The sequence below is a fragment of the Hevea brasiliensis genome, chromosome 9 (genome assembly GCF_030052815.1).
Source record: "Hevea brasiliensis isolate MT/VB/25A 57/8 chromosome 9, ASM3005281v1, whole genome shotgun sequence".
Taxonomy (NCBI): Eukaryota; Viridiplantae; Streptophyta; class Magnoliopsida; order Malpighiales; family Euphorbiaceae; genus Hevea; species Hevea brasiliensis.
The window spans coordinates 17066481-17201004 of NC_079501.1; the positions used below are offsets into that span (position 1 = coordinate 17066481).

Consider the following 134524-nt stretch of genomic DNA (forward strand, 5'->3'; position numbering starts at 1 on the left):
AAAAAATTAATTAAAAAAATTTAATTAAAATATATAATTTTAGATTTAACCGCATGTTTGTCTTAAACTATTTTTTTAAATAATAATAATAAAAAAAATTTAAAAATTAATTTAAATTAAAATATATAATTTTGGTTTAACGATTTGTCTTAAATTATAAAAAAAAAATCAATTAAATTTTTTTAATTAAAATATATAATTTTAGATTTAACAGCAAATTTACTTTAAACCATTATTTTAAAAAATAATAATAATAATAATAATAATATAAAAATAAATGTGAAAAAATTAATTTAAATTAAAATATCTAATTTTGGTTTAAAGGCAAGTTTATCTTTAACTATTAAAAATTAATTAAAAAATAAAAAAATAATAAAATGTATAATTTTAGGTTTAACAACAAATTTGCCTTAAATCATTTATAAAAATCAAAATAAAATATATAATTTTGAATTTAATGGTAAATTTGCCTTGAACCATTTATAAATATAAATTATAATATAATTTTGAGTTTAATAGTCAGTGTGCCTTAAACCTGTAAAAAAATCTAATAAAAATAGAGTATAGTTTTAGTTTAATAGCAAGTTTGCCTTAAACCATATAAATTAATATATAATTTTAGTTTAACGATAAGTTTACCTTAAACTATATGATAATTAAATTAATATATAATTTTAGTTTAACGGCAAGTTTACCTTAAATCATTTTAAAATTAAAATAAAAATAATTAACTAGTCTGGTTTCACGAACAGTTTTTTCTAAATGATATTAAATAAATTAAGGTTTGTGGTTTAATAGATAATTCCCTTTAAATTATTTCTTTAAATGATAATAAAATATAAAAAAATATATAAAATTTTTAATAAAGATAATGGTATATAACAAAATTAGTTCCCCCTAGAAATTAAGTTCCTCATTTTATAAAACTTAATGGAGTGTATGAATTAGATGTATAGGTCAGTATATCGTTCTTTTTATGCAGAAATGAGGTTATTGAACATAGTTTTAGAAAATCTCTACTTAAATATTGACAATCTGTAAGTAATATATATACTTATGTTTTTTTACTTGCCAATGTAGTCATTAACCACATCTCATAATAATTGTCATATGTGGCTGAAAATTTTTATAGCTTATCAAAAATTTTTATGAACCGAATGATACCTTTCTCGAACTTAAAGTTGTAATCTGAATAAGGGAGAAGTCTAATAAAAAGAAATAAGAAGTCATATGCATATCGTCCAAAGTTTGGCCCTAACTCCATTTTAATAAAATTCATTTTTTTTCTCTTAAAAAAAAAAAAAGACTAATATGAAGACTTGTAAAATAAACATAAAATTTTCAACATCCTTTTTACATTTCAATTAAATGATCAAAGTTATATATTTTCATCACAAGTATTAATTTTTTTTTCCTTTTCAATAAAATATGGCTTCTGTTTTTGATGATGTGACAAAAAAAATATATTTAAAATTTTAAATTGCAAGTTTATTTTTCCTATCATTTTTTTTCAAATAAAATTAATTTCGGGTAAATTTAATTTTTAGTAAAGAACTCAAGGCCCACACTTTATTTTTGCTTACTTTTAATGTAAAATTTAATTTTTTGCAAATGATTCAAGATTTACATTTTAATATTTTTATAGTTTTTGTCTATAAATTTTTTAAATTGCAATCATTTTTCATTAAAATTTATCTATTGTCAAACTTAGAAGTTGCATTTAAAAAAAAATTATTTTAAAAGTGATAATTTCAAACTAAACATTTATTTTCTTAAAAATTACTTAAAACTTAAATTTATTTCTTTAAATATATATATAAATAAAAAAAAATAAAAATAATATAGAATCAAAATTCACTTTGTCACCTCACTTATTTTTATATTTGACATGAGACATTTATGTGTTCATACATTTATATATTTTCTTTGTTTCAAATCAAATACAAGTAACTAACATCATAATTTAAACTAGCATTAAATTATTGTGAGTAGGGATGGCAATGAGCAGGGTACCCGCGAAAATCAACCTACCCAAACTCGAACCCGATTAATATTCTCAAAACCCAAATCCGTCCCAAACCTGATTAAAATTTATTCTCAACTACCTGAACCCGTCCAAAACCTGTTTATTATTACTCGAAAAATATCCAAATTCATTTAATTTTGTATATGTAATTAATAATCTATATAAAAAATTATTTTTATTAATAATTTATATTTTAAAATTCTAATAATTTTATAAAATATTTCAATTTTATTTTATATAAAATATAATATATAAAAATTTATAAATACTATTATAAAAAAATATATATTTTATATTTAATTAAATATTTATATAAACAGGTTCAGATTACGAATATTCAACATATAAAATCCGAACCCATCACAGGTATTAAATTTTAAATTCGAACCCGTCCCAAAATCGATTATATATTACCCAAACCTGTCGTATTAAGGTTCGGTCAGATCAGATACCCGTAAAAATTCGATCCATTACCATCCCTAATTGTGAGCACACTGTTAAATCTATTTATCCTACTAAAAGACGATGTGAGATGCGTAACACTTTTCCCACATATATACGAACCCCAAACCTTGAATCTCTGTATTAAAAGTGGTAAACTTTTTTTTTTAATTTTCTCTTAAAATTTAAGTGACAACTCCTCATTTTTTACTTCAATGAAAAATTGCTACACTTTTTCACTTAAGTGATAATTGACGGGCGCCTGCCAAACCCTTGCAACATAAGCATGTCCAATGGTTTTGGTCATGGAAGCTCCTCATTTCTATACTTTCCTACAACCAAAAATATAAGCCTGAGCCCCAACACCACAACTGACTACTGTCCTTTCCCATTTGCCAACACATTGATCTACTTATCAGTGACCAACAAGCTCTTTCAAACTCTTGAATTTAGTTTGCAACAAAAATGAACATCTGCGAATTCCGATCCTAGATTAGAACTGGTTTACTGCTTTTGGGTAAATTCTACAATCTGTGTTTGGAGCCAGTTAAAACAACAGCAAAATAATTAGCAATTGAATACCAATCAATAAATAGATTGACTTTAGAGGTCTTCTTAGAATCAAAAAATGTATAAAATACAAGATGAAACTAGAAAAACAAAATAAAATATTATGCAACGAACAAAATAATAAAAAGGCAAAAGTACACCAACCATGCCATAGCAATTTGGTAGTGCTACATTTCCAGACCTATTTTGTACTGCTTCTTATCCAGCCTGATACGGCATGCTACTACTGGTGGTTCATTGTTAACTTTTTGTGCTAAAAATTTATTAATAAATGATGTTCATGACAAATAAAATCACACCACATTGGATAGGAAGGGTAGCATTTTTCAGAATTAATGGAAAAATGAATAAATCTATCATGTTTAGATACAATAAAAGGCGAATAGATAATTTCAAACCCATCAGAAAATTCTTGTACAAGTCTTCTCTCTGAATATCAAACACCAGTCAATGTGATTTTCAAAAAGCAAAGGTTTATCCACAAGAAAATGGCGACAGTGCAAGCGTTGATCAAGATTGAACTTGGCCTACTCCAATTATTCGGATGCAGGCTTATTTGTTAGTTGAACTTCAAGAGGTGAAACTTCAAAAATAAAGGGTACAAAGAGGAGGGTGTATGCCAGTGCGCAAAAATAAGTAGTCATGCAATGATAAATTTCAGACTATCAACTTAGGATATCAATAACACATTAAACTAGTCTATACAATGTTATTAAATATACAGCTGGAACATGGCGGCACACTCATCATCAGAAAATAATGAAGCTATCAAATTCTACATGTCATGAATTAGTGTTAGGGGGAAAAAAAAAGATCACTTACCAACTAATCTACAATTAGCTATAATATTGTGATATTGCTGCTTCATTCCAGGTAAAAGTGCAACCCAACAAGGGAGAAACTGATATTCCACCAGGCTGATTCAATTTTTTGTAATGATAAGAGAATCTGCATCACCACAAAGTCAACAAATAAAAGGCAGATCTGAGTGTCATCTCTTCTTCTTTGATGCATGAGAACTATGTTTTGAGAATAAATTCATCCTGAAAAATCCCGATGTCTTGGAAGATTTCTTTTCTTTAGGGTGCTGGTTTTCATCTCTACTGGCACCAGCGTCAGATCGAAAGCATTCTTGTTCATTTCCATACTCAATATCTCTTAATTGCCGAAGCAATTCTAAAGCAGTTGCTTTTGCTTTATCATTTCCATTGATAGATATATCAACAAGGGAAGGAATAACACCTTCATCCATGACCAACTGACAATATTGGACACGCTGAGAGCATAAAGAAAGAAGAACAGCCACTGCTTGCTCCTGTTCTTCACGACTGCCGCTCTCAAGTAGCTCAGCAATGGAAGAAATGCATCCATTTGTTTCAGCAACAGCAACCCTACCCTCTTCAATATCGCATAAATTTTTCAATAAAACCATACAATGTCTTGCAATTCTGCCCTCATTTATGAAAGGAACTAACTTTGGGATGCACTCCAAATATACAATTTGGGAACATATGTCACTGTTTGAGGAAAGATTATGCAGGATTTTAATGGCTTGTTCCTGGAATTCTTTGCACTGTGAGTCAAGAATCTTTAGTATAGGAACAAGAGCGCCAGAGCCTGTGATTTTAGTTGTGCAATATGGATGGTCAGACAACACTTCCAGTATTGCAAGAGTCTCTTCAGTTACTTCAGAGTCAAGGAAAGACACCAGTAGACTAAATATATCTTCATGCAAGTATGGTAACCCACTTCTGCATGAAGCACCAGAAATATTGAAAGTATCAGACATAAATCCATGTAAAAGAGAAATATGAGTAAACTTAAGTCAGAGAAAAAGCCCATTATATGCTATACCTGCCAAATACCATCGTAAAAGTAAAACAAAAATATAATTTATGTACATGAGCAAAGGGCAAAACTCAAAAATTCAATTTTAAGTCATCATTTATTAGCAAGTAGAGCTGTTCAAAACAAAGGTCGAGATTTATTAATCTTGAACCTTCCCAGGATGACCCATCTATCTAGGCCTATAACTTCAGCCAAGCCCATTTAGTACAGTAAAAACTATACTAAATATTATTATTTTATTAATCAGGCAGGCTGACAGTTAATAAACACAAAATCCCAAGCCTGACCCACTTTCAATTGGTCTGAGTTGGAAGCAAAAAGCTTTCTCACAGGTTAAAAAGGGTGGGTCTCTGGGCTCATTAATAGGTCTATTTAGCTTATTTGCAATCATCATAGAGCAGATAACTAAGTTCCGTAGCAACCTATGTCATTGACTAGTTCTACAACAGCAATTTATCTTAATAGCTCTCCTTTCTTCTGGCATTGACTAGCAGTGGCAGTATTAAGATTCATGAAAAATTAAATAAGTGAGATAAACAAGAATAGTAATAATGCTAATAACTCATGATTCCCAAACATTTGCATCTGAAGAATTCCAGTATAAGTAGTATCATGTACAAAGAACAAAATACCTGTTTTTGCTCACAAACACAAGTAACAATTGAGATCCAGCTTTCTGAGCTCTTGCATCATGTCGCTCACATGCATCCTTCAGAAATCTAATGAGAGGATCAACAAAATTCTCAGATGACATAGAATGACAGGATTGATGATTATTTTGCAAATGGCTTTTGACATCTTCAACCATTTTGCATTGAGAGCCCCAATTAAGCTCAGAGAGTCTAGTAAAAAAATCTGAATCTCTCTCATTTATGCATGCATAAGACTGGAATCTAAGGCCATCATCATTTTTTGCTGCCAATGTCACACTGGATCCATCTGAAAACCTAGTGCGTGAAGAGTCTGAACTGTAACTAGCATCTAAAGACCCAAGTGACATATTGCTGATATCCAGTGGAAGGTGTAGATCATTCATAGAACTGCCTAAGCTAGCAATGGATGTAGAAGACATGTCCAATAAGTGAAATGCTTTCATACTTGGATCAGGAATGGTGACTCCATACTTTTCACACCACTTTGATATCAAGTCTTTCATGGCTGTGTTTGGAATAAATGAACGATGGGCCAGTTTTACTTTTGTTTTTGGACATGTATCATTACCGTCATCGAACCACTTTTGTATCCACATCCTTTCAAATGTTTGTCCAGAAGCAATGACAACAGGATCATACATCAATCTCATAGATATGGGGCACTTAAACTCCTCAGGGGGTGTACCTCTATTTAGAACATCAGTGTGCACTTCATATCGTGGAATTCCTACATCAGACTCTACTTCAACAGATTGACTATATACAGAAGTATTGCTAGAGTTTGTGGGCACAACTGATCCTGCACGCTCAGCCTTGGGATTCTCTATTTGCTCTTCCATAATCAAGTTCCCATACTTCTTCAGCAGATACAAAAGATATTTTAAGATTTTCTTTTTGGTAGGGTCATTGTCACCAACTTTATCTAACAGCTTCTTAATTGATCTTTTCTCTATTAATATAGCCTTTGGGGATGTAATATGAAGCCTTGAAGCAGCAAGTTGAAGAGTTTTTATTTCAGAATTTTCCACTGAGTCGGATACATTAGCGCCCTGCTGAATCAGTTCACGAACAGCCTTACCAGCCTCTTCATCAGAAGAGTCCAGCATAAATGTTGCTGCATTTAGATCATCAATAATTCGAGAGATCTGCAAATGAAAGTTTCTTATCAATTCCACCAAAGAACTGAAGATCAAGAATAGAAAGTATAATAGAGAAATTACAAATTAGAGCTGGGCATATCTAAAAAGAATAACACAGACATTTTTCTATAAATTAGAAACCCCAATAACAATTCATCTAAATTTAACAATGACAAAGGAATGATGCAAAATGGAACATGGATTAGCAGGATTCATGGTACATTTAAGATTAACATCTAGATTGAACACAGATGACTTGGGAACAAGGAACTAAATTCTTCTTCACATACTTTCGACCCAGGAATTTTGAGCAATCACCAGATCATTAAATATAACTGTCAAGGACTAGTTGACACCCATTTCAGGAGAAAAAATCATGAACACACACACAAGGGGGGGGGGGGGGGGGTGGGAGAGAGAGAGAGAGAGAGAGAGAGAGAGAGAGAGAGCCAGCACAATTAGTAATGCATTGCTGTAGAACATGTGTTGTATGAAAGGCACACACCACACTGAATGAGCTCCAGGTAAACGTTGTAGCATCAGGGAACAAAAATATATGTTGAGGCAGGAAATTATCTAAGCAATTACTACAGACACAAGTAATTGCAAGTTTGGTAATTTTCAATTGAAACATATCTATCATTGCCATCCAGTTGGGAAACAGGTAACAGAAAAGGAGAAAAAAAGGAAACTCAAGGACCCATTTAATTTGACATACCTCAGCAGCCAACATAGTTGGAACCATAGTTTGAATTTGGCCTAAACTCTGTTCAAAATTGTTCCTTGATCTTTGACATCTTGAGACTATTACATCCCCAGTAATTACCTGAAAATAATGCAAAAAAGCAGTATTAACCAATACTGGAGAGTGAAAGAAAGAAGAAAAAGAAAATTAATTACATCAGTTTTTACACAAAAATGGAATGATTAAGAGCATGAATAGATAGTAACAAACTATAATGCAGGAAAATCCTGGAAACATATATTTTGCAACATTTGTGCAGAGATTACTACTCTTAAGGATAAAACAAAACAATAGAGAACCAACGAGGAAGGGTCTGTAGCATCTATCACTGAAAAGGATAAAATTTGCCCATGGATGTGTATATGCATGTGCATTGAGATATCAATAATGATGATTTTTTTTTATTTCATCCACTTTCTTTTGCTGAAATTATTAAAGGATACTTACCAAATATAGTTTACTAGACTCACAGCAGTATCGAAGAATTTGCTTTGCTTTCTCAACTGTGCCATTTAACAAGCACAGCGCCTGTATTCCTGACGAGCATCGTGGCCGAGCTGCTTCTATTTCTGGAAATACATGTCCAATTCTATCAACCAATTTCATTAATTCTGTGCACATTGAACGATGTGCCTGAAAATATGAATTAATTTAAGATGTTAAGTTACCTTGCAAACAATAGAATTGAATCCAAAAAGGCTCAAAACTATAGAATTTAAAAATATAAGGAAAAAAAAAAACCTGCAACATAAACTTTGTTAGTTAAAGGACAATTATATTTTACAGGAAATACTTCATTCTTCATTCTCCAAATTATAGCCTTTCCTCCGTACCGATTGACTTAATTGGAAGGCACTCTGACCCACTCAAGTGCAGTGAAGGGGCCATGTGGCAAAAACAGTGAAAAGCAATGACATGGCCTAAGTTTTTTCACACTCCTAAGTTCACATTAGACAGTAATATCAGCACATCACAATAAGAGAAATATTTCACATGGAACATTAGGTGCATATGTAGTTTCACCTCTGCAACAAATGCACATGTTTTATTCTATAAATATTCCAATTCATTCAGGAAAGTACATAAATTAGATTCCAAAACATAAAAAAGTTTATTAATAAAGTTGCACCATAAAATACTCCATACAAATGTTAATAATGCAGACAATTCAATTGAACAGCATATTGACTTGAGACACTATAACTATACCTTGAAGGAATAAAGATATGGCACTGTATCCACTACATCAGCAACATCAGTCCCCATTCAAAGGGAAGAAAGCAGGGTCTGCACATTAATTAGCAATTCAAATATAAAACCTACTTAAAAGTCCAGTATATAATGTAACAAATATGATATTTATGATAAGAAACAAAATGCATAAAACACACCAAACTATAAATGGCCAGATGTAATAGCATTAGCAGTTGACTGCCAGGACTGATCAATTATCCAAAACATAAACACACCAATATAAAAGAAAGGACTAGGCTAACAAAATTGCCACAAAACACATGAACTGTTCATCAAAGTTGATTCATAATATATTAACTTGTTGGGGAATGAAAATCATGAGAAACGAGATGGCAAAAGTGATGTAGGAAATACTAGGGATTTTTGGACTATCTAATTTAGGAAAAAATATAGGAAGTAAAATTTTATTTTATTTAAGAATTTGTGTGATTTGTGATTCCTAATTAGTGTTGGATTTAGGGTTCCTAATCCTAATGTTAAACGTATTGCAAATGCTCTATATATAGGTCTAGGTTCTCTACATATTTTGGTAGAGACTTTTCCTATGGTTGACAATTGATTTGAGTTAATAAAATTGAGAATATGTTTCTCTTTTCTTTTAAGAATTTGTTTCTCATCCCCTTGTTCCTCTTTTTCTTTTTCTATTGGTTCTACATCAATTTCAATTTGGTATTACAGCTTGTTCAACATCAATTTAGTATCAACGCTTATTCTACATCAGAAAGATTATCAGAAAAACCCTAGTGAAAACGGAACTATTCTATGTCACCATTTCAAGATCTCAAGAGTTGAAATTACCAGCCTTGAAGGAATCATTACTACATTCCAAAGAAACAAATTTTCATGGATAAAGTAATGCCTAGGTTCCAGATTTCAGTACATACAACAGAGCTGCATATGTCAAATTAGGAACCATATTTACTCAAATAATATCCAATTGCAACTGTATCATGTCCATCATCTTCCTACTCTTCCCCCTCAATCCAAAAGCATTTGAACAACTGAAAAACAATACTGAAGTACAGAGAGAGAGAGAGAGAGAGAGAGAGAGAGAGAGAGAGACATACACACTCGGAGTGTTAATTTAAGTCTTCCTGAGTAGTGGACTATCGGGATAGATTCACTAGATTATGGAGCATACTTTAAGACCCTTTTCAATAAAAAAAAAAAAAAATCAATTAGCCAAACAGCGCTTTGATACATAAATAAAATTGTTGAGCATTCTTAGAATTTTGCTGGGAGCAACCCTTTGTTTTTGTCCTAGGCATAATGTTTGTAATGTTTGGTTCAATTCAACCACAAACTTAGAATTCATTTCAATAATTCTAACTTTTTAGTATGACACAACTTAAACTTTCCATATAATAATTTTATAGTTGAAATTAATTTGTCCTCAACTCCTAAGCAAAATCTTATACCTAAAATTTATAACAATTAACAGACATATAAACTAAATTAATAATATATTAATAAATATAAAATAAATTCTCATGTCTCATAACAAAATAGATTTATATAACAATATAACTAGTCTCAAATGCAAAATACCTTACATAGTTGTCCGAACGTACTAATAACAAATAGATAGCCAATGGAGTTTGATATCAAACTCACATGCGAGAAAAAAAAAAAAAGAAAAAAAAAAACCTTTCAACAAATGTTCATTGTCCTTTAAAAGTAAAAGGTGAAATAAGTAGAAAGTGAATATGATTGAGAGAAAAGTTTTTTGATAATGTCATTTTAGTTGAAAAGATATTAAGTCATTCATCTCAAATTCCATCCAATTCGACAAGAATTGGCGTTAGTTATAATCAACTCCATGGAATAAAATTTCTGAAATTGAAATCTATTTTTTTTCCAAACCAAACACACAAAACAAAACATGAAATTTAATTAAATTTCACAAAATTTAAATTTTGTGGAATTAAATTTAACCAGACATAGCCAAAGAGAATGAAAAACTTCTTCGAATCAATCTAACTAACTAGTAACTATCATAAGAAACAAACCCGAAAAGCACAAGAAAGAGAGGAGAGAAGAAGAAAAAGAACGAAAAAGCCTCACCCACTAATGTGGAAACAACAACAGTAACAAGAAGCTCCCTTCACTGCTATTAAGGAAGCAATCAAACGCGAACTCCTTCCTTCTTTTAACAAATAGTTAGCGCTTGAACCTCCAATCTAGCCAAAACCCAATTCTAAAATCATAAAATTTTTCTCATACTTGTTGAGGCAACCAATATAAAATTGTCACAGTATCTTTATCGTTGAAGCTACCAGATAGCTCTTAAAAAACAGACCAGCAGCCAAAGCAAACCCAATCACAAGTGAAATTCAAGTTGCCAAAGCAATAACCCAAGATAATATTTGTAGATGATGATGATGATGATAATGAACAAAACACAGAATCTGTGCACATAAATCTTCTTTCTCATCAAACCCCAACTTCCAAAAACCCGCCACTAAAACTAATACCCCACGGATATTTCCCCGTAATTAACACAAAGCCCAAAACCCAGAATTGATTCACCCCTGAAAGAACGAGAAGAAGAGAGAAAGTTCTGTTTTAGCCCTACAAAAACACTAGATAACCCAAAAACGAAAGGGAAAACAAAGTCTATGCAAGAAAGAAAAAGAAAACCACCGAGAGAGAGAGAGAGAGAGAGAGAGCTTATCTAATGATTTAGACAAAATCAAGAGAGAGATACCCGTCAACTAGCTAAATTTGCAGTGCAATTTACTACTATAGGTAACAATAAATCAGGTTTTATTGGTCGTCCATGAAGAAAGTGAAAGGGTAAAGCCACAGGCAACCGTCGCGTGGCCGGTCGCTGTCACTCTCACTCTACACGATAAACCATTTTTATTTTTTTTCAAATGCTTTTTTCTTTTATTTTATATATAAAAAATAAATAAATAAATGCTTTAATTATCAAGAGTATATATAATATTTATATTTCTAACTGTTAATAAATTGACTTTCATTTTTGCTCACCTCTATAACAGCACTTTTACCAAAATACCCCTTCCGTTTCTCTCACATATCCTTTCCTAGTTATTCTTTCAAAATTACTACGTTAATTTTAATTCTTCCATTTCTATCAATAAATATAAAATTTTAAGAAATATTAATAAATTTTAAAAACTTGATAATTCAATTTGAAATATTAATAACTAAATGTAATAAAAATTTTATTATTTTATTAGGAAAGTTAAACATTTATTTAGTTCAATAATTACGACTAATTATTAACAATTGACAATAAATAGTCTGATTTTAGGTATTAGAAGATTTAAATTTAATATTTAAAATTTTTAATATTATAATTAATTTATAATTTTAAGCTATTTATTTTTAAAAATTCACTTTAAATATTTTATTTATTAAACACTAAAACACTAGATAACAATATTGAAAGGCATAAATTTAAATAAAGAAAAACTCTAATTGCTTGGTTAAATGTCACTGTAGTTTTCTAATTAGGAAACAACAAGTAAAATGAATGAAATATAAAGTATGGGAAGTTAACCCTTAAGTCATTTTAGCATAGACAATTTTCAAACTCAACCCATAAATTGATATTGAAAGTTATATTTTTTTTTTTTTGAGTTAGAGTAAATTTTACATGGTACTAGATTATGTCACACTTTGAGATTCAAAAAATATTATGAATTGTGTCATAACGAGCCAAATTTAACTGCATTCATAGACTAATAAAAAATAATTAGACATTGTAGAATCAAGTAAAAATAAAAAAAGAGATCAAACTCTAGATGAGTCGATACATATAATCAAGTGACAATTAAATTTATAAATTTATTCAATCCAATTACACTTAAAAAGGAGTGATATTGCTTGAAAGATAACAATTAAAATAAATAAAATAGAAGTAAAATCAAATTGATTTAAGTCATTTTAACAACACATGTACATCGCATTCTTTGAGTCAAAATAAATTTCATACTATTTTGTTAAGTTTTCTTGATTTTATTTGTAAAGATTTAATTAATTAAAAAAATAATTTAAAATAATAAAGATTTTGGCGTTTATTATAAAGGTCATTTTTAAAAACAGTTACAGGCTGGTGATGGCTGTGATGAATTAGGACCGTTAATCAAAATCGGAAACTGCTGGATTGGGGTTGGGGCCTGCGGCAGTGGTTGGATGCTTGTGGTGAATATGCTCGTGACACTGACCGGAAAGACGAAGAAAGGCCGACACACTTCAATACGCAGACCCTTTATTTATTTATTTATTGTTTTTTAATTTATATTTATCCACGCGGAGCTATTGAGTGTTGAAGGGAAGAAGTGTAATACAATTCTAGTCAAAACTCAAAACATCACCCAATTGGGCATGTGTTAGCCCTCTCACTAATTTTATAAGCACTGCTTTTTTGTTGCATTGTGTTTTGTTTTGTTAGTTCTTCATTTTTTTTTTTTTTTTATCTATTTGGTTTGATATTTGAATTTAAGATTTTGTAATTTCAATCACTATACATGAACAGTAAAAAATAAGAAATGGTCATCATCATCATCATATATATATATATATATATATATATATATATAGTTGTAACATATTTGTCAAAACACAACTCTGTACGTCATTAGAAGGAGGGCTACATTCAACAAATAATTTACTAATCTTCACCAACTAATCCGTCAATGTATCACTTTTCTATGTTTGAAATAAAATATTTATTTATGGTTGATGATGATTTTTCTTTAAAAAAAAATAGTTTGAATTGGTTTATTAATTATTTTAAATTTGATATATTTAATTATTTTATAAAACGTTTGAACATTTTTTTTTTCGTGAATATGATTGATACAGCTCGAATTGTAAATATTGTAAGTATATATTAAATAATATTTTTATGGGATTAATAATATCTATTAACGTGTTATATGTATCATTTGACTTGGTTATATTTTTCAAAGGTTATGATTGATGGAAATATCATGCATAATATTGATTTGAATTAATTTTTGTCCTGTTTTTAATATTTTATATACAAGTGGATTGTTATTATTTGTTGTATAATAATGACGGCCGAATCCGTATTTTTTTTGTCAATAGGACAAAAGAAAATTTATATACTTGCATTTATAAAATATTTGACAAAAATTTTATTTCCTTTTATTTATAAAATATTAACTCATTAACAAATAAATATAAATACAATTTTCAACAAAATATAATTATGTTAAAATTTCAATTTATTAAACATTGACTTATAAATATGTTAAAATTTTAATATAATTATGTTGAATTTTATTTTATTTCATTGAATATAATGATATTCAGTTATATAAAAAAAATAGTTATATATTTATTTTACTATATTATCTTTAATTATACATTAGGTACAAATATTAATAATTATAAATTAATTAAAATATATAAATAATATATTCATATTAAATATTAACTTTTTTTGAACTTTGGCTCATAGAATATAATTAAATAATTATTAAATGTAATGATCTCATTACAAGAATTTTAAGTTGCTTCTTTAATAAATAATTAATTAATTGTAAGACTTTTAATACATTCTGGATTAAATTTTTGATAGTCTCACTTGAAAAAAATTTCAACAGGGCATTGAATATAATTCAGTGGATTCATAAAATGCTGTGACGTCGATTTGAAAAAGAGATTGGCTTGGATTTGTACTATGCCACCCCTAAATCCAACCGTGCATGTGACCATCAGCCCCTGGATGGATCCTGCAAAAATTGTTTAGATGTTCAATTTTTTTTTTTTTTTGGGTTTTTCAAAATAAAATGATTTATTAATTAATATAAAAAATATAATAAGAAAGAAATAAATATATTGAGGATTACGATAGATTATTTTTTAATTTATTTGTGACTTAATTGATTAAATAATAATTAACAATTTATATTATCAGAAATATTTCTATTTTTTATAATAAAAATAATTAATTTATATTATTATAAATTAATTTGCAGCCCTATAATGAATATGCTTAAATTTTTTAATTAAATAATATATTTACAATCACTGAAATAAGTTAAATTAGATATTATTATTATTAATTATTTTTAAATAACAAAAACATTCATCATTAATAATAATATGTTTTTTTTTTTTAATTGCAAGTTCGGTTAAGATTTTGTCTAGTACGAGAAGAAATAAATATGTCTTGTCGGATCAGTATTTAATTTGAACAAAGGAAAATCCTCTTCCTTCTTTACAAAATTTAAGCTTCTATATCGGATTTATCGCTCAATACATATTAAGTATTGGCAATTTAGTAACAAGCTGATAAAGGGATTAAAGATGAATAAAATTAAAAAATCTTAAATTTTAATATTTTAAATTATTAATTATTAGTATTTAAAATATTAATTTAAAAATTATATACCTTAATTTATTAAACTTCTGAAATATTATTTAATTTTATTATTTATTCTATTTTATTATTACTTTCGTTCAATGCGAAAATTTAAAGTTTATTCCTTAAAATTATTTAGAGAAAAATTTAATTGAGATGTGTAAATTAATTTTAAAATATATTTAAATATAAACATCAAAAATTATGTAAATATATATATAGAGATATAAATATATAGTAATATAATTAGTATATGTGGTAATGTAATAAATTAAATTTAATATTATCATTTGACATAAATATATTGATTGTAGAATCTTATATGATAATTCAAGAAAAAACTTGATTATTTTAAACGTTGTCACGTGACATAAATATGAAGGTTTTGAAAATTTACATGACAGCTCTAGGAGAAAACTTGTCTATTATATATATATATATATATATATATATATATATATATATATATATTAGCTATTCAGTTTTTTTATTTAATTTATTATAAGGGTTTACAATATAGAAAAAGGAAATTAAACTTAAAATCTCGTGTAAATTGAGTAATGTACTTATTGTGGAGTTATTATATTGAGTTAAACCTGTAAATGTATATTTTGAAGAATGGTGTGAATAAATTTAGAGAAATTATTATGCAAATTTAGTTTATTATGTTATTTATAAATTAAGATAAAAAAAAATATTTTATGGTAATACAATTATAATTAAGACTCCGTTTATTTTACAGAAAATAATTTTTATTTGAAAAACATTTTTTATAAAAAATATTTTTTATTATTTAATTATAATATTAAATTAATGATATATATTTATTTCATATATGTACGAGTATGCTTATATTATAATAAAATTATCAAAATTTAAAAAATAAAAAATAACGTCTTCTTTTAAAAAATAAAATCTTTTTTTTTTAAATTACTTAGTTTTCTATTTGATCAGAAAAATATTTTTTATTAATTAACTTTCTTGAATGACCTGAATGCCCTAAACATCAGAAAATGCAGGAATATATTTTCTAAAAAAATATTTTTCATGAAATAAATGGAGTTTAAATATATGATTTAATTTTAATTTTAATCTTTAGCCAATTTATTGGTAGCATGGTAGACTAAGTTTACTTGCAAATTTTGGGCTACATCTCTTTATATATTTTCCTTTTATACTATAATTTTGAATTATTTAAATATGACAAATTTTATTTACATTAGAAAATATAATATAATTAGTCAATATTATTTTTTATTCCAATTACTAATTAGTAACATTAAAATCTAATATATAAATATAATTTTATGGATAAAAACCATAAAAAGCAAAAGAAAATTATATACCCATTCAATTATTAATAGTCATTTTAGTTAAAATATGGTAAATCCCTTATAAAAATATATGTATATGATTTTCTATTAATTGGATGTTGCACATCTTGGTGTAGGAAGAAATTTCCTAATTTATTAACTACAAATGAAACAAAATGCTCTGCCTATGTTATCACCTTTGGCCATAATTCTAAATATTAATAAAATTATATGGTTTGATTTATTAATTTTTTAAAAATAAAATTATAAAATCGTTCAAGAGGAATAACAATTTGCTTTTTTAAATTGCAACAAGTAATATTTTGAAGATTATAGATTATATTTTTGCCTTTTTAACTCTTTGTTTTTTTGTAGCATTTTAATAATTTACTGTATAAAAAAGGTAATGGATGGATTTTTCTATTTCTATTTTTTACTAATTAAAATTTCGGTTAATGTATTGGAAAATGTTAATATGTATATAGCAATATTAAGGTGAGAATAGATATATTTATTAAAGAAATTTTTATTTATATCTTGTAACACCCCAAAATTTTAAATTTTATTATTTTATGAGCATTTTTGGTATTTTAATTTTATTTAAATTTTAGGAATTTTTTTGAGATTTTTCGAATTTTAAAAATCGGGTTCGATTTTCAGAAAATATAAACTTTGATGATTTTTAAAAATTAATTTAAAGACCACGTGGCAAAACTAAAAATATATTTGGAGTCTACGTATTTTTCTGAGTTTTCTGAAAATTTTTCTAAATTTTTGGATCTCGTTTTCGGCCCCGAGGCAGAGTAAAAATTCAAAATTTTGTATTCCGAATCAAACCGGCTGAATCGAACAGGTCGGGATTGGACCGATCGAATCGGACCGGCTCCTTTTTCTTCTTCTCTTTTCTTCCGCGCGTCCCGACCTCCTCCCCTTCTCTCTCTCTTTTTTCTCTCCTCCCTCCTCCCCTTGCCGCGCCGCCACCTCCCTTGCCACCCTAGCTTGCCGGCGCGCCGCCTCACCCCTCCCCCACGGCCAGCCGCCGCCTGGAACGCCGAAAAACGGCTCCTAAAGCGACGCCCATGCGCGCGCGACCGTTCGTCTTCCCAGCCAAAATCTGGCCGATCCGGCCACCAATCAGACCGGGTCTTGTGTCTAAACTCATCTACTCGTCGAGAGCTTTCCATAGACACTAAAAATACTGAAATCCATCGAGCAGTTTGTCCAATTTTTGCCCGGGAAGTTTTAGCCCATTTTGACTTTCGGGCTAGATTTCTCGCAAACCGTGAACCCCACAAGAAAACCGAGAGTACCAGAGCGCTCCACTCGTCGAGAGCTTCGCGGGGATATAAATTTCAAAATTTTCTGATACCGTTTTTCGATGGGTCCCACAAAACTTCGTAGTGTTTTTTCAAGCATTAAATGAGCTTAGAAAATTCTGAAAAATTTATGTACTAACCCCTGTGTTGTGGGCTTCGTGTAGGTATCATCAATTCACAGAAATTTCGGCCAAATTTCTGGAAAAGTCTCCGAATTGGACCGAGGTTTTAGCTACCCCCCATTGTCAGACATCCCGAGCGCGTCCCCAAAGTCAGAATCGGTAAAGGTAAACCTGAACCTTACTTTTTCGTAATTTTCTAGTGCTTAAATAGGATTAAAAATCCATAAAATATTCGTAGTAGCTTAGAAAATTATGATTCTTTTTGCAATAGCCTAGTAATATTGCTAAGGACCGCGGGGCAAAGTTTTAGAATTTTTAGAGCTTGTTTGGGTAGTTTTTGCAAAAATGATCAATTATAAGAACTAAATAGAAATTTTACATATTGTGATGGATGACTGATTTGATTGGCCCAGGAGGGGCTATGTGATGTGATTAAGTTGTGGATATATGAGTTGCGAATATAGAAGTGTGTTTTGAGCCCTTTTGCAGGTTGGGTAGGTCCTAGGTATAGGGAAGATTCTGTCGGATTTTCGGCACGACTTATGATGTATTTGGTCTTTTCTTGATTGTATTGAGTCATTTGAATTAAATAATTGTAATGTAATTGTCAGGTGAGTCGGGACAGTCTTCTTCCTCCGCTCAGCCACCACAGTGATCGTTGTCAAGTCTGTGAGTAAAATATTAAGTTTAATTGTAATTTCACTATTATTATATGTTCAAACATGTCCATGCATCACTTATATGCATATATCTATGTAGATAAACTTTAAGCACGATTTATGTTGCATTCATAACTGTGAAAGTGCCATGTATGTTGCTGTGGTAATTTGGAGCAGTGTGTGTGCGTTGGCGTGCGTGTGATGTGGTGTGGACTATGGATAGACGGCTTGAGATCTTCATGGGACCCGGTCCTGGGTAGACACACTTGAGTTCTGGACTCCGATTTGGTTATTAAGTGGAAGTCCGTCCGAGTTATTTGGAATTAAGAGAGTCAGATAGGGATCCTCCCATATATATTATGATTGATGTTACTGGGTGTGTGAGTGCTCCAAATTACTTTTTTGATGTTATGATGTGAAAATGTTATTGATGTTGCATTTCACTCTACAGGATGCATTAGTTTTAGATAGTTATAGAGATTATGGTTAAAATTGATATTTTACTCTCTGAGTCGAACGCTCACTCCTGTTCAATATTTTTCCAGGCCATAGGAGGATATTTTTGAGGTTAACCTGCTTTCTCCCTCGCAGGTTATTTATTCATGCTTGTGTAATTCTACAAATTTCTAGAATTTTCGTATGTGTTAGAAATATTTAAATGATTCGAGTCTGTAATATAAATTGTTATGTGGACCTGTAAAATTATTAAATGCATGTTTGATGGATTGGATGAGGGAGCTGAGCTCCCATTTATCTTTATGTTGATTTGAGTATGTGGAGGGTGAGCTGAGCTCCCCAATTGATGATATATTTTGTTTACAGGTCGGGTGAGTCAAAAACTCTCCGTTGAAAGGTTCACTTTATGGCCCGACTCTGTCCGGTTGATTTCTTGAAATTGGGCCCAAATGGGCCTTAGAGTTAAATAAATGAATAGTTAGGCTTACTAACTTATAGGTTGGGTCGTGACATATCTAATTTATTATAAATTTAAAATAATATAATATATATAATTTAACTTGTGGAATATTTACCTTCTTATAAATAATATGATATATATAATTTAACTTGTGGTATATTTACCTTATTATAATGCATATTAAAAATTTATTTTTCTGTTTTTGATATTTTTATACCAGATAGCGACTTTTGGGAATTGATAATTGCAAGAAAAACAAATGTTGCATATTGAAAATTTAGGGCCCACCATTTTTTTCAGATGAACGACCCACCCACCCACCACTTTAGCAAAGCAGTACCCATTATTAGGACCCACCACTCTAAGGCCCAAGACATTATCTTGGCGCAGCTTATTTTTCTGTTTTTGATATTTTTTATACCAAATAGCGACTTTTGGGAATTGATAATTGCAAGAAAAAAAAATGTTGCATATTGAAAATTTAGGACCCACCATTTTTTTCAGATGAACGACCCACCCACCCACCACTTTAGCAAAGCAGTACCCATTATTAGGACCCACCACTCTAAGGCCCAAGAGGCCAAGACATTATCTTGGCGCAGCCAATACATGGCATTTTTTTTTATTTTAAAAAATTTATTAAAATTAAAAACTTACTTTGATATTAATAAATAAATATTTAATTATTAAATTATTAATGGAAGATCCAAACTTAAAGATTTTGGTTTTATTTTATTTTTTAACAAAATCATAAAAAAGGAAAAAAATTTATTAGTTATTGTCACGACTTAACCTATAGGTCGGACCGATACTAAGACCTGGGCCAGTCTAAAGCCCCCGAGGCCTGTAATAAGCCTAGTTATTTCTTAACTCAATTCCAAGGCCCATATTGAGCACAATTTCAAGAAAAACAGCTGGACAAAGTTCAGCCATAACTGGGACTACCCAACGAGGAGTTTTTGATTCACCTAATCTGTAAATACAATATATATCAATTTGGGGAGCTCAGCTCACCCTCAACATACTCATAATATCATAAAATCAAATGGGAGCTCTGCTCCCTCATTTAATATAATCACATAAACACATATATACATTTAATGTTCTTACAAATTCAACATAACATTATATTACAGTCTCAAATTGATTAAAATAATCATAACACATACAGAGTCTATAATTTAATAAAATTATACGAGTATAACATATATTAATAGATTGTTTGTGAAGGAGAGAGGCAGGTTAGAACTCAACAAGAAATCTCCTGTATCATAAAAAAATAATGTGAACATGAGCGAGCGTTCGATTTAAAGAATAAAATACCGATTTTAACCATAATTTATATAGCTATCTAAAACTAATACATCCTAAAGAGTGGAATGTAACACCTTTATAATTTTCATACAAATCACATTATAACAACAACAAAAAGGTAATTTGGAGCACTCACACACACCCAATAATGTTCAAACAGTACATATATGGGAGCTGATTCCCTATACAGTTCTCTTAATCCAACTTCTGCCAGTGAGTATCTCTCAAGCCGAACTTTCGCTTAATAAATCAAATGCGGGGGCCAGCGAGATCATCTCGAGCTGTGCCTACCCCTACTTATCCATAAATAATCAAGTCTCAGCGAGTCAAGCTCTAGCCACGTCTACCTGTCCTATCCATAACCAATACCACACCACACACACGCCAACACACGCACATTGCTCCAAATTACCATAAAACAACATCCATAAATATTTCATCAATTAAAGATGTAACATAAAATGTGCCTAGTATTTAATTATATAAATATATCTATAGATGATGCATGAGAATGTCTTGAATATATATAATATTGAAATTATAATTAAAATTAATATTCTACTTACAGACTTGAATCGAGGTCACTGCGGTGGCTGGGCGACGGGGGAAGGCTGTCTTGGCTCACCTGACAATTATATTATAATTATTTAATATAATTGACCCAATACAAGCTTAAAAAAGAGCTAAATATACCCTAAGTTGTGCCGAAAATTAGACAGAATTACCCCTATATCTGAACCTATCAAACCTGTAAAATGATTCAAAAATACACTTCTATATCTCAAGTCACACAATCATATCTCATCAACATCATATGGCCCCTCTTGGGCAGTCCAAAACAATCAATACTCAAAATATTAAAAATTACATTTTAATATTTGAAACTAACTTTTTTGCAAAAACAACTCAAATGAGCTCTAAAAAATTCTAAAATTTTATTATGCAATCCTTAGCAATATTATAGAGCTAATGCAAAAATGATTATAATTTTCTAGCTACCTACGAATATTTTATGAAATTTTATTCTAAACCTAGCACTATAAAATTAAAGAAGCTCGGAGTTTAGGTTTACCTATGCCAATTCTGAAGCTTTGAACACGTCCCAAGAGTCTGAAAATGATAGGATAACTTATAACTTTGACCCGGTTCTGACGTGATTCCGGCAGCTTATCTGCTGCCAAAAATTGTAGATCTAGGTGACGGTCGGATTGTCACAAAATGAAAGTGTCTATGCAAAGCCTACAATACTGGAGGTTATACTAAAATATTTATATTTACATATAAAATAATTATTTAAAAATTATGTGTGATACAATTATGATGATTACAGGTGATATTTGCCCCAACATCACTCCCTACACATAAAATCCACAAACTATAATTATTTCTTATTTAGATTTATTATTTTTTTTCTTATAAATTTAGTCCTTTTATTAATAAGAATCATAAGATAAATATAACATAATCCTTTTATAAGAGAAAAAAATATAAATATAGATAATTTTTATTTAAAATAATTTTATGGACAGTAGTCATTTTTCATTTTAAACAATCAAATAATTTTAATGGCAAAACAAGTTACACTACTAAATTTTATTGATAAAAGATTTTAAAGTTTCTAATAAAAAGAATTAATAGTTCACGTTGTATTTTAAATCATCAAATAGTCCATTCAAAATATTGAAAAAAAAAACAAAATCCTAACATATTCAAAATATCTGTTTCTAACAAACACAAACTCTAATAAAAAAAAGATCTAAATTTATTTTAAACAGATATAAATATAGATATAAGAATTTATCATAAAAAAAAATATTATTTTTTTAATGAATAAATTTAAATCCTAAATTATAAATTTTAAATTCTTTCTATTTATGGATTTAGACTATACACAAAATAAAACGTAAAATTATTTTCCATTTTATTATTTATTTGTAATTTAATTCAAATAAATTTAGATAATCTCAGTGGTGTACATGGAGGAAGCAATGAGTTTGTATAATTATTATGTTTTGAATGTTGGAATGTTTGACCTTAATTTTCCGTGGTTCCTTTGTGATGATTTTGCTTAATTATATATAGTTTGAAAATTATATGACTGTTTGGAATGTTGACATTTATTCGAATGTTTCCAAGGCGATTAGTTGCTTCGCTTGAGTGCGGAGTCATCCTCAATCCACCACTTGGAAAAGTGCATATATTGATCACTTAATTCATATATTATCAAAATAATGATAAATTTTATTATAAAAATAATAAATTCTATTATAAATTGATTGATATTCTATGTAGATAAAAATTTCTATAAAAATATTTTGTGCATGTTTTTTTTTATTAATTTTAGCTTAATTTTTTTATGATATATTTATATATTTTTGGGTAGTGTTGGATAAGAAGAATGGGAATTTGGATGCTTGTGGAAAATTCTTTCACGATCTTTCTCTCACCAAGTGGTGTTCCTTTGACTAGAAAAGTAGTGGAAAGAGGAGAGAAATCATAACAATTATCATTTGCCGACCCAACAACAAAATTAAATAAATAAATAAATAAATATATATATATATATATATATATATATATATATATATATATATATATATATAATTCTGACATTATTTTATTTCTTTTATATATATAAAATGCATGAATTACATAAAAAGTCATTCAAATTCAGTAATTAAATGTCTCTCATAATAGGAAGTCAAAGATTTAAATTATTTAAAAAAATTATATGCCAAAACATTATTTAAACACTGAATTTAAAAACAGTTGAAAAGGGTAGTTTAAAAAATTAATTATTTATTTTAGAAATTTTCTAATTAAAATATATTAAATTTAATTTCAAATACTATATATAAGCTTCATCTTTGCTTTTATCTTTTCCATAAAATGAAAGTCTAGGAATGGGCCAATGGGCTAAGAAGACCACAAAATGAATAAGTGCAGGGCCAACGGTCCATTTTGGAACCTATTGTTGAAACTTGAAAGCTCGCGTTCCCTCGTTATCCTCACAAGAATTGCATCATATCTTTATACATATCCCAGGCAGTCGATCATAGGATATTACCATATTACGTATTCCTTTTAGTTTTGAGGTTATCAGGATTCTAATATCGGGAAGAAATTGTATCATAGGATATTACGTATTCCTTTCACATTTTCACGACATTATTTATCTTAATAATTTGTTTCCATTGGCATTATTGTGTGTGTACAAAAGAAATTAAGCCATTTGACAATTACGGTAGGATAGGGGTTGTAATTTTTTACTTGATCCGCCAATGTTTAGATGATTCATTATTTTTATCAATTTGAAATCTTCATTTATTTGTAAAATTGAGGATTAGTTCCTGTAATTTGATTAAAAAATGTCTCGTTCAACTTGAATTTTGAAGCATTTTTTATTTATAATGGATTGTACCATGTAAAATTGACTCAGAAGTTGATTTTGTGGACAAAGGAAATGGTGAAAATTGAAGCAATGAATTTGATTTGGTGGTATAAAGGTATGATGTGGGTTGTTGCGGGGTCCTGTTGCTCTGGATGTGTGCGGTTGCGGGGTCCTCATATTGCTCTGCTGCTTGCTGGGTTGGCGGTGATTGGTTATGCAATTCTTTGAGTATTTTGCTGTTGTTGCTTTCTGGGCGGTTTTGTGGCTCGTTTTTGTACTGTTCTTTCCTTTATTATATGCAGGTTTCCTTGGTTGAGCTTTGTGCAGAATTTTGGCTAATGGATACCATGGCATATGGCTGGTCTGGTGGCTTGTTGGGTATTCATATTTTCGCTCATGTCTTTGTCATGCTATGCACCTTGGCCTCTGGTTTTATCGTCTCTTGGTGTGACAGTGAGGTGCATCTTTGTTGTTGGGTTTTTTTTTGGAATAAAAGTTTAATTTACCCCTTGGGAGGTTCAGTTTAGCTTATTTTTAATTTTTAGTCTAATTTAATTCATAAATTTTAATTTATACTGTCCAATTAACAAAAATGTGTAATTATTTAATTATTTTTTAAATATTAAAATATTATTTTTATATTATATAATTAATTAATAAAAATAAGAATATTATTTTTATTATTTAATATAATTAATTAAACTGAAAATATAAAAAAATATTTTTATATTTTCATATAATTAATTAAAATTAAAAATTATTACTATTCCAATTAATAATATTGAATAATAAAAATAATATTTTTATTTAATTAATTATACAATATAAAAAATAATATTTTAATATTAAAAAATAATTAAATATTAAATAATTTATTTAAATAAATTATTTGATATATAAAAAAATTAATTAATTAATTATACAATATAAAAATAATATTTTAATATTAACAAAAGTCATTTTTAAATATTATTTAAATAAAATAATTAAATATTTTAAAAATGATATTAAAATATTATTTTTATATTGTATAATTTCTATAATTAAATTATTAAATAAATTATTTTTATATTATATTTTAATATTAAAAATAATATTTTTATTAATTAAGTTAATTTGAGCATAAATCAAAACTTATGAATTAAATTAGATAAAAAATTAAAAATAAACTAAATTGAACCTCTCCCATCAAATACAGAGGTAAATTGAACCTTATTCTTTTTTTTTTTTTTTTTTTTCACTTAGCGATATTTATATTGGGTGTAAAGGAAAGACTAGTTGATCTAGGATAGAAGGCGATGCTCATGCTAAATGGCGATGTTCATGCTAAATTTCTACTAATTAAAAAAATAATACTGAATTAATAAAATACCAAACGAACAATACCGAATTCCTAATTATTAATAAAATTTTGATTATAAAAAAAAATCTAAATCTATATTAAAAAAATAAATATTTTGAATCTGAATTAATTCAAATTCGAACCTGCCTAAGCATCACCCATACTTAAAAGTTACTTTTGTAGAATCCAGCATATTGACATACCAATAAATGAGTTTTGAATTATTGAGGAGTGTGAGATATGGATTTAAACCTTAATCAATTGGATTTTAATCAAATGACAAAAAAAAAAAAAAGGAAAATACGAATTTGGCATAAGCAATAGGCATATATATATGGTAATAGAAATGCCATATTTTTCGAGATTTCTGTGATTGTAGTTGTAATTGTTTCATTCTCTATCAATAGTTGGTCGCATTTTGGAACATTAGTCTTTTGAAGTGCTAAATCGCCAGTTATCCATAATTCAAACCATGCAATCTTGAACACAAATTGCCAGAGCTGTAGTGATTTCGGTAACACTAACGTGTCATGCAATGCAAAAATGCCTCACCAGAGATCAATCGACACTAATTACCAATAAACTTGATTCAATAATATATATTGAACTGTAAAATTATAAGCTCAAGTAAGTACTCATTCTCTCTCTAAAAGTCCTCTTTATTGTCCTCCGGCTTTCTGCTCAAATTAAAGGAGCTTGCTTGTTGGCTCTTCTGGCTCTCCCCTGCCCCTTTTGGGCGAGGGAAGTTCTCATTCGTGACCGACTGTGAATTTCATCCTCACCGTCTTTGGTTGGGGTGCATATAGATTTTTTGGGTCACTTTTGTGGGCGGTGGTTGCAGATTGAACTCCTTATTAAGGTTTTGCATTAATCGTCGAGGATGGAAGCTGCTCTCTTGTGAAGATCCACTGTGTGATTTATTCGTTAGGCCAGAGGTGTGAAAGTGGTGGCCTCCATTCTCTACGGTGTTGGGCAATAGGCAGGGTGCGAATGGAATGCCGATGTACTATGCCATCATCACCTCTATCATTTCCCGATGCGGTGGGTTGCTGTCCTTCGAACGACCCTTTGGTTTGCTTTGGGTTCCATGACGTGTTTTCTACTCTTATGTGTGTTTACCTCCCTGGTTTTGCAACATTTGGTGCTTACCATGCATGCCGATGAGGTGCTTGGAGCTCCATTGTGCATTTGAATTTTGGCGGAGAGGGAGCTTCGTCAAATCCTTTCTAGGTTTCAAGAACCGAGTCTTTTCTGAGGTTTGCAAGAACCGAATTCCTTAATGGTTTGCTAGCTGAAAAGGCCTTGGGCCTTGGAATTAATGGACTTCAGTTGCATAATAGTATTAGGTTGATATATTTAGTCATAGACCTTTAAAATTGGATTATAAACCATGCACCTGGACTCTAAGACCTTTTTTTTTTTTTTTTTTTTTTTTTAAATCTAATGAAATCTCTATCTTTTGATAAAAATATAAGCTTAAATTCAATAGGAGCCTAATCAATAAAAGTAAGTCAAAATGATGAGCATCATATAAAAGTAAAGGGCATGGATGAAGTGAAACAAAACAAGAAATGACCAATTCCACTTGCAAAAGGCCAGTTCGTGCAGCCAACTTGCTCGGTAGGCAAATGATGAGGTTCTCAGGATCTGCCAAGATATTATGCACTAAAAGGAGAATATAGCTCACAATTAGAAGCAGCCATATATTTTTAACTTTCCAGCCAGAAATTCAGTCCATGCATGTCTTGGTTGGAATAATTAATATTGCAAGTGGAAGCATCAAGAGTCACAATTTATGTACTTATGAAGGGAAAAATAAAAACACGAGCAATGCATATTGATAAGATTCATCAACAACAAGATCTTCATAGATTTTAAGTGGTCCAATCAATTTTCACATTGACAGGAAAAAACACACACAGCTTGAACTGTAAACGTACCAAACCTGATCATAATCCAAGCTGCAGCTCTGATTTCAAGCATCCAACACCCACCCACTCAAAAGGTAGTAGTACAGTACTGTTAGTCCATTGAAACCACAGAGGCAGCAGGATAAGGGAGATAAACGTAGTATGGCGGATGCATGCGGTAGCATACTGTCCAATCATCCCTTATCTCAATCCATATCAAGCTTTGAATTTTCGGTCGATATTGTTGTTATATCTACCATTCGCTATTGCATATAATTTTATAATTTGGGTAAAGTCAATATTTTTCATCTCTCCATACATTATATATTATATAAATTATAATCAATGTATTTAACATATTAAATTCATGTACTAAATAGTATATGATTGAAAAATAAAATCTGTATAGATAAATCTCAAAAGTTCAAGGCTCGAAAGTGGTTTTTTTTTTTAATTGAAAATTATTCACATAAATTTTGATATCAATAGCAGAGTGGGTGAGAAAGCAAATTCCACTCTGTTCTACTTGCACACACACACCCACAAGAGGACGATAATTCTTCATACGACACGAATTACCTCCACTGATTGTGCAATCAAACAAGGTGGTACGACTTAGACGTGGCGAGCGGCCGGTTTGATCTGGTTCAATTTTTGGTCTGAATTATCGGTTTTAATCTTTGAATTTGAGAATCCAAGATTGGACTGCTGAGGTTTTTTATTTCATTTTTTGTCCAATTTCGATTTTGATTTTTATCTTGATTCGATCCTATTTAAGTCAATTAAACAGTTGAATTTTATTTTCTTTTTCAAGAAAATATCGGTTTGAACATAAAAGCGGATTTGATTTTGATCCGGTTCAAGCAAAAAGGGAGAAAAAAGATCAAGTTTTGCGTCGAACCTGTAGAGCTTGGGTAGAGGAATATGAATGTTGACAGCAAACCAAAATTTTTTCCTTATAAATCCCTCGTTCTGCCATCGATTGCTTTTAATCTGATCAAAGAGATACCTAAACCTGACTTGATTCAAACATGTCTATTTCTCATTAATTTTTTTTTTTTTTAAATTATGGCTTGTGTTGCCATATTCTAGAGGCTGGTGCTACCGCTGTGTCCACAACATTGCCAGAACACTACATGTTGTAGGTTTGCTCCAGCTAATGCTGTTGTACTACATTTCATATTATTATCCTCTGAACAGTAACTATCAATATGAAATCAAAATCCCACTTGCCACTGATGAAAAAATCAAAGAATATGGTTAATTTCATTCGGGAAAAATAAAGAGACTGTCCTTTAGATACTGATTGTTCTCTTTCACTTGCTGTTCTTTGTCCTCCACATCCATATTGCACCATGTGGTTCTAAAGGGGACGTGTCACTCATTGTTCTACCCTTCTGGGGGATATATTCCCCCCCACCCTTAACCCCACCACCCTTTTTCCTCCTGCTTATAAGGAGCTCCCCATGGCGATCTCCACCTCCCATAACAACAACCCATTATCTTCTTTCTCTTCTCAGGGATTCAAAATTCAATCACATTCTTTCAAGCTATAAACTAATGGCATCCAATTCTGTCACCTCCTCAAGAAACTCTGCCTCTTCTTGGACATCCAAGCAGAACAAGCTATTCGAAAAGGCCCTGGCTTTATACGATAAGGACACTCCTGATCGCTGGCAGAATGTTGCAAATGCTGTAGGTGGGAAATCTCCAGAGGAAGTCAAGAGGCATTACGAAATTCTTATTAAGGACGTCAGGGAAATTGAGTCCGGCAGAGTCCCATTTCCGAATTACAGGTCCAGCGGAAGCACCAACTAATGGCATTGCCTTTCAAGTGCAGAGGTAATGCACTGCATAAGCAATATATATGTACTATCAGAGCCTCATAGCTTCATTGTATCTCAGCTCTTTCATAAGGTAAAAATATCATTTTATCAATTAATTAAGTTTATATCAAGACTAAAGGATTCATAAAAAAAAAATGAAAAAAATTTTTTTTGGCATTTCATGGACATAGGTAAATTAATGTTGATTAAAATTGAGCAATGAGTGAGCATTCACCTGAGGTGAATAAATAATTGAAATGGGACCATGGAATAATCCAAGAAAGTAGAGATGGAGAAGTGTGCCAGTTTTATCATTTCATGTGCTCCACCGATTTCCCCATCTTCACCTAACTGCTTTAACATATATATTTAATAGAAAAAGCCATCCCTGAGACGTAATCTCTTCAACTTTCTATCCTGTTTCTAACCCAAAGATAGCTCGCATCACATGAGATCTAACGTTACCCATTTTTTGGGTAACATGCTATTTAATGGTGCCCAATGTTCTCTTACCGTTAATAATAATAATAATAATTAAATTCTACCCAAAAAATAAAAATAAAAATTTTAAAAATGACTAAAACATAGATTAATCGATCTGTTTTCACCCCAAATCTAAGCCATTGGCCTTGTACTTATGATCTTGATGAGTATTCATATGCAAACCGTAACTTGATGGTATTTTATCCTTACTCTAACATTCATGACAATGGCCGAATGCATTTCCCAATCTATCTGGACCTTGTGGCTGCAATATTTATTAATTATTACTTCAAATACTACATCCACATGTTAGATGTTGCTTTCTTTTGGGCTAAAAAAGTTATTATTCTTCCGTATTCTATGCCATGCAGGCTCCAACACGTGTCAAAAGCTATACTTAATCTCAAGTTGTAGCTCAGTCGCAGGACTGAGAGCTGAAAAAAAATTGGAAATTCCACTATATATTTTTGTTTCTCCTTCTTGTGCCCCTCCTTCGATCTTCTTCTCCTTCTTCTTCTTTGTCATGTCATTGTATATTTGTATTTCCTCTTTCTAATTAATTTAATGTGATGGGTTTTATATCTTCTATTCCCTGAAGAAGGGATTATATACTCTTGTCCCTGACAGGCAGGCACTCACATTGTGACTCTTATGTAAATCTTATTTATAAGTCTATCAAGTATGGGATAAAAAAAAAAAAAAAAAAAAAAAAAAAAAAATATATATATATATATATATATATATATATATATATATATATATATATATATATATATACAGAGAACCAGAATATCCATTAATTATGGGTGTCATTTTAGCATGTTACAAGCTGATACTTGTCTGCACAGTGTTGTGGGTATAATTTTTTTTTTATTTTTTTATTATTGAAGTTCTATAATATTATTAATAAAAAAATAATTTAATAAAAATTTATAATGCTATTATTTTATAAATTAATAGATTAAAATGAATAATTTATATTCACTATAATTATTAATTATAGTGTATTTTTTTTTCACTTTAGATATAATTTATAATAATTGAGATAAATATAATTATTTAATAGTTAAAATAATTAAAAATTTTAAAATTAAATAAGTTATTAGTTAAAAGAAAAACCTTACCACAAGTTACTCTTCCATAAGCATGGTAAAAGAATTTTTTTTTTTATATTTAAAAACTCTTAAATTCTATGATATAAATATAAATGAATTACAACAATCAAAACTTAAAATATGCACCCACCCAATTGATAGACAAAGAAGAAATTTATTTGCACAAGACAAGTGAATTATATGTATTTGCACAAAACAAAATGATTATCCATCTATCTAATTGCTTTGTGGCTTTAATTAACTTTGAAGTTCATTGTTTATGTGAATAATTTTAATTTTTTTTTATCATTTAAATATTTAGATGACATTATTTATTATTATATCTTAATAAATCATTTAAATAGTTTAAACATGTCATATTATATAATACTTGTAATGATATATTTATTTAAGGATAAATTATTGTTTAATTTTTATATTTTAATAAATTAATTAATTTATTTTTATTTTAAAAATATATTAATTAATTTATATATTATTGTTATGTTTTCTATTTAGTCCCTCAAATTATTTTAAGCATTAATTTAAATTTCATTCATTTCCTGTAATTTAAAAAAAATATATAGTCTCTTTATTTTTTATAAATTATTTAGTCTCATAATGATTTTTTTTATGATTTGAATACATTAATTAACAGAAAATTAGATTTAAATTAGATGAAATAATTAAAAAGTAAATAAAATAAAAATACAAAGAAAAATTAATGTATTTAAAAAAAATAAAATAATTAAATAGTTAATTTCATTAAAATAAATAGACTAAATAATTTTTTTTATTTAAATAGTCATATTTTTTAAAGTAATTTAATACAGATTATATGTATGTAATGTGTAATAAAAAGGTAGAGTCAATTAATCTGTATTTTTTTTTAATTTTTATATATTATATATCAATCTCTCATAAATTTAATTATAAAACCTTCTTTTTAATAAAAAATTATATTGTATGTATAAAAATTTATTTCCTTTTAAAATTTACTCTTACTTTCAATAATAAATTTTATAAAGAAAAAATTATATAATTTTATATGTGATAAATTAATAAATTATTTTAAATTAATTTTATATAGATATGTATTTTGATTATATTAATAATTTTTAAATAATTTTTAAGATATTAGATTTGGTTTGAGTGTGTGTATATATATTGAGTGTGTGTGTGTATATATATATATATATATATATATTAACCGAAAGAAAATTTCAAGATGGTCCCTTGTCATGTAACATATTCATATTATTATAATTCATAATAAGATAGCATTTTGAGCCCTTTATTTATTTCTGTTTGGTATTAGGTACAGATGAGGCAAATTCTGAAGGAAAGAGAAATCAGAGATCATAAATTAGCGGAGCCGCTCGCCTGGGGAATCGGTGAAGGAGGTGAAAATGATAAAGGCGGTGATGGTAATAAATACCCAAGGCAAACCTCGCCTTGCCAAATTTTATGATTTTTTGGTAAATACTTGTTTTCTCCATCAAGAATTTCTTTCAAGCAATTTCATTCTCAACTTCTCGCCTTTTTTTCTTTCTAAACCCAATTTTGCGACTTCAGACTGTGGACAAACAACAGGAGCTTATACGCAGCGTATTTGGAGGTGCTCAATCTTTAACTTTTTATGCACTAAGAAGCTTTTGCTAATCTTGTTTATTGCGAGTAATTTTTTGTTTCTGATTTGGGTTTTCAATTTTTTTAGTGTTATGCAGTAGAGCTGAGAATGTTAGCAATTTCATGGAGGCTGATTCTATCTTTGGTCCGGTATTATATACTTCTCTCTATCTCAAGTACATTTTAGATTAAAATTGCAGATTTTTATGTTATTATTATTTTTTTTGAAAGGATTCTTTTTTCCCCATCTTTGGCAGGATAGTCGTCTTGTGTACAAACACTATGCAACTCTTTATTTTGTGTTTGTATTTGATACCTGTGAAAATGAGCTTGCCGTGCTAGATCTCATTCAAGGTGCGTTTCTAATAAGGAATTATCAAAATGTGATTATGTCTGGATGTGAGTGTTATGTTTCAATTTTCAAAAGTAGATGTTGCCACATATAATAAAAGGGGTTTCAGTCAAAATGATTGATTAATTGCAAGTTCATTACCAAATCAAAGATATGGTAGAGATGTTAATACATTATTGGTCATTTGGGTTTGCATAATAGAATAGAATAGAATAGAATAGAATAGAATAGGAGTGGAATAGTGACTTCTATGGTCATGGAAGAACATAAATTTGGAGAATATCTATTCTTTATTATATTTATGCTATTCAATGAGCCAAATGAAGCCTATGTGTTTTATGGAGGGTTAGTTGAAAAGCCAGAAAAGTCTAACTAATGCACATGCAGGAGGAAGATTTTTCGGCCTTGTGCATTACTTTTGTTGTTTGGATTGGTTTTATGGAACCAATGTTGGTTTTTGGTAATTGAACTTTTGTGCAATTAGTATTTCAACCACTTCCTTCCGAATTCCGAATTCTGATCACACTCGAGATCCTTTTGAGCTTCAAAATCTTCAACTCCAACTGATATAACCTTTTCTTCTTTGTTGGTTAGCTGGCAGCTTGTTCCTTTTATAATCTTATTTTTTATCACCATATCAAGGATAGTTTATTGCTTGAGATTATGGCTGGATAACTTTTGGGACCTAACTCTGAATAGCTGACTTCGTATCTGAAATGTTGAAATGATTTCTTTAATTTTGGAGCTTGTACTTAATACTTGAGTAAACTCCTATTTCTTTAGTTTTTGTAGAAACACTGGACAAATGCTTCAGAAATGTATGTGAGCTTGACATAGTGTTCAATTACAGCAAGGTATGTACAGTTCCTTTTGTGCAAAACTTTTTGTCACATTACCTGGGAAATGTAGGTTTCTATTTCTATATTGTATAGAGAAAAACTATTTTTGACAAACTCAAATAACAATTACTTGTGAAAACCTCTAATATTGAATCAATCAATTTTGTCAAACTCTTTTTTAGTTTTTGTTTGATCATTGGACCTAAAATTTCGATCTTCTATTTACCACTAATGCACATGGAATATTTCCATTATACTAATCTTCACCTAATTTTTTTGCAGTTGCATACAATTTTAGATGAGATAGTTTTTGGAGGTCAGGTGCTTGAAACAAGTTCTGCTGAAATTATGAAGGCTGTTGAAGAAATATCAAAGTGACTTTCTCCCCTCTCTCACGCACACATTTCTGAGTATGTATCTAATGTGTTGCATGTGGTGCAGGCTAGAAGCATCCTCAAATTCCATCACATTAGTCCCCAAAACTGTTTCTGGTTGGCGGAACCGATAGCACATTGATGTGGAGTGACGGCAAAATGATCGCAGTTAACCCATCAACCATCGAGCACCACGGCACTCAGACCTGAAATGGTTTCTGACAAGTTCGATGCGTATTAAGCAAGCTACTTCAGCACTCAAAGTTTCTTGTATTGGTGAATATTTCAAGTGGATTGATTGTGGAAAACTTTCAGAGTAGGCTAGAAGATTGGAAGTTATTGAGTGATTTAAATCATTAGAGGTTTGATTGATGCTGTTGCTGATGACCTTGGGGAAAATGAAATTCCAAGATGCATGGTCACGAAATTTTAAAGATTGGAAATTAATATTCTGTTATGCAATTGTTTGAATGCCCTTGATTAAGCCAGGAGGTTGAACGATTGGGACATTTCACAACGTGTATTGATACGTTTTTGTATTCATTACACTGGGCATTCCTTGATTCATTCCAATCCACGCTGCAAAATATGTTTTGCCATGCAGGGTAATTTGAAAATGTTGTTTCAAAATCAATTAAAATAAAGGAATTTTGTTAAGCCAAATCAGATTTTGGGATATTAAAAGCTTTAGTTTTCTAGCAATTTCTGAAAAGAATGAGGTTTACTTGGTTCAGGGAGTTTTAGGTTGCAACAAGATAACTACTACATTTAATCATCTTCGATAATTTGTCCCTAATTTGAACAAGACAGTTAAATATAAGAGATGTCAAGTCAGCCAAAAATGGAAGACATACATATTTTTCAATGTCAGTGCACGTTTATGTATTGTTGGCGATGACAAATAAAATGTTGATGCAGCAGATCCAAATAAAAGTTGGAGGGGTAAGTCTTCCCAAATAGTTCATCATAACACAGTACTCGAAAAACATGAAATGGAAATCTGAGAAACTATAGAGCTTCAAATTTGTGTACTTAAATTTAATGTTTTTTAACATCCTGCAGAACTACGAATTCAGCATTACGTCCAGGTGCATTCATCATACCACCGCCCGGATGGCTTCCACTTCTGCACAGGTACAGCCCTCGGAGCGGTGTCCTATAGTTTGACCTGTATCACCAAGGAAAATTTTAGTTCAATAAAGGATTACAAACTCTGGTAGCGATTCTATGCTCAAACATGCATTAATTTTTTTTGTCATTTACCATCCTTCAACAGGTCGCATAAGGAAGAGAGAATCCAATTTCATAGCACCATGAAATATATTTCCCCCTGTGAAAGATCATTCAAGAGTCAAGGAACTTACTGAAATTTAATAATTTATCAAGAACCCTGTGAATCTGTAGATTAGAAACATGAGAAGCAGAGAAGTCAGCGCCACAAGAATAAAGCTAGTCTTATTGACTTCAAATTTAGCCTAAACCCTGATCTAATTATCTAATAGTTGCGATTACACATCCGGATAACTTATCTCATTCATTGTCAATTTTAAACAGCCAAATGATGTGCATAAATTGCCAATATGGTCACCAAGTACCTGTCAGACCAATTTCCCTTTCAAGGTCTGGTGGTGTCAACAAGTCATAACCAATGATTGATGAGCTGTGAAGCCAGGGACATATTCCTCCACCAAATTGAAACATTTTTGTGAAAATGATCCTGCAAAACAGAACATTTGCTAGAGTTCTTGAGCATAGAAAGAAGATTAGCACAAGCAATTCCATGAAACTCTCATGTTTCAGCCCTATGCGTCACATGTATATCACATATGAAATGTAACAAAAAACAAAGAAGGCAAAGATAGAGTGGTTTTTGGGTGGAGCAGTGGACAGTTAATAAGCCACATAAAAGGAAGATAGAAGTAGAACCAATAGTAATTCTCGGTATTCACCACAACAACCAATCTTTAAAATTAACAAGCTAAAATTTCCGTAATTGAACTCACTCTATAAGCAGGATCTTCCCAGCTTCCATCTGAGGGACTGTGGGGTGTGTACTGAACAAACAAATTTATCACATGCTTCCCTACAATTACAGAACCATTCCATAAAATGTTATATGAGATTAAATCCCATATATGCAATGGTCAGTCTGCTGATAATATTGCTGAAGAAATGATATTGGCCACAGCGATGATAAAATACAAAGGAAAGGGTCAAAATTCAAAAATTCCAAAACTTTAGGTCAAGTATCAATTATGGCCAATTCTTTTTGTCTTTTTCCCCCCATTTAGAATTATGTATACTTGCTTTAGCATCTACTAACCAACTTGAGCATAGATAACTAACTTAACTTGCTCATTTAGCAGCCACTGGACAACATATGCTAACTAAAAACTGTCTAAGCATTTCTACATTTACTGCTATTATTTTTCACTTCATAACATCGCCCCTAGGTTCTTTGTTTGCACATCTTTGATTGATGATACCTCAAGGCTTCTACATTGCTTTCGCATGCCATAGAACATTTAACTACTTAAAGAGATGTAGAATGAATTAAGATACTTATTTTAGGGCTAAAGTAGAACTCAAGAACTAGGGATTAAAATAACTTGGCAGATCCTATTATCTTCAGAGCACTAATCTGACACTAGTAGGATGGACTCACTAGACTTGTACTTTATAGGGTTAGAACAACTCAAAAACAAAAGCATAAATTGCTGGAATATTATTGACTGCAAATACTTTCTAACAATGCTATATAAGCAAGGCTATTTATAGAACAAAAAGCAATGCTATATCTTGCTCCAAATCCATATGAAAATTGGACTTCCTAAGAAAAGAAAGCTCCTTTATTTGACTACTATGCTGATTATGATATTAATATAACTCAACAAAACTGAATTAAAGATCCATAAATCTAATTGGATGTGAAAAACTGACCACCCAATAGAGCATTCAATGTCTTTTGGTTAATACATAAAACATAACAAAATAGTCTGGAATGTCTTCCGTAGATTAAATTTAATGGAAGGCAGTTAAAACTGGAATAATTATCTATCTCTGCCTTGATTAACTATGCTTGCCTGGGGCTGACTGCCAATAGAGTAAGAATATGTGTTCAATTTTTATGACATTACCATGAGTTAGCAAACACCAAGAGCGAATGCAGAAATCGAGTTTCACAAGCAATTTGTTACTGCTAGTTCCCCTTCTCTTTCCTTTAGGAAAAACAGCAAAATGCTAAGAGATGAAATGGCACTGAAACATAAAGGCCAAAGTTTCGTGTACCAGGGGGAGCAATAGTGTAGAAAACAGAGAATTTGGAAAATTTTCTTTTATATTTCTTCATACTAAAATGATTTACAGGCATTCTAATTTATATACAAAGGCTAGGATTAATTAGAAAACTAATAATAGCCAATAAATACAATGATTTCTAAATATATTCTAATTTACAGCTAATTTACACTGATTAAGGGATTTACACTAATTGAGAGATTCTAACACTCTCCCTCAAGTTGGTTCATGTATGTTGCACATGCCCAACTTGCAAGCTAGGGTATGAAACCCCTTACAACTTAATCCCTTAGTGAACACATTAGCTAACTGGTCTTTCGACCTTACGTAAGAGATACTTAAATAACCATTGACAACTTTTTCTTTCATGAAATTTCTGTCAATTTCTATATGCTTGGTCCAATTATGCTAAACTGGATTGTGAACTATACTGATGGCAGCTTTGTTATCATAGAACAGGGACAAACCACTAGTTTTCAGCAATTTTAATTCCTCCATCAACTTTTGTATCCACAATAGTTCACAAATACCTTGAACCATTGCTCTAAACTCAGCCTCTGTACTGGATCTAGCTGTCACATCTTGCTTCTTGCTTCTTGCTTCTCCAAGTGACTAAATTAACACCAACAAAAGTACAGTAACCAGATATCGATCTACTATCATCAAGAGATCCACTCCAATCTACATCTGTAAAAGCCTTAATTTGAAGATGGCCATGCTTTGAGAAAAGAAGTCCTTTCCTAGGTGTAGATTTTAAGTATCGCAAGATGCGGAACATAGCCTCCAAATGAGGTTCACGAGGATCATGCATATACTAACTCACTAGACCCATTGCATATGCTATATCTGGTCTGGTATGCGAAAGGTAAATCAGTCTGTCAATCAACCTCTGATATCTCCTAATATCCATGGATTCCCCAACTCCAGCTTGCAATTTGTGATTTGCCTCAATGGGAGACTCTGCTAGTTTACAATCTAGCATTCATGTTTCCTCCAACAGATCTAGTATGTACTTCCTTTGAGAAATAAATATTCCTTTCTCTGATCTGGCAACCTCTATTCCAAGAAAGTAATTTAGCCTTTCTAAATCTTTGATTTCAAACTCCTGTGCTAATTGTTCCTTCAGATGAATCATTTCTTCCCTATCATCATCAGTTATCACAATATCATCCACATAAACAATAAGTAGAGTGATCTTACCTCTATAGTGTTTTATAAACAAGGTGTGATCAGCATTGCTTTAGTAGTATCCAAAAGAAACCATAGCCTTACTAAACCTGTCAAACCATGCACTAGGTGACTGTTTTAAATCATACAGTGCTTTCTTCAATCTGCAAACTTTTCCTTTGGTCTTCCTATTCTCAAACCCTAAAAGGATTTCCATATATACTTCTTCCAAATCACCATGCAGAAAGACATTTTTTACATCAAACTGCTGCAAATCCCACTCAAGATTTACTGCACATGATAGTAAAATTTTGATAGTATTCATTTTAGCAACAGGAGCAAACGTTTCCTGGTAATCTACCCCGTATGTCTGTGTAAAGCCTTTTGCTACCAGCCTAGCCTTATACCTTTCAATTGAACCATCTGCTCTATGTTTCACAGTGAACACCCACTTGCATCCAACAGGTTTTTTCCCCATTGGAAGAGGAACAAGTTTCCATGTCTCATTCTTTGCTAGAGCTTTCATCTCCTCCACCATGGTTGCCTTCCATTTTGAATCAAGACATGCTTTCTTCCAATCCTGTGGGATAGAAACAGAGGAAACAGACAATAGAAAGGCTCTATAGGATAGAGACAAAGAATCATAGGAAATGAAGTTAGAGATGGGATTTTAGTACAGGCTCTAACACTTTTCTGAGAGCAATAGGAATATCAAGATCATTATTAGAAAAAGGAAGAGTAGACTGAGAATTAAAATTAGACTCTTCAGGAACCAAAGGAGACTCATCACATACCTCCAGATGTTTAAGAATTGAATCCAGAGATTCTGGTTGATCAGCAGTCTCCTACTCGATGGCTATATCCGTCTTGTTTCGTCGAGTATAGATTCTCAAATCTGGTCCATTCAGTCTCCCTCGAGATTTAGGTGACTCCCCCTGAGTATTATTATTAGGTATAGGCTTTAGACCCAGATTTTCCCTTTGAAGTTGAAAGTTGGGAGAGCACAAAGAAGAAGGAAAAGACACCTCTTCTTCCTTCCTATGCTCCCCTTGAAGAGGTGGATGGAAATAAGATTCAGATTCCCTAAAGGTAACATCCATGCTTACAAAATATTTTCATGTAGGAGGGTGGTAACACCTATACCTCTTCTGAGTACTGGAATAACCAACAAAAACACACTTGAGGGCTCGAGGTTCTAACTTCCCCCTATTAGGCTAATGAACAAAGCAAACACAACCAAAGACCTTTGGAGGAACAGTATATGAATTTTTACCTTGCAAAACCTCTAAAAGACTCTTAAACTCCAAAGTCTGGAGTGCCATCCTGTTAATAAGATCTGCAGCAGAAAGAATTGCATCCCTCCAGTAAGGTTTGGGAATATTCATTGTAAACACAAGAGACCTAGCAATCTCAAATAAATATCTATTTTTTCTCTCAGACACTCTATTTTGAGCACTAATATTAACACAACTAGTCTGATGCAAAATTCCGTGTGACTTCAAATATTCCTGAAAAACTCCATTCATATACTCTGTGCCATTATCAGTTCCCAATATTTTAATATGAGCAACAAACTGGGTGCTAATCATTTTGTGAAACTGCTGAAAACATAAAAATACTTCATTTTTCCCTTTCATCAGATATACCCAAGTTAACCTATTGCAACAATCAATAAAGGTCACAAACCATCTATAATCTGATAAAGACACAGTTTGAGTAGGTCCCCACACATCAGAATGGATAGTCATAAAAGGAACTGAAGCCTTATTATTTATTGCAGGATAAGATTGTCTAGTATGTTTGGCAAACTCACAAGCATCACATACTAACAATTCAGTTTTGCATTACTTAAACAAAAGAGGATAAAGTTTCTCTAAAACAGTAAATGATGGTGTCAGGAATTGGTCTCATAGACTTCTCAAGACCTGACGGTGGAGCTCAGACCAGCAACTCCTTCAATCACAGAGTAGCAACATGAGTGACAGAAGAATAAAAGAAAGAAAGAATAAAGATAGAGAAGAAGATTCGAGGAAGAAGAAGAAAGAGAGAGAGAGAGAGAGAGAGAGAGAGAGAGAGAGAGAGAGTAAATGATTGTATTATTGATCAGATAATTCCTAATCCAAGATTTGTATAGTATTTATGCTTGCTAGTACATTGAGTTTATGGTTGTAACAAGTGCTAACTCCACTAACAAATTACAAACAAACTCCTTAACTGTTCCCTCCTAAAATACAGCTAACTCCTTAACTGTTCCCTCCTAAAATACAACTCAGCAATGATCCTCTTGACTTGTTGACTTCTCCCTCTTCTTGAGTTACTATCACAACATTACCTCCCTCCGCAACAGCATTCTTGTCCTCAAGAATGATCTTAGGAAATTATTGAGAAATAAAATTCTTATCCTCCCAAGTTGATTCTTGAATTGACAAGGTATCCCATTGCACCAACACTTGCTCCACATCTTTGCCATCGTTTTGAATAGTTCTCTTATTCAAAATTGCCACAGGACCCTTCCATAGCCCCTGTTTGTTGAACTTAGGTAAGGAACTATGAAAAAATTGATCTGCTCCCACCTTCTTCTTCAATAGTGACCCATGAAAAACATCATGTATGGAGGAATCCGCAGATAATTTCAATTTATAAGCAACTGATCCAATTCTTTGCAAAACTAAAAATGGACCATAATACTTGGGAGACAATTTCACACATTTCCTAACTGCCATTGATAGTTGTTTATAAGGTTGCAACTTCAGAAACACCCAATCCCCAACATTAAACTCTCTCTCAGTTCTCTTCAAATCGGCATACTGTTTCATTCGATTTTGAGCAATTAATAAATTTTCTCTCAACGCATCTGCCAAATTTGTTGTTTTTCTACTAGTAAATCCTCCACTTTAACTACTAAAATTGCAGCAGGTTCTGCTATATTAAAAATGGGTGGTGGATATCCGTATAAGGCCTGAAAAGGAGACATTTTGATGCTGGAATGAAAGCTAGAATTGTACCACCATTCAGCTAAACTTAGCCATGAACTCCATTTATAAGGATGCTGAAAAGTCGTGCATCTAAGATAATTTTCCAAGCATCTATTGAGTCTTTCAGTCTGGCCATCTGACTGAGGATGGTAGACTGTACTCATGTGCAATTTAGTTCCCAAAGCCTTAAACAATTGTTGCCAAAAAAGACTGGTGAAGACCTTATCTCTATCACTCACCATGTTTGTAGGAACCCCATGCAACTTGAAAATGTTATCCAAGAATATCTTAGCTATTTTCTCAGCTGAATAAGGATGTGCAAGGGCTATAAAGTGAGCAAATTTAGTGAACCTGTCAACAACCACCATGATGACATCTTTACCTTTAGATTTAGGCAACTGCTCTATAAAATCCATAGAAATACATGACCATGCATGAGATGGGATGGATAGTGGCTGCAATAACCCAGGGTAGGGCAATGATTGACCTTTGCATTGTTGAAATACGTCACAACTCATAATCCATCTCTCCAGCTGCTGCAACATTTTAGGCCAATAGAACAATTGAGACAACCTGTGATAAGTCACCTTGATACCTGAATGTCCCCCAACTGGAGAATCATGAGCAGCAGAAATAAGTCTCTGTTGGAGCTCAAAAGAGTAACCAATATATACCCTACCCTTGTGTCTTAACAACCCTGCTTTATATTGATAATGTGGCTTAGAATGAGGATCTATTGTGAGTGCAGTAATAAGGGCTTGAGCCAATTGATCACCCACATAACTATTACTGACTTCTTGTTGCCACACTGGCACCACAGCAGAAATGGCTTGCAATTCTCCCTGATATCAATCAAGGCATATCTAGATAAGGCATCAACAACCTTGTTTTCATGCCTAGACCTGTAATTGATTGAATAATCCAATCCCAGCAACTTCGTTATGCCTTTTTGCTGCACATAAGTATGAAGCCTTTGCTGCAACAAAAACTTAAGACTCTCATGGTCAGTGTTAATTATAAAGTAAGCATTTTCCAAATAATGTCTCCATTTAGTCACTGCCACAATTACAGCTAAGAGTTCTTTCTCATATATGGATAACCCTTGGTTTTTTACTCCCAAGGACTTGCTCAAATATGCAATTGTGTGGGAGTAAAAGTGTTTAAATGATTGGAATTTCTAGTTTTAGCACCAGGCAAGAAAGTTTGCAATTTAAAAAGTTGAAAGATAGATAAAGCAACTAATCTGATTTTATTTCATTCAAAGTGCAGAATTTATACAGGAAAAAAATAACAAATTACTCCTACTTTTATGGTCTGTTACAACTGAAATCATAACAAATGTAGTCTAAAATCCAGCAAAAACCAACAAATCTTCATACTTGAGAGATTGCAGCAACAACCTTCAAAGACCTAGTCTTCAGTGATTGGAACCTGGAATGTCAACATCTGAACACTCCTCCTTGACATGTAGGTGACAAACACCTATCTTTTGTTTAAGAGCTTCAAATCTTTCTTTTTGCAATGACTTGGTAAACATATTAGCAAATTGATCTTCAGAAGAACAATGAACAAGCTACACTTCATTGGATTGTTGAACTTCTCTAATAAAATGAAACTTGATCTTTATATGCTTTGTCCTACCATGAAACATTGGATTTTTTGAAATTGAAACTGCAGAAATGTTGTCAACCATAACTTGAGTTGCCTCAACTTGTTTTTTCCCCAAATCTTCTAATAATTTTCTTAACCAAATAGCCTGATTTACACCAGCTGCAGCAGCATTGTATTATGCTTCTGCTATGGACTGTGCTGTAGTTTCTTGTTTTTTTGAGCTCCAAGAAAAAAACTAGAACCTAGAGAAAATAAGTACCCTGAGGTGCTTTTAGAATCATCAACACAGCCTCCCCAATCACTGTCAGAATAGCCTAATAGCTTTAGGTCTCCTTCTGCAAATTTGGAAAATTGAACTCCATGGGAAATAGTTCCCTTGATGTACCTCAGTACCCTTTTAGCTGCTGAGAAATGTTTTTCACTTGGAGAATGCATGAACCTGGAAAGCAGACTAACAGCAAAAAGTATGTCAGGTCTAGTAGCTGTGAGATACAAAAGGCTACCAATTAAACTTCTATACAAGCTTTCATCTATTTTCTTGGAGTCATCATTCTAGCTTAGCTTCTCACTTGTTATCATAGGAGTAAATACAGGTTTTTAGTCTTGCATTTTGAATTTTTTTAGCACATCCATGGCATACTTCTTTTGACATATGAAGATACCTGAACATGATTGCATCACTTCCATCCCTAAAAAATAATTCATAACTCCAAGATCAGTCATTTCAAAGGCTTTCTTCATCTCATCCTTGAACTCTAGAATTAGCTCAAGATGGCTTCCGATGATGAGTATGTCATCTACATAAATGGAGACTATTAGAAGTTGACCTCCACTAGATTTCACGTACAAAGTTGCTTCACTTTGGCTTCTGCAAAAACCTAATTGATGTAAATGACTGTCCACTCTAACATACCAGGCCCTGGGAGCTTGTTTCAAGCTGTACAAGGCCTTTTTTAGCAAATACACATGATCTTCTTTGCCTGGAGCTATATACCCATCTGGTTGCGCTACATTTATTTCTTCATCAAGAAATCCATTCAAGAAGGCAGATTTGACATCTAATTGATGAATTTGCCAAGAATATTGAGCAGCAAGAGCAATAAGGAGCTTGATTGTATCACACCTTGCCATAGGAGCAAAGGTCTCCTGAAAATCCACACCACACTGTTGGGCATAGCCTTTCACCACCAATTTGGCTTTGTGTTTGCAAATTGTACCATCAGGATTGAGTTTTGTTTTGAAAACCCATTTGACTCCTATCACTTTGTGATTTTTACGCCTTTTTACCAATCGCCAAGTTTCATTTTTATTGATCATCTCCAATTCTTCTCTCATTGCTCTTCTCCATTCTTGAAAATCCTTTGCTTCAAAATAACTTGAAGGTTCTGAGATTGCCAAGCTGCAACTTTGATAGATGTCCTGCAAGGATCTTGTGCCTCTTATTGGTATGTCATCAAAGTTTTCTTCATGAATTTGATCAACAATAGAGACATCTGGTTGCATGTTATTCTGATTTTGCCAATCCTAGGTTATTGCCTCATCAACCTTCACATCCCTGCTCAAGATTTAGTTTGAAGGCAATAAATTCTATAACCTTTAGTTGATGAACCATAGCCAATGAGAATTCCCTTTTGTGCTCTGCTGTCAAGTTTGCTTCTTTTTTGTCGAGGCACTTGATAGTAGCATATGCTCTCAAACACCTTGAGATGATGCACTGAGGGTTTGACACCATTCCAAGCTTCATATGGTGTATGGTTCTTCAATGCCTTTGTTTGTAATCTATTCAGCAAATATACAGAGGTATTGACAGCCTCCGCCCAGAATTTGTTTGGCATCTTTTTCTCAAACAATAGACACCTAGCCATCTCCATTACAGTTCTATTCTTCCTCTCAGAGACACCGTTCTGCTGTGGTGTGTATGGTGTTGTTAATTGATGTTCTATGCCTGCAATGCTACAAAACTCAGCAAATTGAGTGGAAGAATATTCGGTGCCATTGTCAGATCTCAAGATTTTAATCTTCATGCCACTTTGACTCTCTACAAGGGCTTTGAATCTTTTTAAAACTGAAAAGACTTCACTTTTGAATTTGATAAAATACACCCAGCACATTCTCGTATAATCATCAATAAAGAGAGTGAAGTATTTGTTACCACTTAATGATTCAGTTCTCATGGGGCCACACACATCTGTGTGAATGAGTTGAAGCTTCTCAATGGCTCTCCAAGATTGATTCCTCGGGAATGGCAATTTTGCTTGTTTGCCTTGTTGACAAGTCTCACATATTTGAGCCTCTTTAGAAATTTCAAGCATGTTTTCAACTAGCCCACACTTCTTTAAGTTTGCTAAACTCTGGTTGAAGTGTCCAAACCTTCTATGCCACAAGTTTGAAACACCTTGAGTGATGCTAGCAAAAGCATGTTCAGCAGCTTGCTCCTAATCAATGGTAAAACTCTTGTTTTTCATCTTTACACAAATTAATTTTGCTCTAGAAGGATCAAAGATGGTGCATTGATCGTCTTTGAATTGTAGAGAATATTCCTTTCCAAGCATTTGACCTACACTCAATAGATTTTAGCTAATGTCAGGTACAAATAACACATCAGGGATGTATTTGATACCTGAATTTGTTTTGATCGCTGCTGTGCCTCTTTCTTTAACTTTCACATATTCTCCATTGCCATTCTTCACGTTGGAGCTATAGGTTTCATCAAGATTTTTTAACATTGTAGCATTGTGACACATGTGGTGTGTACATCCACTATCAATGAGCCATGTATTACAAGTAGAATTGCTATGCAAAGATGAAGCAACAAAAAGTTCCTCCTCTTGAGATTTAGCATCTGCTATCTGTGCTTGTTGATTACTTTGAGGGCCCTTGTTCTTGAACTTACAGACTTTGGTGATGTGTCCAAGTTGCTTACAATTGCCACACATTGCATCAGGCCTCCACTAGCAGTACTTCTCTAGATGAGTATTCTTCTTGCAATGTGTGCAAGGTGGATATTTTGAACCTTCATTACTACTGCTTCCTTCATTTTTGCCTTCGATCTTCTTATTGAAGAATTTTTTTCCTTTTTTAGGCTGCTGGTTTTGCACATGAAAGGCACCTTCAGTTTGTTTGTCTTGTCTCAAGGCCCTCCTTTGCTCTTGTGCCTGAAGAGCATTCATTAATTCTGCAAGAGAAATGGTGGAGAGATCCTTGGACTCTTCAAGAGAGGAGATTTTAGACTCAAACCTTTCTGGAAGTGTCACAAGAACCTTTTCAACAATCCTGTTATCAGGAAAATCTTCACCAAGCAACCTGATTTTGTTAACAATCAAGGAAATTCTATCAGAATATTTGGCGATGGATTCATCTTCTTGCATGCTTAGAGACTCAAAGTCACTTTTCAGGTTCAAGATTTGCATCTGTCTAGTTCTATCACTTCCTTGGTACTCAACTTTTAGCCTATCCCGTGATTCTTTAGCAGTTTGGCATGCCATGATCCTACGGAAGACTGAATCTCCCACAGAATTTTGAATAAGTGTCTTGGCTTTGAACTTTTTGGTCTTTTCTTCAGAGTGGGCCTTGATTTGTGCCAAGGTAGGGTTTGGTGGTAGTGGAGCCACTGGCCTATCTTCAACTACAACCTCCCATAGATCAAATGCCTCCAAGTAAGATTGCATCTTCACTGACCAAATTTGATAGTTTTCACCAGTGAAGACTTGCAGAGTTAACAAGGAAAGGTTGCTGGTTGCCATTTCTGGTTAAAAGGGTGAGGGTTTTAAAGCAACTCTTGGTTTTCTCTCAAAACTCACAGGTCCTATAAGACCAACTGAGGCTTTGATACCACTTGTGGGAGTAAAAGTGTTTAAACGATTGGAATTTCTAGTTTTAGCAGCAGGCAAGAAAGTTTGTAATTTAAAAAGTTGAAAGATAGATAAAGCAACTGATATGATTTTATTTCATTCAAAGTGCAGAATTTATACCAAAAAAAAAAAAAACAAATTACTACTACTTTTATGGTCTGGTACAACTGAAATCATAACAAATGTAGTCTAAAGTTCAGCAAAAACTAGCAAATCTTCATACTTGAGAGATTGCAGCAACAACCTTCAAAGACCAAGTCTTCAGTGATTGGAACCTGGAATGTCAACATCTGAACAAATTGGACTCCCATTTTGCATTAAAACTGCTTCCAACCCTATATGACTAGCATCAGTCTTCAAAACAAATGGTTGGGTGAAATTAGGCAATGCCAAAACTGGGGCAGAAGACATCAGTTGCTTCAATTCATTAAAAGCTCCCTCAGCTTCTTCATTTCATTCCAACAAAAAGAATTTTTCTTCAATAAATTTGTCAATGGTTTATTAACAACCCCATAACCTTTGACAAATTTTCTATAATATCCCGTAAGACCCAAAAAACCCCTCAAGGACTTCAATGAGGTAGGCCTAGGCCATTTAATCATAGCTTCAATCTTTTTACGGTTAGTATGCACCCCTGCCCCACTGATAATATGTCCTAAATACTCTACTTCCCTTACTGCAAAAGAGCATTTGGATTTCTTGGCAAAGAGTTGTTGTTGTCTCAGTATGTCAAAAACTAAGGAAAGATGTTCCAAATGATCCTGAAATGATTTACTATAGACAAGTATATCATCAAAGAAAACAAGAACAAATTTTCTCATATAAGGAGCAAAGATATGGTTCATCAAGGCTTGGAATGTTGCTGGGGTATTGGTCAACCCAAAAGGCATAACCTTAAATTCATAGTGGCCCTAGTGTGTTCGAAATGCAGTTTTAGAGGTGTCTGGCTCAGCCATCCTAATTTGGTGATACCCAGCTTTCAAATCAATTTTGGAAAAAATGGTGGCACCACACAATTCATCCAACAAGTCATCTATAATTGGAATGGGAATTTGTTTTTAAGGGTGGCATCATTAAGTTGTCTATAGTCTATGCAGAACCTCCAAGTGTTGTCTTTTTTTTTAACTAACAAAAAAGGAGAGGCAAAAGGACTGTGGCTAGGTTGAATGACTCCTGTTTGTAACATTTCTTTCACTTGCTTCTCAATTTCATTTTTCTGAAAATGGTTGTATCTATAAGGTCTGAGATTTATAGGTTTGGAGTTAGGTTTGAGTTGGATAGAATGGTTATAATCCCTATAAGGTGGTAATTGCGTAGGGTCTTTAAATAGGTCTGCTTATTTGTCTAATAAAAATTGTAGTTCAGGTGGAACATCACTCTTAGATTCAACATGTTCATCATTGACAGCAACAGCATGCAAAGAAAATAAATGAGTGAACATACCAGAAAGTCCCTTCCTGAACAATTTCTGTAATTGCTTCCCTGTCAACAGTTTTAATGAACCTCCCTCAGTCACCCAAATAAGGTCAATTTGCTTCCCTTCCTTTTGAAATGAAACTTTTAGGTTTTGAAAATCGAAAGTGATTGGACTATAAGACCTCATCCAATCCACTCCAAGTACCATGTTATAACCACCCAAATCCAACAATCTTATGTTGAAAAAGAAGGAATGACCCTGCATATTCCACGAAAACCCAACACACTTGAATCTACTAACCATCTTGTGACCATTTGCAATTGTCACAGAAAGTGGAGGGGCTTTTACCATCCTACATCCCAACTCTTTAGCAATTTTATAATCCAGGAAACTATGTGTGCTTCCACTGTCAATTAATATGACAATTGACTGCTTGTCTACCTTCCCTCTAATCTTCAATGTATTTGGAGAAATACTGCCATCTAAGGCATGCATGGAGGTCTCAACCTCCTCTCCCTCACCTTCATAGTCCTCCTCTCCCCCCATATTCCCCACTTCTTCCAATCCCTCTTCATCAGCCTGCAATGCTAATATTTGTTGAGTCTCACATTGATGACCAGGGTAATACCTGTCTCCACATTTAAAACAACTATTATTACCCTTTTTCAAGTCAAAGTTAATAAACTTTGAGGGTGGTTTCTCCAATTCAGCAACAAAAATTGGTTTAGAGAAAGAAGAACTTGGGTTTGCAGTAGAGAAATTAGGTTTAGATGTGGGATTGGCATTTCTAAACTGAGCATTTCTTGTGCTGTAGGAATTGAAGTATGGCCTAATATAAGGCTTTTGTTTTCTCAAAATAGCCTCAATGGATTGCTCTTGCAATTTTGCTTGTTCAAAGGCTTGCAACAATGATTCAGGTCTAAACATTTTAATTATAGGTCTCAATTCCTCACTCAACCCACTGATGAAACTAGAGATAAAATAAGCTTCAGATAGACCTGGATTATACTTCAACATTAAAGCCTTAAGCTCCTCAAACTTCTCCTGATAATCCAATACTGAACCTTCTTGATTTAACTTGTTGATTTAACTTGTTAAACTCCTCAACTACATCAGTTACAGTCTACTCCCCAAATCTCTTGCATAACTCTTCTGCAAATTCACTCCAAGATGCAGTTGGTCTACTGACTTGCCAACCTTGGAACCAAATGTCAGCTTTTTCCCCCAAAAATAAAGAAGCTACTTCCACTTTTTGTTCCTCACTCACATCATAAACTTGGAAATATTTCTGGCATTTTCTTACCCATCCTCTCGGATTACTACCATCAAATTGGGGAACATCTACCTTCAATTTCATCACAGAATTCCTCAAATTACAAGAACTCTTATGCCCCTGAGAACTATTACCAGAATCCCCATTTTCTTTCCCCTTCGACAGTGACAAAATACCCCTTCCTTCATTACTATTTGCTCCAATTTCAATAGGATTGACCCTAGTTCCATTCACATTAGATTGAGTTTCAAGGACCATAGGCTCCTTACTTTTCCCTTGCGACGGCTTCATCAATTCCATCATTTGACTCATCATCTCCTCCATTCTATGGCTCATCATTTCTTCCATTCTATGCAGCCCTGCACTCAAATCTTGGATTTTCTGATTCTGCAATTGCATTTGCTCCTCCAGATTCTGCAATCTAGGGTTTTTGATCGCCATATTCTGCTTAGCCTTCCTCGCCAACTTGATCAACTCAGCTATAGTGGGATCTTGAGAGACCTCAGGATCTTGATGCTTTGATACCAAAATGTTAGGAATTGGTCTCATAGACTTCTCAAGACCTGATGGTGGAGCACCAGCAACTTCTTCAATCACAGAGTAGCAACATGAGTAACAGAAGAATAGAAGAAAGAAAGAATAAAGAAAGAGAAGAAGATTCGAGGAAGAAGAAGAAAGAGAGAGAGAGAGAGAGAGTAAATGATTGTATTATTGATCAGATAATTCCTAATCCAAGATTTGTATAGTATTTATGCTTGCTAGTACATTGAGTTTATGGTTGTAACAAGTGCTAACTTCAGTAACAAATTACAAACAAACTCCTTAACTGTTCCCTCCTAAAATACAACTAACTGCTTAACTGTTCCCACCTAAAATACAACTCAGCAAGGATCCTCTTGACTTGTTGACTTCTCCCTCTTCTTGAGTTACTGTCACAAGAGAAGGATGTCTAAGTCTCCTATGCCACTGAATAAGTTCTTCCTCAGCACCCATAGACTGTCCCAACATGGCCTGATCAACACAATCATTCAATAGATATAGCCCATCTTGCAGTCTGCCACTGCCAATCGTTCTCCCTGTTATCAACTCCTGAAACACACAGTGAGTCTGAAAAAATTCAATTTTGCAGTTAAGAGATTTTGTGATAGAACCGACAGACAAAAGGTTAATAGGAAAGTTAGGCACATGTAAGACAGAACTAAGACTTATAGTAGGAATGCATTTAATAGAACCTGTTTTAGAAACATTAGATAAGGATCCATCCACAATGCGGACTTTTTCTTTACCTGAACATGGAGAATAGGATGTGAATTTATTCGAAGAGCCTGTAATATGTTTATTTGCTCCAGAATCTATAACCCAAAATAAATTATTATGATTGGCGATAGAAGCATTACCTGAGTTGACGAAGTTATAAGAGGCAACTGTAGTGGATTGCGATTCAAGCTGTGATAGGAATCGTCTCAGAGTCTGTACCTCTTCATTGGAAAACATCCTAGTGATAGCAGTATCTTCAGAAACACTCACAGCATCAGATAGGGATTAGCATTCGGTTCGAACCGAACCGAACAAAATCGAATTAAATTATAAAAACCGAATTACATATTTTAGAAACCGAACCGAGCTGAATCAAAATTGATGAAAAACTGAATCAAACCGAACCGTTCTATTTTGGTTTGGTTCAGTTCAAATAGATCAGTTTTGATTTTTGATTGATTTTTTAATTTAGACTTGATTTTCAAGTTATTTGGTCTAATTTTGACTTTGGTTTGAACCTATTAACCATTAATCAATGAAATTAAACAATTTATATATATATAATTAAATATAATTCATAAATTCCCTATAAAAATAAATCAATTTAAAAATTGATTCGGTTTGATTTAGTTCGATTTGAATATATAAAATTACTATTCGGTTCGGTTCGGTTTAACCGATTTTTTTCTCTTCAAAATCGAACTGAACCGAAATAACCGAAATTTTTATAATATAAAATCAAATCGAACAGATTAAATTTTAAAACCGAATCGATTGAACTGAATTGATTCGGTTCGGTTCAGTTTTTCGGTTTGAACTGAAATCTGCTCACACCTAGCCTCAGATACATTTGCTTGTGATCTAGCAAAGCCCATCTTTTTTCCTCATGCCCTTTAGTTGGGCGGCCGTGCAGCTTCTAACATTGTTCTTTAGTGTGCCGAGATTTCCCACAGTAGTCACAGTACAAGTGATCCTTATCTGATGGACCGTATGACTGTTCTCGTAAGGAGTTAGTAGCCAGCCCAGCCTTATCAACAGCTGTAGAATTGATCATGATACTCCTTTTGCTCTCCTCCTGCTGAATATAAGAGAATGTATGCCTTACGGTGGGGCAAAGATTCTTACCAAGCACTTAGACCCGAATCTAATCATACTCCACATTTAGCCTAGCAAGAAAATCATATATGCGCTCATTCTCAATCAATTTCTGAAACTTAACTGCATCAGCCGGACATGAAGCCTAAAAGTCCTGATAGAAATCCAACTCTTGCCATAGACTACTCAATTCCGCATAATACTGAGCAACAGTTAACTCACCTTGTTTCATTCCATGAACCTTGTTCATAAGCTCATAAACTTGTGCATCATTCCCAACTTGAGAATGAGTCTGAGAAACAGCACTCCAAATGGTAGCGGCACTGTTTAACAACAAATAACCATGACCTATATGAGGTTGCATAGAATTGATAAGCCATGACATAACAAGAGAGTTCTCTGACTCCCACTAGCTGTAGGTAGAACTAGTACTTTCTGGCTTTTTTCTATCTTCAGTGATATACCCCTGCAGTCCTCTAGCCTGAATGAACAGTAGACAAGATTTAGACCATGCCAAATAATTAGTTCCACCCAACTTTACAAGACTAATTTGTAAAGAGGGATTATCACTAATAAATCCAGCCTTTGTTTCAGAAGCTTTCTTCTTTTCATCAGTCATTTTTCAATTAAAGAAATAGGTACTGAGACAGAAAGCAAGAAACTGAGCAACGGAATATCCAAAAAAATAAATGTGCAAACCAGGTGTGGAAACACGTTGGTCAGAGGCGTGCTAGACAGGGAAGTTCGTTGGCAAGAGGCACGGTCAGAGAAATCACCGAAAAAAGAGTGCATGCGCTGATGCATGAAGAATGACGCGAGACTTCTGGAGGCGCATGAGCTCATGCGCTTCACTGGACGGTGGTGGGACTACGGGCGTAGGTCGATTGGCTGGTGTCCTTCCTCCTCAAGTGGGTGGTGACAGTCACCTCCTTCCTAGAACGACGTAGAAGCATGACCCAAAAAAAATTACCCAGAACTACACTGTTCAAGCCAATAAATTTTGGCACAACTTTGATACCATGTAGAAAATAGAGAATTTGGAAAATTTTCTTTTATATTTCTTCATACTAAAATGATTTACAAGCATTCTAATTTATATACAAAGGCTAGGACTAATTAGGAAACTAATAATAGCCAATAAATACAATGATTTCTAATTATATTCTAATTTACAGCTAATTTACACTGATTAAGGGATTTACACTAATTGAGGGATTCTAACAAATAGTCCTGTCCAATACAGAAGGAATTGTCATTTCGATAACAGGTCTCCTTGAAGTTAAGCCATTGACAGCGTCTTAACAGGCCAAGTGAATGTCCTCCATACCTGTTAAAACAGAGACAAAGCATATGTAAGGCCGCACAAGATTGTCTCAATTGTTCCATGAGGTAATGAAATCAAATATAATGATATACAACTCAACTAAGCCTTTATCTCAAAATTTGGGGTCGGCTATATGGATTCGCTTTCTCCACTCTAAACGATTTTGGGTTAAATCTTCAGAAATATGTAATACTTCTAGGTCATGTTGTACTACTCTCCTCCAAGTCAATTTAGGTCTACTCTTTTTTTTCTTTCTATCCTCTAACCTAATGTGCTCTACTTGTCTAACTGGAGCCTCCGTATGTCTACGCTTCACATGACCAAACCATCTCAATCTCACTTCTCTCAACTTATCTTCAATTGGCACCACTCCTACCTTTTCTCTAATACTCTCATTACGGACTTTATCTAGTCTAGTATGGCCACTCATCCACCTTAACATTCTCATCTCTGCAACTCTTATCTTAGACGCATACGACTCTTTCAGTGCCCAACACTCACTACCATATAACATAGCCGGTCGTATGGCTGTACGGTAAAATTTTCCTTTCAACTTATTAGGAATTTTACGATCACATAAAACTCCCGTGGCACGTCTCTACTTCAACCATCCGGCTTTAATCCTATGACTAACATCCTCCTCACATCCCCCATCTACTTGAAGGACTGAGCCTAGATATTTAAAGTGATTACTTTGAGACAGTACCACTCCATTCAAACTAACTCCTTCCCTATCACTAGTTTGGCTTTCACTGAACTTGCAATGCATGTATTCTGTCTTCGTTCTACTTAACTTAAAACCCTTTGACTCTAGAGTACTTCTCCAAAGCTCTAGCTTTCTATTGACTCCTTCTCGTGTCTCATCTATCAGAATAATATCATCCGCAAACAACATGCACCAAGGAATATTCTCTTGTATATGTTTCGTCAATTCATCTAAAACTAATGTAAAAAGGTAAGGGCTTATGGCTGATCCTTAGTGTAATCTAATTGAGATCGGAAAATCTCTTGTGTCCTCTCCCACTGTGCGCACAATAGTAGTTGCTCCTTCATACATATCTTTCAACACTTGTATGTACCTAATAGATACATACACTTGTACGTTACCAGTGATTACCACAAAACTTTTGTTGCAGCTCCCAACCACAATTAGTCGATTACTACCACCAATTTCTACATCATATCTAAGCCTAATTCTGTGAATATTTCATTCTAATAAAAAACAGACTAACAATTTTTCACCCATATCAAATTATGATTCCTCTATTCAGGCTTGATCTTTCAATTAAAATCATAGAGGTTGATAAGCGATGGTTTTCCCCACTTAAGACAACCATTTTAGAACATAATTATCAGAGAAAACAGATTCAAAAGCCAAAAGGCAAGTAATAATGAACTAAAAGGAGACCTTTCTGAACCAATATGAATGGTGCCTATATGCTGAGGGCCTGCATCTGGGTGACTTAGCTTGCAACATTGAAATAGGGGCAGCTTATCAACAGCTAGGTTTATCTTTGTAGTAGCCTGTTTCAGTGAGTGAAACCACTTATTAACAAGGTAACTCTGATTAATATCACAATGTAAAGTGTGGCAACAATTTCAACTATGTTGCTTACAGAACTATAGTCAGAGTATTTCAGGGTACGAATAAAATCATCAGGAAGAACATTATTGGGCACTAACTCCTGTATCAGAAAATCATAACCTAAAATCAGAACTAAAATCTCTTTAGGAAATTATTTTTCACAACACTATTCATTTATGCCTCTAGAAACTTACCAATGCATTGACAGTAATGAACATGAGAACATCTTAACATGAAAGTTTTACAAGGAGTGACATTTGACAACACAACTGAACAAAGCACCTCTGCTGTACCATCAGCCAGGAGTACCTAAAACCATGATATCCCATGTTAGTTTGATTGAGCTAATAAACTAACTTTATTGAGGGAATTGAATACTGAAACTAACCCCATGCACTGCCCCAGAATCATTAATTATCATTTCTGAAACCTAACCAAACAAAACAAATTGTCAAAGGTTATGTAAATAAACAATGGAAGGTACTAACACAAAACAGTTAAGACATGAATGAAACATGATAGGGGGAAAAAGAAAGTTACAAAAGCTTGATGATAACCCTTGGCTACTCGAACATGATTCACAAACCAAAGACAACTCAGACAGTTGTGCATGCCAAGTCACCATTCATGATGGCATTCCAGCAATGGCAAAGCACCCAAATTCAGCTTTGAATTATAGCTAATAAGAGGAAGCACAGAATTATATTGCTGTGAAAGGGTTCAGATTATCAATGATTGACTGCATTATGGAAGAGCTTCAAAAGAGACCTTAGATTATGAGGTCAGCAGTTCAAAAACAATTAACTAGAAGCTTTTACTCTGCAAAAGATTGTATACACTTTTGTTTTTCAGATGTCTAATGCTTTCTCCCTGGAAAAGGACCAAGGTATATGATGAAAGCTGGAGGAGTAATTCATGCAAACATACCCCAGCACTCGTCACAATATGAGCCCCAGCTTTCTTAGCAGCATTACCAATAGCACAGGATACTGAGCCCATCCACCTTCATGCCTACAGTTAATATAAATTCTGAAGCATCAGGGCTGTCTGAACGACCTTAATCACTGCATTTAGGAGGAATAACTCTGGGTGGCAACAAAAAACGAATATGGATTAAAATAATTAACTTGGAATTTAGTTGAAGCCAAAAATTTTGATTAGTTTTAAGCATTAATCTTCTAAAAGTTACTTATGAGCTATAAAAAAACCTGCATTCTCCAGAGGCAAAAGTAAAAAAGTATATTGGAGGCACCCTCAGTCTCATACTACAAAAGTTTGGACAGTTTTATCAGTAATAATCTTCTGAATGGATAAAGAAGTAATGTTTAACCTACTCTTCTAAAACTCAATGCAAAACAATCTGCCTTCATATCATCATCAGTCAAAAAAAACTACACCTCAAAGAAGATGCACTGACTTTTAACCTCCATGGGTATGTTTGTTTTCTGAGCTTTACATAAAACACATTCAATCAAAACTAACACACCTCCACATTGCGATGGAGTCTTATCGTGGTACCTATTACAGCATCTGTTGCAAGGGTTGCCTTCAGAACATCCGTCTGTAAATTCAGCAGCAGAGGAAAAATATGCCAAGGTCAGTAAAACTTTACAAGATTTGAAGCCAGTGCATCTCCAAAAACACTGTTATAGCCATTAAGACAATTTAGTGAACAAAAGCTTCAATAAAATGTACTGAATAAGCTTCCTATAGTCTCAGATAGTGAAATTGCCATAAAACAATAACTTAAAAGATTTTGTTCCTCTCTCCCTTACAAAATAGAAGAGATTCCAAATCGATAGTTCAGAGTTGTATCAGAATAATATAATAATTACAAAATTAAATAAGGACAATCATTTTGTTATTACAGAAAACATTGTGACATTGAATAAAAATTGTAACATAATGATTTTTAAGCAAATGCTTCACAGTTCACAGTATTTGAAGTTCAACGAGTACCAATGAAATGGAATCAAGACGAGCAAGCTATGTGTTGGAAACGAAATAATCAATATAAGATCTTCTCAAGAATTTGAATCCTTCAAATTATAAAATAATATGAGAACAGGTCAAATTATGACCTCAAACCAGTTATTCAAAACCTTTGAAGCTGGAGACAATAAAAGGTCCATGAAGTCCCTGTCAAAATCAACAAACGCATATCATGAGATAATGCTGTTATTCAGGAAACCTATTTAACTCAAGCTAAGAAATTTGCAAGAGTTTTGCTAGGTAATACACCGTCACATGTTTCCTTATTAGGATCAAAACCTGTACACTTGAAATTAGTGAAAAAGAGCTTTTACACCATATCTCTCTGACCTAAGGAAAAAGCCTGCCGCGAAAAACGTGCCCAAAAAGCTGATTTCTGTATTTTGTCCTCGAACCAGCATTAAAGATGAGATACTATGCAAAGATTCTGGAGGAGGTGAATCCAAAAGTGGATCCATAAACTTGCAGAAGTTCTCTAGCTGATTCTCATACCGGCATATTGTAATTTACTCAATTTAGAAAATCAGGAAAAAATAAAAAGAGTTGAGAATTAGTATAGATATAAGAAAATACACCTACTCTAAAAGACAAGGCTAAGGATATTAACCACAGACATATGAAGAATCAAGAAAAATCATTTAAACTGGAGAATGTTATACACCCATGTCAAACTACTAGGATTAAACCAAGAGTTAAAAACATTATAGGTTAACTATATCAACATCATCTTGAAAATGATTTTGTGTAAAATGAAGCCTACTAAATTTGGCCAGTTTCTGCTCTCAGTGATAGTTCATGATCTTTATTTGGGTGCCCACCTTGTAAGCTAAGCCCAGCATCAATTTGCAGTACTACTTCAAACTATGAATACAATTATTTCTATCTAAAAAGGAACATGAATTACCATGATCAAATTTGCTTATATTACAATAACATCAATCAATAATGATAATCTTCAATAGCTCAAACTTCAGTCTCTTTAATAAAATGCAAGATCAAAATCATTAATAACTAAAAAGAGGAAACATGGGGCCAATAGAACCTGGGATAAGCATCTGCATCTCGAATGAAGAACTTGGAAATCTCAGAATGATTAAGGTCCTTATGAGGTCCTAACAGAAGTTAGCTTCCATCTATACAGTGCATAAACGAAGACGGATTTCTCTTTAACAACTTCAGTCCGTGTCTCCCTAACTCCAACTCTCTTCCCCAATCCAAAAACACAGATGTGAATAATGATGAAAGAAAATTAAACAATGCTGTTCTTGGAAAAACAGAGATTTGGTAATACTTGACGACACGGGCGGAGGGAGGAGACTTAGGAGGTACAATTTAAGTGCTATTAAATTTATTATTATATACAATTGAATTTTATATTAAACATATTCTAAAATTTTTTAAATTTTTATTTAATGCATGATAAACCCCTAACAATTGATTGCTTCGATTAGAACCTGATATGATAGTGCCAGTTGAAAAAATTAATTCCTTAATCAAAATAAATCTACATTAATATTTTCTTTCTCACTCAGAAGCCGGAGACTGCGACGGAGGCTAGAGATATTATTGTCGTCTAGTTCTCTTCAATTGTCGTTGTGGTGGCTGAGAAAATAGCACAAATGAAAAAAAAAAAACAAAATTTTATTGATCAGTGAAATTAAAAGTCCATAGTTCGATTCATTTATGAATTATTTGGTTTGTGATTGATTTGTTTTTATTTCTGATGCAGGGAGAGTGAAATTGATCAAAAGGCACATTAACTATGAGTGTTTCTGATGCAGGGATAGTGAAATTGATCAAAAGGCACAATAACTATGAGTGTTCTTTAGGCCTTGGGCATTATTCTCGCTATTTGGCTTCTTTGCGATTTTCCATCAGAGATTGAATTTGGAGTTTACAATTGTTTGGATGTGTTTTTAAGAGAGAGAGAGAGAGATAATAACAAATTATGAAGACTTATTTATAAATAACTGTAATAATTAGGAACTAATTTGCCAAAATATATGGATAAAATTCTAAATAATAAAAAATATATAGGGACCTTTGATTAATTTACCCATAATTTTAATTTAGTGAGTCTCATATATTGATATGAATTTTTCATTATTAAATTTTTTATAATTTTAATTTACTGAAACTCAGATAAAATAATTTTTTAATGTATCACCCTAATGTTTTTAATGCCATTAGCCACTTTCTCATCTAAGTCCTAACAGAGCGAAATCACGCTCCTCGAGCATCGAGTCCTAAAAGCACTAGATTACAGAGTATATAAGTGTATTTTTTTTTCCTTAATTTTATAAGTTTTATCGTTTTTCGTAGAACAAGGACAAAGGGACATCTTTCCAATAATTACAAATAAATTCAGCCACATTGCTTTTTAAGTCCTGCATGATTTGTTCAATCATAATTCTCATCGAAACAAGTCTGCCATTGCAACCGGTATGGAAAATAAAATGCCATACATTATTCCTTCTCTGCAACTTACATTAGAATTTAGCATTTCACCAACTAAAGAAAGTATTTGCTAAACCATAGCCCTTCAAAATATGGTAATCTTTCAGGGAAAAATGGTTTTCGCATTTCCCAAGGATCTTGCATAGTCTGTGAGAAAGAGTTCCAAATTTTTCAATAAAAATTAACTGTCCATGATGAAGAGGGTTCATATATAGATAAGACTTCTCAGCTCATCTTGTCTTCTCCTGCGAAAGCCCAGTATTTTCTACTTGTAAGGGAATCACATCATAAATTGTTTCACATTGATTTAAGATCAATCATCTCTGACCTCAAAGACTTTTCTTTGTTCATGCAGAACCCTTCGTTAATGCAGCTTCAGGATTCTGTCGGCGCTGTTCCCTCTGAAACAAATATAAGTCGATCAATAAAAAAGATCACTTAAATAGTCAAACATCTGGCTCAATCGGTCAAAGGAGACATATATGCCAAAACCTCAACAAGATAACAAAAATTATACATTGGTCACAATCCAATGCTGCTAGTTCCCCGTTAGTGATCAGCTTGGCATGTTGCTTGCACAATAAATGGGTCATATAATGGACCACCAGACCAACTCACCAGTGCTTGTTCCAGTATAGGTTTGGGAAGGGAGGGACCTAAAAGGGTTCCCGTCCTGGGTTTGACTGTACCGATCCTGGTTCCAACCCAGACCATGGTAAAGTTCTACTTGTATGCATTTGAATCAAATGGCTCACGTAATATCAATTAGTATAATGTAGCACAATCCATGAAAGCACAAAAATATCACTACAATTTTATTTCCCAAGTGCAAGTGTGCTCTTGTTATATAAGAGCAATACTGCATTCTCCCTTGTCTATACAATGCTCCTTTTCTTTCCCTTTCTTTCTAATACTGGCAATGGCTAGGGCAAAGTTTTGATAGGTGATGCTTCTTTGCGAGCAACTTTAATTTACACCCGACTTTTCCACAATTCTTCCCTTTCCATTCCACCCAGGCCATCTTGAAACCTTTCACCTGGCCAGAGAATTAAAAATTACATAATCCAAACCCTGGTCACATAACTTACTTTCCAAGAAAACCAACTAGAAATATATTTCTCACTGATTATAAAGTTGTATACTCAGTAAAATGAGAATTTTCACCTTCAGGGGATATCTATCTCACAAGTCATCTTCACTCATTTCTATCCAATATTAATGGCTCCTTCAAGAAATACACTGTTACATACCAGAGAAAGAGGTTTAGGAAAAAAATAGAGTAGAGGAATTATTAAATGTAATGCAAAGTATAAAGAAGTGTTGGAGCTGAGTTAGTTGATTTTGGAGGGAAATATCAAATTGTAGGCAAGGGCGGGAACAGTTATTAGAAAGTAGCAGAGTAGTATAAATACTGTTGCATAAGAAATAAAGATCATCATAAGAGTAATAAAGATTCAGTTTCTACTTCTCAATCTCAATCTCTCAGTTTCTTTTCTTTCTCTCAATCTATCTTCTTCCTTCTATTTTCGAGTCTATTCCTTAACTCTCTTCCCTATTTCCAATTTATTTCTTTCTGTAACTGACAGTTAGGGTTTAGATCCTGACAAATTGGTATCAGAGCTCAAAGATCCCTGAAATCTGTTGGGTTTTCCTTTCTTGGGGGTTACAATTATGACTAGATCTGTGGTAATTAGTGCCGAAGCAGTGAGGCTTGCAGAGTTGGAGGAGAAGCTTAACATTTACCAGTTGGAATCCAAGAAGGCTATCGAAGATCTGGAGGGAAAGATTAAGCAATCTGCTGAGTCAGTTTTGGGGGACCTGAAGATTTTTGTGGCTACTCTTGTCAATGACAAAGGTAAAGGAATTTGTGGTGAAGGAAGCGGGGTTAGAAATGATCAACCACCTATAATCAATCTTGAAGGGAAGGGCATTTTGCCAAACCCTAAGGAGAACTTGAACCCTCAATCAAAAGAAGCAGGAAGTTCTTCTACCACAGTTGTAATGGACTGGGAAGCCAGATCCAAACTGTTACCTAAGGTGGAGTTAGTTACTTTTGATGGCCAAGATCCTAGATCTTAGATAAGAAAATGCGTGAAATTTTTTGAGGTGTATAGGGTTCCTAGAGAGCAGATGGTAGAGATGGCAAGTTTGTTTTTGATAGGAAGAGCTGATGCTTGGTTTCACAATTGGAGTAAGGAAAGGAAAAACAGTTCTTGGGAGGAGTTTGAGCAGAATTTGTGCAAGAGGTTTGGAGAGCAGGGATTGGAGGATATAGTGGAGGAATTTATGAAAATAAGGCAAGAAAGAAGTGTGGATGAATACCAAGATAAATTTGAAGACTTAAGGGTGAGAATGGAGCAGGTAATGCCTGATTTGGAGGAATCTTATTTTCTTTCTGCATTTATTGGGGGATTAAGGGATGATATAAGGTTGATGGTGAGGATGCTAAAACCAGTGGCATTAGCTAATGCTTTTGAAGCAGCTAAGTTGCAAGAACAATTGTTAGAAGTCCAAAGAAACACTACACCATCATTCAGAACCTATAACAGTACCCAAAGACCTTCTCAATTCAGTTCTTGTTCTTCTGCTACCACCAAACCATCTCAATACAATTCCAGTTATCCATATGCTCCTAAGCCACCAATAATTAATTCTAGTATTAGCCACAAATCTAATTCTGTGGGAGTTAAACCTACTCAGTCTATGAGTGCTTCTTCTGTTAACCAAACCACCATAAAACCTAATAGCCAATAGTTAACTAATGATAAAAGGCCTCTTAAGCCCTGTTTCAGGTGCAGAGAAAAATATTTTCCAGGTCATCAATGTAAGCAGAAGACTTTGATGGCTTTGCATGATGAGGGAGAAGGAGATCAAGGGGAGGAAGTTTGGCATGAGGATTGTGAAGGTTATGATGGGTTGGATCATGGAATTCAAGAGGAATTTGCACTGTCTGTGAATGCAGTGGAGGGTTCTCAAGGGGTGGATACAATCAAGGTATTGGGGTATTGTGGGAATAGACAATTAGTCATTCTTATTGATAGTGGAAGTACTAGTAGTTTTATTGATGCTAAAGTAGCAAGAGAACTAAAGCTGCCTTGTGTGCCAATTACAACAACAGCAATTATAGTAGCGGATGGGAGAAAAATTATGAGTTCTTCTATTTGTAATAATTTCACTTGGAAGATGCACAACTATAAGTTTTCTTTTACTGTTAGAACTCTGGAATTGGGCAGTTTTGACATGATACTAGGAGTTGATTGGATGAGAAGTTTCAACCCTATCGTGTTTGACTTTGAAGCTAGATTGGTGAGATTTCAAAAGGATGGGAAAAGTGTAGAATTGCAAGGATTAGTGATGCAACAACCCCAATGAAGCTGTTACCTTGTAGTAGTTACCACAAGCTATTGCAGAAGCAGGGGTCAGACTTCCAAACTCCTTTAATCAATATTCAGTTTTCTGAACAGCAAGAGGTAAATTCTGAATCTTCTGGATGTTTTTCTTCATCCACTTATCCACCTGGAATTCAATCTCTATTGGATAAGTATTCCTTCTTATTAGTGGAGCCAAAGTCACTTCCACCATTTCGATCTCATAATCATTTCATCCCTCTATTACCTACTGCACAACCTATCAATGTCAGGCCCTATAGATATCCTCATTTCCAGAAAACTGAAATTGAGAATTTAGTGTCTGAAATGCTTGATAGTGGAGTAATTCAGCATAGCACTAATCCTTATGCCTCCCCTGTTTTATTAGTTAAGAAGAAGGACGGTTCTTGGAGATTTTGTGTGGATTATAGAAAGTTAAATGATGCTACTGTTAAGAATAAATTTCCAATACCTATTATTGAGGATTTATTAGATGAATTGCATGGTGCAACAATCTTTTCTAAGATAGACCTTCGAGCTGGATACCATCAGATTCAAATGAACACTTCAGATGTTTCAAATACTGCATTTAAAACACATAATGGGCACTTTGAGTTTACAGTCATGCCTTTTGGCCTTACAAATGCACCAGCAACATTTCAAGCCCTTATGAATGATATATTCCAGCCATTCCTTAGGAAAAGTGTGTTAGTTTTCTTCGATGATATTCTCATTTACAGTCCTGATTTGGAGTCTCATATTTCCCATTTGGAAGATGTTTTAAGGTTTTAGCAGAACAACAGCTTTATGCTAAACTTTCTAAGTGTTCTTTTGCTCAAAGTCAAGTGGAGTACTTGGGGCATATAATATCTGCAAAAGGGGTAGCTACAGATCCTGACAAGATAAGGGCTATGGTTGAGTGGCCTGCGCCTAAGTCAGTCAAAGAATTGAGGAGCTTTTTGGGGCTGACTGGATATTACAGAAAATTCATTAGGAATTATGCCCTTATTAGTAAACCCTTGACTGATTTACTAAAAAAAGATGCATTCCAGTGGTCTTCAATAGCACAACATGCCTTCGAGAGGTTGAGGAATGCTATGTCTTCTACCCCTGTGTTGGCTATGCCAGATTTTACTCAATCATTCATTGTTGAAACTGATGCTAGTAGTCAAGGTGTGGGAGCTGTATTGCAGCAACAAGGGCACCCTGTTGCCTTTATTTCTAAGGCATTTGGAGTAAGAAGTATGGGGCTTTCAGTTTATGAGAAGGAATTGATGGCAATTACTTTTGCTATTTCTAAATGGAGACATTATTTAGAACAAGGGCAATTTTTCATTAAGATAGACCATGAAAGCATTAAATACTTGTTAGAACAGCGACTTCATACTAACTTGCAGCAGAGGGGAATTTCTAAATTGGTAGAGCTGGATTATAAGATTTTGTATAGAAGGGGTATTGAAAGTAAGGTGGCTGATGCCTTGTCTAGAAGAAGCTTTGCGGAACAGCCTGGAATTAATTGTTTTGCTTTGCAATCTGCTGCAGTTCCTACCTGGATATCTAATGCTACAACTACATATGAAGGAGATGTGAGGGCTGCGGAATTGATTCAACAGCTTTCAGTGGCAGCAGGTAGTGTTCCGGGATTTACTCTCAAATCTGACTTGTTGTATTATAAGGGCAGATTATATGTTGGCTGTAATACTTCTTTAAGAAGTCATCTCATTACTTTGTTTCACAATTCACCCTTAGGAGGGCATTCAGGGGTATTGAGAACTTGTCATAGGTTGAAGAAACATTTCTATTGGCCAGGATTGAAAGAGGATATGCTAGATTGGGTAAAGAAGTGTGATGACTGTGCAAGATGTAAGGGGGAAACTTGTGCTACTCCTGGTTTGCTACAGCCTCTACCACTTCCTAACCAGGCTTGGCAGCATATCTCTATGGATTTTGTAGAACAATTGCCCAAGTCAGCTGGCAAAGATACCATCTTGGTTGTTGTTTGTAGATTCACCAAGTATGCTCACTTTTTACCTCTCTCTCATCCCTATTCTGCATCTTCAGTTGCTCAACTATTTTTGGACCATGTTTATAAGTTGCATGGTGCCCCTCAAACTATTTTTTCAGATAGGGATAAGGTTTTTACAAGCCTTTTTTGGAGAGAATTGTTCAAGAAGCTGGGTTCTTCTCTTTGTTTTAGCACCTCTTATCACCCTCAATCTGATGGCCAAACTGAGAGGGTAAATCAGTGTTTGGAAGGGTATTTGAGGAGCATGGCTCATTTGAAACCTATCACTTGGGGTAGGTGGATTTCCTTAGCAGAATGGTGGTATAATTCTACCTACCGTAGTGCTATTAGGATGACTCCATTTGAAGCTCTTTATGGTTACTATCCTCCAATGCTACCAGCTTTGCCTACTGAAAGGTCAACAGTTGCTGCAGTGGAAGAATTCCTCAAGGACAGGACAACTATTACTTCCTTACTCAAAGAGAATTTACAGCTAGCCAGGAGTAGAATGAAGCAGCAAGTGGATAAAAAGAGGAGTGAAAGGGACTTTCAAGTTGGGGATTGTGTGTATTTGAAATTGCAACCATATAGGCAGACCACTATTGTTGTGAGGAAGCATCTCAAGTTATCTGCCAAATATTATGGTTCTTTTCAAGTTGTGGAAAAAGTGGGAGCAGTTGCTTACAAGTTGAAGTCGCCAGAATCTTCTACTGTCCATCCAGTTTTCCATGTTTCATTACTTAAGAAGATTGGGGATAACAAGATACCTATTTTGGAGCTTCCTAAATTGGTAGACAATCAGGTGGAAGTTAAGCCAGTTCAGGTGTTACAGAATAGAGTAATTGTCAGGCAGAATATGCAGGTGCCACAATCTCTTATTCAATGGAATGGGCTACCCCAAGAGGATGCTACTTGGGAGGATGATTCCTTTCTCAGATCTCAATTTCCAGCCTTTTACACCTCCTTGGGACAAGTAGGTGCTCAAGGAAGGGGTATAGTTACATACCAGAGAAAGAGGCTTAGGAAAAAAATAGAGTAGATGAATTATTAAATGTAATGCAAAATATAAAGAAGTGTTGGAGCTGAGTTAGTTGATTTTGGAGGGAAATATCAAATTGTAGGCAAGGGTGGGAACAGTTATTAAAAAGTAGCAGAGTAGCATAAATACTGTTGCATAAGAAATAAAGATCACCATAAGAGTAATAAAGATTCAGTTTCTACTTCTCAATCTCAATCTCTCAGTTTCTTTTCTCTCTCAATCTATCTTCTTCCTTCTATTTTCGAGTCTATTCCTTAACTCTCTTCCCTATTTCCAATTTATTTCTTTCTGTAACTGACAGTTAGGGTTTAGATCCTAACATACACGGTGTTGCAGCACATCAACAAAAGTAATCTCCATAAATACTAAGAGCGATCTAATATTACTTGACTACTTAAATAATTAAACTAAACATACTGGTTAGGAAGCCAGAAAAATATGAATTGCTCAATGTTGTCCTGAAACAGTTCACAAATATTGTTACTGAAGGAAGGACAACCATTCTCTTACTTAATGCATAAAGTGTCATATTGAATCATATGTACTGATGCATAATCAGCACTTATAGAATAAATAATATAGTTAATAATCATTCAATTGGCATGCCTTCATTTTAACTTCATTTAAAAATATTAATTCAACATTAATAATGTACTAATTTGTGGTGGAGAATAGTACTTTTCCCTAGTCCTGGCAAATGAAAAGAGTGAGAGAGATTAGAGAATACCCTTCTTTCCCAGTAAGGATGGAAGCACACAAAGTCATAGACTGGAGTAATAGTTGACACCAAGATGACGTTGAGTCCAGTAAACAGCAAAAGAGCTGTCATGGGCCTTGTTCTATGTGGCATCTTTTATCTGCAAAGAGGTCATTGGTTGAATAGTTAATATTCTATTACATAATTGTAACTGATGCGTGTGTGTGTGTGTATATAACTCAGACAGATATTTATTATAGAAGTGGAGAAGATTGATAATGTACAAAAAGAAATCAGAAAATTATAAATAGGAGACATGAAAAAAGTGGTAAATGATTATTGGGTTAAAACAATTGATTTGGGTTTTCTCATTTACTTATTGCCTTTTCAAATTTCTTAAAGTTATAAAAAAACCCAACCCCTCTTAACACAATAAAATCCCCCAAAACCACGACCATCATGGTAGCACATTAGCACTATTCATCTATTCTAACCAGCAACAACTATCTAACTAATCCAAATATTTCACTATCAAGAGAAGAAAGAAGAATATCACAGTAACTGCACGGGCACTTGGCAATATTTAAAGTTACACATTCGGTTTAGTAATAATAAAGTTACATATTCAATTTGGAAACAATAAAAAAAAATAATAATAAAGTTACATACGAGGATAAAGTTGAGGAATGCCTCAGGTTCTCTTTCACTGTCTTACTTGCACATTCCACTTGAAAAACTAAAGAGCAATACGGAGTGTTTTTACATGTTCTGAGGCATTTTAATTGTTTTTTCTCAAAACCAAATACAGAAAATGAAAATGCTAGAAGCGTAGAAGTAGATAATAAGATGAAATATCTAATATGCACCAAATATATTAGCAAGCAGCGAAGAATGAATTTAGAGGGAGAGAGAGTCTTACATATAAGGATTGAAAGAAAATGTTTAGTTAAAAATCTTCAGCTTTCATTACTTCCCTACAAAACCTTTCCTACACTTACCAACCTGATGATGTAAAGGAAAAACGCATTTTTAAATTTAGACTAACCAATTTGGCATTTGCATAGTAGATTTGGTCTCCCAACATATCTAATTCTTTAATTTAGACTAATTCACAAGATGAAAGCAAGCCAATAAAATTAGTTTACATTTGACAGTGAACTTCATTAAAACTTCAACTAACTATACTCTTGCCAATTTCTACTTATCACTTTAACTATATTTGTAGAAAAATGGAAATTGAAACTGCTGAGTTCCTATCTAAATTTGCAGTTAATTGCACCGAAATAATCACAGGAAGATCAGAAAAAAAAAAAAAAAAAAAAAAACCTGCAATCTATTCAGCTGTATCAAACAGCTAGAAAATAGGTATAAAACAGAAACGATTCAATTCCAAATTTGCAATTGCAGACAATATAGATCACTAAATGCCTATCTGAAATAAAAAACAAAGCAAGAAATCGAAAACAAAGATAAAATCGTTTAAAGATGGGATTAAGACCACAGAAAGGAATCTACCTCTAAGATATCTGCAAAACAGAACCGCGAGCGTGCCTAGCGAAGCAACAACAACAATAACAACCTACCAATCACCAAACATGTTAGGAAATAGAATCACTGATAAATTATGGCGCCCCATCTTCTTTCAATCTAAACAAAAGTTCACGGTTTTAATTTTCGCCCTCATTTCGTAAAAAAATCAATAGAAATAGAGACAAAGAGGAGTACCGGTGGTGGAGTGTGGACGCCGGCGGCAATAACCAGCCGAAGGAAACACGGTGGCCGTGGTAGCTCGATCGGTGATGGGTTGTATCTTGAAGGGGAGTAAGTGGTTTTACATAAAAGAAAGATTAGGTGGTTTGAACAATTTTGTATTTTATTTTCGTTTAATAGAAGGTCATTTAAATTTTATTTTAATTTAGTATTCACCAATGAATAACAAACTCACCTGTAAGTGCCGATTCAAGAACCTATTCCATCAAATCCCCTTATAAAAAATATTAAGAAAAAAAAAACCAAATTAATTAAACAACGTAATTAATTTCACTAACCTTAAAATAATCTTAAAATATGATTAAAAACAAAATAAATATGGAAAATTATTTTCAATACTTAAGACTTTTTTATTTTTTAAAAATAAACGAAATTTAAGTTAAATTTCATTTACATAATTTAATCTAAGTTTTTTTTTTCTATTTCTCCTAGCTGCAGTCTAAAATTTTTTAAAAGTGTAAATATATTTTTATTTTTATATATTTATTTTTACTAATTAAAATAAGTATTTTTCTCAAAATAAAAATGATTACATTTTCCCTAAATGTAAACCACTTAAATTTTTTATAGACGTTAAAGTAAGTTTTTTTTTTCTTTTCTCCCCTAAAAATTAGGCCAAAGTTTTCTATTCTTTTACAGTATAATAATTATTATTATTGTTATTAATTAAAATAAAAATTCCTTAAAAAATTTGAGATATTTATATTTTTTTATATATTCCAAGTGAATGACAATGTTAATTATGACATTCAATGTAATTTGAAATATATAATTTTATTATTTTCAAACTTTCAATAATGACAAAAATATAATTTTTTTTTAATGAAAGGGTCTTTTTAATTAATTGAAAGAAAACATAAATGTGTTTTAGTTCAATTTTAGAACAATAAAGGCTTACTAATAATAATTAACATAATTTTAAGATATTCTTATATCTATTATATTGTAAGAGGACATTTTTAGTATATTATTATAAATTATAATAATTTATTTTTATTTTTAATTAATTTAAAAAGAAATATTATGAGTTAATTATAAAAGAGTAGAGAATTATTTAACTTCTTTTCTTTTCTCTATTTGATGTCAAAATAAGAAAAAAAAAAATTTCTTTCCCTTCTTTCCATTTCACAGTTTGCATAAGAATCGTGCACTCTGCATAAGGGCGTCTTTGAATGGGCATCAACCCATCGTCTGCAAACAGTTGTCAAATTATGAAATTTGAAAATTTAAGAACTTGATACACTTCCAGACAAGCTTCTATACAATTTCCTCTCTTCTTTTCTACATTCAATAGATGGAAACCTAAATACAGAACATGCTAAAGATTTTTTATTATATTTCCTCGAAACTCTGGGTGTCATTCTATGGAGAAGTGATTGTTAAGATTTTGCCTTCTGCATTAAAAAACAAAACCAGCATGGCTACATAATGGAATATTCTGATTAACCAAATTTTAGTTCTTGTGAAATGTGAAATGATACTCATTTCATGAGCCTTGGCGCCTTAAGTAAATATACACTCCTTAGAAATCCTTTCCCAACTTCATCTATAGGCTACAGCTTTTAACACATCAATATCAGATCTTCACCTGCTCAATTTTCACCATAAAAAAAGAACACAAATGCAGTAGACGACTTCATTATCAAACTTCACCAAAACTGAAACGAAATGGGCAAAAGAATAGACAAATAGAAAATTGAAACGGAAAGGAACGAACCTCGAGACCTTCGGGGATTTTGTTGATGGATTCTTTAATTGCTGAAACGGTTTCTTCCACGAGTTCAACAACTATGAAACTTTTAAGTCCATTGGCTCCATTAATGTACCAAAGTTCATCGTCGCTTGTTTTAGCAGTGCTGGTGCAGAAACGGAATGGTAAGGGTTTCGCTCGGCCGGCGAATGAATAAGTTTGATAGGGTTTAACAGCGCAGAGGTGGCGGGAGATACACGGGAAGGAAGAAAAGGAAGTGAGGTTTATCAGATTTTTCTTTCTTTTTTTTTTTAAAAAAAAAAAAGAAGAAAAAAAAAACTTACGCCCAAAATTAAACTGGATATGAAAGCCCACGAAGCGTCTGTCTGTAAATACGTGCGCGTTGGGAAAGGCCCACCCAATATGGAATAAGCCCTTTGTTTGATTTCTTAATTGGGTAATAAAAATTTAAAAAAAAGCGAAAAAATATATTTTATTATATTATTTGATTATTTTATTTATAAAGATAATTAAAAAATTAAAAAATTAATTTTTTATTTTTATGCTCTTATCATATAATTTTTTTTACTTTTTCATTTTTTTCCCAATTTTCACTCTAAATTGATAAAAAAAATTTAGAAATTTGGAAGAAAATTGAAAAATCTAATCTCTAGTGCTTTCTTCTCTTTGTCTTTCTCCAATTGTCAACAAATAAAAAAAAAATAAATTTATCTTTTTTCTTTTATGCCAACTTACTCACAAAAGGTACGCTATACTAAAATTAGGGAATTTATATGGATATTCAAGACAACAATATTAAAGTTATCTCTAAATCTTTGAAATTTCGAATTTAAAAATAAATAAATAAATTGAGAATTTATTTTATATATATATATATATAGAGATGTGGGGTTTGGTTAGCACTTGATAATATATAGTACGTAGAGTGCATCACCTTTACTCTTTTCCCACTTTCAACTTAGCAATGAAGAAGATCTGTGCTAGCATATCAATCAAAATTCAAAAGTTATTCCCTGCCCGAATCCAATCCTAATCTGATAAATTTGCAGTTCTAAAGTAAAGGAAAAAAAAAAAAAAAACAGCAATTGTTGGATTTAAAAGGGTGATATATGTGTCACATATATATTTCAGGTGCCAAATCCTACATGACAAGCCAAGACAATTGGTATGTGTCATTCATGGTTTAGATTTACGAAGAACGCTTTTTCTGCTGCCACCTGACTCTTATATCATTAACTTTTCTTTCAAGGGATCGATGTAATAAAGATGCATCTGAAGACTTATCTTTAATCAAGCTTGTAATTCTGAAGGATTACAAACAAAAAATACTAGTAAAAAAAAAAACTAAGAGAGGAGAATGAAAGAACTTATCATCATGATGATGATGCATCCATCTGCAAAAAGTTCAGAATGAAAGAGATTCAAAGTATAAAAGAGAAAGAAATTGAGACAAAAATTGAACGAAATGTTTTACGTAAGGAGGGAGGCTAGCTAGGGCCACATCTGAAACATTTGATATAAAATTTGAGGCAATCTCATCATGCTGGTGTATTATTTTATGTCATAGCTATATTAAGATATATTAATTTTGCATGACAATGAATTCATTTTATTCACTTATTGCTCTATGTTATCCATATATATATGGTTTTCATGTGCATGATTCACTAAAACAAAATTGCAAATCCTTGTAATGCAATCATATCAACCATATTAATTTTTTATACCATAATTTATGTATTTTATTACATAACCTTGTTTTTGGATGAAATGAAGTGATTTAAAATGTGAGATTCAGAACTGAAATGCGTAGATTTTCTCCAATTAATCAGAGTTACGTAAATTTTGATTATGTTAATAAATGTGGAAGGAAGGAAAAAAAAATTATCATTTGAGTATGGATTTAAAGTGTTTCAGGTTTGGTTTCAATTTTAAATTTCAGTTAAAATTGGTTAAAAAAATAATAAAAAGTTAGGATGTGTTTAGATGATAACTCGCTAAGTCTATATAGTGAATTAGACTTCCTTAGAGGAGACAATTAGTGGCTATGAATGTCCCTTAGGATGTGATGATGCTGTCAAGTTTTCTTTCTTTTCTTTTCTTTCTTAGGACGTCGTATTAGGGGGGGCTTCTCTTCAATCTTCTGTTCCAATCCCAACTCTCTCCTTTTCTAAAATCTTGATCCATTGGGTTATTGCTTTCTTCCTTTTTCTTTTCTACAACTCATTTAAATATTACTTCTTTAGCCTTCTCCTGTCAAACAAGATCTCGTCAACAACAAGATCACTAGACCAATCCTAAACCCTTTTTCCATACACCCAAAATAAAATAAAACCCAATTAATTAACCCTAATTAAGATGAGAAAAGGAGAAAGACAAAGACATTCCAGTTGTATCTTGGTGCTTTTGAGGAGTGTTTTGAGTTTATTTTTATGTGCTCAAAAAGCATTGTTCCTTCCAAAGCTCATCTCTTATGTAGTCTTATACTACTACTATTACATGCATGCACACACGGCATCTTGATAATTGATTATGGGTATTATTAAAATACTAATTATGATTAATTATTGTTGTTTTTGTGGTTTAGAATTGGATATCATCGATCATGCTACTGTTTGCTTAATGCTCGTGGTGGTCTTCCCTTGGAAAATACAGAAAAAGCAAGAGGGGGCCACCAAATCCAACTAGCCACAAAACATCATGATCAATGAGCTTGTAACACTGTGTAAGTAAATTTTTTTTATGCATGTGTGTTTGAAACCTTAATTATTTGCTTTGGTTTGGATGATTAGGCAAATCCCAGAGTTTCATTAAAAAGGTATAAACAGAGATTCTCGTTAATTACTCCAATTTAAGAAAATATTTTCCATGAATGGCATATAGTAACGTAGAGTAAAAGTTTTGAAGTAATAGCAGATTTTGGTGGTTTCGTGGGTTACAAAGCGAATAGAGAAGAGCATCTTTTGGAAAGCGGTGGTCGTCCCCTTTGTCCATACTCACTCAAAACTTCTCTCTCTCACTCTCACCAATCTCTAGACGATCTGATTCTATATTTTGAATCTTTTGATCCCATGGGGTCGATGTTTGATGTTTCTGAGGAGTTTGTTCGCCTTTGTCCATCATACACTTACCATTGTGGGGTCTCTCCTTTTTCCACTGTTTCTTCTCTTCTCTCCTCATCATTTTTATCATTAGTAGTATATATTGTTTTTCTCTTTTTTATTTTTTTGACCTTCTTCTTTTGTGAGTTTCCATCTTTGACTCAAGATCTGTCCATCTCTCTCTTGCTTTCTTGTACTATGCCAAGAAGAAGACTTGCTGGTTGCTTTGATCATGGTGCAGAGTATCTAATTGGAATGAACTTTTTTTCTCTTATCTCTTTAACCCCTTTTTCTCTCCCATCAAAATCTCCAGATCTTATTCTTCTAATACTATCTACTAGTATTCATCACCTATTTAATAATTTTTCAGTAATAAATTAAAGCAACTATTTGAGATAAACATTAACGTAATCAAAAATTAATAAAACACAAGGGGTTACCAAGAATAGCTTTTTGGGTTGGTGTGAAGTACCAGTTGTGATGAGTGAAATGGGATTCGAAGCTCCTTTGCATGAAGGTGATATGATTACGAAGATGAAAATATTTGGGTGTTCACGTGATTCAACTGCTTGGGTTCGGGTACAGGCTACTGAAAATTTTTCATTTGGTAGCGCAACAGCAGCTGCTAAGCTTGTGGATGGGCTCTTTCTCTAGTTTCTACACATGCACTTTAGATTATATGATTTTGACAGATTTGACGACTTATAACAACTTATTCTATAGTTATCTAGCTAGGACATTTTATAGACCACAGATAATTATCATTGTTTTGTTGAAAAACACAAGAATAAAACCTCACTCCTATCACATCTCTTAACTTTGAATTTTAGTAACATCTATCAGTATTACACATCTTTATTTATGTATCACTCGTATAAATTATTCGTTTCTGCTTAAAGTGCCAAGGGTATGCAATATTTATTTATCATATTCTGCAGTAGCATTTTATTAACGTAAAAATGCCCTTAGATTATACTTTTCGCACCTAACCAATGATTTGATATCCACATGTACCATGTGCGCCAATTTATCAAAATTTATATAATAATCTACTGCATTAAAATTTATATTTTATAATATATAATATAACATAAATAAATAAAAAATTAAATTAAATAGATGCATGAATGGAGGGCATTTACCACCATCATAAGATAATTATCTATTTAATAATTAATTATAATGAAATTTATATGTAAGGGTCATTAAATGAACTGATTAATAAAAGTAGGGAATGGAGAGCGCGGAGAAGAGAAGAAGAAGGAGCGAGTGGGAGAAAGAAAAGAAAAGGAGACTATTCCTTTTTCCTTGGGAGGGTGGCAGTCGCAGAGATACGGATACGGACAGAGTTTTTTCATGTATTGGTTCAATCTCTCTCTCACTAATATAAATAGGGGTTTATCATGTGTGTGTCCTCGTGATCGGAGAAGGCAGATCCATGGAAGACTGTTCCCGCTAGTCACGTGGGTTCTTTTGACTACCCAATGACCAACCCATCTGCCCTCTCCCTCCAATCCTGCTACTAGCGCCCATAATCCATAACCATTACCACTACCGTTACCAAATATTTTCTTCTCTCTTTAAGAGAACCCCCCATTTAACACTTGGTATATATATTTATTACTATTTTCACTGCAAGTTACAAACAGGAAGTAGCTTGTTAGAGTCCAAATTCAATTGGAATTAGAAAATATAATTAATTTAGAAAATATAATTAGTTTAGAAAATTTAATAGAATTTAAATTATAAAGTTTAATAATTAGAGTTCTAAAAGAACTAGATTTTAGTGGCTAAATATGAATAGTTGATTAGCTATTATATGGGATATATTGCAGAGAGCCCATAAAGTGGAGAGGTATATTAAATTCCGTGAGTTTTGTTTGAGTGATTTTGAGGGTGAAAAAAATAATTAGTGATTGTAATTATTTTTCCTTAACAGTGAATTTGTTTAATGGAATAAGCTTACGCCGAACCACGTTAAATTTTGTATTCTTTATTTTGTGTGGGTGTGATTTTTCTCAACAAGTGGTATCAGAGCCTGGTTTGAGATGTCAAAAATGGCGAGCACAAAATTTGAGGTAGAGTCGTTCGATGAAAAAAATAGTTTCAGTTTATAGCAAAGCACCGTGAAAGATGTCCTTGTACAACAAGGATTAATTAAAACATTGAATGAGAAGAAACCAGCGACCATGAAAGATGATAATTGGGAGGAGCTTCAACAAAGGGCTATGAGTACGATTAGATTAACGTTAGCCCTAGATGTGAAGTACAATGTCTTGGAGGAGACCTCGCCTATTGTTTTGTGGAAGAAATTAGAGAACCTATATATGTCAAAATCACTCACAAATCGTTTGTACTTGAAGAAAGAGTTATACCAACTCAGAATGGATGAAGGTACTGATGTGAAGTGTAACATCTCCACTGTACGTGTTCTGTACGTTTTGTTGCTCTAGTGGCCAAATATCAGTCCAGGCAAGTCAGGATGTCTGGAACTACACTTTGGTGATAGTGAACAGACATATAATGATGAAATAAATAAAAAGAAAATACAAGAAAAATCAAAGAAAAATGAAAGAGAGAGAAAATGAAGCTAAGTTAAACGAGCCGGCACCGCAGCGATGGGTGACCGCACTGAAAAAGCCGTTGCCACCCTAGGACCGCGGGAAACCCTTGGAATTAAATTTCGGGATGTAAGTAAAGGTCTATGGAAATATAATTGACACTAGAATTATCAAAGAAAAATTAATAAATTAATACAAAGAAAAAACGAAAATCCGAGAAACAGACAAAAATCGGTGTTATCAAAAAATCGGGAATATAACCCGAAGTGGGGCATTTTGATTATTTGACACTTAGAATTGCCTTTTGACCTCAATGTCCATTAAAAATAAATGATATTGCACTTAGGAAATGTCATGAAAAATTAAAATAGGATACAATATGTAAATAGTAAAAGAATTGAGCTAAATGTGCAAATAATAGAACTTAGTATAATTAACCATTAAACTATTGTTAAGTGCTCCACTAATTCAGAAACTTGGACACCTATATAAGCCTTGGGACAGCTAAGTCATCATCTTCAACCTTGCTCCATAAACCAGCCGAAACTCTCACCATGGAAACCACCATTGCCGCCCCACATGCAACCTTCATTGGTGCATGATCAAGCCATCATTTCCATTTGGTTCCTTCATTAAAGCTTGCCTATTTACCTTGGGAAAGATATTAGCAATAAGAAAAACAAGATTTGGTGAAGTTTTGATAAGCTTCAAAAGTTGTAAGTGTTCAAAACCTCTCCCTTGCTTTAGTAAACCTTGTGTTTAGGCTGAGGTGAGTGTTTTGGTGAAGAGAAATGAAGAGAATAGTAAGATATGTAATTGTCCATTTTCGGCAGCCATGAATATTTGTTGTATTTGAGTTTTTCTTATCTCTAATAGATTAGAATTAAAGTTGATTAACTCAAATGGAAGATGTAGTAAGTTAAAATCTAAGTAAGTGCATGTTAGTGCTTGAATTAAGGGTTTGAAATGGGACCTTGATGCTTTGGAAAACTGTCATGTTTGGCAGCCTATAATATCATAAATTTATGTGTGAATATGAAGTTTATTAATGAAATATGATAGTGTTAAATTATGGGCAGCATATGTAAGTGATATTAAAGTATGAGTATATTGAAGTGTATGTGTAATATTGATATTGAGATATGTTGAATTTTGGTGGAAGTGAATGTTGAACTTGAATGGTGAATTGTGTACATTGAGTACTTGAGTATTCTGCCCAATATGCTTGCTGGAATTGTGTACAATATATATATATGGAAGTGCCATTGATTGAATATTGAAGTAATGACGAGGAGAAGGAATATCAAATTGGAAGTGTAAGTGTTTTGTGTAGGTTGTGTATTGATGGCAGCACCTAAATTAGGTCATAAGTGCCAAAATGTGAACCTAATTGGTATGAGGTCAATGGGAGGTGAAAATAGACACCAAATAGGCCAACTTTTATGTAGAAATGTTGTCAAAATTCTGCCTAAAAACTGATCTTAAAAATGACCAAATCCGGAATGGCAACCTTACAACTCAGATTTTTGATCATATGAATAGTAATAATTTGGATGACCATAACTCACTCAAAACATGTCCAATTGACCTGAAATTTTTACCATTGATAGCTTAGACATAGAGCTACAATTCTTATGAAGACACCAAAGCCCAGAAATGGTAAGAACCAAGTCAATTAGCTTACACAAGTTCAAGTACCAAAACTGCCAGAACTAAAAGTGGCCTAAAATTGATCAAAATTTGCACTAAAAGTGCAATCTGTCCAGCTTTAGTAAATTGACCATATCTTGGTCTATATAACTCAGAATGACTTGAAATTTTGCCCCGAATGTAATAAGACATAGAGCTACAATTTTGCTTCTTTGACCAGAAGCTAAAAACCAAGAGAAATAGGATTTTAAGCTAGACCAATCTAGCACATCAAAAATTGAGAATTTGACATTTACATACAATGATGCTTGAAGCAATTTGGCAATGAATGCTAACTTATAAAAATGGTAAATTGCACTATATTGGTAGCATATTGAATTACAATATGTGACATGTTGATGCTGCAAACAACTTATCCACAGTACGTAAAATGGTCAACATATGCATTGACTTATGAATTACATAATAGCTAGTAAACTCTAAAAAATTAATGAATTAAACAATTAATTTATAATACGCCCTACTTTGCCTAGTTGACTAGTTTGGATAGGTTGGCATGCCAATAGGATTCTGACAGCTGTTCTATAAATGGCTTCATGCCATACTGTATTTTTACGGCTTATTATGCCGCACTGTGACTTTAATAGCTTACGGCTATACATATTATGTATTTATTCTTGGCTTATCACCAGATTAACTATATGGCTTTTTAACCACACTATTTGCACACCGGGAGACACTTTGTGATCGATGGGGTGACGGCCTGAGGTACTAGGTACCTAGTGCCAGTATATCCGTTTATCCACTCTGGTCAGTATATAGGCTACACGGGCAGTAATTCAAGTTCTATTGAATTCAAATAGCTAAATCCAGTCTACTTACATACAGCACTACCAAAAATTAGCAAATATTGAAATGTTAGCAAATAAAAATAGAATCAGCAACTGGAAAGTATATTGATGTTATAAATTCGTAAACAATTCATTTACTTTATTTTAGTGTATATTTCTTTATATTTGGCACCACTAAGCAAAATTGCTTAGCGCGTTGCTTTTGTAACGCATAAGTATTTGAGACACAACTGGGGGGCCCAGTAGACCTACGACCGGGTGAGACATCAGATCTGCACAGGAGTCCAGAGTTATCTGCACTGCATTGCATACATGGTAGGACTTAGGACATCTTGTATTTTGTACTTCTGTTGTAATTTTGCAATTCGGCCCTGTATTTTGTAATATTTTATACATATTAAATAACATGAAGATTTTCTGGATATATTTAAATTATTATGGACTGTATTCTGGAACTGTTTAATGACTGTAAAAGTCTATTGACTTTACTAAGAAATAGATACTATGAAATATTTGAGATTTTGATATTATCATATTAAACTATTTTCAACAGGTTTGGAAGGACAGTTTGTCCGAAATACAGACGGCACCTTACCAAATTTTTATTACCATTTTTAAAATACTGATTTTATCAAAGTATGAAAATAGTATCAGCATGATATGAATATTATATAAAAGACTTCTTAAAATCAAATTGAGTTCAGGAAATGAAATAATCACAGACTAGGTATTCCGGAACGCCGTGTAGCATGCCTTGCTCGGCTATACTCTAGATGGGTGAGGGGTGTTACATGAGGGATCATCTTAATATTTTTAATAAATTAATTACCCAATTGGCTAGTATTGGTGTGAAGCCCTCTTACTTTTAACCTCTCTCCTATACTCTTATAAAAGCTTAGTGACAGCTATGACAATTGGGAAGGAGACTTTGAAGGTGGAGAAGGTTACCACAGTTATCTTAGATTATGAAAAACTCAAGAAGACAAGTAGTAATAATGAAGGTGGAGCCTTTGTTGCTGGTTCTAATCGTGGTAGAAGCAATCCACGTGGAAATAATTGGAGAAGAAATAGTAGATCAAACTCAAGACCACGAGTAGACTATGAAGATAGAGAATGCTACTACTATCATAAGAAGGATCACGTTCAATACCGTTATATGAAAATGAAGGAAGATTTTACAGAATTTAAACAATTCAAGAAGAGTCGCGGAAAAGAAAAAGAAGGAACTACTGCAATTGTAATGGATAATGGTATTGATAGTAAATGTTTGAATGTGGATGATGAAAAGGAAAAGGCAAAAGATCCATTACAAGATGAGTGGTTAATGGATTCTACTTGCCCATTCCATATTTGCTCAAAGAAATGAGTGGTTTGATGTGATTGAAGAAAAAAAAGAAGAAAAAGTGAAGCTAGCCAATGGGAACAAGATGGAAGTTGAAGGTATTGGAAGAGTAAAGATCAAGTTGCATGTTGATCAAGTAAAAGTGTTTGATGAAGTGAGATATGTTCCTAAATTTGAAAGAAAATTAATTTTCTTGGGTAAATTGGATTCTTTGGGTTATGGGTGTTCGATTCATGGTGGAGTTATGAGAGTTAGCCAAGGTGCTCTTGTGATCATTAAGAGTGAGAAGATTGATACAAAGAATCTCTACAAATTGGAAGGAAGCATATTAATTAGAAGAATGTAAGTGGAAGCAAGAGACAGCATCAACAATCAAGAGTACAGGAAGTATCGAAGAGAAAATTGACTTTTGCAGAAATTATGAAGACTAATTCCATTTGACTTGAAGATGGAGATTGTTAGAGTCCAAGTCCAATTCAAATTAGGAAGTATAATTAATTTAGGAAATATAATTAGTTTAGAAAGTTTAGTAGAATTTAAATTAGGAAATTTAATAATTAGAGTCCTAAAAGAACTATATTTTAGTGGCCTATATATATGAATAGTTGATTGATCATTATATAGAATCTATTACAGAGAGCCCATAAAGTAGAGATGTATGTTGAATTTCGTGAGTTTTGTTTGAGTGATTTTGGGTATGAAAAAAATAATTAGTGGTTGTAACTTACGTCGAAGTACGTTAAATTTTATATTGTTTATTTTAAGCAGGTGTGATTTTTCTCAACATAGCTATTTTACTATACCGTACATTGGCGCATACGCTTCCACAACACCCACTGACTCAACTGACTTTGGCTGACTAGTTTTTGTCCTTCTCCTTCTCTTGGATTATTTGGGTTTTTTTGTTTTTCTTTTTTGACATGCAAATTGGGTCCATCTTCGTTGTCTCTTAGTTGCTTTATATGTGTGTTTATATAAATTGTATTGCATTCACGATAAGCTGAATGCAGGTGCTGACTGGTATTTTGCCTTTTTATTAGCTTATAAAGCCACAAGACAACACTTGTTCTCACCCCTTCTCGTACCATTCATCACCACACTCTTTCTCTCTCTCTCTAGTGATCTCTTATTCAAACATTATATTATTGCAAACTCTTTCTTCGTTTTACTACTTGGGTCCGTACTCTCTGTCTCTGCTATTCCCATTTTAACTACAAATTCACCATTGCCACTTCTATCTCCAACCAAATTAACCATCCTCCTTATTCTTCTTCATATATAGTAGTAGTATCCGATCTTTGGTGGTATAGAGGCAAACCCAGTAACAGAAAACTGAGTGAAGAAGAAGAAATTGAGAAACGATGCATAGGTGCAGCAGCTCACAGGGGAATATGATGGGTCAATGTACTTGTGGTCTGTTTCATGGCCAAAGCAACTCTTTCACCATGCTATTTTCCATGCCAAACCACTGCAAATCTTTCGATGAAACAGACATGTGCCCTTTTGCCTCTTCTTCTTCATCTGTTGATTGCACTCTTTCTTTAGGAACCCCATCAACTCGTCTAAGCGAAGACGATGACAAAAGAATCCGCCATGAAGGCCGCCCTAGTTCTTGCACGTCAACCTTCTGCTGGGATATTTTGCAAACCAAAAACGCGCCTTATGCTCCTCAAACCCATAAAACTAGTCGTGGAAGTAATTCAAGTAGCAACTCTGCCATTAATGATCCTCTTCTCGCTCGCAGATGTGCCAACTGTGACACTACTTCAACTCCGCTTTGGAGAAACGGTCCAAGAGGCCCCAAGGTATGCTAATTGAGCGTAATTTTGTCTTCTTTCATTTGCTCTTTTTGTTCTTTTCCATTTCAATTTGTCACCTGGTAAGAATTAATAAATATACGAATTCTAATATTAGTGAAGTTAGTATAGACAAGTTGCAGTATTTTCATGGAAATCTAGAACTGTTTTCAACAGGGTTTAATTTCTTTTTTTTTTTTGCTTTGTAAACTTTCTAAGCGATCAATTAATAAAATATTTAAGTTAAAATAACAATTAATTGATGCGAATTGCAGTCACTTTGCAATGCATGTGGAATTCGGTTCAAGAAAGAAGAGAGAAGAGCCACAGCTGCAAACTCAAGCAGCAACAGCCATGCAAGTGCATCATCATCATCAGGAACAATGGAGCAGCACTACGCTTATCAAAACAATTCATGGGTTCAAACCCAGAAAATGCCATGCTACTCTCCGGCCAATGAATTCAGGTTCATAGAAGACAGCGATCGAGATTCTGATACAGGCATCCCTTTCCTTTCTTGGAGACTCAACGTCACAGACAGGCCAAGCTTTGTCCATGACTTTACGAGTTAAAAATTTGAAAAGAAAACAAAAACAACCACAAAAAAAAAAGGTGAAAGGAAAACAAAAGGAAAGCAAGAACAATAAAAAGAAACAAAAACAAGAAAAGAATGGTCAAGATCATGAAAATGCAGTGACCACTACAACACAAAACGATGATGATGTTGAAGATGTTGGTGATGGTGATGGTCTAGTCTCGTAAAATTCAATTATTTATTTATTTATATATATATTTTGAAATTTTCTTCTTTGTTTGGTTTGTTTTCTTTCTTTTTCCTTCCTTTTCTTTTCTCTCCTTCGTACATTGATGGAGTGAAAACGGGATAATTCTATGTTCTTAGCTGCTTTTCTTTAATTAGGTTCCTTTAACTTTAGTATTATTGATATATAGTATTTCTCTCTCTCTCTCTCTCTCTCTCTCTCTCTTCTCTCAGTTGATATATGGAAAGCCTTTTTCTGTTACTTCACTTTCTTTCTTCAGCTATTATAGTTTGAACCGTTGAATCGGTTAATGGAAACAAAATGAGATGGAAAGAAGCTGAAAATTTTACCTGAATCTGAAGATTTTTTCCATGGAACTTCACAACTGAGAGATAATCAACTGATCCTCCAATTACCAAGTTGATGATGATGAGCCCATGAGGGACATGAATGTGGGCTTCTGAAACATTTACTGTTGGGTTTTGTCCTGCTCCTCCTGCTGCGAGTCTCTCTTCTGTTTTTTGACCGTCAGTTTGGCCTCAGTACCTCCTGGCATTTTCTCATTTGTTTTTCATATTCGTCTTTTCTTTTTTAAGAATTTTCTTTTTTTAACCCTGAGCCCTAACCCTAACCCTAACCCACCACCATTGCCTTAACGGACAACGGTCAACCCAAATTCAAGACCAACAATTCCCTTATAATAGGTGGAAAATTATATATATATATATATATATATATTTTATAAAAATATGAACGTTAACACTTCATTCAAATTCATACCAACTTAAAGCCAGCAATCATCAAATTTAATCTCCATTTAAATATTTCAGATAATTAAGCTAATAAGATTAGATTAATTGAAAATTATCCTAACATGTGATCCACCAGTCAAAGAATTCATGTAGTATTATTATATTTATAATATGCATAGTGGTGCAGTGAGCATGTGTTGTTAATACACAAATACTAATATATACAGAGATTTCAACATTGACCAAGGAGAAGGAATTGTTGTCATGCATGTGGTTCACAATGCCAAAACCTTACATCGAGGCTTTGGTTCAGATTTTTCTATTACAAGACCATGATTAAGACAAGCTCTCCCTCTCGTTGGTGAAGGATTAAAATATTTATTAACATCTTTTCCAAGAAAATTAGAATTAGAAAATCCAATATAGAGATTCACAAAAATTATTAAATTAGTCTTGATCAGTTCTCTTACATGAACAAATTGCCACAAAGGGAATAATATAATTGATAAAAAAACAGAGTTACAAACATTTTACAAATTTAATTGATATTGGAATATTTAAAACCGAGGTGGTTTATAATAATTGTTTATTAATTTAAAAATATATATATAATTCATTATAAAAAGAACAATACAATCACTGATTATCAAATGCCCAAAGCACAAAATCAAATACACATTGGACCTAATTTTCATGACAAGCCCATATTACATGAGAATACATACTACGCTGATGGGCCACATTATTTTTTTCAAAACTACATCCGGAAGTCCTCCCACTTTCGAGTTTTATTTTTGAGTCCCTAAACTTTTATTTATTCATATCCAGCATTCAATTTTTTATTATTATTATCGTTAAGCATGTATATTACGCCAACGACAACGATTGGATTTGAATCCCACCAAGAGCAATTTATGCTAATCATCTGATACAAAGAAAATCAAAATATAATTGAAATGTCAACATGCAAACGCCATATTTTTCAGTAGGTCCACTTTGAAGATGAACAAGCTGTAGACATGAGGGATAGGGTAGGCAGTGTTGTTGATCAAAAGCGAACAACCAGCCTTGCACGCTTATTTTTACCTCCTATAAACATCTCTGCTCTAGATTTATCAGCTTAAATAATTCAACTACATAATGGCAACATATAACAACCCAACACCAAACCTTCCCTCTTCCTACTTTAAAACCTTTCTCGCTATTGCTCTACTTTTACATACACAGAGTCTAAGAAAGAGAGTGAGAGAGATGGTAAACCTTGTTGCAGCTCAGAGGCCCTTATTGCATGGGCTAATGAAAATGGCAGGGGTGAAACCCCATCCAGTAGAGATTGAGCCAGGCACTGTGATGAACTTTTGGGTTCCGGTTGAAACTATTGAGAAACAGAAATCCCAAAAAGGTGAAAAGACTAACACTCAAACCTTAACTAAACCAAGCAAACCAGTAGTAGTTTTAGTCCATGGCTTTGCTGCAGAGGGTATAGTCACTTGGCAATTTCAAGTTGGTGCCTTGACCAAGAAATTCTCCGTTTATATCCCTGACCTTCTCTTCTTCGGCGGCTCCATCACCGATAAAACCGAGCGATCACCGACGTTTCAAGCAGAAACGTTGGTGAAGGGTCTAAAGAAGGTAGGAGTGGACAAGTGTACAGTGGTGGGTTTTAGCTACGGCGGTATGGTGGCATTTAAGATGGCTGAGTTGTACCCAGAGTTGGTTGAAGCCATGGTGGTGTCTGGGTCGATCTTGGCCATGACAGACTCCATCAGCAAATCAACATTGAGTAGTCTTGGGTTTAAATCTTCGTCAGAGCTTTTGTTGCCTAGTTCTGCTAAGGGTCTTAAAGCTTTACTTTCTGTCGCCGTTTACAAGAAACTCTGGTTCCCAAATCGCCTTCACAAAGACTTCCTAGAGGTTCGTATTCATATCACTTTTATTTATTTGTTTTTTTCAGTATGGGTGAAAGGAAAATTTTTTATTTTTTCACAGCTTTTTCAACTAAATATTATATAATTTTTTTATCAGCAACTATTATATAATCTAATATACAGTATGGTGATCCAGTATATCTTATATCCTATAATGTGTACAGTGGTAGATCAAATTAAATTAGCAAGCTATTTTTTTTTTAAATTTTCAAAAGAAAAAAAAAACACATAAATGTGCATGAGTTGAACATAACAATTTCATGGGATAGGGCTAAAAATATCCATAAAAATGTTAGGTAGAGCTTGCATTGACAACACCCATCCAAAAACCTAATTATTATGAACCAGTAAAGAATATTATTTATTGTAACAGTTATAGTGCTAGGATATTCCTTTCGGAGCGATTTCAGAGACTTTAAATTTATATGAGAATAAGTTTATAAATTATTAAATTAAATATTTATATATATATTTATATATTTTATAAATATATTTTAATTAATTCTGTAATTAATATAAATATTTAATTTAATAATTATTAAATTCATTCTTATATGAGTTAGAGTTTATCCACTCTTTAATTATGTTAACCTTTGATGTATTATTGATCATTCTTGTAAATAATTACCCATTTACTTAAATAATGTAAAAAATATAGTGGAAATCTACCAAAATTTATCTATAATGCTTTTATTAAAATCAAAATCACAGGCAAAGAGCCACTTGAGACAAGTTGGGTATTTGAAAGGACAATCTGTCTAGGGAAAACAGCATTAAAAAAAAAAAAAAGGCCCACAAATCTGTTGAACAATTTTGATAAACATTTATGTAATTTCTGTCGAAATCAAACAAATTGGAAAAACACAGGTCATGTTCGCCAACAGGAAAGAGAGAGCTGAACTGCTAGAGGGATTAGTCATCAGCAACAAAGACGCCACCATCCCCACCTTTCCTCAGGTAATTTACCAATTTTCATTGCTCTTCACTGCATTCTAATAATTCTTTTGCTATATTAAATCATAATCTTGCAGAAGATACTTCTCTTATGGGGTGAGGATGACCAAATCTTCAAGCTCGAACTCGCACAGAACATGAAAGAGTATGCTTCTAGCTCATTACCTATAATTAACTTTGGCAATGCCTATATTTAGCCACAAATCTAAACCATTAATTGAGATGTTTTTAATCTGTGCCAATTTTAAAGAAACAATTAAAAATTTTAGGGATAAAATTCAATAATGTAAAAACTAAAATGTAATGAAAATTTTGATATTACTGCGTATGAAATTTGATTGAAATAATAAAGATTTTAACAATTTGGAAAATAGGAGTGGCGTTGTATTGCTTCTTTCAGGAGTATGTGAACCTTATAACGTGCAACCCACATTGTTTTTTTGGTGGACAGCTATACTAATACCATGCAATATTCCCTGAATCCTGATGAGTTGATTCAAGTGATCATAACACAAAAACTCCAGTACATAGATCCACGGATAGGATCGTCCATAAACATATTAAAGTACTGAAAATCTCAAACGACTTTTCTTTGATTACAGGCAACTGGGAGAAAATGCAGCATTTCAGGGCATAAAGAAGGCAGGTCACTTGGTTCACCTGGAACGACCATGCGTCTACAATCGTCATCTCAAGCGATTCCTTGCTTCCCTGCAAGGTGTTGAACTACAGAAGTGAAAATCTGCCTTGCATCTGTCAACATACCCTCCTTTTATTTGCACTCTGCAACATCTTTGCCACCAGAAACAACACTATTAAATGTATTGAATTTCTTTATTTTTGTTTTTTTCTCCTTTGAGCATATAACAAATCAAGAGTTAAAAGAATGGAACAACACATGATCCAAGGCGAGTTCATAAACACAACTGAGTCAATTTGCGTCAATAAATGATTTAGTTGAAAGCAGATCACACAAGCTTGTATAAACACTTCTATCTGAAGGATGATTGTATTTCTTCCAGAGTTCTTCCTTTGGTTTCAGGGACCCATAAAGTCACAAAAACAACAGTAAAAGCAGTCACCACCGTGTAAATAGTAAAAGTGCCTGTGACAGTGAAGCAGTTTTGTTAGACACTATAAACACCCACTTTCTACATGTGAAACAAATGTGAAAACACAAGAGTACATGTGCCTGGTGGGCATGGAGGGAGAGAGAGAGAGAGAGAGAGAGAGAGAGAGAGACCTCCACTATTCCAACTCAACAGCAAGTTTGCAGTCATTGTGACCACCCAGGACGTCAGCCAATTTGCCAAGGTTGCTACACTGCCGGCAAGGCCCTTAATATTCACTGGGAGTATCTGAAATATGCGATTCAGAAAAATTGAGTGCTTCATAGCAACTAAGTAGGTAACACATCAATAGTTTTTTGTTGGCAGACCCACAAGATGATATTTTTATATTATTTAATTTATAAATTATTTATGTGCACAATTTATCCAACTTTTAGATCCAAGATCAATATTGATGCACTCACCTAGGTTTTGTTTAATCTTTTACTTAAACATAATTCAAAATAAGTTTATTTTTCATTCTATAGTTCTAAACATTCAAATAGAATACATTTACACCATATCCATGAGACTTACAAATGATGTGTCTAAAGAAAACTCTCATCAAATACAAGGAGCAATTGCAGAGGAGGGGGCGGCAAGGGGCAATGGCTCCTTGGCCTCTAATTTTTCTAGTTGACCCATCAATTTTTTGCCCTAGCGCTCCCTCACTGCTCAACCTGCCAACCAAGGTCCCGCCACTACACATTAATCGTTCTCAATCATATTTGCCCAAGTAAGCCTCATCACTTCTATGTGAATATGTGCTTAATTTATTAATTAGTTCCTAAAGTATAATTGGTCAAAGGTGTGAAAATTTTATTGGAACTGGGAAGATATCAACATAGAACTACACTTTAATTGCCTTAAAAAATATTTTTTTTTCTCCTTTTGATTTATTTCTTTTCATCTCCTTTTCGAGTGATTTTTAAGCCAAAAATAGAAATGAGAATGAAAAACCTAGAGGATACGAATTGCGGTTTGTCTTCATTTTGATGACAAAAGATATCGTAAATGTTGGGCTTATGAATCATGTGAAGGATGAGAAAAAAGAGAAAGGCAGCAGCTAAAATTAAAATTTTGCTAAAATATATATTTTTCCTTAATCATTTGAATTTCTCCTCATAAAATTTTTTAATGCTATGCAACTTAGTATGTAAATAAAAATATGTCCCTGTGTTTACATATGTGGTATATAATAAAATGACATATCAGCATGAGATATATTCTTTAAACATCAGTTGTCATAAAGTGAAATATATATATATATATACACACACACACACACACACACACACAGTGGGTTTAACTTAGTAAAACTGACTATAGTATCAAAACCGAGGAAAGAGATATTCATATCACAAAGCCCTCTAAGATCATAAAGCTTTTAACTTCTTCTTCTTTGAACATGCACAAAGCCAGAGTATACAACTACATCCATATAGGATTGGTTCAAGTAGGTATAAAGTCCCTAACCAAAGAAGGTCTTAATACTTCTATCTTAACTGTCCTTAGAGATACACAGTTTTATGATTTTCAAGACTCTTTGCTTAGCTCTGTTTAGTGTAGTCTCTGCACTGGTCCTATTTCTTTTGAGTGTTATCCAAATTTACTATATCTTTGAATGATAAGAACTTGTTGGATAGTCTTGTTTTGCAAATTAAAACTCATAACTACAAAATGTTTCCTAGATCAATTCCCGTTGCTCTAATTTTTAAACTTCATTACAAAGCCATAATGACCGATTTTACTTTTAAAGCTCTTATTCACAGTCAGAAAGGAGAAACCCTCCTCCTACAAACTAACCTCACTAAAGCCAATGCTGTCGTCCCTAGATCTATCAAATGGAATGAAGTTTCCCTTTCAGATGATTGGATCTTAGAAGGAGCCCAATATCTCCTCCAAGCCCAAATACACAGCTTAGACAAATTGCCCAATACCCAAACAGAAAAGTAAAGTTATCCTTCACCAGGAAATTCACAAACTCGAGACCCTCTTATGATACTGCCTCTTCTTTTGAAACTATAAATTTAGGAAGGATTTCAAACCTACCTTCTGTAATAAACTTACCTATTACTCGAACGCTTTCTGTTGTTAACTTCCCAACCACCCAAGAACACTTCAACTAAATTTTTGACTTACCTAGACATTCAACTTCTGACATACCAAGAACTTCAATGCAAACTGCTGATTTTTCCACTACCATACCTAGACTAGTCTATTCCACTCTTAAAGAACAACCAAGACCTACATTTCCAACTTTTTCCTTTGTGACTGAGAATATAAATGATAAAATAAATGTTTTTCAAAAGGAATTTCAAGTCGATAAAGCATATCTTCAAAATGATTTTTATGCTCCTCATAATCATAAGAAAAAACTTTGGTTTTTCAAACACTTTTTGAATCAGAGACATGAGATCTAAGGAAAGTTTTATGCGTTTATTCATGAGCAGCAAGCACACTTTTTTTTTTATTGGTTTGAGATTTATGCTTCTGAGAATAATCTGGAATATCCTTTTCTGGCAAAGTCCTTAAATCCACTCTCTGAAATCCCTTCTTGGCAAACTCCAAAGAATAAATGGATTCAGTCTGTCCATTCACCACTTAGAGAACTCCAATTTAAACACCACAAAGCTACCCTTATAGCCTCACCTTTTAAAGTTAAGTCCGAGAAAAATGCTGAGAGAGATCTTGAAAACATCATCCAGCAAAACAATTGAACCAATAATTACCTTCACACTATTGGGAACTAGTTGAATGATATCCAAAAGCAAATCCAGCATCCCACTGTGATTACCTCATCTGGGGGATCAAAGATAAAAGCCCTAGTTTTCAAGCCCCTTGAGGTATCAAAGACTTCTCTGTCTCAGTTCTAGCAGAGAAACAAAGAAGAATTCCTTCAAGCCATTCAGGATCGCCTGAATCAACTCGGTTCCTGAACTTCAACTAAGTCTAATGTTGTTATTTCGAACACCCCTGAATCCTCTATCAATGTTATGAAACAATCTTCTGATGAAGAAAATGCTTTCCAAGAAAATTCTTCCCTAGAAGTCAACAAAGTCCATTGGCAAAACTCCCAATAGCTCTATTATCCGAGAGCTACTGCTTCAGACATTGTCATTGAAGACAAGCCAAGTGCCCTCTCTCAAAGCCGTTATAATGCTTCCTCTGTCTATGAATGGAACATAGATGAAATGTCTGAGTACAACATCCTTAATATCTTCCAGCAAATGCCTATCGAACCCAGACAGGCACTTTTGACCAAGCCATTGCAGAACTGCTTATTGCAGGATTCTCAGGCCAACTTAAAGAATGGTGGGACTATTATCTCACTCCCCAATAAAAGCTAGAAATTTTAAAGTCAGTAGAGATTGATGAAGATCAAGAATCAATCCTTGATAAGAATGGCATACCAATTCAGAATGTTGTTGCACTTACTCTCCATTTTTTATGGAGATCCATCACACCTTAAATACAAAAATGCTAAGCTTCTCTCTAATCTCAGGTATAAGAAGTTTAGTGATTTTAAATGGTATAAAGACACCTTCCATACGAAGGTTATGCTTCGTGAAGATTCCAACTAACCTTTTTGGAAAGAAAAGTTTCTTGCCACTCTCCCTCCTCTCCTTAGAGAAATGGTTAGGAATAAAATTAAGGAGCACTACAATGATCAAATTCCTTATGATCAACTAACTTATGGCGAACTTATCAGCTATACTAAAAAAGAAGGCTCGAAGATTTGTCAAAATCTTAAGCTTCAAAAACAATTGATATTAGAAATGCACAAAACTAGGAAAGAACTTGGATACTTTTGCCAATAGTTTGATATCTCTTACCTAAAGCCATCCTCTTCAAACTTTAAACCTTGTCAAGATTGCCAACCCAAGAGATATCGAAAACACCAAAAACACTACTCCAAAGACAAATCTTCTCACCAACCAGAAAAACCTTACAAGAAGAAAGCCTATACCAGAACATACCGAAGATTAGGGGTGAGCATTCGGTTTGAACCGAACCGAATTAAATTATAAAAACTGAACCGTAAATTTTAGAAACCGAACCGAACCGAAATGGATGAAAAATCAAATCGAACCGAACCGCTCTATTTCGGTTCGGTTCGGTTCCGTTCGGTTTAAACCGATCGATTTGATTTTTTATTAATTTTTTAATTTAGACTTGATTTTCAAGTTGTTTTATCTAATTTTAACTTTGGTTTGAACCTAATAACCACTAATCAATGAAATTAAACAATTAATATATATATATATATATATATATATATATATATATATATATATATATATATATATATAATTAAATATAATTCATAAATTTTTCATAAAAATAAATCAATTCAAAAATCGATTCGGTTCGATTTGACTATATAAATTACTATTCGGTTCGGTTTAATCGATTTTTTTCTCTTCAAAACCGAACCGAACCAAAATAACCGAAATTTTTATAATGTAAAACCGAACCGAACTGATTGAATTTTAAAACCGAACCAATTGAACCGAATTGATTCGGTTCGGTTCAGTTTTTCGGATTGAACTGAATTCTGCTCAGCCCTACCAAAGATCATATCCAAAGCTACAAGATCTCACTCCCAGGAAAGATGTTACCTGTTACAGATGTGGGAAAAAAGGTCACATTGCAAAATATTGCAAGCTTAATAAAAGGCTCCATGAGCTCCAATTTGAGGAAGAAGCCTTGGGCAAAATTGAAACTCTTTTGCTTGAATCAGATTCTGAAGACACTGTATCGGTTTCCTCTGAAGATAATCAAGCCCTCCAACTTGATGAAGTTCTTTCTAACTCCTCATCAACTGAAGTACTAGAAAAGCAACTAAATATGCTTACCAAAGATCAAAAGTTTTTCCTTAAAGTGCTCAACCATATTCAAGATCCTCAAATCCAAAAAGATTATCTCACAAAGCTTCAAGAATCCTTTGAAGCCTCTTCTTCTAATATTGTTCCACCCAAAGCCAACAACACCTATGATCTTACAACCATTCTCCAAAAAACCAAGTCAAACAAAGTCAAAACCCCCACTCCCCACTTCTGCTATCCAAGAACCCCAAACCGAGATAAAGACCATAAAAGCTGACTTTAAACAACTCCAAGCCAAGCAGAAGGAAGACTCTACCATTATCCAACTTCTTCTTAAGAAATTCTCTGAAGAAGAAGATGAACCTGAACCCAAAATTGAAACACCCCAAACAGCCAATCTTAAAAATATTCCAAAAAATTTTCTCTTCGTTTTAAAGCAAGTCACTTCTCAAAAATATTTCATCAAAATAACTAAAGATGTCTGATGATTTTAGATTGGACAATATTGCTCTTTTTGATACAGGTACTGACCTTAATTGTATCAAGGAAGGAATAATTCTAAAAAGATTTCAAGAAGCCACCAAAGAAAGACTCAAAACTGCAAATAACTCTTATCTTAAAATTGATTCCAAGATTGATGCATATGTTTCCAACAACGGTTTGTATATCAAAACTTCATTTTTGCATGTACACAACATTCATCATACTGTCATACTTGGCACTCCATTCATAAATCTTATCACTCCATATGCTGTGAATTATGATCATATTTTCTCGAAGATTAAAGGTAAAAGAATTGTTTTTCCTTTTGTGGAAAAGCCTCAAACTCGCAACTTAAACATCATTAAAGCCTGTTCTGTTTATGAAAACCAACTGAACTGTCTAATTTTATTAAAAGAAAGATAACTTCAAGATTTAAAGAAAGATGTTGAAGAAATTGTCCAATTTTATATTCATAGTTCCAAGCAAGAACCCAAGGGACAAAGAATTTTAAAGCAAAAAGAATTAGAGGATGGAAAAGTTCTTCCTCTACTGGAGGCACGTATTTAGCTTTAAAAGTGGTATACCCCTGATAGATATCAGAAGGCAAAATTTCGAATGTGGCTCCCATCCATGTTTACCATTGGGCAAACCATCTAGGAAAATGAAATTTAGAAATGGTGTTAAAGAGGAAGAGCCAAGTGAGGATTTGGTTGGAATTTTGAATTAGAAAAGCATTAATCCAGGCATGGTGATAATCCCAACAAGTGAAATTTTGATTGGATAGTAGGCTTGTTCCAAATGTGGCTTGAAATTTTTTGAGAAGTGAAAGGCCTTGTCTCCAATCTATAGGGTTGATAACTTTGATGATATTGCAAGTTGAGTAGTTTGGAGTAAAAGAGTTTTCTGGGAAGTGTTTAATTTTGACCGAACCTGTTTCAATCAAAATGCTTTGATAATAAGCTGGATCTTTTGAGCGATCCCACGATTTGCAATGCCAAGAACCAAAAAACTTTGTTGCACACAAACTGGGGTTAGCATTATAAAAACCATCTTCAACAGTTAAAATGCTTTGATAAGATTCCTTCAAAAAAAATTGTGGAGGGGGACTAGAGCTTTATAAAAAGTTTTGTGAAACAATTAGTTCCTTTGGTTTTGAAGTTAGATCTATTAAAGAGATAATTTTTGGAGCTAAATCAATTTGAGAAACAGTTTTTTGCTAAGAAAGAGGTTTTGGTTTGTGTAAAACAATCTCTTTCTCAGAGTTCTTTAAACAAACATCAGTAACCACATCTTTATGGGGTCCTTCAGGAAGGGACTCCCTTAGGACTTGGCAAAGTTCAAGATGGTTGACGAGATCTGCTAACCATTCCTGTATTTGGCTTTCTGGTAGTTTCGAAATTTGTGAAGTTGAAGGTCTTTGTAATTGATCTATTTCCCTCTAGAATAAAGTTTTCCAGGAAACCATAGGGCTTTGAGGGGTGGTTTTTGGTTGGCTTAAAACAAGAATTTGGGATTTGCTTGAAGATTTTTGCTTGGATGAGGAAGCTTTAGAAGAGGACTTTGGCTTGGATTATTTTGTTTCTTTCGGTGGATCTCCTGGAGGCTTTCTAGGGATCATGGTGAGGAGTCTGCAAAAATTCACGAGTTAAAAGTCAATGAAAGAATTCATATCTCCTCTAATATATTCAATGTCAAAATCAAAAATACTTAAAATGGCTTGCCATCTAGCAAAAATCTATTTTGAAGCAATGTTTTGAACATCTTTTTTCAAAATTTCTTTCACAGATTTGCAATTTATTCTTAAAAGGAATTTTTGATTAAGTAAATCACTTTGAAACTTTTGAATACAAATAACTATAGATAAAACTTTTTTCTTTATAATAGAATAATTTTTCTAGGTATTATCCCAATGTCCATAAACATATTGAACTATAACTTTTTTATCATGTTTCTGCTGCTTTAAAATTCCTCTGTATCCTAAGTCAGAGGCATCAGTTTCAACTATTTTAAAAGCACTGGGATTAGCTAGGTGTAAGCAAGGAATTTCTTTAATCTAGGCTTTGATTTTCTGAATGACAAAAGTGTGCTCTTGTGTCCAAAGCTTTGAATTTTTCTTTAACCCATCATAGAGGGGTTAGAGTATTCTATTAAGATTCGGGTAAAAATCTAGAACTTAGTTTAAACATCCTAAAATATTTTGAAGTTGTGTTTTCTCAAGAATTTTATAAGAAAACTTGTCCACAAAAGCAAAGGATCTCTCCATTAGTGAAATAGTGCTGTTTGAGATATAGTGTCCTAAAAATCTAATCTTAGTCTGGAAAAGGTTTATCTTGGACTTAGAGTCAACTAAACCATTCTTTTTGGCAACAAACACAAAAGTTCTCAAATGCTTGAAATGTTATTCAATGGAGGATGAAAAAGTAAAAACATCATCAATGTAACTATGCAAAATGCAGAATATGGATTGAAAATGTCATTCATTATTCTTTGAAATTCAGATGGGGCATTTTTTAGTCCAAATGGCATGACTCATATCACTATGAGTCTTCAATTTTTTTTTTTATATATATATTTCTATTGATAATATGTTAAAACTGTCTCCCTATGTCAACCCGAAACAAAGAGATTATATGTATCCAAATTTTATAGACAAAAGCAAGTAATATATGAATTATAGTTAAAAAGATTCAGCCTTTGATCTCAAATTTCTCCCTAAGTTTTTTCAACATCCTCAACCATTTTATGCAAATAATCAAATTTTAGTAAATGGTAATTGAAACTCCATATTAATTTTGTAAAGTTAAAAACAAGTTGAGAAGTTACCAAGAAAAAAAAAAGGTTTTCTTTTTTAATTACAATAGTTTGTAGAGTTTAAGATTTACATCATAACAATTTAAAATGTAGGTCCGATTTGAAATTACATCTAAAGGTTAGGGGCATAAGCCAGTAATTGCAAAGAAATATTTAACATGTGTAGTCCCTAGTAAGAAACTAAGAATGTCCTCAAAAGTCAGAACCAATGAAACACATGTGGCTGATTCATATAAGACATAATGGCAGTCATCATTGGAGAAAGAAAAATACCGTAACTGGAGACCAAATAAAGCATCCATAATGAAGACATTTGCTGTTGGTTCTTAATTTAACACACAAATCCAATTCAGTTGTTTATTCTTTTTTTTTTTTTTATCAGAAACAGTTATCTCGCTACATAAAACTTTCAAGGTCACCCTACCTTCAGCTTACTTTCTCGGTCTCGCAAGAATGCAGTAACCAGAGTGTAAGCAACAATTACATGCCTCCAACAACAAACTCCTATTGCCAATAGGCAAAACCATGATATATATGATGCCACTATCATAGTCTCCCTTTTGAGTGAGGCCTAATAGCTATTTCACTCCTATATAAAGCTTATGGTTATTCCCCTGAGCTTTATTGCTTTCCTAAATTAATCATTTTCCACTCTTTGTTGAGTAGCACATTCCCCAGACAATACAGAGTTGGATGGTTGGAGAAAATGATTTTAGATTTTGAAAGACTTGCCAGTTAGTCCTAGACTGCCTAGAGTCGACAGGATAGCAAGAAAGAAAAGGCGCTGATGGAACTGATTCAACTGTGTTTATCAAATAGTGCATAAAAAAGTTTATGCCCCCCACAAAACAAAGTGTTCTGCATGTTTATGAAATTATGATTGAGATAGGAGCAAAATTTTGCCTACCTCAGACATTATAAGCCAAGGAATAGCTCCAAGCCCAAGGGAGAAGAAAATTACCATAGCCTGCATGTAAGTAAAGGTTTATCCAATATATAAGAGCACAAACAGAGGAGCACACATGTACTTGCAATGGAAGAAATCATACCACAAGCCCCACAAGTGACAGGATTCCCACAATGCTATATAAATGTGAATCGTTTGAAACAATGCCCTGGTATCAATGATGAAGAAGAAAAGGGATAAGAAGGAATCCAAAGTTCCTCCAATAAACAAGTCAGAATAAATATTTAAAAACATAATATTAATTGTTAATGGCCTTGTGACATTACAAACCTCTAAATAAAAGGCAACTGCAACAAGAAGCAAGCTAACAGTCATTCCAGATGTAGATATCTGCACCAGGTGATTCAATTGAAGATCATATTTATTTTGTCCTTTATCACCAAACATGATGTTTTCTTTTCCATTAAATTGTCAATTAAAAGAAAGATACTTACAATAAGAAGAATCCTACGCCCAGCTTTATCCACCAACCATGTGGTGACACAAGTGGCAAGAACCTATAAAAAGTAATCTCTTCTCATTTGATGAATTGGGCAGGACCCATAATTTTTCCTCCCCTCTCTCTATCTAACAATTTCCCTTCTTTCTATTGGTACCATGAGGCTACACCAACTCTTATGCGAATGATCAAGGCAAAAGAAGAACCATAACATTGAGTATACCACCGGACTTATTACCTGAATGATCCCAACTCCAACAGTAGCAAGATTACTTGAATTAAGCCCTGCCAATTTACAGCCACTTAATCAACCATTGTTATTTGCTGTGAAATTATGGCACAAGGAAAATCGTAGAAACTACAATATTCATAACAGCATTTAGAATATTTTATATATTTATATTTTAATACTATTTTTCACTAGGATGAGAATACTGAATAGTGAAGTAAATTAGGAAGTTTCCCGGTTGTAATAGTATGTGATGTATTTATTAGTTAACCTATAACACGAACAATCCTATCTTTTCATAGTATCATGAGTTCATGGAAGACCAAGAGAAGTATTAAACTAACATGGTAATTTAGCTTTTGAAACAGCCTTGACAAGAAGATCATAAATGAGAGCAGCAACGAGAAAATCTTGAAAACTATGAAATATACATATTGCATCATTAGACATTCATGGAAGACCAAGAGAAGTATTAAACTAACATGGTAATTTAGCTTTTGAAACAGCCTTGACAAGAAGATCATAAATGAGAGCAGCAACGAGAAAATCTTGAAAACTATGAAATATACATATTGCATCATTAGACATGTTTACTAGGTAATCTCTAACAGCAGACAGTCCCATATTTATCTCATTTCCAAAACCAATTAGCAAGCAATCATAAAGAAAAGTGAAAAGGGAAAGTTAAAAAAAAAAAAAAAAAAAAAGGGGGTCATACCAGCACTTTCAAAGATGTTACTGGAATAGAATAAAACCCCATTGATGCCACTGAGCTGCTGGAGCATAAGTAATCCAATTCCTACCTACAGCATAAATTACTATCAACCTTGGGCGTTCTAAAGTTCCAAAAATAACACAGAAATAACATCAGAAAACCAATCAGAATTTCAAAACAAGCCAGTCTACCATCAAAGGGAACCAATATCTTCTCCGCCTGAGATCTGCAAACCGTATTGTTGTTCTTTTGTTTGATGATGCTACGGATCTCTGCAGCAAAATACATCCATGAGCAGTGGCTTTGTTTAGAGGCTAAAATGATGAATATGAACACATCCACCTTTATCATCTGAGAATCTTTTTCACCAACTTTGTTTGCAAAATTATGCTATACGTCTAAGTTGATCCAACTGAAAGAATGTGTACACAAACAGACTCATATGCAACCAAAAACAAAAAGACAGAGGGAAAGAGAGTGACATAGAACACAAAGAATGCTCAAAATGGAAGAGAAAATATCTCAAATTTTCTATTAATTCTCAATTGTCAATATTAATAATAAGCTATACTAAAATACCTAGATGACAATGGTATTCACAGTATAATAACTTGTCCTACTAGTGTACTAGGATTAAGAATCCCAAAATAAGAAAATATTAAGCCAAACTAACTAGAAAAATACTAAGCCTGATAGAACTTTTTAAAATATTCCTAAACAATAGAAATTTAAACTTACTAATTTTACTAGAAAGGCTGAATTAAAGATCTTAATTTCGCATTTAACGATTAAACCAAAATAATTCCTAAATCTTTCTTGACTGAACACAAAGAACATTCAAAAGGGAAGAGAAAGAAATTGAGAATTAAAAGTTATACTATATGTCTAAGTTGATCCAAGTGAAAGAAACGCACACGCACACAGACTCACATGCAACCAAAAACAAAAAGACAGAGGGAGAGTGACGTAGAACACAAAGAATATTCAAAATGGAAGAGAAAAAAATCTCAAATTTTCGATAGATTCTCAATTGTCAATATTAATAATAAGCCCTACTAAAATATCTAGATGACAATGGCATTCATAGTATAAGAAGTAGTCCTACTAGTGTACCAAGATTAAGAATCCCAAAATAAGAAAATATTAAACCAAACTAACTAGAAAAATACTAAGCCCGATAGAAATTTTTAAAATATTCCTAAACAATAGAAATTTAAACTTCCTAATTGTACTAGAAAGGCTGAATTAAAGATCTTAATTTCGCATTTAACGATTAAACCAAAATAATTCCTAAATCTTTCTTGACTAGAACACAAAGAACATTCAAAAGGAAAGAGAAAGAAATCTCAAATTTTCAATTAATTCTCAATTGTCAATACCAATTAAAATATGCTCTGCTAAAATACCCAGATAACATAGTTAATTATAGTATAATAATTAGTCCTACTAATACTAGGATTAGGAATCCTAAAATAAGAAAATATTAAACCAATCTAACTAGGAAAATGCTAAGCCTAATAGAACTTTTTAATATTCCTAAATAATAATATAATTCCTAAATAATAGAAATCTAAGCTTCCAAATTATACTAGAAAATCTGAATTTCACAATTAACAATTAAATCAAAATAATTCATAAATCTAGTCTTCCTTGACTACATCAGTTTGGTTCCATACCTTGATTTCATTCACTTCAGCAGAAATGTCTACATCAAATCCCCGTAAGACTTGCAAAGATGTTTCAAAATCTTCTGTCATCCCCATTTTGGCCTGGCAGATAATGAAACAAAGGAGGTTGAAAAGAAAATTAAAAAATTACAAAGAGATCAAAATGCACCAACATTCAGCACATGAACCATACCAGCCATCGAGGAGATTCAGGTATGAAAAACAAGCCAGGTATTAATAATGTGCAAGGCAACATTCCTGCAAATTAAAGAGGATGCATTAATTAAAGCCATTCATTCGTCAAACTACCTAACTGATGACTAACGTTTAGTTAAGTTGATAAATGTGAAAAGAAACTTTCCAATACTCGTAGCATTCAATAGGATTAGGACAATGTACTATACCAAAATATTAATAGCAACTTGTTTCTTTTATAAATGGTTTCAGTATAATCATGAATCCTGTGCTCAACTATGTACTCCAAAAATTGTAGCCCTAAAATCATAGGACCCACAGGTGCAAGGTTCAAGAGGGATTTCTTAGGGGCTTACCTAAAACTGCAAGCAGCCTCCAATTTACAAAAAGTCCTAATACGTAAGCTAGCATGATTCCAAGAGTAACCGAAAGCTGTTAAATAAAGCAATTGATTCAAACGATCGATTTAGCATCATGAACAAAAATTGACAAGAACAGCACAAATAATCTGATTTAGATGTCACAACCAACCTGGTTAACAGATCCAAGGCCTCCTCTCAAGTTCTGGGGCGATATCTCGGCTATATATACTGGCACCTAGACACAAGGTCAGAACTATTAGTGGACCAGAGAGGGATAATGTGCCCCCCTCTCATGAAAAAACCCAACTGATAAAGTTTTTGAACATAGTTTCTATGAGAAAGTCTCAGAATTCATGAGGGTGTGATAAGAATACATGAACAAATTACCTATCATGGCCCTCTCAAATATAGGTTAATATACTATATATATGATCTAAAAAAAAAAATCCAACATTAAATATAAGCAGCAGGAAAATAATATAAAAGGTAATTCTTCCTTTCTTTTCCTTATATTATATATCTATCCCTAATTTTAGCATGAATGGAAGCATATAGAGTAGAGTTTCTTGACGTTTCTTTCTTTTTAAACATTAATATAGCTCTCTTTAGCCTTTACATATAAGTTTTTTGCTTTTAAACTATAAAAAAATAAAGTCCATTCAAAACAAAAGAATGAGAAAAGTGATATCTTTTGAAAGTTTGATAATCTTTTGATAATATGTAGTGGCCTTTCTATTAGTAGTTGTAGTAAATTTTTTATAAAATAAAAAAGAGACCTTTATCTCTTGCATATGACATAATAATTTGAAATAAAACAGAACTTATGATATTACAATTTTAGTTTGTCCTTCCCAAAGTATAATATCTAGTTCTGAGTTCTGACTACATCTAAACATAATGAATCCGGATAAATTTTCCCTTTACACTATTCCCAATAATACAGTTCATCCATTAAACATTAATGAAAGGATCCAAAGGAAAAAAAAAAAAAAACACATATTGGTCTCTAGGCTTACAGTGTATGAGATTATACCAACACCAAACCCTTCCAACAACCTTCCCATGAATAAAAAAGATGAATCCTGCAAAAGCAGCAAGATATTATCCATGGCAAGCTCAAACAGGAATACAGCACACTAAGAAGTTCCAAAGCATCTAATGATCACTCACTTTTGCAAATGATATGCATAACCAACCAATTATATTAGGGATCGCGGCAATCATCAGCGACTGCAATTTAACATAATAACACAGCAATTATCATCCATTGGTTAAACGGCTACCTTTATTGACAAATATGCAAGAACTTCCACTGTGTTAATGAATTGTCAAATCATTCCTTCCAATATGAAAAGAACTAAACATTGTAGCACCATTAGTAGAATCTTTCCATAATTTCTTAAATAAAAACGATTAAGAGATGATATTGTACCCCCTTGCGGCCAATGTACTCAGAAATCTGACCACTAGCAATAGCTCCAACCATAGCGCCAACATTGGATAAAGATCCAAACAGAGAGAACTGTACACAATCAAGTCAAACTTAAACCAGAAAGAAGGGAGGGAGGGGGGTGCCGGCGGAGGAGAGAGAACAAAAAGAAAAATTAAAAGATTAGAAATGAGATTCAAAACGCAGAAAGTAGAACCTCTGAAATAGAGAGCTTGAGATCGCTGATGATTTCCGCTTGCGTAGGCGAAGAATACCCACACTATATTCGGAGAAGCAACAAACAAAAAATTCATTTGGCATACACACATTAGAGTAAAATAGAGGGAGAAGGGAATTAAAAAATATATTTTATAAAAAAGAGCATAGATGTTTTACGGTGAATCCGAATTGGATAGGACCCAAAGCAACGATAAGGACGCAGAAGACGACGGAGACAGCGCCATCGCGGATAAACTGGGTAGAGGAGCCCATCATGCTGGACTGCCTGGAGCTCATTCTATACCAACTACCCGTGTGGAGGAACGGTTTCCTAAGTCCATCCTCAGTCTCCTCCCTGGAGCTCATGGTGCTGTTTTAGTTTACTCAATGATTTTCTCTTAGGCAAAATTATCAAACAAGATTGCTTGAAATACAACTCTTCGAGGTTTTTTACCCAGAGAGGCAAGTTTCAGAGATTGATTTCCGAGAAGGAAACGGTGGCCGCAATGATGTAGAAGAACAATTAGTGTTGACTGTTGACGGTGCAAGTGGGGACACGTATTTTGTAACTTTTCTTTTGACAGCACGTATTTTGTTTTTTGTTTGGACTTTTGCATATAATGACGTGAATAAAACACTGAAGTTTTTGTCACCTTATACATATTTCCATTCATGAAAGCCACTTCAAGCCCAATACATGACAAAGTAGATCCATCAGATTATAAATCAAGTGGGCCTCATGGATCAATGCAAGTTACATTTGCAAGGAAGAGCCCACTTGAGGCCCACCTAACCCTAGCCCAAACAGCAAGGCCCATACGTCCACAAACACAAAAAACCCTAGAGTTGGGAGACCATGGCTGAGGCAGTCGCATGTTGTCATTCTTCTCCGGAATCGGAGAGCAACGGACACTAATTGAAATATGAAGATCGAGGCTCTTCAAGTTGAAATACTATGGAACCTTCCTCAAATCACCCAATAAGCCTTTTTTCCACTGGTGACCGAGACCCCAAGATGCCCCAAGCACAGAATTAGTGCTCTCCAAAAGGCTCAACAGTGGGAGAGAACAATGCTTTTGATTTTAGTGTTTTTAAATTATCAGTGACTGTATGAGACAGAAAATTTTATAGAGAAAATGGCACAATTATTTGTCATATCCAGAATATGGCAACGACAGACAAAACACATCACCCAAAGAGTCCTAATGTACAACCAAAGGCACTCTTTTTGGGTCAAGCTAACTATTAATCAAGTGATGAAAAAAAGTATAAGGAGGGATTGGAAAGAAGCTTGTGAGTGAATGAGAACAGATGCATCTCCCATCATTATATTTATATCCAGTGGTGCACTATAGACCTAAAATGGGACACGCAACAACTGTTTGCTTTTATACCTGACTTAAACAATTCTTGATGATGTTAAAGCTAGCTAAGAGCCTAAGATGGTAGTGCTCTTAATCCTCTTACAAAATTGAGAGCTAAGTTGAATAACTCACGGCCATTTCATTGTCGTTGCAGACATTCATTCATAGGTGGAAACTTCCTTGGAGATAGAAGAAATATCATCTATTTTCATATGCTTAGTTGCTTGCACAATACATATGTATTCCTCTTTAATTTGTTTTCTTCAAATCCAAGCACTTCCTTAGTAGACCCGTTTTGGCCTTCAATGATTTGCAAAAAACTCTATTAAGGCGAGATGAAATACAAGAATTTTATGAAGCTAAAGAAGTTCTGGGTCTGGGTGTACTAACCTACGATACTGTGCCACATTAAAAGATAATATTTTATAAATTAAAAAGACTAAATAACTTTTTTCATCTATAAGTTTGAAAATATGAGAATTAATAAAAAAATTAATTGAATTAAATATTTATAAAATTTTAGTTTTTAAATTAAAAAAATATATTTATAAACATGAAAATTCATATAAAAAATAATTAAATGAAAATATTAAAAATAATTAGTTAGAATTCATATAAAAATTTAATTAAATTAAATCATTGCAAATTTTAATTTAGTTTGCTGACATTTGATTAAAATTTTGCCCATCTATTAATAAATGAAGGATATGCATTTTAAGTATTTATTTGATATTGAATTTGAGAAGTTAAAAGTATTTTTTAAAATAAAAATATTATTTTAAATATTAAAAAAAATTTTAAAAATATATTTTATTATTTTAATAATTTTATGATTAAAATTTATTAAATTTAATTTTAAATATTTTTTAATTAATATATTTAAAAAATAATATTTTTTTTATTTTTAATAATAATGTAAAACAACACTAGATCAGTTAACTGTAATTCAATGAAAAAATCTGGCTGTGCCCACCCGACATTCTGTATTTGTTGCCTTCCCACTTCTGAAAAAAAATCTATATCATATCACTGCTGTTTTTATGCCTCATTAATAATTTTCTATAGGAATGATTTGAAATTTTGAATTACAATTAAAAGATAGAAAAATAAAAACATAAATGCATATTGTTTAATAATAAAAATAATAATCTAATAAAATTAATTTAATAATGACAGTTTCTTAAAATTATTTATCTTCAATGTGCTAAAATGATAGAAAAGTGTGCTTTTAAAATCACTAAAAAATAATTTTAATATTGAAAATTGATTTAAAATATATTTGATTATAAATGTTAAAAATGCTAAAATTAATTGAAAAAAAAGGAAGAATTAATGAGAAACCAAAAGAGGAAACAAAGGAACAGAGAAAGAACACTTGGCTAGGCATTTGCCACGTTCAAAACCAGGCAGCAGCCGGTGGGTGCATATTAATCAGGGAAGACATTTACTATTTTCTTTGTTTAGTCACTAGCGCATTTCATATGAAAAAAAAAAAAAAAATCGTGCATTCAAATTTAATCATTAATTAATTTATGGGAAAACCAAATATGTTACTAACAAATTCCAATTAGTTAAGAGGCAGCTCATCTAGATAATTTAAATTATTAATTTCAAAGGATTTAATATAATTATATCCCATAATTCCAAATAATAAACAAAAAAAAAATTAAATGTGTAGATTTCTTTTTCTAATTTTCGTTTACTAAACAACCTAGTGCCACAGGCAGAGAATCGGTCACCGCTCAGATTGAATGAGATAACATTTTATTTTATTATATGATAATTTTAAATAAGACCAACCACTGCAGCCTTCTTCTGTCACCTTATAAACACATAAACAAGTAACACAAACTCTTCCAAAAGGAAAATTATATCCTATATATGAAATGTAAACTAATAATAAAGAATAACCACATTGTATAATTTCTCCTTCAAAAGATACCAATCCCTTCCCGAAAGTAACCATCCACATTGGAAATACGCATTAAGTAAAGTCGTGCAAATGTGAAGGTTTCTATAAATATTATTTTTAAAAAAATATAAATAATATTAGAAAATATTAGAAAAAAAAAAATTTTACATGATTTTGAATAAGCAAAGCATCATGTGCTAGGAGAAAACAAAAAGAATAGCAAGAGGGAAAAGATGAGAGTAAAAAAAAAAAAAAAAGGAATAGGTATATATATTGGCCAAGGAGCAGATATTTAGCACTAATTGCAATTCGTAAAAGATGAGAGCCAAAGTCACTGGTTAGTAGGGAAAGTGTTGAATTTGCAGTAGGAGACACAAACTCACAGACAGAGAGAGAGAGAGAGAGAGAGAGAGAGAGAATCTGACACGCTAGAAAGGACAAAAACTGTGTTGTGGACCAGAGTATTCCTACTTTTATTCTCTTCACAAAGACCACAGGGAAAAGGAAGCCCTTTTGTTCTCTCTTTCTCTCTCGTTATTTTAGGTTAAACGCTTGCTTAAGAGCTTCTCTAATTGGGGTTTCAACTCTAATATATAGCACAAAACTGAGACTCTTTAGCCTGTGGACTTGAGGTTTGCAGGAAGATTCCAGGCAACCAAACCAAACGATAAAGCCTTATATATTTCTCTTTCTCTTTCCCTCTTTTTGCTGTTTTGCACTTAAAAAACACTTGGTTTAGGGTTGCAGCCTTGCAGAGAGTGGTGCAGAAAGAGACAGAGAGAGAAAGAGAGAGAGAGAGGGAGAGGCAATAATTAGGAGCTGGACTAGTGTGCAGGCTATGGAAGAGAAATAGCATGACCTTGTCGGTTGTTCTGCAAGAGTTCTCTTCTTCCGGATGTCATCCACCTCTTGTCCTTGTCACTGTTTTTTTTAGTACAAAGGCCACAAAACCAATCCGCCCCGTTACTTTGATTAATGGATTTTAGGGGATTGGATGGGATTTTGGGAAACAGCCTTCTTATCCATCTCTCTCAAACTTTTCGCCTCTCCTTTTCTGATTTTTCTTCCTTAATCGCTTCTGCAACTATCAGCTTCATGGTGCAATTACAGCTTCATTACTTCAAATCTACAGTTTAATTGATCAAGGTAAGTATTTGTTTTAGTTAAATCTAGCTAGTAGGGCCCATAGTAGTCTCATTTTCCCCGCTTAATTTGTTTTTTGTAAACGAATTCTCTCATTTCCTTTCCACTGTGTGTGTTTTTTTAGATAGGGTTTTGCAGAAAATAATCTCTCTTCCAAGTCATCTAATCATACAAGTCTATATATTGCTCAATCACTTGCTTACGTCTTTAGGAATAAGGTTGAAATCAATGATATGGGTTGGTGGGTTTTCAGCCATAAACGTCAAAATCAGAATAAGGAAGGAGAATAATCTTGAGTGATTAGTTCTTTGATGATCATCTTTGTTCTGGGAGTGGATGGGCTAAACTAGGGTTGAAAGGTTCAAAGGAAGATGCCATGGTTTTGACAGAGATAATCAGGAAGATGATGACGATTTGAGAAGTGGAGGGTACTAGATATCAAGACTTAGGTTCAAAGCTTTTATCTCGCAGATCAGTTTGATGGAACTGAGAGGCCAAGAGAAGGAGATGCCAAGCTCTCTGGATTACAATACACCTAATAGAGATTCCTCCTGCAAAATCCCTTCTGCTTCTATAATTTCAGCCTTCGGAGCAACAAAAAGTGATCATCGTCATCAAACCGTTACACCTCAAACTCTTGAACACCATCTTCCACTTAATCTGCAACATCAAACTCTCAAACCAGCTAGAGATCCTGACCAAACCCCAGATCCAACTCCGGCTCCACTTTCACTTCCAATTGCTGCCACAAGAGCAACATCACTTACTGCCAGTAGATCCATTTCTAGATCACCGCCACCACCACCAGCATCAACAGCTATCGCCACCGCATCGACAACATCAGTTAGATATCGAGAATGTTTGAGAAATCACGCAGCAAACATGGGAGGAATCGTCGTCGATGGATGTGGAGAATTCATGCCAAGCGGCGAGGAGGGCACCCCAGAAGCGTTGAAATGTGCAGCTTGTGAATGCCATAGGAACTTCCATAGAAAAGAGATTGGTGGGGAAAAGCCACAATGCGCAGCCAATTGTTACTACACAAACAATAACCAAAGAAACACATTACCCCTTCCTCAACAACTTGCCACTTCACTTCCTCAACCGCAAGCTTCTGTTCATCAATATCATGGGTACCCTCATGGGTTTTCTATGACCCCCTCCACGGCCCCAATTGCACCCATGATGATGACCTTCGGTGGGAGGGGGAGTGGTGGTACGGAGTCATCAAGTGAAGATATCAATATGTTTCAGTCAAATTTGCAAGGAGCAAGATCTATGCAACCATCGTCGTTGAAGAAGAGGCTTAGGACAAAGTTTAGCCAAGAACAGAAGGACAAGATGATGGAATTTGCAGAAAGATTGGGATGGAAGATCCAGAAACAAGATGAGCAAGACGTACAGCAGTTCTGCTCACGAGTAGGCTTAAAGAGAAAAGTTTTCAAGGTTTGGATGCATAACAACAAACAATCCATGAAAAAAGCAAATGTAAGCACAATTGAAACCCTTGAAAAACATATTTTATGATGATATATTTGTGACTACAATTATAGATTAGATGTGCATTTCGAATAAAAGTGATGATCAATAGAGGTTAGCACTCACTGTTAATTTTTCCTCCATATACTAAGAAATTTAACATGGACCTTTTCTTGTTTAGATGAACCTGAGAATGATCACAATTTCTATCATTTCAGATAAAACTTAATGGGATCTCTCATTTTCTTTTTCCTTCTCCCATCACCAGCCCAAACAAGGCATTTCTACTAGCTAGAAATAATATGTACATAAAAAAAAAACCAAAGATTGAAATTGTTTTTGAAATTGTAAACAAAATTGAACTCGATCAAATAAGGGAAAAAAAAAAGCAGAAAATGAGAAAGATGGATCTGCTTTTGGTCGAGCCATATGAACGTATGGAAGGTATGTTTTACTCTTATATGTGTGTGTCCATCTTTTGTTTTCCCCCTTTTGTTTCTTTTTTTTTTTTAAGCTAAAAATATCATGCGTTGAATTTCCATAATCATCCAAGGTGGCCCCTCTAGCATATTGCAAGCTTGGATTCCTTGAACCTTTGCCTCGTAATCTCTTTTCATCTACACATCTTCAGAGATTTAAAGCCGGATCGAACGGGATATTTACAACACAACAATGAAATTGATTAATCCTAATAATGCATGCCCTTATTTGTGTTCAACTAATCAAGAGCACCAAAATTTTTCTTCTAGTGGGTCATAACTAATCACTGTTTGGAAGTGATTGTTGCTTCTATTATCTTTGATATGATTGCTTATGTAGACGACAGAGAAAAATGATCACTCCTGCAATGTGTAAATAACTGACCAAGATTCACATGGGAACATTTGGCTTTTGCTAGGAACTTAATTTTGACTTGCCACTAAATGCAGTGCATTATTGAAGGAAAGACATATTCAATCCTCCCCCACTAACCAAACAGAGAGAAACAGCTGAAGCAATAAACTCTACAACGCCTTTTTAGCATTAAGTTTCAAAATTTGAAATTATTTTTTTAAATAAAAATATAATTTTTAAATATTATTAAAAAAAATAATTTTAAAAAAATAATTTTATTATTTTTATAATTAAAATTAATTAAATTTAATTTTTAATTATTTTTTAATACTCTTTAATTAATATAATTAAAAAAATAATTTTTTCAATAATAATTTTAACGGCCCAAACGTATGAAACATAATACAATTAATAAAAAAGAGAAATTTCTAAAGATTCCGTCAGCTAATTAAATCACATTTAATGCACTTATGGAAATGACACTTCTGGGAGAGAGAATCATGCTATCCTTCATTTCAAACAGGCTCTACGAAAATTAATTAACCAAAAAAAAAATTAATAGCAGGAGTAAATTTTATGTTTTTTGGCGTTTAGTGAGAGGGGTTGAGGAAGGAGATGATGAAGGGCTGGAGAAAATCACTGGCAACTACTGTAAACTGATCAGAATTTGCAAATAGCGTGCAAGGAAAAAATGAGTAATTGAAGGACCTTTGTGAAAAAAAAAAAATCAAAAAGCATGCTGCCATTAGTAAAATTACAAGAATATTTTTGAAAAATCATTATGCTAGAGATGGCCAACTAGGAGGAAAAAATAATCCTTATTTATAACAAGTGGGATCAATTACCCACCAAGATTCCTCATAGTTCACTCAAATACCCCCTTTTCTTATTATAATTACTCCAGTGTTTTGCAGCATAACATATAGTTTCCCTCCTCGCATGCATATTTCTGTTCTATATATCTCCAGCTGCCTGAATTGTTATTTCCCCCAAATGTTATTGAAATCCGTTAGTTGTCATTTGCCAAGTCTAGTCTATACCATCACCAAGTTTCTTAAACACATCTACCTCATTGCGAGCAGAAAGTACTCATGAGTTCAGTTCCTGGACTATAATATGCAATGAAAATAGAAAACCATAAGTCCATCTTGAATTTGAACCCCATAGCTAGACACGACTTCTAAATGATGTCTCAGAGAACATGTTATGAGAACTAAAGATGCAAACAGACTGATGTCAATGACTCACTGATGAAGATAGCATGTAGAAAGTGGTACTTCTACTCAATGATCTGCAGTGTCCTTCGACATTCTCTCCTTGGCAGCTTCATACTTAGACTGTCCTTGAAAAGTTGTATCTTCCTTGGCTGACCTGTATGCCGTACCTACATTATTTACAGCTTCAACAAAGGCACCCATCTCTTCCCATATTTCATGCCCCATTGCTCCTTGCATTGCCCTTTTTGCGTTCTTAGCCTTCTCCATGGCTGTGTCTGAAGCAGTGTCAATTTTCTGCTTAGCTTCATCATACATGTCAGTAGCTCTCTCATTTCTCATCTTGGCTCCTAGATCACCAGTTGCCTTTGACATTCTCTCCTTGGCAGCTTCATACTTAGACTTGCCCTGAAAATTCATTGTTTCCTTGGCCGTCATGCATGCCTCTCCGACTTTATTTATAGCTTCCTCAAAGACATCCATCTCGTCCCATCTTCTATAACCCATTCCACTTTCCATTGCTCCTTTAGCCTTATTAAATTGCTGCTTAGCTTCATCATGAACATGAGCTGCTCTCTCTTTTCCATGCTTCATTGCTTCTTCATAAGCCTTACCAAGTCTGCTTCGACCATAATGCATTCCTTCTGCCATTGCATCTTTGGAATCACTAACCCAATTTGAAGCCATGTCATAGGCGTCATTTTTATCTTTCCCATAGTTCATTGCTCCTGCCATTGCTTCTCTGGCATCACTAGCTCTATCTGAAGCCATTCTTATAACCTGATCTGCCTTGCCTTTCTTTTCAGAAGCACGCCTTGAAGCTTCTGGAAGAAATAAACAAAATCAACAAGCAAAAGAAAATTATTGTTCAAAAAAACTAAATTTGGACCAAAAAATATTACGGAGGATAAATAATTACCAGATGCGGCACGTTTCACTGTATCTGATGTCCTTGAGGCTCTATCCATTAGGTTTTGAGCTGCTTCTCTGGCGTCATTTCCTTTCAATCCAAGCCCCCTGTTAGCGCAACATTATTAGTGGAAAATTAAAAGAGTATGCATGAATCCTTAAAATTCAAATGCTATGGTCTTTTAGATCCCACACGAAAGTTAATTAAGCATGCATGCATATCAAGGAAAAAAAGGGTAGTGAACTAGAATTCTAAGCAATACAATTGAGTAGTTAATTAATTAAACCGCAAAACCAGATGCAAGTAAAAGCAAGTTTGGTAATCTGTAATGAAATGCAATGAATTGTTCCATCAAATTTACATTCCATTCAATTTATTCGACAAAACTTTCATAAAGATCCATCACACTAAAGTCGAATTCTCAACTTAAAATAATATATTGCTTATAAAAAAAAACTTGCAACTATATATCCTATTCTATTATTCTATGCCCGTAGAAGATAGAAGAGCTTAAACTACATACACATCCTTGACACAGGTGCTAATAGATTTTTTTTTTTTAGGCAAACAAATTTTATTAAAAGAAATGGAGGTGAAAACACCAACCAAAAGACAACAAACTAGAGGAAACAAGCCCAAACATGAACACAAGCCAAGCAGCCAAAAAGATCAGCCGCATAAGGAGGGCCAAAAAACACAAAGGGACAACAGCGGTAAACCAAATACAATTAATTAATTCTGTCTGCGACTTGAATTCACTAGAGACGACTCTAGTACCATTTTAATAAATGCATTTCAAGAGTATAAGAACATTTGATAAACTACGGCCAAGCAAGAATTTTCCTGAAAAATAAGGGAGAAGATGATTACCCTGAGAACTTCCCATAAGCCCAGTCAGACCAGGAGTCGGCCTTTTCCTTGACACCCTGCATGGCTGCTTTCTGCTTCATCTCTTTCGCCTTCACCTCCACATTACTTGCAGCCATATTCACAGCATCCTTGCACCATCCTACATCCACCGATACCGCCGCCCATAACACCACCACCATCGCTGCTGCCATCATCATTATCACGCACTTTCCCATCTCTTTCTAATGAATTAATAAAATTGCAAGTGTGCTATTGATCTCAACATGGAACCTTGCAATAACCAGAAAGAGGAGGTTAGAAATGAGAGGTCTGTTGATTTGGATTGCCGTTTCTAAGGGATAATGGGAAATGCAGAGAAAGCAGTCGCTATTGAAACGTGTCAGCAGAGGAAGGGTACGTGGCGGGCTTAGGAGACCATTCTTGCTGGGTTAATGCCACATGTGCACTTGACAAGGCTACTATTGGCCGCCTCTTATGCTATTCAATATCTAAATCCAAAGAATTGGTCTAATAGACAAGAAATTTTCTTTATTAACGGCATCGAGAAACTATTTAAATATTTTAAATATATTAAAATATTTAGTATAGGAGAGAAAACTACATAAGCTAACTAAATTTTATTAAAGAGGAAAAATATGGGATACATACTAGATTCAAGCTTAATCATTTAATAATAACTCATAAATTTCATTATTTAATTATCACGAAAACTATATATACTCATATTTATTTTTAGAATTTATATTTCATTCTCTATAGCAGACGTAAATAAGTTAAAATTGTTAGATTATTTATTTGTATATGAATATGGATTAACAATAATCAATTGTTAGACTCATTGATAGATTAAATAATGATATCAAATAATAAGTTTAGTAATTGACAATATTTAAATAGATTGAGTCATGTGATTAGGGCAAGCCTGTAATGGGTCAGGCTGTCCACAAGCCCAGTAAAGAAGAAACCCCAACTCTCAGTCTTATATATATATATATATATATATATATATATATATATATATATATATATATATTTTTTTTTTTTTTTTTTTTTTTTTTTTTGATTAGTTCAATGAGTTTCCTTGATTTTATTGTAATTCGAGACCCTTAGGCGGGATTATAATAAATAACAGTTTTATTCATAATTACTTTCTTAGCTAGATCTGAAAGGAAACTTTAATTTTGTGATTATGTATATACATAATTCATGTTTCATCTATTATTTTATTCCAGCTGCTATTTCTATGGAATTATCTACTGTGAAAACTCTTAATGGCTCCAGTTTTGATGATTGGAAAGAGTCTCTGAATATGTACCTAGCAATAGCCCAACTAAACTTAGCCTTAAGGGTTGATGCACCTACTGAACTTACTAATGAATCCACTGTTGCTGAAAAGACTTATCATGAGAAGTGACAAAATTCTAATAGGGTTTGCTTAATGGTGATGAAGTATACTATAGATAAGTCCATAAGATAGGGAATTCCTGATAAGGAGATTGCTAAGGAATTTCTGCAGGCTGTTGCTGAAAAGTTTAAAAAGTTTGACAAGGCTCAAAAGAGTCATTATCTTTCTTTGTTGGAGCACACCTAATATGATGGTGTCAGTGGTGTACAAGAACATATTATGACACTTATAAGTTATTTCAACAAGCTCAAGTCTTTTGATCTTGATTTGGGAGAAAGTTTTCTAGTCTGACGCATTCTTGAATCTCTTCCACCCCAATTCAAAATTCTCAAAACTTATTACAACTCCCAACAAGGGGAGTAGACAGTTGATCGGTTAATAGCCATTGTGTGCCAAGAAGAGGAATCTATGAGGAAAGGGAATACTCCTTCTATTAATTATGTTTTTAAAGGGTTTAGTCACAAGACTAATGAGAAATTTCATAAGGACAAAAACCCTAAAGCTAAATTTGAGAACAAGAATGTTGATAAGCATGGTCATAATTTAACAGTTAAGAAGAAGCCCTTCAAAGGCAAGTGCAACTATTGCAAGAAGCTTGGCTATAAGTTAGAGGATTATTTTAAGCTTAAGAAGAAGCATGAGAAGGAAGGTAATAGTCTAGAACTTACCCCTCTAGCTTTAGTATGTTTTGAATCAAATCTTGTTGATGTTCCTTAAAATTCTTAGTGGTTGGATTCTGGTGCTACCATTCATGTTTCAAATTCATTGCGATTTCAAAAATGTGAGGAAGCTAAGTGAAAAGGAGAAGATTGTTTTAGGAGCAAATAGAGTTGCAGTAGTAGAACTCATAGGGACTGTTTCTTTGAATTTATCTTTTGGACATGTGTTGGAATTAAATGATACTATTTATGTTCCTTCTTCAAGGAGAAATTTAATTTCCTATTCTATTTTAGATAAGTGTGGTTATGTGTTTCTTCAGGGAAATGGAAAAATTGTTATTTATTTTAAACCTGATATTGTTGGTTCCAATTTTTTTTATGCAATGGTTTATATATTTTAGATTTAAATTCTGTTCCTTTTCAATCTGTTGATCTTTCTATCAATGTTGTTATTGGGCACAAACATCAAAGAGTTAATGAGAACTCTTCAATATTATGGCATAGACGATTGGGTCACATTTCTAGGGAAAGATTAGAAAGAATGGTTAAACAAGGTGTCTTGCATGGTTTGGATTTCTCTGATTTTAATACATGTGTTGATTGCATTAAGGGAAAATTTCCTGCTAGAGCTAGAAACAAAGGGGCAATTAGGAGTGAAGGAGTGTTGAATTTGATTCATACAGATATCTGTGGACCCATTTCTCTTGTTGATATGAGAGGTTTTAAATACTACATCACTTATATTGATGACTATTCTAGATATGGTTGGATTGATCTTCTTTATGAGAAGTCTAATTCCTTTGATGCCTTCAAAGCATTTAAGGCTGCAGTTGAACTGAAAACTGGGAAGAAGATTAAATGTGTAAGGTCGATAGGAGTGGTGAGTATTATGGCAGGTATACTGAGATTGGTAGAAATTCTGGTCCTTTTGTGTAACACCCCAAAAATTTTAAATTTATTATTTGATGAGTAATATTGGTATTTTAATTTTATTTAAATTTTAAGAAATTATTTGAGATTTTTTTAAGATTTTAAAAATCGGGTTCGATTTTTAGAAAATATAAGCTTTGATGATTTTTAAAAATTAATTTAAAGACCACGTGGCAAAACTAAAAATATATTTGGAATCTACAAATTTTTCTGAGTTTTCTAGAATTTTTTTTTGAAATTTTTGGACCTCGTTTTCGGTCCCGAGGCAGAGTAAAAAATTCAAAATTTTGTATTCTGAATCGAACCGGTCGAATCGAACCTGATCGGATCGGACCGATTGAATCGGACCTATCTTCTTCTTTTTCTTCCTCCTCCCCGCGCGCGTCCGACCCCTCTCCCCTTTTCTCTCTTTTTCTCTCTCCTCCCTCCTCCCCTTGCCGCGCCGCCACCTCCCCTGCCACCCCAGCTCGCCGGCGCGCCGCCTCACCCCTCCCCCACGGCCGGCCGCCGCCTGGAACGCCGGAAAACGGTGCCTGAAGTGGAGCGACGCGCTCGAGCAACCGTTCGTCTTCCCAGCCAAAATTCGGTTGATCCGGCCACCAAGCGTACCGGGTCTTGTGTCTAAACTCATCTACTCGTCGAGAGCTTTCCATAGACAACAAGAACACCGAAATCCATCGAGTGGTTTGTCCAATTTTTGCCCGGGAAGTTTTAGCCCATTTTGACTTTCGGACTAGATTTCTCGCAAACCGTGAATCCCATGAGAAAATCGAGAATACCAGAGCACTCCACTCGTCGAGAGCTTCGCGGCAACATAAATTTTGAATTTTTTCGACACCGTTTTTCAGTGGGTCCCACGAAACTTCGCAGTGTCTTTTTGAGCATTAAATGAGCTTAAAAATTCTGAAAAATTTATATACTAACCCCCGTGTTGTGGGCTTCATGTAGGTATCCTCAATTCGCAGAAATTAGACAGTTGACTAGGTCTGTGAATTTCCGGCCCGACAGACCCGTTACTGGAAAAGTCTCCGAATTGGACCGAGGTTTTGGCTACCCCCCATTGTCAAATGTCCCGAGCGCGTCCCTGAAGTCGGAATCGGCAAAGGTAAACCCGAACCTTGCTTTTTCATAATTTTCTAGTGCTTAAATATAATTAAAAATTCATAAAATATTCGTGGTAGCTCAGAAAATTATGATTCTTTTTGCAATAGCCTAGTAATATTGCTAAGGACCGCGGGGAAAAGTTTTAGAATTTTTAGAGCTTGTTTGGGTAGTTTTTGCAAAAACGATCAATTATAAGGACTAAATTGAAATTTTACATATTATCATGGATGACTGATTTGATGGGCCCAGGAGGGGCTGTGTGATGTGATTGAATTGTGGATATATGAGTTGTGAATATAGAAGTGTGTTTTGAGCCCTTTTGCAGGTTGGGTAGGTCCTAGGTATAGGGGAGACTCTGCCGGATTTTCGGCACGACTTAGGACGTATTTGGTCTTTTCATGATTTGTATTGAGTCAATTATGTTAAATAATTATAATGTAATTGTCAGGTGAGCCGATGACCTTCTTCCTCCGCTCACCGCCACAAAGGACCGTTGTCAAGTCTGTGAGTAAAATATTAATTTTAATTGTAATTTCGATATTATTATATGTTTAAGCATGCCCATGCATCACTTATAAGCATATATCTATGTAGATAAATCCTAGGCACGATTTATGTTGCATTCATAACTGTGAAAGTGCCATGTATGTTGTTGTGGTAATTTGGAGCAGTGTGCGTGCGTTGGCGTGCGTGTGATGTGGTGTGGACTATGGATAGGACGGGTAGTCACGGCTTGAGTTCTTCGCTGGGACCCCGATTTGGTTTATTAAGCGAAAGTCCGGCTTGAGTTCTTCTCTGGCACCAGGTTGGATTTAAGAGAGCTGTATAGGGGATCAGCTCTCATATATTATGATTGATATTATTGGGTGTGTGAGTGCTCCAAATTACCTTTTTGCTGTTATGATGTGAATTTATTGCTGATGCTGCATTTCACTCCACAGGGTGCATTAGTTTTAGATAGTTATAGAAATTATGGTTAAAATTGATATTTTACTCTCTGAGTCGAACGCTCACTCCTGTTCAATATTTTTCCAGGCCACACGAGGATATTTTTTAGGTTAACCTGCTTTCTCCCTCGCAGGTCGTTTTCTCATGTTTGTGTAATTCTATAAATTTCTAGAATTTTCGCATGTGTTAGAAATATTTATTTGATTCGGGTCTGTAATATAAATTGTTATGTAGACCTGTAAAATTACTATATGCATGTTTGATGGACTGGATGAGGGAGCTGAGCTCCCATTTATCTTTATGTCGATATGAGTATGTGGAGGGTGAGCTGAGCTCCCCAATTGATGATATATTTTGTTTACAGGTCGGGTGAGTCAAAAACTCCCCGTTGAAAGGTCCACTTTATGGCCGGACTCCGTCCGGTTGATTTCTTGATATTGGGCCCAAATGGGCCTTAGAGTTAGATTAATGAATACTTAGGCTTACTACGGGCCTCGGGGGCTTTAGGCTGGCCTAGGTCCTAGTACCAGTCCGGCCCATAGGTTGGGTCGTGACATTTTGCTTGTATTTACAATAATGTGGGATTGAGGCGCAGTACACCATGCCTGGGATTCCACAACAAAAAGGGGTTACGGAGAGGCGAAATCGTATTTTGATGGATATTGTGAGATGTATGCTTAGTCATTCTTCTTTACCAGATTTTTTGATGGGGTGATGCTTTGAAAACTACTGTGTACATTCTTAATCAAGTTCCTAGTAAATCAGTACCTAAGACTCCCTATGAGTTAATGTTTGGTAAGAAGCCCGGTTTGAAACATTTTCATGTATGGGGTTGTAAGGCAGAGGTGAGGCCATATAACCCTCAGATCAAAAAGCTAGATGTTAAATCTATTAGTGGTTTCTTTATTGGCTATTACACAAGTTCTAGAGGTAGTAGATTTTACTGTCTAACTCATTCTGCTAGAGTGATTGAATCAGATCGTGCTATTTATTTTGAGGATGAGATGGATAGTGGGAGTCAAATGCCTCGTGTTGTCAATCTTAGAGATGAGACTGTTGTCTTTCCTGTGCCTTTGCTGCCTTCCTCAGTAGATTTTAATCCTCCTAAGGGCAATGATGAAGTTCATAATCCTGTTGATGTCAATTTAGAACCATTGGTTGTAGATGCTGAGGGGGCCTGATATAGTTGATAAAGTTGTACCTTTGAGGAGATCACAAAGGATTTGTAGACTTTTAATATCAAATGATTATATGGTCTATTTTTAGGAACACGAGTTTGATGGCACTGATATTTTTTATCCTATTTCTTATTAGGAGGCTATATGTGGTCCTAATTCTTCAGAATGGATGAGAGCCATGCAGGATGAACTATCTTCTATGTATCACAGTCAAGTCTGGGATCTTGTTGAATTACCAAATGGTTGTAAAGCTGCGGATTTTAAATGGGTCTTTAAGACCAAACGTGGAGTCAAAGGTGAAATAGAAAGGTATAAGGCCAGACTAGTAGCAATAGGCTATAATCAGAGGGAAGGTATAGATTATACAGAAACTTTTTCCCCAGTGTCCACTAAAAATGCCTTTCGTGTGGTTATGGCTTTAGTTGCTCATTATGACTTAGAACTCCACCAGATGGATGTTAAAACAGATTTCTTAAATGGAGACTTGTATGAAGATGTGTATATGGTTCAACCTAATGGTTTCATAGAAGCTGGTAAAGAACACTTAGTGTGCAAGTTGAAAAGATCCATTTACAGGTTGAAACAGGCTTCTAGACAATGGTATCTGAAGTTTGATCAAGTTTTGACTTCTCTTGGTTTTGAGGAGAATGCTTCAGATCAATGCATCTTTCAGAAGGTGAGTGGGAGACATTTCATTATTCTATTGTTGTATGTTGATGACATTCTTCTTACTAGTAATAGCATCAATCTGTTGAACGAGACAAAATGCATGCTTTCTAGTCACTTTGATATGAAAGATCTTGGTGATGCCACATATGTTTTGGGTATTCAGATTCACCGTGACAGGTCTTGACGCATATTGGGTTTGTCTCAAGGAACTTATATTGATCGAGTTCTTAAGAGATTTAATATGCACACTTGCTCATCTTCTATTGCACCTGTTCTTTCAGGTGAGAAACTCTCTAAAGTTTAGTGTCCTCAAGATGACAAGTAAAGGACTGAAATGGAAAAGATTCCATATAGTTCTGCAGTTGAGAGCTTGATGTATGCTCATGTATGCACTCGTCCTGATATAGCATTTGCTATTAGTGTCCTTGGTATATACTTGAGTAATCCCGGACTGAGTCACTGGAAAGCTGCAAAGAAAGTTATAAGATATTTTCAAGGTACTAAGAATCATATGTTGATTACAAAAGATCTGGCAATTTGGAAGTCATTGGGTACTCTGATTTTGACTTTTCAGGCTATGTAGATAATAGAAAATCTACTTCTGGTTACATCTTCATGGTGCCTGGAGGAGCTGTTTCTTGGAAAAGTATCAAACAGACACTTACCGCTACCTCCACTATGGAAGCAGAGTATGTTGCTTGTTATGAGGCCACTTGTCAAGCTATTTGGTTAGAGTATGTTGCTTGTTATGAGGCCACTTGTTAAGCTATTTGGTTAAAGAAATTGATTTCTGGTATGCTTGTTGTTGAGAGCATCTCAAGGCCCTTTATCATTTATTGCGACAATGCTCCTGCTGTTTGCTTCTCTCAAAATCACAGGAATTCTAGTCGAAGTAAACATTTTGATGTCAAATTCCTGTTTGTTCGAGAGAAGATTCGTGAATCACAGACTCGGATTGAATATATTACTACGGACCGAATGATTGCGGATCCGTTAACCAAAACTTTGCCCATTAGTGTTTTCCAAAAGCATGTTGCGCATATGGGTGTAGTGAAAACTTTTGATGATGCTTTGGTTTAGTGGGAGTCTGTTTTATGTCACATTTGGGTTAGCATTTGTACGAAATGCTTAGACCATTATTTTTTGGACATATCTTGTCACATATTCCATTTAAATTCAATTTTTGTTTTTTTTTTTTTTTTGAGATTTTGTTGGCACATATACATAATATTGTTTTCCCTATCGGATTCAATGTTATTTTGTTTGCTATTACATTAACTGAATTTTATAAGTTAAATTGCTTACTTGTTATTGGATATTATTTTGTATTTTATTAATCTGTACTTTTAGTTTAATAAATTGATTACTGCTATCCAAGTGGGAGATTATTGGATTATTTATTTGTATCTGGATATGAATTAGCATTAATCAATTGTTAAGCTCATTGACAGATTAAATAATGATATCAAATAATAAGTTTGGTAATTGGCAATATCTAAATGGATTGGGTCGTGATTGGGCAAGCATGTAAGCTCAATAAGGAAGAGGCCCCAACTCTCAGTGTATATATATATACATATTCTGATAACCCCATTTAATATCAGAAAGAATTCAGATATAATTTAAATACTGTGAATATTGAGAGTTGTGAACCTATCATTTCACTTCCGTTCTTAATTGTTCACAGAAAACTATGAATACAAGCGTATTTCCAAGTATATATATTATCTAATCATGTAATCTATAACGATTTAATTTATATTTTTAACAAAAATATGTTCAAATTAGCATCACCCATTTATTCACAATTTGTTGATATAAATGATAAAATTTCAAAATTTGCTTCATATATATATATATATATATATATATATATATATATATATATATATATATATATATATATATATGTCATTTATTAAAATTTATAGTTTTTTTCAATATTTTAATTTTTATACACTTTTTATAACAAATTTTAGAATTATATTTTAAATTCCAACTAATTTAGATAAATAGGATAAAACTAACATTAGTTTTATTATCTTAATAAAATTAGTTAATTTAAAATTTAAATAAAAAAAATATTGCTTGAAATTTTTATTAATTAATCATATTTTTAAATAAATTTTATTTTTTATAATTTAATTTAAGTAGAACATTCACTTTATTGAGGAATGTTTAGCTAAAATCATTTGAAAAAGTGACTGTCCAACAATCTCTTTTTTATTAATTAAAGAAATATTTAATAAATTTTAGGTAATTTGTTACCTATTATCATAGATTATTTGCAAAAACTGCCCAAATAAGCTCTAAAAATTCTAAAACTTTGCCCCGCGGTCCTTAGCAATATTACTAAGCTATTGCAAAAAGAATCATAATTTTCTAAGCTACCACGAATATTTTATGGATTTTTAATCCTATTTAAGCACTGGAAAATTACGAAAAAGCAAGGTTCGGGTTTACCTTTGCCGATTCCGTCTTTGGGGACGCGCTCGGGACGTCTGACAATGGTGGGGTAGCCAAAACCTCGATCCAATTCGGAGACTTTTCTGGTAACGGGTCTGTTTGGCCGGAAATTCACAGACCCGGTCAACTGTCGAATTTCCGCGAATTGAGGATACCTACACGAAGCCCATAACACGGGGGTTAGTACATAAATTTTTCAGAATTTTCTAAGCTCATTAAATGCTCGGAAAAATACTGCGAAGTTCCATGGGACCCACCGAAAAATGGTGTCGGAAAAATTCGAAATTTATGTCGCCATGAAGCTCTCGACGAGTGGAGCGTGCTGGTACCCTCGATTTTCTCGTGGGATTCACGATTTTCGAGAAATCTAGCCCAAAAGTCGAAATGGGCTAAAATCTTCCCGAGCAAAAATCGGACAAACTGCTCAATGGATTTCGGTGTTCTTGGTGTCTGTGGAAAGCTCTAGTTGAGTAGATAATTTTAGACACAAGACCCGGTCCGATTGGTGGCCGGATCGGCCGAATTTTGGTCGGAGAAGTCGAAACATCGCGCACGCAGGGGAGGACGTTCGCGCGCGTTTTCCGGCCGTTTGAGGCGGAGGCCGGTCGGCTGGGACGGCTGGGAGGCGGCGCCGGTGAGCTGGGGTGGCAGGGGGAGGTGGCTGGCCGGCGGCAGGGGCAGGAGGAGAGAGAAAAGAAAGAAAGAAGGGGAGGAGGTCGGGACGCGCGGAAGAAAAGGGAAGAAGAAAAAGGGAGCCGGTCCGATTCGACCGGTCCGATTTGGTCCTGTTCGATTAGGCCGGTTCAATTCAGGATACAAAATTTTGAATTTTTACTCTGCCTCGGGACCGAAAACGAGGTCAAAAAATTTCGAAAAAATCCAGAAAACTCAGAAAAATTCGTAGACTCCAAATATATTTTTAGTTTTGCCACGTGATCTTTAAATTAATTTTTAAAAATCATCAAAGTTTATATTTTCGGAAAATCGAACCCGATTTTTAAAATCCGAAAAATCTCAAATAATCTCTTAAAATTTAAATAAAATTAAAATATCAATAATGCTCATAAAATAATAACTTTTAAAATTTTGGGGTGTTACATTCATCCCCCCTTACAGAAAATTCGTCCTCGAATTTTACACAAGGCAGAGTAAAGCACATGATTATATATTGAACAGATAAGGGTACTTGCTATGCATGTCCCGTTCTGACTCCCAGGTGCACTCTCCCACTGACTGACTCATCCACAAAACCTTAACCATAGGGATCTGTTTTGATCTTAGCTGTCTCACTTGGTAGTCCACTATGGCTACAGGTTGCTCCTCAATCGTCAAGTTCTCTTTTAGCTCTATTACATCCGGCTGTAGTACATGAGAAGGATCGGGAATGTATTTCCTGAGCATGGAGATGTGAAACACAGGATGAACGTGAGAAAGGTTGGGTGGTAGCTCCAACCGGTAGGCAACTGCTCCAACTCTATCTGTAACCTCAAAAGGTCCAATATACCGAGGTGCCAACTTGCCCTTCTTTCCATATCTCATGACTCCCTTCATTGGAGAAACCTTCAGAATACATAGTCGCCATCGCAAACTCCACATCCTCCGTCTGGGTGCATAACTCTTACGCCTCGAAAGTTTGTTTTCAATCGTTCCCTGATTAAAGGAACTATCTCTGAAGTGTACTGCACTAGGTCTACATCATGCACCTTCGCTTCCCCCATTTCTGTCCAACACAGAGGAGACCTACACTTTCTTCCATATAGTGCCTCATAGGGTGCCATCCCTATGCTGGAGTGGTAACTGTTGTTGTAGGCAAACTCCACCAAAGCTAGCTGCTCATCCCATTGACCTCCAAAATCCAAGACACTCATGCGAAGCATGTCTTCCAGTGTTTGGATTGTCCTTTCGGACTGTCCGTCTGTCTGAGGGTGGAAAGCCGTACTGAAGTTCAACTGTGTGCCAAGTGCCTCCTGCAACTTTCTCCAAAACCGAGAAGTGAACTGGGGCCCTCTGTTAGATATTATGGAAGCTGGAACTCTATGCAATCTGACGATTTCTCGAATGTAGAGTCGGGCGTACTGTGCCACAGAATATGTAGTCTTCACAGGCAAGAAGTGAGCTGATTTGGTTAGACGGTCTACAATTACCCATATCGAATCATATCCTCGCGTGGTACGAGGCAATCCAGTCACAAAATTCATAGTAATCATTTCCCACTTCCATTCTGGGATAGGGAGCTCTTGCAGCTTCCTTGACGGTCTCTGGTGTTCAAACTTCACATTCTGACAAGTCAAGCACTTGGACACAAAGTCTGCTATGTTTCTCTTCATACCATTCCACCAGTAGCTATCTTTCACATCATGGTACATCTTGGTGGAACCTGGGTGGACACTGTACAGTGTGTAGTGTGCCTCGCATGATTTCATTCCTGAGGTTGTCCACATCGGGCACACATATCCTAGAACCTTGCACTAGGGCGCCATCATTGGCAAATCCAAACTCACCACCTTCACCTTGCTGTACTCTTTCTATAATCTTCATCAGTTGTTGGTCTCTGTGCTGGGAAACTCTAACTCTGTCCCTCAAGTCTGGCCTCACTGAAAAGTGAGCCAACAATACCCCCTCATCTGAAAGATCTAGGATTAAACCTTGATCCATCAACTCATGTACCTCCTGAATTAATGGTCTCTTCTCTACTGAAATGTGCGCCAAATCGCTGTAAGATTTTCTCGCTCAAGGCATCCGCCACAACATTGGCCTTTCCAGTGGTGGTACCGATGGTGCAATCATAGTCTTTCGTAAGCTCCATCCATCTCCTCTGTCTCAAGTTTAAATCCTCTGTTGGAAGATGTACTTCAAGCTCTTGTGGTCGGTGTATATCTCGCACACTTCACCATACGAGATAGTGTCTCCGCATCTTTAGTGCAAAGATTACATCGCCATTTCCAAATCATGGGTGGGATAGTTACGCTCATGCCTCTTGGTGCCTTGAAGCATAAGCCACTACCTTTCCATTCTCGCATCAAAACACACCCTAGGCCAACTCTGGAGGCGTCACAATACATGGTGTATCCTTCACCACTCACAGGTAGTGTCAACACAGGGGCAGTGGTTAGACACTCCTTAAGCTTCTGGAAACTCACCTCACAGTCATCTATCCAAATGAATGGAACATTCTTCCTGGTCAACTTAGTTAGGGGAGCCGCTATCCTAGAGAAATCTTGTACAAAACGCCTATAGTAGCCTAAACCTAAAAACTTCGCACCTCGTTGGATTGTAGGCCTAAGCCAATCGATTCTGACTTCAATTTTCTTGGGATCCACTTGAATGCCGTCACTAGAAACCACGTGTCCCAAGAATGAGATGCTTTCTAGCCAAAATTCACATTTTGAAAATTTGGCATATAGCTGGTGCTCCCTCAATGTCTGCAACACCATCCTCAAGTGCCACACGTGTTCTTCCTCAGTCCGAGAGTATACCAAAATGTCATCTATGAATACGATGACAAAACGGTCCAAAAATGGCTTGAACACCCTGTTCATCAAGTCCATGAAGGCAGCTGGTGCATTAGTGAGTCCAAAAGGCATCACCAAGAACTCATAATGACCATATCTTGTCCTGAAAGCCGTTTTGGACACGTCCTCATTCCTGATTCTCAATTGATGGTAGCCTGATCGCAGGTCTATTTTGGAAAAGAATCTAGCCCCTTGGAGCTGATCAAACAGATCATCGATCCGAGGAAGTGGATACTTGTTCTTCATAGTCACCTTGTTCAGCTGTCTGTAGTCAATACACAACCTCAATGACCCATCCTTCTTTCTCACGAATAGAACAGGAGCACCCCAGGGTGAAGTGCTCGGACGTATGAAACCCTTGTCCAAAAGCTCCTGTAGTTGCTCCTTTAACTCTTTCAATTCTGCTGGTGCCATCCTGTAAGGTGGCATTGAAATGGGGTTCGTACCCGGAACAACATCAATGCAGAACTCGATTCCCCTTTCTGGTGGCAACCCTGGAAGCTCCTCAGGGAAGACATCCATGAATTCTCTGACAACAGGAACATTTTCCATGTTGACCCCTTCTACAGAGGTATCTCTCACCAATGCCAAATACCCTTGACATCCACGCCTTAACATTTTTCTAGCACTAATTGCTGACACCAAATTATAGGGAGCCACGCTCCTGTCACCATCAAAGCTAAACTCTTCCACACCAGGTATGTGGAAATACACCTTTTTATTCCTGCAGTCTAAAGTGGCATAATGAGTTGCCAACCAATCCATCCCCAAGATTACATCGAAATCTATTACTGGTAGAGGAACCAAGTCTGCTGGGAGGATCTTTCCATCCACTACCACTGGGCTACCCGAAAAAACCATATCTACATCTATGTTGTCGCTAAGTGGCGTAGCTACCGACAAAGGGCATTCCAAAGTGGTAGGGTTTCTACCCAATCTCATGGCAAACACAGGGGAGACAAATGAGTGCGTAGCACCCAGATCTATCAAAACACAAGCCTCATAGGAATGACGTAAGAATACCGCCACAACTGCATTGGAAGCCTGAGCATCCTGATGGGTCAGGGTGAAAACCCGAGCTTGACCCCTACCCTGAGTGGTAGAAACCTGATATTGACTTCTACCTCCTGATCTGCCTCCAAATCCACGTCCCCCTTGTCCTCGCCTACATCGAATCGATCGCCGCCATGTTGGAAGCACCCGGATACAACTGGCGCGGAACATTTGCAACAGAACCCTGTGACCCCATCTGTGGCTCACTGAACACGGGGCATTCCCTAGCAAAGTGACCTGGTTGGCCACACCTGAAGCATACTCCTGAACCCATCAAACAAGGTCCTGAATGTCCTCTTCCACACTGTGCACAAGGTGCCAAGGAGGATCCTGAACGGACCTAGAATCTGTACTGAATCGTGACCACCGCTGATCCGCACTGTTCGAATCCTCGTGGTTTGTGTCTAAAACCACTCTTCTTGTTCCTACTCTTTCCTCTGTAATTAGTTTGGCCACCACTATCTGGAACACCCATGTGGGGAACACCTGAAGAACCCTCTGCTCTGTTTTTCTTTGCTCTTCCGCTGTCATCCACAGCATAGCTAATCTCAATCTGTCTGGCTCGATCAACCACCACATCAAAAGACTAATCAGACATCATGGCCAGGTTCGCATACCTCCTGTCAAGCCCCTTTAGGAATCTTTTCACCTTCATAGTCTCTGTAGATACTGCTGTAGAGGCATATCTGCTCAATTCCAGAAATTCTGTAGCATATTCATCTACAGACCTACCATTCTGTCTTAAGGCCTCAAAGGGCCACTGTTTCTGATCTCTGAAGCTTTCTGGCACAAACCGATTGATGAAAAGTTCCACAAACTGAGCCCATGTCAAACCCTCCATCCGGGGTAACACGTAGTCATTCATCCATTGTCTAGGCATAGGTCCCATGACATGCTGCATACACTCTATCAGTCTTCTATCACCAATCAGACTTTCTCGCTCTGCGCAGAATCCAAAAACCGATATGCATCGTCTGACACATCATAAGTACCAGGCACCAACTTCTTAAAATTTATGATCTGTTTGTAAGGTTCCCCTCTTGGTGCGGTGGACTGCTGCTGCTGTGGAGGGTGGACCATATACTGCGCCATCATGTCGATGGTTCTCTGCAGACCAGCTAGAGTAGCTGCCATGGGGTCCATGGGACCCTGTGCCATAAAGGATCGATCTCAGACGGGGATGGCTGCTCCTCTACTTGAGCGACTCTAGGCCTCCTACCCCGCCTCCTGGCAAAGCCTCATCTGTGCCGACACCTTGTCGTGCACATCCGTTCAGTGCGATGCGCCTCTCCTGCTTCTACGCATTTTCTTGAAATTCAGCAGCATTAGCCCACAAAATTCAAAACTGCACATTACACAGTTCTATAGACTCATATTTATACATAATTATTTGAAGCAGAAACTAGAAGCAAGATGACAATGCAAGACGAATGTGGACCCTATTTTTCCGCATGTGACTCCTAGTAGACTCTTCCCAACACTTTAAACAACATTCCCTAAGAATCTGGAGCCTAAGCTCTGATACCACATCTGTCACGACCCAACCTCATGGGCCGGACCGGCACTAGGACCTGGGCCAGCCTAAAGCCCCCGAGGCCCGTAGTAAGCCTAACTGTTCATTTACCCAATTCTAAGGCCCATTTGGGCCCAATTTCAAGAAAACAAACGGACAGAGTCCGGCCATAAAATGGACTTTCCAACGGGGAGTTTTTTTTTTTTTTTTTTAACTCACCCGACCTGTAAACACAATATATAGTCATTTGGGGAGCTCAGCTCACCCTCCACATACTCATTGACATAAAAATAAATGGGAGCTCAGCTCCCTCATCCAATCCATCAAACATGCATAGCATATTAAGTTTACAGGTCCAACATGATAATAATATTACAGACCAATTTCAAATAATTACTGCTAACACATGTGGAAATTCTAGGAGTAAATAAAATTACACAAATATTGATAAACAACCTGCGAAGTAGAAAAGGTGTTAACCTGAATAAAATATCCTCCTGTGGCCTGTAAAAATTTTTGAACAGGAGTGAGCGTTCGACTCAGAGAGTAAAATATCAATTTTAACCATAATCTCTATAACTATCTAAAACTAATGCAACCTGTGGAATGAAATGCAATATCAGCAATAAATTCACATCATAGCATCAAAAAGGTAATTTGGAGCACTCACGCACCCTGTAACATCAATCATAACATATGGGAGCTGATCCCCTATACAGCTCTCTTAAAATCCAACCTGGTGCCAGCGAAGAACTCAAGCCGGACTTTTGCTTAGTAAACCAAATCGGGGGTCCCAGCGAAGAACTCAAGCCGTGACTACCCCCCGAAGGATCGGGTCCCAGCGAAGAACTCAAGCCGTGACTACCCGTCCTATCCATAGTCCACACCACATCACACGCACGCCAACGCACGCACACTGCTCCAAATTACCACAACAACATCCATGGCACTTTAACAGTTATGAATGCAACATAAATCGTGCCTAGAGTTTAACTACATAAATATATGCATATAAGTGATGCATAGGCATACTTGAACATATAATAATAGTGAAATTACAATTAAAATTAATATTTTACTCACAGACTTGACGGTGGTCACTGAGGCGGAGGAAGAAGGTCATCTCACCTGACAATTTTATTACAATCATTTAATAAATCTGACTCAATACAAACAAAGAAAAAGACCAATACATCCTAAGTCGTGCCGAAAATCCGGCAGAGTCTCCCCTATACCTAGGACCTACCCAACCTGCAAAAGGGCTCAAAACACACTTCTATACTCACAATCCATATATTCACAACTCAATCACATCACACAGCCCCTCCTGGGCCCATCAAATCAGTCATTCATCACAATATGTAAAATTTCAATTTGGTACTTATAATTTACCATTTTTGCAAAAACTGCCCAAATAAGCTCTAAAAATTCTAAAACTTTGCTCCGCGGTCCTTAGCAATATTACTAAGCTATTACAAAAAGAATCATAATTTTCTAAGCTACCACGAATATTTTATGGATTTTTAATACTATTTAAGCACTAGAAAATTACGAAAAAGCAAGGTTCGGGTTTACCTTTGCCGATTCCGTTTTTGGGGACGCGCTCGGGACGTCTGACAATGGTGGGGTAGCCAAAACCTCGATCCAATTAGGAGACTTTTCCGGTAACGGGTCTGTTTGGCTGGAAATTCACAGACCCGGTCAACTATCGAATTTCCGCGAATTGAGGATACCTACACGAAGCTCATAACACGGGGGTTAGTACATAAATTTTTCAAAATTTTCTAAGCTCATTAAATGCTCAGAAAAACACTGCGAAGTTCCATGGGACCCACCGAAAAACGATGTCGAAAAAATTCGAAATTTATGTCGCCACGAAGCTCTCGACGAGTGGAGCGTGCTGGTACCCTCGATTTTCTCGTGGGATTCACGGTTTTCAAGAAATCTAGCCCAAAAGTTGAAATGGGCTAAAATCTTCCCGAGCAAAAATCGGACAAACCGCTCGATGGATTTCGGTGTTCTTGGTGTCTATGGAAAGCTCTCGTTGAGTAGATGATTTTAGATACAAGACCCGGTCCGATTGGTGGCCGGATCGGCCGGATTTTGGTCGGAGAAGTCGAAACATCGCGCGCGCAGGGGAGGACGTTCGCGCGCGTTTTCTGGCCGTTTGAGGCGGCGGCCGGTCGGCTGGGACAGCTAGGAGGCGGCGCCGGTGAGCTGGGATCTCAGGGGGAGGTGGCTGGCCGGCGGCAGGGGCAGGAGGAGAGAGAAAAGAAAGAAAGAAGGGGAGGAGGTCGGGACGCGCTGAAGAAAAGGGAAGAAGAAAAAGGGAGCCGGTCCGATTCGACCGGTCCGATTTGGTCCGGTTCGATTAGGCCGGTCCGATTCAGGATACAAAATTTTGAATTTTTACTCTGCCTCGGGACCGAAAACGAGGTCAAAAAATTCCGAAAAAATCCAGAAAACTCAGAAAAATTCGTAGACTCCAAATATATTTTTAGTTTTTCCACGTGGTCTTTAAATTAATTTTTAAAAATCATCAAAGTTTATATTTTCGGAAAATCAAACCCGATTTTTAAAATTCGAAAAATCTCAAATAATCTCTTAAAATTTAAATAAAATTAAAATATCAATAATGCTCATAAAATAATAACTTTTAAAATTTTGGGGTGTTACACATATGGCTCATCAACCCATGATTATTTTTCAAATCAGTTGCCATTATATAGTAATCATTTATATCAATTAAATTCTATGTTATTTGTTTATACAATTAGAATTTTGATATCTGATTATCTTTTATTAAATACCATATAGGTACATATGGGAGTAATAGTTTATCTATATTCAACTTTTTTCAAATTAAAGGCAAAAATGTATTTTTATGACAATTGTAAGCTGAACTTTTAATTAAACATATATTATTTAATACTTTCATTTAGTATTTTTATGCTTGCCTAAATCAGATTTTTTTTTTCAGAGAATTACCCTTTCCAATTTTTTTGTTGTCATCTTTCTTGCCAACATTGAGATGTTGATCTATGTTTTTTTATTATTATTATTATTATTTTTTTAGAATCATGTTGATAAAAATTGCTTGAACAGCTTATTGGGTTTGGTACAAAAATTAATGTAGAGCTTGTTCAAGAGCACAAGTCATGTATTTGGTTAATTTCGAGTGGGTAAGTAATTAGATTGATTTGTTGTGCTTTAAGCAGTGTTTTTATATTCAGCATTTTTTTATCTTTAATTTCAAAAACTTTTATTTGAATCATGTCGATATATGATTGCTTAAACAACATTTTTTATTTATTGGAAAGAAAAAAAAATAGTATTTTGATTATTTTGTTTACTAGAAAAAAAAAGCTTTATTAGCAGCAATACTTCTTTTCTTCTTATTACGTTTTTTTTCATTTTGAGTTTCATTATTTTGAATTAATTTGTTATCAAAAAATATTTTTTTAGAATTAATTTAATTTAAATTAAGATTTGAAAGGTCCAATTAAAAAAAATGAATAAATTAGAGGTCAAAAAAAGTAATTAATTAAAGAGAAAGAAAGTAATTAATTAGAAGAAAGAGAAAAAAAAAACAAAATTAATAATTTTTTTTTATCTTGATAATAGATAACAGGTTAACTATAGGTAACGGGTTATCTATTTATTCTACCAATAAGAAAGAGATTATTATACAGTTACTTTTTCAAGTGACTGTAGCTAGTATTTCTCTCACTTTATTATTATAAATTTATAAATATTATTTTTTAAAATATTAATATTAATAAGAATCTAATTTTAAATAAATTTAGAGTTTATTTTTATATATAAATAATTTTCATTTATTTTATTCTAATTAAAAATAAAATATTTTTATATTCTCAAATTATTTTTGAAAACAACAAATTAAAAATAATTTTTACTGAAACATTAATAAATTATTAGAATTACATTTTAAATTTTGACTAATTTAGATAAAGTAGCATACTAACATTAATTTTACAATCTTGATAAAATTAATTAAATTTAAATTTTAAATAAAATTAAAAAGTGCTTAGTTTTTTCACTAATTAATCATATTTTTAAATAAAATTTATTTTTTATAGTACCATAATATTCTAATTTATAAATTTATCAAAATTTAAAAAAATATATTTATAAAAATTATTTAGACTTTATTTTGATAATTGATCACATAAAATAAAATTAAAATTTAATTTTATATTAAAAAATAAAGAAATACTATATCAAATTTAAAGGTTTATTTATTTCAAACTTTTATCTATTTAAATAAATTTTATTCTATTTTTCAATTATGTAAATATATAAATATTTAAAATTACTTATGAATAAAATTAATATATACTAATAAATATAATAATGTATTCTTAATGTATATATATATATATATATATGTGTGTGTGTGTGTGTGTGTGTGTGTGTGACATTCTTTACCCTTATATAGTGTAGTCGAGCGAGGCATAACACACCCGGTGTCGGAGTGCCTTAACTTATTTTATTTCTTTTTCTTAGTATTTATATTTTATTTTATTACTTTAGGGTCAATTTATTAAACGGAGAAACTAATAGAGCTTTCCTTAATTTTTGCGTAATTTTGACGATTTCCACCTGTTTGCCTTAACAATATAATTTCAATAATGTAAATTATTTCTCATATTCAATTCCAATATTCCCTCTCAATATTGCAACTCATAATCTCATACACAAATAAATTCATGTTCGAACTTCATAACTAAAAGATGGAAATCTCATTAATTACATAATTTACAAATAATTATATGAGTTTATAATCTACATGGCAAACTAAAAGTCTAACTGTAAAATACAAAATCACTGATAGGCCTAGTGGGTCCTATCAAAATGCACTGCAGATGTAGTGACATTGGACACAATGCAAATCTGGACTCTAATCCCCAGTTTACTTTCTACTGGGCTCTCGCTTTGTATCTCCAGTACCTGCGCGTGGCAAAAAGCGATGCGTTAAGTAATACAGCTTAGTGGTACCAATATAAATAAAAATAAACTAAATAAATAAATATGCAGAAATTTTTGCTGTTATTTCATTCAGATTGAATTTTTTGTAATTATTCGTAATATTATTAATTTAGTGCTTTTTATGTTCATTACTTTGTTATAAATTTTTAAGTCTTATTTTGATTGCCCAAGTAACTTATACCAGTTGAATGGACTGGATAAACGAGTAAACTGGCATTGAGTATCAAGTAACTCGGGCCGTCACACTATCGGTCACATAGTGTCTGCCAGGTGTGCAATAAAATAACTAATAACCCATAATAAGAATTGGGCATAAAGTCGAGTATGTAAAGTATAATAAAATGGCCAAAAGCCAAATTATCACAAAATGACACTAAATGTCATAAATCACGAAATGACACGAAACCATAGGCAATACTGCAATCGGAACCCTATTGGCATGCCAACCTATCCAAACCAATCACACTAGACATACTAGGGCATATTAACTAAGTTAGGAGTTTAGTTATTTACATTGAATGTTTTGGTGGTTACTATTCACATAACAATTCATATAAAAATATTGACTTTTTCAATAATAATAGGTATGCAAGTTCTAATTGCACTATAATACCACATTTTGAATTTTATATTTGTTGGCATTGGTTGTCAATTTCAATTTAAGGCTCATTAGAAGTTATTTCAAATTTTTAGATTTGGTCACTTATGTTTACTGTTCCATTTGACCAATCTACAGTGGGAATTTAGCTAAACTTTCTTCATCAAAGTTGTTCCTTAATGTGTCTACTTCAATTCTCTTTTTGAATTACTCCATTTAAAGTTTTGTAACTCAAATTATGATATTTTTACCATAACTGGCCAGATTGGTCTATTCCCAGATTTTCTGGGCAAATTTGATTCTGACAGTTTTGATAACCTAATTTTGATTAGCAATTTGAATTAATTAGGGTCAGATTTGAGTTTTTGTTCTTCATGAGAGTTGTTCTACTATGTCTAAGCTTACCATAGGTTCAAGAATTAGGTCATTTGGACCTCTCTACACAAAGTTATAGCCATTTGAACAAACACTGTTCATTTGATAATTTTCCATGTCCAGATTTTTTGTTATCTGGATTCAGGAAAATTTAAGGTCACTTTAGGTTGGTTTTCTGGGCAGGGTCTCTCCATAAAAAAATGAGACATTATGTCCATAGTTTCATCTCCAATTGGCCTTATACCAATTGAAGCTACACAAGTCAACTTATTGCTACCCAAGCACACCAGACTCAAGTCCAGAATTTCTGGCACCTAGGGTAGCTTGAACATTTTACCATTCAATACCACAATTCACTCTAATTTAGGTCAAACTATACCATATGGTCACTAATTGACCATTAAAATACTAATTTATCATCAATTCCACAAACCCCCAATTTATGGGTTCAAAACCCTAATCACAAATTTCCAATTTCACATAACACATGCAATTCACATTATACTTCATATATATACTTATAACTAAACCAGAATTCAAGTTTAAATTAAATTACACACCCTAATTCTTCTCCCTACCATAGCTATCGAAAATCAAGGGAGGTCCAAAAATGTATATTTTGTTTAAATTTCAATAATTTCTAATTCAATTTAGTGTCCGAACAAAGAATATAAAGAGAGAGAGAAAGGAATTGGCACTAACCTTGAAGTGAGCCAATTCCAAGCTTGCTAAATCTCTCTGTTTCCACTTCTTTTTGCTGCCTAGGGCTTGTTCAAGATGCAAGGATAAGTTTTTGTGAAGGGAATAAGGGCTTTTATGGTAAAATTATGTGAAAAATGAAGCTTTATTAAACAAAAATGATAGACTTCTCTCTCAAGTAGGTTTCGCCCAAGAATAAGATGGAAGAAGAAGCTGAAATTTTGATTTAATTTTTTCCTTTTTTGGCTTTTATATTTAAGCTTGTCCAAATTTAATTGCATTTATGATGACTTAATGCTTATGTAATAATTTGAATTTAATTTATTTTTTATTGGTTTTTCTTTCTTCTTTCTTTCACTCATTTTTATTAAATTTTTTTATCAATATTTATTCACATTTTATGTCATAAATCTCACTTACTTGAATAGACAAGTTGATAAAAAATCATCTCTGAAGGTGAAATGACCAAAATGCCCTTCGTTTTGCATACCGAGTTAAAATTATCTGTACCGATTTTCAAAAATTTTCTTAGTATTTTCTTGGCATTCTATTGTCATCTAAAACTCAATAATTCTTCACTTGAGTCCCAAAAATTATTTCACAGAATTTTTCCATGGATCTAGGGTCAGCAACTGTCTTCACAGTCGCTTTCCATTAGGGTTACTTATCGCCGGAGCTACGGCTCATTTAACCTTTAGTGCATTTCATTATTTAAATTTTTTCTTAATTTTTTTTGTCATTAATTAAACTATTTATGACTCCTCACTCTAGTTTAAAATATAGTTCCAGACATTCTGGCTGTCCAGACAGACATTAGTCATCGAAATAGTAGAATGTATGAACTATCTAAAGTAAGGGCGTTACGAGATATATATATATATATAATCATTGACCAAATTTTTTTACTTGTATAATTAATTAATAAATATAAAAATATGAATAGAAGAGTTTATACTCGATTAAATTAATTTTTAATTTTTAATTTATAATAAATAATAATTAATATATTAAAATTTTAATTTTATTGTAAATTTATTTAAAAAAATACTTATATATGTAATAATTTGAACTCATAAATAATTTTACTAATAGTAAATAATACTATATATTTTAAAGTCTTAATTTTTTTTCAAACTTTTACGATTATAATTATTTCTTTTTTTTTTGACAATTTTAACATTATTTTTAAATTTTTTTACTTATAGTTAAAATTGATTTAAATAGTAATTTTAATAGTCAGTCTCTCTTCTATTCAATTGACAAATCATAATTTAGTTTATGGATTTTCTTTAATTTTAACTGCTCATTAAAAGTAATAAATATTTAAAATAAAATTAAAATTTTCAAAGATTAAAAAATTGACTATAATAATAAAAAAATTAAAAAAAATAATTTTTATTATAAGACAAATTTAATTTTTTAAAAATTATGAATATTAAAAAATTTGAGAGTAAAAAGTATTATGTCAAATAAAAGACATATTTCAAATTTTACTTAGGCAAAGTAAAAAATATTATTAATAAATAAAAATATTTTTTATTTACTTAAATGCATATAATTAAAATATAATGAAAGTATTTTTTTTAAATATTTACATAGTCTTAATTTAGATATATTTTTATTTTTTGTATTACTATATTTTATTTTAAAAAATTAATTAATTTAAAATTTTATTAATTAATATTAAAATTTTTAAAAATTATATATAAAAAAATTAA

General features: G+C 33.8%; 12 protein-coding genes across 26 annotated transcripts; 6 read left to right on the forward strand and 6 right to left on the reverse strand.

The window, feature by feature from the left end:
- Positions 1 to 3692: 3692 nt before the first annotated feature.
- On the reverse strand, positions 3693 to 11481 carry LOC110658231 (U-box domain-containing protein 5). Of its 2 annotated transcripts, XM_058153198.1 has the most exons (7): positions 10741 to 11481; positions 9744 to 9826; positions 8632 to 8709; positions 7870 to 8055; positions 7396 to 7503; positions 5518 to 6683; positions 3693 to 4788 (listed from the first exon to the last, which is right to left on the reverse strand). In XM_058153198.1, the coding sequence occupies exons 3-7, from the start codon at positions 8686 to 8688 to the stop codon at positions 4029 to 4031; spliced, it is 2277 nt and encodes a 758-aa protein (XP_058009181.1). In that variant the 5' UTR covers positions 8689 to 8709; positions 9744 to 9826; positions 10741 to 11481; the 3' UTR covers positions 3693 to 4028. The 2 variants fall into 2 exon arrangements, with proteins under 2 accessions (XP_058009181.1, XP_021671442.2); XM_021815750.2 differs by lacking the exon at positions 9744 to 9826 and having other exon boundaries at positions 10741 to 11480.
- A 17269-nt stretch (positions 11482 to 28750) lies between these two features.
- Positions 28751 to 30239, forward strand: LOC110665008 (protein RADIALIS-like 3). Of its 2 annotated transcripts, none has more exons than XM_021824944.2 (2): positions 28751 to 29165; positions 30004 to 30239. In XM_021824944.2, exon 1 carries the CDS (start codon positions 28884 to 28886, stop codon positions 29139 to 29141), a length of 258 nt encoding a protein of 85 aa, XP_021680636.1. In that variant the 5' UTR covers positions 28751 to 28883; the 3' UTR covers positions 29142 to 29165; positions 30004 to 30239. The 2 variants fall into 2 exon arrangements, 1 of the variants encoding a protein (XP_021680636.1); XR_002496779.2 differs by having other exon boundaries at positions 28754 to 29240.
- Positions 30240 to 31951: 1712 nt separating this feature from the next.
- On the forward strand, positions 31952 to 34429 carry LOC110665005 (AP-3 complex subunit sigma). 2 transcript variants are annotated; one of them, XM_021824941.2, is made up of 7 exons: positions 31952 to 32204; positions 32302 to 32344; positions 32444 to 32505; positions 32613 to 32709; positions 33491 to 33561; positions 33829 to 33920; positions 33988 to 34429. In XM_021824941.2, exons 1-7 carry the CDS (start codon positions 32136 to 32138, stop codon positions 34052 to 34054), a joined length of 501 nt encoding a protein of 166 aa, XP_021680633.1. In that variant the 5' UTR covers positions 31952 to 32135; the 3' UTR covers positions 34055 to 34429. The 2 variants fall into 2 exon arrangements, with proteins under 2 accessions (XP_021680633.1, XP_021680634.1); XM_021824942.2 differs by having other exon boundaries at positions 31976 to 32204; positions 33500 to 33561.
- A 425-nt stretch (positions 34430 to 34854) lies between these two features.
- On the reverse strand, positions 34855 to 37367 carry LOC110665006 (uncharacterized). Its single transcript, XM_021824943.2, has 3 exons — positions 35516 to 37367; positions 35184 to 35250; positions 34855 to 35088 (listed from the first exon to the last, which is right to left on the reverse strand). Exons 1-3 carry the CDS (start codon positions 35700 to 35702, stop codon positions 34959 to 34961), a joined length of 384 nt encoding a protein of 127 aa, XP_021680635.2. The 5' UTR covers positions 35703 to 37367; the 3' UTR covers positions 34855 to 34958.
- An 18403-nt stretch (positions 37368 to 55770) lies between these two features.
- On the reverse strand, positions 55771 to 58332 carry LOC110665003 (uncharacterized). Of its 5 annotated transcripts, none has more exons than XM_058153200.1 (4): positions 57095 to 58332; positions 56854 to 56911; positions 56282 to 56333; positions 55771 to 55856 (listed from the first exon to the last, which is right to left on the reverse strand). In XM_058153200.1, the coding sequence occupies exons 1-4, from the start codon at positions 57220 to 57222 to the stop codon at positions 55843 to 55845; spliced, it is 252 nt and encodes an 83-aa protein (XP_058009183.1). In that variant the 5' UTR covers positions 57223 to 58332; the 3' UTR covers positions 55771 to 55842. The 5 variants fall into 5 exon arrangements, 1 of the variants encoding a protein (XP_058009183.1); XR_009151278.1 differs by lacking the exon at positions 55771 to 55856 and having other exon boundaries at positions 56281 to 56333; positions 57079 to 57243; positions 57807 to 58329; XR_009151276.1 differs by lacking the exon at positions 55771 to 55856 and having other exon boundaries at positions 56281 to 56333; positions 57079 to 58321.
- A 774-nt stretch (positions 58333 to 59106) lies between these two features.
- On the reverse strand, positions 59107 to 68416 carry LOC110665009 (uncharacterized). 5 transcript variants are annotated; one of them, XM_021824946.2, is made up of 5 exons: positions 68276 to 68416; positions 68056 to 68140; positions 67846 to 67909; positions 66361 to 66490; positions 59107 to 59622 (listed from the first exon to the last, which is right to left on the reverse strand). In XM_021824946.2, exons 4-5 carry the CDS (start codon positions 66481 to 66483, stop codon positions 59569 to 59571), a joined length of 177 nt encoding a protein of 58 aa, XP_021680638.2. In that variant the 5' UTR covers positions 66484 to 66490; positions 67846 to 67909; positions 68056 to 68140; positions 68276 to 68416; the 3' UTR covers positions 59107 to 59568. The 5 variants fall into 5 exon arrangements, with proteins under 5 accessions (XP_021680638.2, XP_021680644.2, XP_021680639.2 ...); XM_021824952.2 differs by lacking the exon at positions 68276 to 68416 and having other exon boundaries at positions 59107 to 59466; positions 59550 to 59622; positions 68056 to 68269; XM_021824947.2 differs by lacking the exon at positions 68276 to 68416 and adding an exon at positions 67000 to 67066 and having other exon boundaries at positions 68056 to 68269.
- An 11991-nt stretch (positions 68417 to 80407) lies between these two features.
- Positions 80408 to 82031, forward strand: LOC110665097 (GATA transcription factor 18-like). The gene is made up of 2 exons (XM_021825089.2): positions 80408 to 81121; positions 81388 to 82031. Exons 1-2 carry the CDS (start codon positions 80678 to 80680, stop codon positions 81682 to 81684), a joined length of 741 nt encoding a protein of 246 aa, XP_021680781.2. The 5' UTR covers positions 80408 to 80677; the 3' UTR covers positions 81685 to 82031.
- Positions 82032 to 83754: 1723 nt separating this feature from the next.
- On the forward strand, positions 83755 to 86344 carry LOC110665013 (uncharacterized). The gene is made up of 4 exons (XM_021824959.2): positions 83755 to 84539; positions 85421 to 85510; positions 85585 to 85652; positions 86110 to 86344. The coding sequence occupies exons 1-4, from the start codon at positions 83766 to 83768 to the stop codon at positions 86243 to 86245; spliced, it is 1068 nt and encodes a 355-aa protein (XP_021680651.2). The 5' UTR covers positions 83755 to 83765; the 3' UTR covers positions 86246 to 86344.
- LOC110665010 (sugar transporter ERD6-like 6) lies at positions 86323 to 101553 on the reverse strand. Of its 2 annotated transcripts, none has more exons than XM_058153201.1 (18): positions 101139 to 101548; positions 100960 to 101022; positions 100746 to 100835; positions 100484 to 100543; positions 100330 to 100395; positions 99483 to 99548; positions 99308 to 99383; positions 98950 to 99014; positions 98766 to 98858; positions 97281 to 97361; positions 97093 to 97177; positions 96384 to 96430; positions 96141 to 96203; positions 95977 to 96036; positions 95789 to 95854; positions 95647 to 95706; positions 86751 to 86865; positions 86323 to 86612 (listed from the first exon to the last, which is right to left on the reverse strand). In XM_058153201.1, exons 1-18 carry the CDS (start codon positions 101325 to 101327, stop codon positions 86500 to 86502), a joined length of 1458 nt encoding a protein of 485 aa, XP_058009184.1. In that variant the 5' UTR covers positions 101328 to 101548; the 3' UTR covers positions 86323 to 86499. The 2 variants fall into 2 exon arrangements, 1 of the variants encoding a protein (XP_058009184.1); XR_009151280.1 differs by lacking the exon at positions 86323 to 86612 and adding an exon at positions 93293 to 93556 and having other exon boundaries at positions 101139 to 101553.
- A 3087-nt stretch (positions 101554 to 104640) lies between these two features.
- Positions 104641 to 106984, forward strand: LOC110665011 (zinc-finger homeodomain protein 6). Of its 2 annotated transcripts, none has more exons than XM_021824954.2 (2): positions 104641 to 105383; positions 105505 to 106984. In XM_021824954.2, exon 2 carries the CDS (start codon positions 105861 to 105863, stop codon positions 106905 to 106907), a length of 1047 nt encoding a protein of 348 aa, XP_021680646.2. In that variant the 5' UTR covers positions 104641 to 105383; positions 105505 to 105860; the 3' UTR covers positions 106908 to 106984. The 2 variants fall into 2 exon arrangements, with proteins under 2 accessions (XP_021680646.2, XP_021680648.2); XM_021824956.2 differs by having other exon boundaries at positions 105592 to 106984.
- A 1759-nt stretch (positions 106985 to 108743) lies between these two features.
- LOC110665012 (uncharacterized) lies at positions 108744 to 111026 on the reverse strand. Of its 2 annotated transcripts, XM_058153202.1 has the most exons (4): positions 110688 to 111026; positions 109827 to 109924; positions 109214 to 109731; positions 108744 to 109168 (listed from the first exon to the last, which is right to left on the reverse strand). In XM_058153202.1, the coding sequence occupies exons 1-4, from the start codon at positions 110900 to 110902 to the stop codon at positions 108977 to 108979; spliced, it is 1023 nt and encodes a 340-aa protein (XP_058009185.1). In that variant the 5' UTR covers positions 110903 to 111026; the 3' UTR covers positions 108744 to 108976. The 2 variants fall into 2 exon arrangements, with proteins under 2 accessions (XP_058009185.1, XP_021680650.2); XM_021824958.2 differs by having other exon boundaries at positions 108744 to 109731.
- Positions 111027 to 117914: 6888 nt separating this feature from the next.
- LOC131182818 (secreted RxLR effector protein 161-like) lies at positions 117915 to 118660 on the forward strand. The gene is made up of 3 exons (XM_058152140.1): positions 117915 to 118077; positions 118155 to 118314; positions 118459 to 118660. The coding sequence occupies exons 1-3, from the start codon at positions 117915 to 117917 to the stop codon at positions 118658 to 118660; spliced, it is 525 nt and encodes a 174-aa protein (XP_058008123.1).
- Positions 118661 to 134524: the final 15864 nt, after the last annotated feature.

Coding starts and splice junctions, on each gene's coding strand:
- LOC110658231 (XM_058153198.1), bottom strand. CDS start 8,688: ATGGGGACTGATGTTGCTGATGTAGTGGATACAGTGCCATATCTTTAT. Junction 7,504..7,869: donor AGTCTAGTAAACTATATTTG/GTAAGTATCCTT, acceptor CATTATTTTCAG/GTAATTACTGGGGATGTAAT. Junction 4,789..5,517: donor GTGTTTGTGAGCAAAAACAG/GTATTTTGTTCT, acceptor TGCTTCATGCAG/AAGTGGGTTACCATACTTGC.
- LOC110665008 (XM_021824944.2), top strand. CDS start 28,884: ATGGCATCCAATTCTGTCACCTCCTCAAGAAACTCTGCCTCTTCTTGG.
- LOC110665005 (XM_021824941.2), top strand. CDS start 32,136: ATGATAAAGGCGGTGATGGTAATAAATACCCAAGGCAAACCTCGCCTT. Junction 32,710..33,490: donor CGTGCTAGATCTCATTCAAG/GTGCGTTTCTAA, acceptor CTATTTCTTTAG/TTTTTGTAGAAACACTGGAC. Junction 33,921..33,987: donor GCTGTTGAAGAAATATCAAA/GTGACTTTCTCC, acceptor CATGTGGTGCAG/GCTAGAAGCATCCTCAAATT.
- LOC110665006 (XM_021824943.2), bottom strand. CDS start 35,702: ATGGAATTGCTTGTGCTAATCTTCTTTCTATGCTCAAGAACTCTAGCA. Junction 35,251..35,515: donor AAGGGAAATTGGTCTGACAG/GTACTTGGTGAC, acceptor GATCTTTCACAG/GGGGAAATATATTTCATGGT. Junction 35,089..35,183: donor ATGCGACCTGTTGAAGGATG/GTAAATGACAAA, acceptor TTGGTGATACAG/GTCAAACTATAGGACACCGC.
- LOC110665003 (XM_058153200.1), bottom strand. CDS start 57,222: ATGGATCCACTTTTGGATTCACCTCCTCCAGAATCTTTGCATAGTATC. Junction 56,912..57,094: donor GCGGCAGGCTTTTTCCTTAG/GTCAGAGAGATA, acceptor TGATTTTGACAG/GGACTTCATGGACCTTTTAT. Junction 56,334..56,853: donor TTTTGAATAACTGGTTTGAG/GTCATAATTTGA, acceptor CTGAATTTACAG/ACGGATGTTCTGAAGGCAAC.
- LOC110665009 (XM_021824946.2), bottom strand. CDS start 66,483: ATGCCACATAGAACAAGGCCCATGACAGCTCTTTTGCTGTTTACTGGA. Junction 59,623..66,360: donor ATCCTTACTGGGAAAGAAGG/GTATTCTCTAAT, acceptor TATTTGTTTCAG/AGGGAACAGCGCCGACAGAA.
- LOC110665097 (XM_021825089.2), top strand. CDS start 80,678: ATGCATAGGTGCAGCAGCTCACAGGGGAATATGATGGGTCAATGTACT. Junction 81,122..81,387: donor ACGGTCCAAGAGGCCCCAAG/GTATGCTAATTG, acceptor TGCGAATTGCAG/TCACTTTGCAATGCATGTGG.
- LOC110665013 (XM_021824959.2), top strand. CDS start 83,766: ATGGCAACATATAACAACCCAACACCAAACCTTCCCTCTTCCTACTTT. Junction 84,540..85,420: donor TTCACAAAGACTTCCTAGAG/GTTCGTATTCAT, acceptor GGAAAAACACAG/GTCATGTTCGCCAACAGGAA. Junction 85,511..85,584: donor CCATCCCCACCTTTCCTCAG/GTAATTTACCAA, acceptor ATAATCTTGCAG/AAGATACTTCTCTTATGGGG.
- LOC110665010 (XM_058153201.1), bottom strand. CDS start 101,327: ATGAGCTCCAGGGAGGAGACTGAGGATGGACTTAGGAAACCGTTCCTC. Junction 86,866..95,646: donor CTTGGCTTATAATGTCTGAG/GTAGGCAAAATT, acceptor CGCATATTTCAG/ATACTCCCAGTGAATATTAA. Junction 86,613..86,750: donor GTTGAGTTGGAATAGTGGAG/GTCTCTCTCTCT, acceptor TCACTGTCACAG/GCACTTTTACTATTTACACG.
- LOC110665011 (XM_021824954.2), top strand. CDS start 105,861: ATGGAACTGAGAGGCCAAGAGAAGGAGATGCCAAGCTCTCTGGATTAC.
- LOC110665012 (XM_021824958.2), bottom strand. CDS start 110,902: ATGGGAAAGTGCGTGATAATGATGATGGCAGCAGCGATGGTGGTGGTG. Junction 109,925..110,687: donor GCTTATGGGAAGTTCTCAGG/GTAATCATCTTC, acceptor TTGCGCTAACAG/GGGGCTTGGATTGAAAGGAA. Junction 109,732..109,826: donor AGTGAAACGTGCCGCATCTG/GTAATTATTTAT, acceptor TATTTCTTCCAG/AAGCTTCAAGGCGTGCTTCT.
- LOC131182818 (XM_058152140.1), top strand. CDS start 117,915: ATGGAAAAGATTCCATATAGTTCTGCAGTTGAGAGCTTGATGTATGCT. Junction 118,078..118,154: donor AGTTATAAGATATTTTCAAG/GTACTAAGAATC, acceptor TTGACTTTTCAG/GCTATGTAGATAATAGAAAA. Junction 118,315..118,458: donor TGTCAAGCTATTTGGTTAGA/GTATGTTGCTTG, acceptor TCAAAATCACAG/GAATTCTAGTCGAAGTAAAC.